This window comes from Molothrus aeneus, chromosome Z (assembly GCF_037042795.1).
Source record: "Molothrus aeneus isolate 106 chromosome Z, BPBGC_Maene_1.0, whole genome shotgun sequence".
Taxonomy (NCBI): Eukaryota; Metazoa; Chordata; class Aves; order Passeriformes; family Icteridae; genus Molothrus; species Molothrus aeneus.
The window spans coordinates 46,559,931-46,699,618 of NC_089680.1; the positions used below are offsets into that span (position 1 = coordinate 46,559,931).

Sequence of the window (139,688 nt, forward strand, 5' to 3'; positions counted from 1 at the left end):
TGTTACCCACAGATACACTTCAATATCTCTGCAACACTGTTTTACAAGGCAGGTCTCACATCTGACATTATTTGCCTCCAGTTATGTTTCTGTAATTTACTAAAGCTTATTTCACCGAACTGTAATGACTTGGTTAGATCCAGAGCTTCCTGGAACAGAGACATCATTTGACATGCCACCATGTTTCTGCCATCTGCAGACTTCTTAAAGGTTTTGTAACAGCTACTTTTTGAAAGGTTGCCAGACCATTTTTAAACTCTTGTTTCTTTTGTATAAGGCATGGGTCTTACCAAAGCATCATGTGATATTAAGTAAAAAAATGCTTTGAGGAAATCCGATTATATAACAGAAACACCATTCCCCTTATTGGATTGAAGCAGTAATCCTGTACAGCTTGCTTTTTATTCTTTTGTGTTGTTTTTGGGGTTTTTTTTTGCTTTGGTTTGTTTTTTGTTTTAAGGAAGAAAAATAGAAGAAAACAAGTTTATTTGACAGTACTGTGCCTCGTGGGTGACTGTTGTAGCAATCTTCAGCCTCTTTGTTGATCCTGAGTGTCAAACCAACATTTGTATAAGGCGCCAACTGTTCCCTTACCCTTATGTCTTCTGTCTTCGTGGAAATCCTGTGCTGGTTGTTATTCTGCAAGGAAAACATTGACTGGATGGAGAGTACCTGGGTGCAGGAGCATCTGCGGGAACAAGTGGCAGGAGCAGCCACAGGGCAGGCAGTCATGGATGGCATCTGCATTAGCTGATGACAGGTTCCAACTGCTTTCCAGACAGCTCCAACCCCTGGGATGGTCTCAAATATTTGATAAGCTAGAGCAGGATATACCGAAGCCATTAAAAAATGTGTTTGGAAGATGAGATGTAAAGCATCCTGATAAAGAGATGAAGAGCAGTGAGTATTTCTTAGTGGTTCCCAGAAGAGGAGCAGAGATGAAGAAAATGGAGAGACAAGAGACCACCTTCAGCTCCTAACTGGTACCAAAATTCAAGACTCAAAAGCAGCACACATTTCCTGAGGTAACAACACAGGAACCATCATAAGACCTCAGTAGTGAGTGTTCCTTTAACTCTGCATCAGCATTCAGTGTTCTTGGACAGACTGCTTGCACTTTGGGGCTTCATCCTGGACAGACCACTCAGATGCTCTCAGCTTGAAAATCCTTGTGAGTAAGAGGCAACTGGCTTAGTTTCAAAATAAGTATTCCCTCTTCCCATAGGGTCCAACAGTGAGCTTTGCTGTGTTGCTGCAAGATGAGCTTTTGGTCTGAGATTTCTGATTTGGTTTTTTGCCATCTGCTGCTGTCACCTGGGGCTCCACGAGAAGGACATTGCTGCTGCTGGTAACAGTCCTAGCCTTTACACTAAAACAGTGGATGCTCAGCATACCAAGACCCTGTTGTGGCCTGTTATACATGTTGCCAGCTCCTCATGAGTGCCTGGTGTGTGAACTGGCCTGTGGTGCCAGGTGTCACTTGTTATTAATGTGTGAAGTAAGCACGATAGCAGCAGGGGCCTTGAGAGTTTTGGAACAGGCCAGAAGCAGAGGTTCCAGGACTATAAATAACTCACTGGCACTGGGTTAGGTGTGCAGCCTCAAAAGCTGGGCTAAGCCTGTGTTAAGAGTTCCAAAGAAAAGCAGCAGCAGCAGCTGAGCAATGAGAAACACATCTGAGCAACAGGGTCAGGCACCTGCTGCGGTCTGGGAAAGCAACACCTGCCAGTGAGCGCAGGAAAGGGGGTGGAGGACAAGGGCTGGGAACTGCCTAGAGGCTCAGACACCTTGAGGAAGTGCCAGGATGGTGAATGTGGTGTGATTCTGGGGGCTTCTGTGCCACAGCTGTGGGGCTGTGGACAGCTTTGCTCCATACATCTCGGCTCTCCTGGGGACCATGTGCAGCTGAGGTTGGAAGGGAGCTTCTGGTCCAAGCCCTGTGCTCAAGCAAGGCCACACAGAGCCAATCACCCAGGACATGTTCAGATGGCATTTGAACATCTCCAAGGATGGATAGTCTCATCGTCTGCCTGGCTGCAGAAGCCTTTTCAGCTGGCAATAGTGGATGCATGGTGCCATGAATGTGTCTGAGCCTAGCTTTTTGTGCCCATCTAATGCTCCAGTTCTCAATGGGTTTAATACATATGTGTCAATGTGTCTAATCATGATTTTGGGCAGTATTATAATTAGCACCTGTGGGATAGAGCACTCCCTAGCAAAATGCTTCACAGGTGGGCCAGTGGCAGTGGTTAAGGCAAGCTGATTTTCAAAGCAGCTAATTTTGCAGAGAGCAGACTCTCAGGCAGAGAGCCACATCAGCCAATCACAGCCTTGCTGCTTGCAGTAGCCAACACTGACTCTGATATTCAGCAGCCCTTTACATGTCAAAGGCCCTCACCACCACTGCAATCAGATGTCATCTTGTCCATCAGAAATTCTCATTGCAGTGGGATCACAACTTGGAGGACTGCTGAATAGATCTGAGAAATCCCAGTTTCCATTCCTGTTTCTATATTGTCTGGGCAATCCTTGCTAAGTCAACAAGGTGTGCTGAGACGTTGTTTCTCCAGGATTCTTGCTGAGAAGTACCACAATGATCGTGTAAGTTAGAGGTAACCAAAACACAGTCAATTTCTGACTCTGTAATTGTGTTTTCTAAGGGTATGATGGTGGTTTAGAATGATTACAGCAGTGAAAGATCTCTTGAGGGCTCTTGCTCAATTCCTCTATTCAAAGCTAGTGTAAATCTAAATTCATATTTCATCATCACTCAAGGATTTGTCCAGTTGAAGTGAAAGATGTAGTCTTCATCCTTCTATTGCTTCAGAGACATCCAACTTGTCCCCTTAGCTTTGTGCTTCCTTGTAGGACTCCTGCTTAGACCTATGTTTGGAAAACCACCCAGGCCTGGTAAATATGTGAGGCAAATTTCTAGCAGCTGGGTGAGAAAGCAAGTTTTAGAGACACAGGCAGAAAGTTAGTGTTTTCCACCTGAGATGAGCAAGACTTGGCCGTTCTGCAGAACATCAGATGTTATCTACCTGAACTTGTGCAAAGAGTTTGACACGGTCTCACATGACATCTCTCAAAACTGGAGAGACATGGATGCCCTAGTCCTGGAAGTGCTCAGAGTCAGGTTGGATGGGGCTTTGAGCAATCTGCTCTAGGGGAAGGTGTCCCTGCCCATGCCAGGGAAGTTAGAACTAGGTCTTTAAAGGTCCCTTTCAACCCCAGCCATTCTACGCTTCTGTGACATTCTGAGGCTGCCCCTGTGGACTTGTTTGACCAACACACCCCTCACCTGTGCCACTGATGTCCTACACAGCCTTTGCACTTCCTTGTGTCAAGCCCATCCCCAGGAACTGATGATTGATGAGTGGATGCATTAAATTCACAAAAACTCCGTTGCCAGGGCTGACCATACCACTGCCTCCTCTGTAGGAACACATCAGCTCTGGTCATACTACAGTCAGAAAGACAAAGAAATTTGGACCACAAACAGAAGAATGATCTCTTTTCCCTTCAATACAGATTTTTTCCAGTCCTGGTCTCTTCTCTGGCACATCTCACTCTTCCTTGGGTGAATGTATCTGACAGTATTTCTAGAAATGAGGAGAATAGTTATGCTGCAGAGACATCTTCTCCCACATTGCTGGAACACATTCTGCTCTGGAGTGCTATGACCTCAGGCCCCAGACCCCTTCATCAGTGGTGCTCTTCCCTGTGAAGACTTGTCAACACATTTCCCTTAGAGGGGTCACTAAATCCCATGGGAGAGAGATACAGTGGCTATGATTTTTTTTTTTTTCCATTAAAAAAAAAAATTGTTTCTGTTCCAGTTGTATTTTTGGAAAGAAAACTGAGGCATTTGCTAGGTGGGGGTGTTGTTGGAGGGATGACTTTTCAAACTTTTTTTCCATAGAAATCTACCAATGTTTTGCATTTTTTGACTAAGTTGTTTCTCTCCCTCTTGAGAGAAAGTTGGAGGATGTAAAAAAACCCCGTGGTCAGTGAGCTCTTAATGTGACTTTTTGCGTGCCAACAGTCTGCAGCATCTCCACATGCTCCCAGACATGGGCTTAACAGGTTTGCCAGCTCTGGATGAGTTGGACACAACCTTAGAAAGTTTCACAGCTCCTCCCTTTCTCTCCTGCAGCATGGCAGATGGTCAGAGTGTAAACACCTTGCCAAGTTCTGATTAGTAAAATATGGTGTAAAGCAGGTTTGGAAAGCACAGGCAGCTGTGCAACTCCCTGCTCTTTCCTTGGAAGTGCTCTGCAGGCTTGTTGTCATTGTCCATGACCTTAGTGCAGCAGTGTCCCTGCACACAGGGATGGCACTCCTGCTGCTCTGCTGGCTCCGGCTTGGAGCTCCTGAGGGCTGGTTTATTACAGCCCAGGGACCACTGATCAACCCTTGAAACCTCCCAAGGTGTCACCTTGGTATGCTGTCCCAGGATTGCATCAACCTCCTTGGGAAGGGTTTTTTCAAAGTGTTCATCCTTAATAGCCCAAGCCTTCCCTTCTGCAGGAAAATTGGGAATTTCACTGGAAGTCCTGCTTGACTAAAAAGAGCATTTCTTCTAGCAAAATAATAAAAACAAACAAACAAACAACAACAAAAACAACAACAAAGCAGCATGTGAGAATGGGAAATATGATAGCAAAAGAATGTAGTAAACATTGCTTGCTTGTGTACTTAGAGGTGTTATTGAGCATGGCCAAGTTCCACCTACAAATCAGACTAGAAAGGACATATAAAGGTAGTACAACAGGACCCTATAGGTATTTTAGAAACTGGGGGAAATGCACAGCCACTGGCAGATGGAGGAAACACTGTGGTACTGGGCAATATGGAAAAAAACACAGTGGGCATTGACTTTTGTACAATCTTCAGAGGCAAAGCCAGGTCCCAGATCTTTGCATTCACCAGCTTGGTTTTGGATGTAGGTGGGAAAACCAAACGTGAGGCTTAAGGACTGCTTAAAGAATAGAACAGATGACACTAACCCAGATGAGTTATCATTTCTTGTCAATAAAGCTGCTGTCAGCCATGGTGGAATATCATGGCAAGTGGGAAAAGGCTGAATGAAAAACCTAATATGATGCCCACCTTTAGGGAGGGCAAGGAGAAAGATACGTGAATCAGCAGTAGTACCTCCATCCTTGTGTAGTAATTACAAAATGTAATTACAAAATTATTATGAGCAATATATATTTCCATCCTTGGAAAAATCATGGAGCAAGAATTCTTGGAAATAATTTTCATGCATGTGAGAGGCAGGAAGGTAATCAGGAAAAAGTCTACTGGTCCAACCTTTGGATTTAACTCAAACCCCTTGTTTTCCCCACTCAGCTCATCATTGCAAGGTCTAGTGCAGACTCGGGAAGTCAAGTCTCCACTGACTCTACAGAGATTTTTGTGCAGTCATCTTCCTTGCTGGTAGTTATATTTAGAGCAGTGGATGGATAAGGCAAACAGGCTTCAGGAGTGGGGTTGCTGCCTTGGGTTGACAGAAAATATAAGTGTCATATGAGTGCATTGTCCCTGAGTACGTAGACATCCTGCACATTGGATGTAGTCAAATAAGAACAGACCCAGCAATCAGCCGTGCTGTGCTAACACACAAAGCAAGAACAAAGGACAAACCCGCCTACTTCAGACTCCTTCCAAGAGGGTGAAAAGGTTTAGCAAACTCCAGCTTAGAACTTTCCTTCCTTTTAACAACAGCTTCTTTTTTGTCATGGGTTTTTGGCTCTTTTTTCCCCCTGTGGGCTGGAGAACAGTAAAGTGTAGCAGGGTAAACATGTGGGATAAATGTAAGAAACCTTTGCTCCCTCATTCTGGCTCTCAGCAGGCAGGTGGAGCATGAGGTGGAGAAAACTCTGCTAAAGCAGAAAGCAAGCTCTGGAGAAAGCAAGCTCTGGAGAAAGCTCTCTGAGCAAATATGGTCTTACAGCAAGAGTCATGGGATCCTTTACCAGCCACAAGCTGATCTGGTCCAGAGAAGCCTTGGTAACTAGTGGGGAGAAGTGTGAAATCCTGGTGACACTTCTCAGCTGCTGTTTTCAACAAAGGACAAAATTTCCACACATGGTTTCTTCCAGCCACTGAGCCTCACCCACTCAGGGTTTAGAGAGGAAGAATAGCTCAATAGTCTGAAGGCAGAAGAATTCTCCCCACAGAATACTCCTCCCATCTGCAGGAGGAGGTGGAAGGTCGCTCTTAGACTTTTTCTGCCTGTAGATGCCAAACTTGGAAGCATAAAAAGGTAACTCCCATGATTCCTTGCAACATTTCAGGGTTCGAGAGTCAACAGAAGATGCAACAGGAACCACCAGGCCTGCTGCAGCACCCCAGATTGCTGGCAAATCCCTTGTAGTGATGGTCCTTCATTGTCCCCAAAGCCCTAAGAGGCACTTGTGAAGGGACAAAGCAGACAGAGGCAGGCACTGCTCTCTTCCAGATCCCTCAGTCAATATGGTCTTCAGAGCATGCCTGCAAACAACTGCTGGAGCTTGGGGATGTCCTGCCCCCTGTGCCAGCCTGGGCCCAGAGGCTGGTACTTGGTCTCAGCTGGAAACAAGCCCACCTTTCCCTAGAGAGCACTGGGGACCTCATGCCAAGCCTTAACCACAGTCTGGCCAGAAAGATCTCTTCCACAGAAACTGTTTTTGTGAGAAATTGCCAAGGAACACAGGCAAATGTTTACTTCAGTTTCCCAGGAATTATTCCTCCATTTCCACACTCTAGCCAAACCCACAAGCACTCAGGGAGCAAGCAGTGGCCTGTTTGCCCAAGCAGTCACAGCCTGAGTGAGGGTTTGCATCTTCTGCCTGGTTTCAGGATGGATTGCATGCTGTCCCCCTACCCAGATTTAGGAACCACCTTACAGTTTTCTGGTGTCATCTGGGGACTCTTAGGTCTGTGTCTCTAACGGGCAGAAAATTTGCAGCACAGCGAAATTAATTCAGGAAGTAGCCAGAGGGAGGAAAAGCTGGAGAAAGTTAATGCATGGAGATTAAGGCACAGCCTAGTCCACCCCATGAGCCAGAAACCCACCAAGACAGAGGGGTAACCCAGAGCAATGCTGCCAAACGTTGTAACTGAAAATATTTTTATTTGACATCAATAGTAAAGAAGGCACATTGGATTACATCCCTTGATATATAAATGATAAGAATGCAAAAGCAAAACGATCTACAGGAAACTCAAAGGCAGTCCAGTATACATGTAGCATCCTGGGGGAAAGCAGCATATCAGGAACCTCCCTCATGCTAACAAGCAGTCAGTCATCCCAAAGAATCCAAGCATTAGCGTTTCCTTTGAAGCTGTTTTTCTGGGTTTCAACCATTAGTTACAATCAGTATCACTTTGAGTGTTTTCACCAGTAGGGGAGAGGAAAAAACACCACCCACCATAGGACACAGTCGGAATTGGCTTTGGTGCAACATGAGTGTTTGTAGATGTGGCCCCTGAAAATCCCTGGGAGAGAAATTTCATGGCCAGGTCGAGTCAAGAGCATTTAATGAGTTTGACTGATATAGAGTTTACACAGAGACAATGAGATCTAGAAATCACAGGTCAGCACCAAAGGGCAACATAAGCTACAAAAAGTGGCTTCAGTTCTTTACATGGCTGGTGACTTTAGCAGTGGAAGAGAAACTATGCAGCAGCTTCTTGCACTACTACAATCTCTCTGCTGAAAAGGGTTTTCAGGTTTCCTGATTTTCCAGTTTCCATTTCTTCTCTCTTTCAAGGCACATGTTGTAGAAACCTTTGATCCCAACAGCCAGAAACAAGCACTCATCCCACCTCCATGACATTGAATAATTTCAGCATACAGGCAAACAATGTGTTGTTGCACTAACTTTTTTCTAACCATCAAAGAATCTCACTGCAAGGAATGCTGCCAGCATCTCCCCCACCCATCTGATAGCAGATAGACAGTACAGCTGAAGGTCCCAACTCCGACTTACAAAAGGCTCAGCACAAAATTGAGGTGCTCTCTGCAAAGACACGGCATTTTCAAGTGAAGCCTTGATAAATTTTTGGTTATCTGCTGCTGCCTGTGGAAGTGCAGCCCTCCTTTCTAAGGCAGCTTTGAAAAAAAATTTTAAAAACAATTCTCTCCTGTGTCTCCATTACTGCTACAGACTACACCCATACCAATGTTTTACAGGGAGACTTTTTACCTGATTTCTGTAAAGCACATCTTCTTGTACTCTCTTGCATCTTTAAGACCTGGAGCCTAATCTGCCATAAGGACAATTGTATTGTTTGGGGTTTTTTTTAAATATTCAATGATAAGCACAAGGGATAAGCTCTTAACCACAAGCCTCCTTCCTTGCACTTTGATCCTGCTCCATGCAACGCCATCTTGCCGTAGCTCCCACCATGACTGGGGCAGCAAGTCTAGCCAGAAAGAGCGTTGAACCAAAGGAGGTGAAGACTTCTCCAAAGTGAGACTGAAAAGGCATCTAGCAATTAAAGCCCCTCTGCATCCTGTGAGCCACTGCTGGCCTAAGAAGAAATGCACGGTTATCTGGCCCCTGCAGGATCCCACCCCTGCAGTGCAAGGGCTCAGCAAAACCTTCAGGTCTCAAAAAATATAACAAAAAAAAAACCAAACTAAACCAAACAAATGGGAAAAAAAAAGAAAAAAAAAAGGCAGTGCTGAAGTTGATCCCCAATACAACAAGAAGTGTCCCTGATTTTAACAACCTTCAGCACAGGCCAAGGAAGTGCAAATTGCAGTGGTTAGAGCTGGTGGCAAAGTGCTCACCAGAAGGAATTCAGTTCTGAGTTCTGGCAAGAGCTTTAAATCACTTAAACCAGCTCCCTGGGTGTCAGCGCTTGAGGCTTTCACACACGGTCAAGGGAAGGAGAAGCAGGGTCTGTACAGGTGGTGCCCTGGTGCACTGAGAGAAAATGGTACTGCAGAATGTGCATGCCCCTCAAGCCTGAGACAATCAGAAGGGAGGACACACATTGCAAACAGGCTTTAGGCAAAGAAAAATCATTTGGATGTCGGCCCTGCTGTGAATATCTCAGCACCGCAGGAGATTTAATAGACAAATACACAGAGCAAACAAAATACATGGCTTATACATAATGATGCACATGAAAAGCCTACTAGTCTAAAGATAAAGGAGGCTTTGAATCACATCCTATTACGCTGCACCCTACTTTAATCTGGCATTAAATATACTGCTTATGATACACAAATTGCTTTTAAAAGTTATTAAAATGTTACAACAACAAAAGTAATAAAAGATTTCAAGTTTTATGCACAACCTTGCAAGAGAAAATTTTGGTTTTAGGAAGCTTCAGACAATGCTTAAATAGCGTGGTAACTTCCCAACACTGCTAACAAGTGTTAGCAAATGTTAAGGCCATAATTTATTTGTGCAATGAAATTAATCTTTATTTCATGGGAAAAAAAAAAAAACCCAAAAGACAAATCAACACTGCAAACACCTCTCTGAACTCCTCCACCCCCCAAAAAAATCCCAGGTGGTGTTGTGCTGAAGCAAATAATCTCTGTCATATCCAGAAGTAAGGTTATCTGAAGCCAGCAGATTTTAGAGAGGTCATCTGTATAGCTTCCCACCCTGTGAAGGGAGCTTACCCACAAATTCTGGCAAACTGTGTCAACTCACTCAAAGCCTCCTTTGAAACTAAAAGAAATAATGACATTCATTGAATCCAGACTTGATTGTTCAACACCTGCTCTGCACATAGAGGAGATGTTTTGGTCACTCTGAGAAAAAAGTTGTATTTTGCTGTCTCCATTTAAAAAAATCTAATGCAAAGCGTAAACTTGGACAATTGTAGCAGCATTTTACAGTCCTTCATAAAGTAAAACTAGGAATTAATTAAAAAGAATGCCTGCACACACCTCATTCAAAATACCAAATATCATGGGCAGTAACTGTTGATATATCACAGTCATAATCAGAAAATTTTGAGTCCAGCAATTAATTCGACATGGGGAGTACTGCAGCAAATAAATCAGATTCAACATTTTATGGCAAAGTAACTATTTACAACTTGTATGTACAGCTTCTGGACTTACAAAACGACGGAGAGCTAGAAAGTTGTGTAAAGTCAAGTTTGAAATTAAAAAAAAAATTTAAAAAGCACTTGTCCAACCAATTTGGAGACACTTTGGCATGCCAAAAGAGGCCGTTTTTTTTTTTTTTGGTTCACTGCAACTCTTTTAAAACCAGCACACATAATGCATCAGTGAGGCCAGATATCCTGGGCAATATAGGCAAGTCTCTGTTGTGTCTCTGATGTTAGCTATTGGGGGAGCCAATATCCACTGTGATCTTTGTGTAGAGAGGGTATTTGTCAGTTCTTAACACCTTGTAGGATAGTGTATTTAAGCCATCAGAATTCATTGTCTCCCGTGTGTGAGCAATTCGGTCAAACCTGCAGGAAGGGAAGAAAAAAAAGTGGGGGAGAGGATGGAGACAACAAGGAAAGAAAGGAAAAATGTTTAAACAATCTGATCTTTGCATGCCTCTCAGGCAGCATCGCAGGTGTTTCAAGAAAAACCTGAGTATCAGTGCCATAAACTCCCACATTTGGCCAGCCTGAGCAATGGGCCAATGCATTCCTATGGGGTCAAATTTTAGCTAGGAAGAAGCAGCCAAGCTTTTAAATCACACAGGTCCTTTTCCAGCTCTGAACTAGAGCAGAGGTTTATACCCCAAAGACAAGCTGGAAACAATTGCTCAGAATCTATTTTTCTGCATTTAAGAAATATAAAATCAGGAGAGGCCTTTGTGCCACAGTGCAATGTTGGTGAAAAGGTGTATAAACAGATAATAAACTAGGAAGGGGAAGGTGGCAGCTGACAGAGCAGGAGCAGAGAGCTCAGTCAGCAAGGAGATGGCTGCAGCCTTTCCACACTGGACCTTTGTGCCTGGCAAAGAGAAGGCCAAGCAGTTGGAGCAGCAAGGGCAGGAGGCACCCCTAAACCTGATGTGGGGAAGGGTGAGACACACCTCTCGGGGTTGGGTTCATTCTTCCTGTCCCGGGAATGCCGGATCATTCTGCACTTCCCAATGACCGCATCCGGACGGGATATCCCCATGCCTTTAAACACCAGCCTGCAGAAAGCGAGTACATTAAACACTCAAAGGATGTGGGATGCTCTGCCACACCTTCCACAAACAACCACTGGTTTTACCTACTGTTTTTTGGTTGGTTTTGAGGAGGGATGTTAGTAACGCACTCCCAAGCTTGCCGACACAAGGAAGGAAAGCCAGTCCTTCTCCACACAGACACTATCTATCACACAGAGTAGAGACCTCCCCCTGCCAACACCAAGATAGCTCACCACACCCTCACTTACACCTCCATCTCCTCCAAACAACACCCAACACCCACATTAGCCCTGGTACAGGCTGTAGACTCGAATTTGAGTGGGAGTCATCTAGTTTTTTAACCCATCTGGATGGGAGCCAGAGGAGCACTTATTTCTTGTGATGTTAAAGCTGCAGTGTTGGGGGAAACCAAAGTGAATGGTGGTGACACAGCATAAAGGAGACAGACACATAGTCAGAGTCACAGTGGCACCAGCTGAGACCTGCTGGGTGAGGGGCAGCCTGTCTTTGTTTGCATGCTCTCTACAAAGCACCTGCTGAGTTTTTTCATAGATATCAGTGATGAAAAATACTTGATTTCTTGTTTACCTCTCTCTTTTCACTTCTTTGTAGCATCTTCTGTTCCTTAAAACCTGAGCGCCCCCAAAAGAAAGAACTGCCACCTTGATCTGAATGCCCTACTGGAAAGCTGTCCCTTTCTTCTTTTTTTAAACAGAAGTGCAAAACCTCAGGAAGATACAATTTTTTTTTAAACACACCTTTTCTGAAGCCTAGAAGAGTTCAGAAATCCCAGAGAAAAGATCACAGAGTGGTTTTGATACTGAGAAACATGAAGAAGGCCTCCAAATACAAGCCCCTCATGATGATTTCTCTCAGTGAATGCTGTGGATATGTGAAGCTGAAAGGTAGCACGTTCATCCTTTGCCCTGGTCTTCTCAGTCTGCCCTGTGAGAACACCTGCATCCTCTCCTGCACTTCTGAGCCTTGCTCAGCCTCCTTCCAGTGAAGCTCACATGGCTCACAGCATCATACAGACAGCCCGACAAGTGGAACTCTCCTGGGAACAAAGGGATCTGCTACAAGGCTGCAGACCCAAACAAATCTTGGGTTGCATTGGGCAAGGTTGATCAAAGTCTCATCCACCTTAAGCTGTATGTCCTGAATTCCCTTCTTTGAGCCAGTACTGGGAGACCAGAAGGACACTGCCCCAGCCAGTGCACTGGTGTGGGTGCTACTGGTGAGGGTATAGGGAGAATGAACAGTGGCAGGGGGAGGGGTGTGACTTTTCCAACTAGAGCCCCTCCCCACTGCACTCTGGGAGCTGAGAAATGGGGTGCCAGCAGGAACATGCTCTCACTGAGCCAGTAGGTTGCCCACACATCACCTTCACCTTCTGCCTGGAGACACCCCATGTCCTCCCACACCCAGGTGAGACCAGCAGGGCTGTGTTCATCCCCACCCTGAACACACCCCAGGGTGCCAAGGAGGAAAAATTATTTACCTGTTATAAATGTCATCATCTTCACCACCCCAGCCCCAGTAATTGTTTGGGAACCCATTGATCTTTGTGAATTGCTCTTTGCTCAGGGCAGACACGCCTCCAAAATACTGATTGTAAGGCAACCTGGAAGCAGAGAAAAGAGCACATTAGAGGAGAAGAGGGTGTTAGCCAAGGGGCAGCCTGCCTGCCTGAAAAGGGCTTGCTGCTGCCCTTCACCCAGCCCACATCCACTGCAAGGCACCTTCCTGCCACAGGAAGCAGCCATGTGTTGTGGTACTCTGGACTCAGCTGAGGGAGAGGGAACTGGTGGGCTCAGTCCCAAATATATCTGAGAAGTATTTTGCAACTGGAAGTAGCTGCAGCCTTTTACTAAGCAGTACACTGTCCTCAAAGGACAGGCTGAAATGCATATCACCTCACCGAACGTGACATGAATGCCACAGGAGTGGCAAGAGCTCAGGCAGACACTGGACATGCCACAGAGCCTTCTCCTTGTGCAGCTCTACTGCTCACCTTCACACTCCTCAGTGCCCTGAAAGGAAGCTTGCAGGCCAAAACTGAGTTGGCAGTGTGACCTTGCACACAGAAAGCCAACCAGCTCCCACCTGAAACGGGACAATTCACCACGAGACTGGGGACAGATGAAATTCAGACCCAGAGCATAAGGAGAGGGTCCACACGGGGATCACCAGGATGTAGTACAGACTTGTCTTTGCTTTAACAAGCAGAGAAATCCCCAGGGCCATGCATTTCTGTTTTAAGCTTCACCTCCATACAAGAAAGAGCTGCAGCTGCTGCAGTGACAGTGGCAGTCCTGCTTGAAGCAGGGCTTGGGTCTGGAGTGGAGACATGCACAGACCCTGCCAACACCACCACTGCTATAGCTTTAGCACTACTGGCCACCACAGGGTCACGACCAGTCTTCACTTTATAGATGAGCTTTTAAGCTCCTCCCTGAGGATTTGGGACAGGGGAAAAAAAACAAACAACCAAAACTGAAAGGAAAAGCAAGACACGTTTTTGTTCAGAACAGCTTGCTAAACCCAAATATATGCTGCAAGAAGTTTCAGTCTGTGCTGCTCTCATGTACCAGGGCAGGTCTCTCAGTGGCATAAAACCAAACAGCCAAAAAATTTTTGTCTTGCTCTTAAAATAGTGTCTGATGCAGTCTTTTTAAAGCTGCACATAATTTTCAGTGTGTGAGAGTGTCTCACTTTTCAGACTGGGTGGAAACACTAGCTGTCTTCCAGCTCCTAGACTGAAACACAAGAAGGGATATGTGGGCATCTGCAAAATGAAGGCTGCTTAGCTCTTCCTCACCCTTCGTTTCACCTTCCAGAAGCTGTGAATTTTAATTAAGTCCTCAGCTGCATTTCTCTGCCCTCCTCCCCTGCAGCCACCTGCTCCCTGCAGGGCCCTGCAGGTTAAGACAGGCTTTTGGGAGAGATGCTTTCCCATGCTTTCAGTGGTGGGTGGGGATGTGTAACACTGCGCCTGCCCTGCTAGGCTGGCAGTGCTATTAGGAAACAGATGCCACTCCAAAAGGCGTCTCACCGAAATCCAAATTTATCCATGGATACGGAGAGGTGTCGTGGCTGGCTGTAACATTTGTAGGTGTTCCTGTCATCCATTGGGATGAGGTCTACATCACTAAACACAAAGCAATCATAGTCATACTCCTTTAAGGCCTCTGCAAATCCAATATTCAGCAGTTTAGCACGGTTAAATTCTTCTTCTCCATCCTAATTTAAAAACAAATAAAAACAGTTAAGTGACTTAGATTTGACAGTTGACATCAGCAGTTTCTTACCTGTTGCCAGATGCCAGTGTTGCTGCAGAGGGCTGACATGCCCTGATGACAGACTGAGCTCAAGCCCAAGCACTGCTCTTGCAGCACCCATGGCATGTTTGCAGCAGACCCCAAATGCTGCCTGTGGAACAATGACACTTGGGTCAGCTGCAAACCGTGGGGGCAGGAAAAATGGCTGAGGAAAGGCTGGACCCAGCTCAGCTCCCATCTCTTGGTGGGAGCCCCCAGGAGGGCAGGTTTGATCCAATGGTAAGCAGTCCCTATGTCCCACTCCATGCACAGGCATTTAAGGATTGAATTTTCTTACACAGGGTAAGCAGGTGGGGCTTCCTGGAGCAGCAGAGAAAAGCAAAAAGAGGTGAGCTCCTCTGGAAGAAGGGACTCTTGCTGCAGAGAGAAACATGGGCAGTGCTTTAACTTACAGCCATGACAAGGACCATGGACCAAAACCCTGCTGTGGCCAGAATTTCAGCACCCTCCTCCTCAGCTCTGCCACAACATGGCTGTGAGACTGCAGCACAGCCACTGCTGAGCAACACACCAGACCTGATTTGCAAAGCACGAGATGGCACCAGGAACCAAGGTCTGATGCTTTGCTGCTCACCTCTGACCCTCTGCCAAGCCCTGAGCAGCCATGAAGGCAGAGGAGCAGGCTGCTCCCTGGGCTCTGGGCAGCAGGTTTGGCACATGGCTGTGACACAGCCTTGTTTACTGCATGGCAGGCCAGCATGAGCTGCTTCCCAAAAGGGCTGCAGCTGGAGAGGTGGATGCTGCCACTGCTGCAGTGGCACATCCCCCTCTTTGGAGCTCTTCACCACTGTTCATCTCTCCTGGGGGCCTTGACAGATGGGGGGAAATGCAATCAAGAAGGTTCTTGCCATGATGGGAAGGACTTGAAAAGAGTTGACACTACAGCAGGGCATATTTATCTCAGGGCAAGCACAGCTAATGAAGGGACGGGCAAAAAACAGGGCAGGAAAATCTCTACTTTCCTCCCCAGATAATGAAGCACCTGAGGAGAACCTATCTGGCCCTTTTCCGGAAAAAACATTTCAAAAGCACATGTGGATTTGAGCACAAGTACAGGCTCACAAAATACTGAGTACTTTAGCTTTTTAGCTAAAAGATCATACAAAAAACCCAATAATACTGGTGGTTTGAGAGTAAGGATTTCCAATTGAAGACCCCACTCTGCAGCAGCTTCAAACCCAAACCCTGTACAAGGCAACAGAGCAGGTAGAAAGAAACTCACAGGGCATCGCTCAAAGAGATTGAAGGGTTTTGCCAACCTTGAAACCAAGACTGCCAAATCCATTCTGTTTTTAGTCCTCCACACTCTCTGAGCAGTGTTAAGACAAAGGACTCCCCCATTGTGCAAGCTGTCCTCCTACCCTGCACTACCCACACCCAACATGGGATGCAAATCAAGGATGGATAAAATACTGTGCCCAAGGAGCAGCAGCTTGAAACACCACACTCATTGTAACAGCTTTATCTGGTTAATAAGCAATCATTTTGGTAACCATTTAATCCAGACTAATTAACAGATTTGCTGCTGAAGAGCCAATGCAGGTTCTTGAAACAGCCCCAAGTATATTCCAAATGAAGGTTTTAAAATACAAGTGTCAAACCAGTTTTCAAAAGCATTACTCCCTTGCCTTGGGCATAAATGACTTCACAGGGAGGAGTAAGCTTTCATGGAAGAGGATCTGAGCAAATTCTTAGCATCCTCACCCAAAACAAAAGGGTTCACACAACAATAAGGTGGTGGGTGGACGATCATCATCATGCATAAAGCAAGAGCAGTGAAAACTCAAGTACAGAAAATGAAGGCAAGTGGAACAAAGAGGCTGGGGAAAGAAAGCAACTGAGGTCATAAGATTGGAGGAATTTCTTTCCCCAGCAAAGGCTGCTGCCAGCCCAAGCTGCCCAGCACTCCTCAGGTCCCACGACACCAAACCCAGACTTGGCTCCAAGGTTCTGAGGGGGACTCGACCTGGTGCTGGTGCAAAGTGCAGTGTGCTCACACCTCAAAGCAACTGCTGGGGCCTCATTTCATACCCTTTGGCTGCTCTTTTCCTAATGAAATTCAAGGCAAAGGGCACCAATTTTGTTACCAGCAGAGGCTTAGCTGTAATTAACCAGTGCCTTCAGGCAGCCTCTAACTCCTCTGGATGACACATGGGGATAACAGTGCTACAAGGAGCAGTGTTTTTAAACCTCTCCCCAAAAAATCTCAAAGCACAGAGAGTTTTGTACCGAGAGCATGCAGGACCCTTCCTGCCACCCCACCCATGGGACCCTGGCAGAGCTCACACTGGAGCCCACACTGTGCACGGAGAGGGACAGGACACAGGGCAAACACTTCATGTGGGCATTGACACTCTCCTCCCAAATGGCCCCGCAGCTTCACAGTCTGGCATCCAAAAGACTAGCAAGAAGGGAATCACAGCCTATACAGAAAACAAAGAACTCTCTCCAAGCCATTTTTTACTAACTTTAGGGTGAGCATGTAGCTCATGCAGCAAACTTTGCAAGACCATTACCAACTGTGACTGCTTTGAGGCAGGAGGTTGCTTTTCTGTCCCAGAAGGTATGTGGGGATTTAACACAGTATATTGGAACAAAAAAAGACAAGAGGTTTTGCTTTTTGCAGAAGCTTTGTTTCTTTACCTAAGGCAATGTGGAAGCACTGGCGTGCTTGCAGTATCTGAGATTCAAATATCTCTCAAAACTCACATGCACGCTTCAATCTTTGACTGATCTGTGGCATTTTGGAAAAACAACCAAACAACAAACCAGAGCTGTGAAAACTTCCTTCCAGGTCAGCACAGAGCACAGTACCTGCCGGTGAGCCTTGAGAAAGCAGGTAAAGCACTGCTGAAAAAACCTCCATCCCTCGCCTCTGCCTAGTGGCTTGTCATCCCATGAATGCTGCTATTTGTCACAAAGAAATGGATTAGCTTGGACTTGCTTGGACAGAGGAGCATTATCCTGAAGAGCGAGGCAGCACACAGAGGACTGCTAGTTAGACAATGCAGTCAAGCTCTAGACATAGCCTCCATGCTCTCCTAGGCTTTCAGACAGAAAATATGTAATCCAAGCACATTTTTGCTATTTTCTTTTCCTGACAATTTTGTCCCAATGTTCTCTTGTCCTGAAATTTAACCCACGTCTGAGTTCAGTGCTGGTGCCCAGCACCTGCTTCTGGCTCATGAATTAACTCTCTCTGTCACTCCCAGAACAAATTGCTGCCTCAGTCCTGCAAGGTCTAACACTGACTCCTTCTTGCACCTGGAGGTGAATGATCAGCCTGAGCAGAAGAACATCCAGGCTTTTTTACTTCCCATCCCTTACCTCAGCTGAATCTGGCTTGTTCACCCAGATCTGCCAAAGGAGGCAGGGTTCCTTTTTTTTCAGTGCTTAAACAGAAAAAAATCGAGGTTTTTGGAATCGTTACTCAAACTAAAGAAGTTACAAACCAGCAAGAAGCCACATGTCCTGACTTTGCTCTGCCTCCTACATCTATGCAGGAGGCAGCTTTGTGATTCCTCTTGCAGACAGCACAGATGAAATGTGGCTGCATCTCTCTCACCTGAATCCTACGCTCATCAGATCTCATGGAGGTAATGGTGAGGATGTATGTTGTATGTTTCTGGCCAACGAGGAGAACCATCACCCCCAGTGGGAGCTTGCTAGCTAATACACTGAGATAGCCTGAACCACACTCGCCATATCCATGGGGAAGTCCTTCCTCCAGTGGACTTGACCAGGTAGAAACAAATTTCCAGAGCCATATCAGGAGATACTTTGGTGTTTCTCTGTCACAGGGTGTTTTGAGGCCTCAGCACTATTACACTGGGCAGTGGGAGAGAGCAGCCACAGTTGAAACCTGCCTCCCCTGCCACTGCAAGGGTAAGCAGCAGCTGAGCACAATTCCTTCCTTTGCCCACAAACCTGATACCCCCTGCAAAGTAACACAAGTAAGAGTGATGCCCCAACCACTTCACACACACATGCGCACACACCTCTCTGGAAAACTGCTACTAAGACACTGCAAATGGCACCAGGGGCCAGTGGAAAATGGTTGAACAACTGCCCAGTTTCAGGGAATTGGCTAAGTCTTCCCTTTCTCAAACTTTTGTCTGGCTGCATGGGCATTTGCATGGGCTGAAATGCAGTGAGAAGATTAATTTCTAGAGCTGAGCATCCGCCTGGCAGTGGCCGCAGGTGTGGGAGGACACACAGATAAGGGTGGGAGTAAGCAAGGCTCAGGGAGACACTGCAAATTTGTCACTTGTGGGGTATTGATGGGCCCTGGGCAGAGCGTGCCCAGCCATGTGTCCTCTTCAGATTTACCTGAAAAATCCTCCAATGCACAGGGTTTGGATTTTTCTAGGGGTAGAGTGTGCGAGGTGAAACACAATACATTATTTTCCACTGGCTCCCGTTACATACCAGACATTTTACAAACATCATCCCCCTGACTTCAGCCAAGTCCTACTCAGAGGCATTCAGGCACGCAAGAACAGCACGGAGGAGACACAATGGACTCGTGACAGAAACACATTGCGCTGAAAGGAAGAAGTTTGACATTACCAGTGCAGCAGTAGCAGGGCTCAGCGCTCCTCTTTCTTTCTATGAGATGCGGAGCACAGAAGAGCATGTAGGCAGCGTGTAAGAACCAGATCACACAGTAATTCTCCTTGCTTCAGTGATTGCTTTGATATAGACAGGATTAACAAGTAAAGGTAATATTTCCCCACTAGAAGGAAAAATAAAATAAAAAAAAAAGGAGGGCAGATGCAAAGGGAAGGACAGACAAGAAAAAGAGAAAAGCAATTGTCAAGACAGCAGAGAAATAAGACTGTTTTCCTACTGTATTTCTGGAAGAATTAATACATTTTCTGTATCTCTCTCTATTCAGTGTTCCCACTCACCCTTGGGAGATGCATCCAGTGGTTTTACTACCACTGGCCACTCCACTTCTAGACACAGCTTATTAGAGGCATGCAGAAAGAGAATGTTTACTTTACAAATCAAGTAGTCTTACTTGCTAACCTATATCTACTGGATGTGGCCAGGGCATATATACCCTGTGCACTGCATTTCACTCTCACTCAAACTATGCCCACCCAAGAAAAAGCATTTGCTTCAGAAACTTCTGTGAGAGTTAACTGTAAAGCACACAGCCCTAGTGCTGGAGAACAGGACCACAGAAGAGGAGTAGCCAGCAACACAGGGCAATGCAAGCCAGCATGCACCATCACAGCAGCAGCAGGGACTCCAACCAGGCTTCAGACACTGCCTGCCTTTAGGGGCACCAGCCCTGCTTTCCTCACGCTGGAACACCACCCCCAGCTGCACACAATGGGGGTGGTTGCTCTCTCACAAGCGATGCCCCAGACCACGTGCAGGCAGCTCTCACAGCTGGTGCTGACTTCACCTGCCTGGGAAAGCAGCAGCCCCCACCGCAGGGCCACTGCTGGGTGCCACACTACCCTCCTGCTTCCGAGCCGTGCTCGGAAGGCACCACCTGCACCCCTGGCCAGCAGGGTCTGTGGCTCAGCCAGCCCCGTGGCACCAGCAACTCACACGGGCAAGGAAACGCAGCCCAAAGCACAGAGGGCTGCGGCTGGCCCTGTGCTGCTGCACCACAGCAGCACCAGCTCTCCTTGCTTTCCACAGGATGGGTTTCCTTACAGGGCTCAATTCTAGGGCACAGCACGCCTGTCTGCATGCTGCAGAGATGCCTTGTGTCCTCAGCAGTGTGGCTGCCAGGCCACAAGCGCAGTCAGATGCAGACACTGAACCCTCTTGGCCGTTGTGCTGCAGAAGTACTGCTAATTCCCCAGAAATCCCTTTTGTCCTGACCTCTGGCACCCTGGAAATGAGCAAAGCAAGAGAAATTGTAGTAATGGAGTATCAGTTTTCTCTCTTGGGATAAGTCTCCCCCTACTTTCAAGTCTGTGATGAAATTCATCACCTGGGTGACCATTTTAAATATTCATGGTGTTTGATATGCCCAAACACACCAGCTGATCCAAGCAGAAATTTAAGGAGTTAACACTTAAAGAAGCATGTTATTTCATCTCAGTTCTTACTGAGCTGAGAAAACAGAATAAAAATACATATCCAAGAGAGAAACTGCAGTGGAATTGTCCAGAAGGTGGTCTCTGCTGAGGCTCTCAGAATTGCATCTGCCCTTTCACCCTGCAGCCTGTACAAACGCCTGCACATTTTAAGCCTTTCTAAGGGTGAACAACACTCACTTATCTAAACACCATTATGCTATAAAGTAAGACAGCTTGTCTTGAGTGAAATGTGCATTTTTATGCCTTTCTTTTTTTAAAAGGCAGATTGAAGGCCACCAGATAGCAAGAAGAAAAAGCCCCAAAACCAAAAACTCCAATAACTTCTCCATGATTGCTTGTTTCTTTTCTATTTCCCTGAAGGCAGCCACTTACCTGCCCCACTGCCACAGCTTTGTTTTCTCCATCTGACTTTGGGCACTAACATGAACAGAAGGTGTTCGATAAAGTGAAATCCTGCACACTTATGGCACATCTACTACCAAACTAGGCATTAATACCAACTTGTCACCTTAAAATCTCTGCATGCCATTCCTGCAGCAGTTGGGAAAAAAGAACATATGGAAAGAGGTAATTAATTGGGTTATACTATTAGGAATTCTTTCCTCCTCACCAAGTGGTTTCTTTAAGCAGAAACTCTTAGGAATGAATTGCACCTGAGCAGAAGTGGGGACCTCGGGTTTTCCACCAAAGGCATTGAAGCAAAATTTTTCTTCCTTTTCTTTTTCTTTTTTTAAGCAACCTTATTCCTACCTGCCAGCCTACTGCTTTTCAAAGAAAAGCAGCCATTCCTTTATTTTAAGGGGCACAGGCACTGTTGTGACAGCTGTGTGAAAGCTTGTCTCTAGCATCTTACCTGGTTGATAACATATACTCCATAATCTAGTTGCTGCCTCTGGAGAATTGGGTGCAGGTAATAGAGCCAGTACTTGAGGTGCTCCTCTCGGTTCCTGAACGGTATGATTATCGCTACCTTCTGAAGTGCTACGCAGTCCTTCGGAGCAAAACGACCTCCTGCTCTGACCTGTGGGTTTATTCTTGCCACTTCTTCCAGGTTTACAGGCTGGGAGAACTCCACACGCAGTGCACCAACTGGAAGAGAGTCATAGCACAAAGCAAATTAACACACACAATCTATTTCTCTGAACATACATCCTTTACACATATTAGGGTTTTGGTTGGGTTTGGTTTCTAAGAAACAGAGCTTTTGGTCCAAACACAATCCCATCAGTGCTTGGAGGTATTGAAGCTTGAACCATCCATACCCAAAGCAACCTCACACCACCAAGTCAGAGCAAACCCACAAACAATGTGTGCTCTTGGCATCAGAACCCAGTCACTGACACTGAGATGTGCAAGTCCTACAGTCTGTGTGGCCAACCAAGAGCTGTGTTCCCACTGGCACACGCACCACAAAACCAGCCTGAAGTACTGCCCCCTGGGCTCCCACCTACCTCAGGCAGCCCAAGAGTCAAGTGCTTCAAAAATAGTTCTGCTCTCCTACTGACAAAATCACCTATGGATGGTTACATGCAAAGTGAATAAAATCCCCTTCCTGCTTTTTTTTTCTTAGAGATATTTTTGGTGTTCTGTAGACATGCCACTTATTAATTAGAAGTTCTGTAATAGAAATGATAAAAAATCCCCATATCCAGATTTGCATACAGGTTGGCAATTCCTGTAGATGGTTTCAAAAGTGGCAACTTTTGAAACCATTGAAACAATGTGTCAAAACCAGGTTAAAAGTGAGAAGTCCAGGTGGCACCAGAGAAACCCTTTCAGAACAGCCAGGCTGGCCATTCTATTTGCTTCCAGCTGCTCCAGCACTAATGGAATGACTCACCAAGGAAGCCCAAGAAAAGGCCTCTCCTGCTGCCACGTCCTGCTTCCAGCACCAGCCAGTCAACAAACTGCACTTGGCACAAACTCTGCAGTGGGGACGTTGCTGAGGGCCCCCTGCATAAGGCATAAAGCATCAGCCCATAAATACCAGTCTGAGGATCACCCCTTAATGATTTGGCTGCTGTGCCCTCCCCTTCTCCTCCATTTGGGTGTGTTTGAGTGTCCTACCTCACCAGTGCTACTGCCTCACATTTGCTGCAGAGACCCCCAGGTCCCCAAAGTGGGGCACACTGCCCTGGGGGAGCCCCTTGGGAAGGAGCACAAGTGACTTATGGAAGTCAAAAAGGCACCACAATCAACCTTGTGCATTCCAAAACATGTGACTACTAAAAAAAGCAGAAATGATTCTCCAGACTCATGGCTCATTCCCTAGTTATTTAGAAGAAGCAACTTGGTTGTGCTGCTTCACTAACCTGTGCTCACTCACACTGGAGAGGACAAGGAAGAGACTGGCCAAGCTGGCAGAGGTGCTCAGTGCACCTCCAGGGGCAGCAGGGAAGCTTTGCTGCATAGCACCTACACAGTGGCAGGATGCAAAGGGATCTCCTGATCTCTGCATTTTGCACTGGTTAAACAGGCAAGTTTCCCTCTCACACAAGGAGAAGGCAGTGATCTCTCAGACTCCAGGGGCACTGGGATCAGTCTGCCCACACTCCCAGCAATTCTCAGCTGCACAGCTGACCCCTGTGCCCAGTTCTGCATCCTCTCTGCCCCGTGGTACAAGCTGGGCCCTGTGGATGCTGCCCTGCAGCTGCAGGGCCAGGGCTGAAGCCTCTCTGCTCTGAAGTCTAAATGTGGCTTACAGGGAGAGCTCAGAAGGTGCTCTGCAGCAGGAGGAAGAGGCAAAAATTGGAAGAACTGGGGCAGGAAAGAACATGCAGTGGAATGACTGGGACTGGGGCTCAGTGGCGACAGGATCAGGAGCCAGGCACAGCCATCCTCGTGCCTGTGGGACAGGCATCATATCAATGAGGCCAGAGGTGGCAGGCGGGGGAGACAGTACTGCTGAATTTGGGGGCTGCTTCCACACCACGGTGGGGAGCATTTTTCCAAAACAGCCTCTGGCCCCAACCCACTTCCCCCCGCCGTCCCTGTGCCCACGAGTGTCACCTCCATTAGGAGACTAGCACTCAGAGCTAGGATGCTAGTGCTAATGCTACACTTTTGTGATTTTAAAACAGCAGAGGGCATTGCATGGTTCACCTAACTTCTGACGGCCAGCAAATGGGATTTTGTTGGGCATCTGTGCCCAGGAACTTTATTTTCTCATCCTTCTTGCCCCTGGTTGCCAGCAGCAGGACCTGCTGGGATGCTGCAGGAAGCAGAGGGGCAGAAGCAGCACACCCCCTCACAGGGCCCTGCCAGCCTAGTCTACTGCCAGGCACTGGGTGTGGCTGCTGTCCCATCAAACAAGCCTGTTCCGGTTGGGACAAGCTGGGCTCTGTGTTCACAGTTACTGGACTCTTCTCCCAGTTGCTGCTCCCAAGAAGCAACTGTGAGCCCCATCAGACTGGAGAATGCTTTCTGGTTTAACAAACAAAGGTTCTTTTAATGTCTTGGACCGACTCAGAGTAAGGCAGGAGGAAATGAAAGTCTGCCATTTAGGTGAACTTACAGAGGAAATCTCCCACTGGTGACTTGTGAGCTCCAACTGGGCAAGGACAGCCACAAGCATTTGGAACTGCAAACAGCATTTCACTGGCTGGCATCCAGCAGCCCCCCAAGGCAAAACATAGACCACTCATCCTGCCAGCACTCACTCTTGCTTGCCTTACAGAGACTGGAACATTGGCAAGGAAAAGATGGGAGCAGAAAGCATATTCATTGTAAAAAACAGCTGCAGAAGGCAGAGATTTAACAGTTTCATAGTCTTGAAAGGCATTGGTGAGATCTCTACTGCTCAAACCTCCCGCTTAATTAATCAGTTTTAAGGGCAGCACACCTTCTCACAAATCCTGCCCTAAGGGATGCAGCCAACACCTAGGTCAGTGAGAAGTCTCCAGGCACCAGTGCCATCCATGTGTGGCAAGGCAGGCGCCTCTGAGACAGGCTGGACACAAATCACTCAGTTAATACATTCACCAAATACAAAACCAGAAAAAAAGCTGAATAGGCTGTTTTGAAATACAGAATGACTAAAACAAACTCGACTTCATAAAGTCATGTGGCTGACACAAAGCAGCAGCAACATACCACCCACTGCAAACTGACACTTCCATTTCACTTCCCAAGCAGGACAAGGCCAAAACCAAATCCACAAATGCACAGGCTTTCCAACTGGTTAATAGAGTCACAGTTCCAACTACTAATTTTAAATCATTTTCACTGAAATCTGACTACCTGGATAGCAGGCAGCCCTCGGGCTGTTGTTTCCCAGGGATGCTGACTCAGGATGTAATCTTCAATGCCAAGAAAACATGCAAAGTCTGCTGCAAGTGCTGTCCCACCTGTCAAAATGGTGTCCCTATCTATGTTTACTGGGTAAACTTTCCAGCTCGATTCACTCCATCTGAATCTTTTCTGATTCTGTTCAAGCTGACTGCCTGACACAGGAGTCAGTGTATATAGAGTCCCTTCTAAGAACAGACAGGCGTGACAGCGCTGTGTGGACTCACAACTCTGGTCACCCATGCAGCTCAGCATCTGTAGGGAAATTCTGTTGGGTTCAGCATCACAAAGCTTCAACAGAGCAGCTTCATGAGCCTCCACTGCATATTTTTAGCAAAAGAAAATCTCAAAAACATAAATAAGCAACTGCAGGAAGCTTGCAAAAGAACACGAAAGCACAGCATCACATCAAAACATTTCAGAGTTTGTAAAAGGAGGCTTTAGCTGGCAGTGGCAAGGTAAGAGAAAGATACACCAAAAAAAAAGCCAACCCACTTCTGCCCCTCACCTCTGACCCTCAGAAGCATTTCTGCTCACACGGAAGGTGCACAGGAAAAGCCAGGGACCATCACAAACTGGAAGCAGCTTCTCACACAAAGCACAAAGTGAGGCTTGCAAAAAGCAGAGGCAGCTCAGTGCTGGAGCTCCAAGAGCCTGTCCCACAGTGCCAGTGACTGCCCCATCCCGACTTCCCAATGGCCATGCCTGCCACAACACCTAAACCTCCTGCCATCTGAGGCTGCTAGCACACAGCCCTCGTGGTGCTCATCCTGCTGAGCCAAAATGAGAGGACCCTCACACAAGTAGCCCAGAATCCACTCAGCCTGATATTATAATAAATCTAGAGACTGCTCTAGCCTCCCTAGACCAAAGGGAGTGATGTAGGGAGGCCCCAAGGAACACTTCCCCAATACTAGAAGTGTTGGGAAAACTCAGGAAGCAATGCCTTGCAGGGCCAGAAGTGTACTTGTGCATCCCCTACAGGGGCTGCAAACGGGATGACACCACACTCCATCCAAGAAGGTGGGAACAGGGATACAAAACAGGGCTGCTGCCACAAAGGGCAGCCCTGGGGGACTCAGGCAGGACAGACTGGGGGAACTCTATTCTTCAGGAAGGCAGTGTGGCCCTGGGAGAAGGAAATAGGAAGGAGGTAAACTAGTCTCTTGGACAGGCCTGAAGAGTGATCCAGCCATCCAGAATCACCCTCCAGAGAGCTTCGCTGGGAAACCAAGCAAAATCCACCTGTATGCTTTAAGCCAGGCATCAACCTCAGACATTTAGTTTAGTGAAAATGAAAGCAAAAACAGATAGCAGTTGGAAAAAGGCTCTCCCCGAACAGAGCCAAAAAGAACATTTCTATCACCCTGGCTGAGAGCTGGGCATTGCTATCCATCCACTGAGCCATGAGCATGCCCGCACTGCCACACTCAGACAATCCTCATGCAAAAGAAATGCTGGAAAAGAGAAGCAGAGCTCAAAGAGAGGAAAAAAAAACAAACAACCCTCTATTTTCAGGGCCCCAACAGAAAAGGGAAGGAAGGGCCCATCAGCCACACCAAGCTCGCCTTGGTGGGGAAAAACAATATCAGCTCCACCCCAGACAATGTGAGAGCAAGTTCCCCCACCCCAGGCTGTGAAGCAGGGCTAGACCCCAGCCTCACACGGCAGCTCCAGGGCAGGCAGGCAGCTGCATCCCGCAGCTCGGCAAAGCAGTCATTTCCTCTTAAGGTAATTAAAATCATTTCCCATCAGCTAAGCTTCAGAGCTGTGCCAGCAGCTTTTCAGATGGCACCAGACAGACTCAAGTCATGGCTCAGGCCCATAATGGGGGACTGGGCAGCCCCCATGTCCCTTGCCCACCTGGGTCTCCCAAGCAGCCATGTCCTGGCATGCAACTCACTGGTCAGAGTGGTCCCTGCCTCTTGCTGCCTCCAGCCATTGCTCCCCTAGGAGAGTTTAAAGAAAAAAAACTCCTTGGGTCTTTCTAGAAATATCCTAGTCACAAAAACCCCAAAAACTTGCCCTCCCAAAGGCTGGTATACATTTCATTTGGCTGATCTACACTTGTGAAGTTGCATATCCCCACAGATGTTAAGTATGCCACGGCAAGGGAAGCCTGCTACATGGGCTCATCTCCTGTCCTGGGCAGGCTTGCACATGGTCTGGCATCTGCAACTATGGACCCCAAAGGAAAACAGGCTGAAAAAAATGAGGATGCATCACATGTGCTGGCAACATTGGGTCTGCCTGATTAACGCAGCAACTACAGTCAGAGAAAAAAATTTGTTAACCCAATCCCCAGCACTGACACTAGCATGTGGCATCTTTAGAACAAAATATAAAAAAAGGGAGACAGTCTTGTTGATGGAGGGTACTTCTGGGAGAGAAGCAAAGTCCTCCTTGGTGGCTCAAATCCAGTGCACGCTCACTGTGGCGGCTTTGAACTGTCTGCCTTTGAGCCAGGCAATCTGCATGTCATTAGCTCTTCCCACCCACCACAAAATTAAATTCCAGGCTCTCTTAACAGCAAACTACGAACAAACAAACAAACACGGATCAGAAAAAGGCTGAGCAGCCATCAGCCACAAACCCCCCACTATGCAGCAGGATGGGATGTGTGGACAGGAGCCCTCTCAGGTCGAGTGGCATCTCGGGCACATCTCTGCCAGGGCCAGCCCCAAATCATCAGGCAATCTCTGCAGCCCCTCTCCCTTGCCCCATCCCATCCTGCCTGTGGCATGTGCACCTGGATTCCAGCACTGCCTCAGGGCTGGGGTGCACTCCTCAGATAGGTGGGGGAGCACCGGGTGCCAGGTGGGGTGGAGGTCTGTCTGTCTGAAACTCTGCCAGCGCTTGTGCACCCCAAAAGCATGGGTTGCTGCTGGTGAGGACAGCAGGAGGGCATTGCATGCCTGGAGAGATGGCTGCTGCTTCGTTCGCTCCCCTGGAGCACAAAGGTTTGTGGGAACCCATCCCATAAAAGCCTTTACAGGGCCACTTCCAGATTCAGCAGGACAGGTTTGCAGGCAAATTGTCTCTTTGCCCTCAAAGCAAATCCAATGACACCCCAGGTGGGAGAGGTGACAAAAGCAAATCTCCTTCAAACATGTGCAAAAGCTTGGGGACTGCCCCGAGTTCCGGGCAGTTCAGCAGCAGCTGGAAGCCTGCTGGAAGGGCTGTGCCTGGTCACGCCCCTTGTCATGGCCACTCCTCAGTGAAATTAGCACCTGCACTGTAAATGCAATCCACGCCTGGCTCACCAGGCACCTGTCCTTGCAGGCAGGGGCTGCACAAAAGAAAATACTGATCCAGTGGGGACAGGCTGTGCAACAAGACCTTCTCCAACTCAGAGAAACTCAGGAGAAACAGGAGCAAGCTGAACATTGACACTGCTCCATCCACATGCCCCAACACTCCAAATCTGTGGCCCCCTCACTGCAGTATTGCTATGGACTGGCTGGGTTTGTCCCCAAAACCAAATCCCCCTTCTGCCCTGCAGAGAAGGGTGTGCAGGAGGGAGCAGAGCAGTGGCTGGCTGGAGAGCAGTGTCCACTGGTGAGGAAAGGAGGTGAGCTGTGCAGCCCAGCACCTCCTGCTTGTATGTGAGGCCATCAGACCTAGAGCACCTCCCTGCTGGGGACTGTGCACCTCCAGCACCCCGCCCTTCGGGGTGGGGATGGCCCTCAAGACAGGGACAATGCTCCCTATCTGCTGAATGAAGTCAGACTAGGATGCTCCACACCAGAAGAGGAAAGTGAAACAGCTTAACTGAATTCTGCGTCCAAGGGCAGTTTTGGAAGCTGCAAGTTATCTGTCTCTTTCCAAACACAAACTTGGCCCAATCTCCAAAGAAACTAGCTATTGCTTCAGATCAATGCTGGCAGAGAGACAAGCATGTTATAAAACACTACATGCATGAGACAGAAAACTTTCCTTTTCTCCTCTGTCTGTTGTGCTTTGTCCCTGAAACAGCTGCTCTCGAGCACAGCACAATACCTTTCCAAGCTACTTTGTGAGCCTAATTAACACTCCTTGACCTCCACTTTGATCAGATAAGAGGATGCTAGTGGTATTTTCCTCACAGAAGCTGCTCCCTGCCTGCCAAGGAAGCCTGTGCTTCAGAGATATGATGTGCTCCCTGCCACACAGATCTGTGAGCTGTCGGTGGTGTTGCCAGGATCACACATCTGCTCCCTGCCAAACATCTTAAGCATATTCTTGGGAGACATTTAACAGTTTCTCAAACTCTCTTTTGAAGCCAAGAAAGCTTAAATTTGAGCAAACTGATTCATGCGTTATCTCCCCCTCCCCCTGCCCTCTCCATGATCTTCTCTGAGTTTCTGTTTTATTTTTTCAAAAGAAGGCAGCAGAGGGACACAACACAACCCCAGCTTGTGTCTGTGAGCAATGCAATGCCTCCAGCACCCAGGTAGGCAGCAAGGAACAGAGACCGGCTATATAAAAGAGGTTTAAAAAACGCAGGTCCAGATGAGAGAGGAAAGGGAGATGCTACATGTAAAGCAAATGTTATCTCCACTGCCTGGTATTGCAAGTGACCCCGCAGATTCAGAGGCTTCCAGTTCCTGGGGCAGAAACTCCCCACGGCAAGATGATGGCCTACAACTGCAGGTGGGCAATGTGACAGGATGACCAGACCCCAGGCATGCCACACCTACCAAATCCCTTCAGCACTGTCAGCACTAGGAGTCATTCTAAAAAATGGTGGGTTTAGTATCTCTTAGGTTTTCACCCTCTTGCCCCAATTTTGTCCTGCTAGGATTCTGCCAGCAGTAAAACACCTTCTACCTCTGCCCACAAAATGTCCACATATACAGGGCCTCAAACGGTATTATTTATTAATTCCATCTCAGGCAGCACATAACCTCTAAACGCTTCTGTAATACAGACCATAAGCATCACTGCTGATTTTACAGGCTCAAAGCATCAGAAAACCCTCATCACTTATCTTCAGCACCAAGAGTTTAGAGCACCTGCTTGTACTGACTACACAGGCAACAGAAGCAGTGCATTGAAGAAACAGCCTCTGTAACAGGTCCTCTCCTCCCTGAATGACAGCTGTCCAAAGGAGTTTTTTCTTTCGATCCTTGTTTTTTTTTAAACATGCCTCACTAACATGGAAGTGGGAAACACCAGTTTATATCCAGAACTCTTTGACATCTTGGAGAAAGAGTTCTTTTCCTTGTAAGCCCAAGATCCCCAAGCAGAAGGTCTTAGGAGTGCTGTCTGACAAGAAGCTGGACATGACCCAGCCATGGGCACTCCCAGCCCAGAGAGCCAAATGTGTCCTGGGCTGCATCCAGAGCAGCGTGGGCAGCAGGGGAGGGAGGGGATTCTGCCCCTCTGCTCTGCTCTGGGGAGAGCCCACCTGGAGCCCTGCATCCAGCTCTGGGGTCCCAGCACAGGGAGGACATGGAACCGTTGGAGTGAGTCCAGATGATTAGAGGAGTGGAATACTTTCCCTATGAAGACAGGCTGAGAGAGTTGGGACTGTTCAGCTTGGAGAGGAGAAGGCTCTAGGGAGAAAACAAAGCTGGAGAGGGACTTTTGACAAGATAGTGACAGGACAAGGGGCAATGGCTTTTAAGTGCAGCAGGTTTAGATTAAATGTTAGGAAAAAATTCTTTGCTGTGAGAGTGGTGAGGTACTGGAATGGGTTGCCCAGGGAAGTTTTGAATGCCCCATTTCTGGAAGCGTTTGTTCAAGGCCACATTGGAAGGATCTCTGAATGACCTGGTCTAGGTAAAGGTGTGCATGCCCACACCAGGGAGTCAGGATTAAATGATCTTTAAGGTCCCTTCCAATCCAATCCAATCCAATCCAATCCAATCCAATCCAATCCAATCCAATCCAATCCAATCCAATCCAATCCAATCCATGGTATCCCAGGAAAAAGCCATTTTTAAACCTTAGTGAAAATGAGTACATCTCTAGTGGTTTGTCCTTTGGACAATTCACTGGTTCATACATTAACTTACACTTTTGTTTTGTGAATATCCATTTATTACTAGTGTACAGAGTTATCAATTTTCTGATTTTATATCTGGGCATGAAAAGCTATTAAGACAGACATATGACTGCAATATTTACCACACTTGGGTGAACTTTCCCAGAAGATGCTCATGGCAAAAAGGGCAAGAGCATATCTTTTATGTTTGCCATCCCAGCCACATCTGGTGTCTAAATGGGGGTTAGAATTGGCTAAGGAGACAGCTGTACTCTAAAATAACCTCCATAAATACTTGCACTCACCTGGGCAGGACTTGAAAATTACGTCCCTGAAATATAGGTAAGCCTGCCTATGATATTCAGCTTTGCAGACTTTTACTGCATTAAAAAGAGCTCTTTTGGAAAGGGATCTTTCAGCTGAAGAATTTGACCCCTTGTGCATACCCTCCTTAAACCAGCAGGCATGTAACTACCCCAATACCAAAATACCAAAAAGCCACATGGAAATGGTAGAAGAAACACATTTGACTGGTTTGAAAGTGCTTAGGCCAACACTACTTCTAGAGAGCAAATTTTTATTTAAAAAAACCCAACCAAAACCACTACCACAATACTGTCTGCATCTCCTAAAGAATGTAACAATTTGGGGAATGGACACGTGCAGGAAATACCTGGATTTAGTTGCTTTTGGGCTTCTCAGAGAAACCAGAATTTCTCGGAATTCTTGAGATTTTACTGCAGCAAGCACATTCTGCTTCCTGATACCCCATTTAAGATACTCATTAGCATGCAGCTCTAAACTGAAGCATAAATCCAAAATGCTTATATTACCTTGTATTAGAGAATTGCATAGCCTTTAAGGACTTTCAGCTTGAAGCTGAATTATAGTATTACCCCAGTCCTGATTTGTTCTTTTCAATTATAAATAACAGCAAGTGAACCATAAAAGCACATTTAAAATTTGGCAGCTTCTGGTAAGAGATTAAACTTCATTCAGCTAATGCATTTGTTGCAGAGCCAGACAGCAGGGATTGTAAACTACTCTCTAAAGACTGCTAGGAAGAAATCTGTGGGTCTCTGAAATGAGTACCTGGCTATTTTACCATTCAAAAAGACTGAGCAGTTCAGTCACACATATCCTGTGTGAGTCATCACATGCTTCCCAACAACGATGGGGGAGGGGCAGGCAGGAAATTAAAAACCCCAGAATCATGTATGTTACAATAATTGTTGGTTTGTTGGGGAAATGGAGTTTTTGGAGCTACCTGTTCCCATCAGAGCACTTCCCCATGCTTATGGGAGTACAGGAATCACAGGTTGATTCCTGCTTTTTATGTTCATATTGATAAGTGAGTTTTGAGCTCAAAAAGGAGTATTTCTGAGTTCTACGTGGGGAAATTATATATCAGAAGTGTCAACAAAGTGCACACCCTCTATTCTTCACGGTGGCCTTAGAGACACATGAGATGCTGATCAGGGCAGACTCAGCTCTGACCAACGTGAGAGGCATGATACAATTGTTTAACAAATGCTCTTTGCTACCAAAACCTGAAAAGAACAGAGGAAAAAAAAAAAAAAAGAACAAACAGTTTCTCACCTACATGCTGGCTATAAATCTTGACGCCTTGACAGTGCCAGACTGCATGTGACTGCATCACCCCACAAATACTGAAGTAACACAGGTAGAAAACATTTGCCTACTCTATCGTAAAGAGCTGCTTCTTCCATGGCCCTGTTGCTCTGTTGACCATCTGTAACTACTGCCAGCAGCCACATATGGTCTTGGCAGATTCAGTGAATGGCACCGAAGATGCTACAAAGATGATTTAAAACATCTTAAATGATCCTTCAGCAACTAACTCCAATAAAACTTTGAATCTTGGGGTCACTAAGAGCATTTCTCTAAACTCCAGGCATTTCCAAAGCACATGACTCACTCCTGACAGGATCAGACTAAGTGGAGACCATTCAAAGTAAAGCCATATTCATAAAGGGTTCCCACATCCACTCTCTGAGGACAGGCTTGCACAGCCACTTTCAGCATAAGTGATGTAGGGGAAAAAAGCGAAAGATACGAATCAAAAACAAGAACACAAAACACAGGACAGTTTCTTTCAGTGACCTCAAAACCACCTTCCTAAAATAACAAAACAGTTGTTTGTAATTCAGATGCATTGATCCATAAAGAGCTGACCAGCAAGCACCAAAAGAAACTATGAATTTTTCTGTCGGTTCCGTAAACGGAAAACCACAGGTAGCTTCTCTGAAGTCTCTTTCCCCAGTGTGATGTCTGGTAACAGAGGTACCTACGCTGAAATGGCCCATTGGTGGATGAGGGAGATTACCCCCAGGCTCAAGGGCCCAAGGTGTGGCCAGGCTACTGTCAACCTGGGATGCCAGCAGGCCATGGTAACAGCCCTGCCTACAGCACAGGAGTGTCTGTTCGAGGAGCAGCAGTTACAAGCAACAAGTTGGGTGGGAGAGCCTTTTAAAGGTATCAAAAAAATCTGAAATTCCCCTTGTCCCTAGCTCTGCCTTGTGACAAAGCCAGCAGATCAAAATAGCTCCAGGTCATCACATAGTAAAAATGAGACCACCAGCAGGCTGCAAACCCGCCGAGATCCTGCCAGCATGCCAGCACCCAAGCGGTCGTGGAAAAAGCCTATGGGGAGCACAGCTCCAGTGCAGATAAAACACACGCCAGGCTGCCACGTATCACGGTACTGCATCACAGGACCAAATATGTTCAGTGGAAAGCGCCGCTGGGATACATAACAACTGTACTCATGACCCTGCCTCGGAGCTCATTTTAAACCCGTTCCGCTCATTCAGCAGGTCCGCCGACAGAGAAAGGCTGCGAAAAGCCTGCATAGCGCAAAAAGCCCTCCTGAGCTTGCATTGCGCAAGAGCAGCACTTTGGGTAGAGTTCCGAGAGGAAATTACCCAACCCCCAGGACAACCAGAAAGAAACCTAGCCGGGCGGGGTGGGAGCGCTTCCCGAGCGCTCAGGGGCTCCGCTCGCCACCGCCGTGCCTGGGCAGCATCCGCGCCGCGCTCCCCTGCGCACCGGCTCCCCGGGGATTCTCCCACAATCCCCCTCCGCCGCCGGCACACTCGGGAGCGGCCGCGCCGCTGTCACACCGCGCCCGCTCCCGGGGCGAGGCACCCACGGCGCACCGGGACCCGCCGGCTGGCTGCCGCCCGCGCCTCCTCCCCGCGCCCCGGGCGGCGTCGGGCACCCCCGGGCGGCGGGGCCCCCGCCCGTCCCCCCGAAACCCCGCCGGGACGGCACTCACCGAGCAGCGGGGAGGGCTCGGGGCAGGGGCCCGGCGGCGGCTGGGCGGGCGGGGATCGGGCCCGGGCGGCGGGCGGCGACGGGCGGGAGAGCGGCAGCGAGAGGTTGGCGGGCGGCGGGCGGCGCGGCGGCGGCTCGGGGCTGCCCGGCGGCCCCAGGGCGCTGCCCGCCAGGTAGTATAGCAGCGTGGCCGAGAGGTGGAGGGCACAGAAGGCGACGAGGAGGCGGCAGGCCCGCTGCAGCGAGGTGCCGGGCAGCGACGGCTCCTTCATGCCGCTGCTCTGGCGGGGAGCGCCGCCCGCCCCGCGCCGCACCGCCGACGGGGGACGGGGATGGGGCGGGGGCGGCGACGGCTCCGCCCGCCGGGGGCGGCCCTGAGCCCCGCGCCCCGCCCACCGCCGCCGGGAGCGCCGGCGGGACCCCCGGGGCCGCTCGGCTTGGCCATCCCCGCCCGTCCCCGGCCTCCCGCCCGGGTCCCCCGGGCCCCCTCCGGCCGGCCCTTGTGAGCGCAGCACGCCGTGGCCGGCTCTCCTACACGGTGCCCGCTGGCAGCGTGCTGGAACGGTCGCTGTAGTAGCCCCCAGAAGCGCTCGCCTGTGACAGAGGGTGTAAGCGGCAGCAGCGACCTGCTGCGGGGCAGCAGGGCTATGTTTGTATTCGTTCCCTTTGGAGGGCTCCACACTGTCTTCGCTTTTATCTGCATAAACTGTAGCTTTTCTGTCAGCTCGGTGGAGCTTGTTTCAGCTAATTTCCTGCATTTAAATAATGACTAGCTTTTTGTTAAATATATCACAACATCCTAGCAGTGCCAGTGGCAGGGTCTTCTGGAGGTCTCCAGTCAAACATCCTGCTTGGAGCATGACTATTGCCAGCAACATGTGAAGTCAGCTATAGTTTCGTCCCACTGAGTCTTGAAAGCTGCCCAGCATGGCAATCTACACCTCTCTGGTACCGTGTCCCAGAATTGATCCACTTTTCTGAGGAAAGATTTTCCTCACGTCTATCATCAAGCCAGTAGTAGTGCCTGTTGAAGGAGGTCTGGGCACCTTCCAACATCCCTCAAAGTTAGTTACATGTGTTTCTTATTACTAGCGAGTCCTTGAGCCGGGAAAGAAACTGCCTTGGCTCTACAAGAAGACCCCTATCCTGTCTCGGCCAGCAGAGATGATGGGGGAGGTCTTATAGTATTGTCTTACTGCAGGAGCAGGGGACACAGGGAGACAGTACTAACCTTGCTGTTCCCCTGGGCACTGCAGGCATTTCACTTGCAGCTGACTGGAAAGCAATCAGTGGGACACTGGTGACTCACAGGGTGAGACTGACAGCTGGCCAGGCAAAATCCTGTTCGTGGTCTGGCAGACTTGCATGTATCTGGGCTTCAGGGTGCTTCACGTACACCGTGCGACACTCAAGTGGTTTTAAAGTGCAATAAATAACTCCTGCTAGTAGCCCTTAATGCTGCCACTCATTTGCTCTCACGAAAGCAGAGTAACTGCAGGAAGAAAGTGAATGTCATTCTTCTCCTGGGTAAAAACTACTTTGTAACACACACACACACACACACACACACACACACGCACACACACACACACAGAGCCCCATGCGCGCCTGCGCTGCTCCTGCTGTCCTTAGCTCTAGTGGATCTGCTGATTTCAGCGGCCTCTGGTGCTGCCTGGTGGGATGCCAGAGTGACGGGAATGAGCTATCCTGCTGCCAAAGTGCATGACCAAAGACATCTGCTTCCTCTTTTCTGTTCACTTAGATGTTTCTCAGTTCTTCCTGAGACATTCTGCAAGTTAGTCCAGTAGTCCCTTTGTGCTTTGTTTAAACCTGATGTTGTGAGCAACATGATGGCAATGCCAGTGTCCATGATGCTATAATGACACCATCACTGATGGCACTGACATTCTCAGTCAACACTCAAACAAGCATCAGCTAATAATTGCCTTCTTCAATGAGTAAACCTATCTTTCAAAACCTTCAGGCTCTTCAGACATCTTTTATGGATCAATTGGTAAAAGGCAACCCACAATGTGAGCCAGCAGAAAATCCATTTTGCAGGACTAGCAGGTCAGTCCAGAGTTTCCATGTTTCTCTACTGTCAGAAAATACCTGGACTTGTTCTAGTGAAATTTGTCTTTCCCTTCTTTCAGTTTTGAACTGAGCACTTGTAGGGAAAGTGGTGCATTGTGAACCAGACCTCAATTGTGACTCAAGGCAGAGTCAGTTTGATCTCCCATGACACTATCATATATGCCATCTTTCAAATTTGTCCAGCAATAGCAAAAGAAGTGACAGCACAGTGTTCAGTAAAAACATCAGAGTTAGGAAATGTCTAACACAATTTTCCATGGGTCCACTGTAGCTCCCCACCATGAATGCCTGCTATGTTTTATGTGAATCCTATGAAAATATTGCCATTTTTTCCATGGGACCACTGTCTTGCTTGGTCTCAACACATCTCTGGAGCAAGGCTTTGTGATTAAAGAAGGCCCTGTTGCTGGAAGGGATCATTCACAGTCTGCACCACTCAAGTGTACGATGATATGTGAATGGTAAATACAGACTTACAGATCCAAGCAGGTAACTGCACACCTATTTTTTACATAGAGGTAAGGTGTCCTAATGAGCCCATGAATGAGGAAAAAGAAATACAGGCCTTACAGGAGAAGTAAAAATGAGCATGTGTTTGTGCAAGGTCTGGCTGCTCACACTGCATGCCCGCCCTCTCCAGTTTTCACCATTGCAGTCTATACTCCAGCCCAACCTGTAAGGAGTCATTGGAGATCTCACTTTTCCAGTCACACCACAGTCCACTCCAACCTCATCATATTGTGATGTTCTTTTTTGGCAAAGTTAATTTTCAGTCTTTTTCTCCCTACAAAAAATTACTGCTTGATGATAATACTTTGCTACACATGAATACATCTGTCCATCCATCATGCCTAATGACTTGTAAGTCTGATTCTAATCAAACTTGGCAGTTGGAAGAGATTGTAAACATCTAGAATACCTGCTGAAACAAGCCATCAGGGTGCAACAGAGTGAAAGTTCACTGGTAATGTGGTAGTTAGGTAGTTAGGCATTTGTAGTTAGGCATCAAAATATGAGGAAGAAGAAGGAAGTTATAAGCCCCATATTCCTGGAAAAAAATTAAAATTCTCAAGGACCACGGCAGAATCCAGGAAAGGATGTGAATATTAATCAGATGGGAGGTTCTCAGTCAGCCAGCTCATCTGCTGGGGTGAGTACTTTCGCCAGAGCAGTAGCACCATGTATTTCCACCGGGCAAGCGCTCCTCAGCTGAAGAGCAGTGTGTGGTCACCACCAGCCCTGCAGGGACATGTCCCCATGAAAATGCAGTGCCCCACAGCAAAACATGGCCCATCTGCATGCGTGCTCCTGTGGAGTTGCAGGTGGCTGGGACAGTGGAGGTGCAGTAGCTGTTCTAGCCCTTCTGAGTCAAACCTCACAGGGCCCTTTCTGGCCAGGGAGGGCATAGCCCCCAGCAGCCCTCCTGTCTGCTTATTCCAAGCTCAGCATGCATCACATCAGCTCCTCCAGGAAGAGTGGGAGATGGGGCTTGTGACTCTGCTCTTCAGTGTGGCTGTGGCAGCCCTGAGCATCTATGGGACAAGAGCAGGCCCCACATGTGTGAGCAGACTTGAATTGTGTTAGACTAAAGCCCACAGCCCAGGGTCACTCACAAGAACAAAAAATATGCAGAGCACATCCCCAGGGCATGAAAGTGGTACCTGGGATGAGCACGGCTTGGGCAAAAAGGAGGCAAGAGGAGAGGTCAGAAGATATTGTCAGGATTTGAGGCCCGGCTAGATGGAGAGGTGTTTTGTAATGTCATGGGTGGCAGTAGAGCTGTGGGTATGTGGGAGTCTGTGCCAGGGTACCCTGGGTTGAAGGTGCCCTCTGCTGGCACCGTGCTCCCGGGCACTGGCAGGGAGCGCAGGCACTGTGCAGGTCCCCAGAAAATCCAGCCCAGCTCTCTCCATAGAAATACTGCTTCCAGGGATGCCAGCAGGACAGAAACATGCTCCCTCTCCAGTGGTGTGGGCTGGGGGACACACACCCTCGTTGACATCTTTGTTTCTCAGATTTACAGGACCTATTAAAGTGATCTGATAGCTTTCCATAAGGTATAGCTTTCCTTAGTATAAAACTGCAGTAACCCAGATTAATGATATTGGTAATTTGTTCTGTCTTTATTTATTTCAGAGTGTGCTTGCAGCCCAGAAAGCCAATTGTATCCTGGGCTGCATAAAAAGAATTGTGGCCAACAGGTTGAGGGAGGTGGTTCTGCTCTGCTCTGCTGAGGCCTCACCTGGAGTGCTGTGTCCAGCTCTGGGGTCCCCAGAAGAAAGATGTGGACCTGTGTAGAGTGTAGTCCCGAGGAGGCCATGGAGAAGATCAGAGTGCTGGAACACCTCTCTTATGAAGACAGGCTAGAGTGTTGGGGTTGTTCAGCCTGGAGAAGAGAAGGCTCCAGGGACCAGCCTTTCGATAGTTATAGGGGGCTTTACAAGAGAGATAAGGGCAGATTTTTTTTTTAATCAGAGCCTATCATAACAGGAAACGGGACAAGACTATCAAATTGAGTATAGATTTAGACTCCTCATGAGGACATAACTTTTTTTTCAGTGAGGGTGGTGAGACATTGTAACAGGCTGCTCAGAGAAGTTGTGGATGCCATATTTGTGAAAGTGCTCAGCTTGTATGGCACTTAGAGCAACCTGGTCAAGTGAAAGTTCTTCCTCTTCATGCCAGGGGGTTGGACTAGATAATATTTTATAGGTCCCTTTCAGCCCAAATCATTCTATGTTTTTTCTTCTGTTGCTCTCTTCGAGGCCTGCAGAAGCCCAGGGCTGTCCCCAGTGCCTTTCCCTCTCCCACTGACTCCGGGTCAGTGATGTGTGGATGCTGTGTGATGGGCGGGCAGCATCCCTGCCCGGCACCCGACAGGCACATTCCTCTGCTCTTTCCTAGCGCTGCCGTGGCAGCAGGGCAGAGCAGTGTACTTTCACAGGGCAGGGCCCCGAGGCAGGGCATGGCTCCGGGCTGTCTGCAGGTCACCCTGCTGCGGGGACATGAGGCTGAGTGTCACAGCACAGCTCCTGCTCCCAGGATCCCGCTGCTTGCTCCTGTGTGAGCTGAGGAGCTCTTCTGCCCGGGCACTGGCTTAGAGGGAGGATTGGGAAGGGCTGACTTCATCTGGAGGGACAGGTAGCAGCAAAGAAACAAGCTAAGAGAGGCAGAAAGCTCTGGAGATGCAATTGCAACATCCAGCTGCCTTTTGCTGGGAGCTCAGAGGTCAAATCAGGAGCAGCACTGTCTCTATGGGAAAAAGTTTAATGAGAAACCAGGCCACGAGCTTTGTCTACAATTTGCAATGATCATTACTTGAAATAAAGACTTGAGCACTTGAACAAAGAAACTTGAATCATCTTACAAACCTGGAAGCCCTTTTGCACAGTTTTGCTGCCAGCATTGAACTGTCTTTGTGGGGTGGTTTTGCACAGTGGAAAGGGTCCCAGGCAACCCTGATACAGTGAATGTGGACACAGACCTGCTCCTAATCCTAATCTCCTTGCCTCCTGAAAGGCGCTGGCTGGTCCTGTCTTGAGCTGGGGGTGTCCCACAGTTGTGACAGGAAAGACACATGAGCTTGTACCTCCTTACCCAGCCCTACCAGGCTAATTCCCTCTTTCCTCTCAGTTGTATCTGCTCCTGTTAAGGTCTGCATCTTTTTAACCACATGGTGCTAAGCTGTGTCCTGTGTCTCAGGCCCTATTTTGTGTGCTTGCCTCAGAAGTAAAGTGATGGTAATCTTCTGCACGAGGTAGAGTCAGTCCTGCCAGAGCAAAAGAAGGTGTCTGCAAAGCTTTGGTTCTGTGTAGGTTGAGGAGAACAAGGGACAAAAAATAGCTTCCTCTGCAGAGAAGCTCATCACCAGGCAAGAAGTTCTGTACATGCAGCTGCATTCATCTAAGTGAAGAAAAACTTACACCATTTCTCAGTTACAGTCTTCCATAGCTTTTAATTTGAAAGTTTTCTTTATCTGTTTTGGGGATTTTGTTGTCATACACAACTTTTTCTAATCACTAGAATAAAGTTAAAGGTTAATGGGCCTTGCCAAAACCTGGCTCCAAAGCCAGCTCACATTTGGTTACTGCTGCGCTTTCCCAGTTCCTTGCTCATCTTCTGTTGGTTTGGGTGGTTCCTGCTGAAGTGCCTAACATACAGCCTGATTATTTGTCACAGCAATTTAATAAACAAATCACACAAATCCACTTGTTACAAGGGTACTCAGCCCTTATGCCTATCAGCAGTGCATTTCTTTTCTACGTACTGCTTTGTCTCCCTGGACAGACAGCAGCAAGAATAACATCTGTCCAGAGGTGCCAGGAGCTGGCTGGACCCTTGGGCAGTGTATTTTCTGGAGGAGAATCTGGGATGGCAGTTATGCTCGGAGGTAGGGTTTTTCCCACTGTTGACCTGATTTTACCTGACAGTTCCCAAAGGAAAAGCTTTGCATTAGCATCTGGCTACTTAAGAGTAAGCTGCTTTCAGTACTTCTAGTTCTGCTCTGATCTGCCAGTACACATCTAGATAATCACAGTGTTGGAGTAAAAAACAGAGCTTCCATGAGTTAACAGAGGATATTGCTGTCTCAATGCAAATGAGATATCTCAGAGACTACCAAGTTCTGTCTACAGCTTTTAAGAGAAATGAAAGCAAATATTGCAGGAATGTATTCCAAGAAACAGGATGGGTTTCACCAAGGGTGACAGGTGCCCTTCTGTTCAGTGGTATTTGTTGTGGCTCCCTCCTGGTGTTAATTCATACATACCCAAGTAGTGAATAGGTCATTTGGGAAAAAATTACACCTGCACAGTAGGTGGGCTCTGAAGTCAGAAGTAGCAGGCAACATCAAGGACACATTTCTGCTCTTAATGTCGATTTGTAAACCTGCATCTTCCTTCTCTGGCAACTTAACTAATGGGGAAGTGCTGAGCAGTTTGTGTGCCTGCACATTCACTGGATTAGAGAGGATTTTATTCCCTGTTTTTTCTTCAGAAGGATGCTGTGCCTGCAGATGTGTAGGAGAGAGTGGAGACATAGGAATGTCAACCAGTGGCAATGTGGAAATGTGGCCAGGCATGGCTGGGTGACCCTGCTGTTGAAGATCTATGCAAATGCAGCATCACAGAACAGTATCCCTTTGAAATGCAAGGAGAAAAAGAAAGACTTCCCCAATTCTCTTACACTACTGCATCCTTGTTGTGTCCCTTATTACATCCATTCTCTCTGAGGTATCTTCAGGGACTTCAGCAACTGGCAGACTAGGAAGACCAGGCCTCTCTCACAGAAGTCAAGGGGCCACCTCCACAAAAATTCACCAAGGGCAGCTGTCACTTTGAAGGGGGGAGCTGGAATATGTACTACCCCTTTTTCTCCAGCATGGTGCTAAATGTAGGCTGATGACAACATTCAGTACCACACAAAATGGAATTAGCAACACTGTTCTTAGAAGGTATAAAAAACTGGGGCCCAGTACGGATTTATTCATTCAGAAACAAACTCTGGGGAAAGAGAGACTGAGAATTTTTTTTTTTTTTTTCTAAATTACAGTGGGTGTGAGTTCTCAGATTAACAAGACTGAACATCAGTATGGTGCAGACAGCACACCTACTGATGCTGCCAGCACCCAGGTTATCTGTGTCAGCTCAGAGCAGGAGGGGCAGTACTGCAGCAGCAAGGTAGCAAGGGAGCTCTGCCTAGCCTGCCGAGTCACACAGCCTCATCCCATCCCTGACACCAGCACTGGGGCTTGCCAGGCCTTGGGCCAAGCATTTACTGGGCAAGAAGTAAATCTGTGGCTTTCTGCTGTTTTATCTGCTGCACTTGGAATTTGGTCACTCAGCCCTCAAGTGCAAGCATGTGGAAAAATGCAGGTCAAGGCCATCCTTAAGCTGCCAAGGAGCTGCAGAGCATTTGCAGACTGTGGGTGCATTCAGAGCATGTCTTGCAGAACGGAGATCTGAACAGGCGGTGGTCAACACAAAGGAGAAGAGAAGCGGGTGCCCATGGATCAGGGCAAGTTGCAGCAATTTCTGCCCAGCTACAGCTGTAAGCTGCAGCAGGGGAAAAAAGTGTGCAATGGATACTCCCTTAGGCTGTTGCACTTCTGAGGTCTACTCTAACAGCCTTGCCTGGCAGGAAGCTCTAGTCTTCTCCAGATTGACACCAGATTTATTGTTCAAACTGCATCTGGTGAGGGTGCCAGCAGTCAGGATTGGTCTGTGTACTCACAATCTTGTGTTCTCCCAGCTGAGAGTGTCACAGGGTAATTCTTCTTTCATAAAATAAATAATGAACACTACTGACGTACCTGCCTGACATACCACAGTATTTACTCACAGTAATAAAAAGGAAGAAGGTGCCCAAAGGTGTATTCTGGATCCTGAAAGTCTGGCAAAATTGCTGGGAAGTGATGATGGCTGGTCCCTTCCCCAGCTACAGAGTGAGATTTAAGGTGTCGAGTTTTGGATCCACAGTATATCCAAGGGCAAACCTCTGGTGGTCACTTGCATCTCTGGTGTTAATTGTGGGTTTGGGTTTTGGTTTTGATTTGGTTTGTTTGGGTTTTGTTTGTTTGGTTGGTTTGTTTGGTGGAGTTTTTTGGTTTTTGGTTTTTTGTTTTTTTTTTTGGTTGGTTGGTTGGTTGGTTTTTTTTCATACAAAAGAGAACAAATTGCTCCTCCTCTCTCCTACTTGTCTGGAGGCCTCAGAGTGGTCAGAGGAATAGAACAGAGACTGTTATTCTCTCTATAAAAGCCCATCTAAATGCAGGGAGTGAGCTAAAGATGAAAATGAGCGTGGCACTTGCCCTCCTCTTTTTGCCTTGGCCCACTGTGCAGCAGGAGGGTGGATGGTGGGCTCTGGTTTGGGCTGCACAAGCAAGGCAGCACTCTTGTCTTGGGGCACTGCAGTTCTTGTGGGACCCCAGTGTCCGCCCATACACCAGAGCCCTGGGAGGAGCAGCAGAGCAGAGTTAAATTATCAGTATGCGTGCAGAATGTGGGAAGGTGGAGAACAGCCATAAAATCCAGGAAAGACAACAGATAACAGCAAGGAAACGACAGGTGCTGGGGCGAGCGGTGACGACACCAAGGCCACACGGCGACAAGGCCGCAGGCAGACGTGGGGCAAGAGCGCTGTGACGCAATGCGGCCTGGCCGGCTGCCGTCTGTCCCCACTCGGGGGGGAGGCCTGCAAACAGAGCTGCAGCCCTCGGAGGGCGCAGGTGTGATAAGGGTTTATGGGGTGATGAGCAATCAGGGATGAGCGCATGGATGTGGGTACCACTTGTAGGGCACAAGCACAGCACCAGGGGCAGTGCTGCAAGGGAGCAGGCCTAAGATTGGTTTCAGAATCAGAGGTCTCCTTGCTTGTTGACACTGTCTCCAGCAGAGTTTGTGTGTCTTGCTGGTGGTGACACTAGGTCTCCAGCTCCTCAGGCAAACCCAAAGCCTTCACATCTCCCTGTCCTATGTCTTGAAGCCTTCCACATCACCATCTTGCTGGTGTAAATACAGGGAGAAAATGCAGAGCCAGCTGGAGCTCCACAGCCAATTCCAATGTGAAGGAAGCAGCCACCAGAAAACCTCCTGTCCCACCTGAGGAAGAATTTCCCCACCTCTTCTTTAAGGTGTACAGTAGGCAGGGACTTTCATTAGGAGTTGCAAGCTTGTGCTTGGCAGAAAAGCTTGAAAGGACAAAAACAGTTTGCAAGAGGTCATTTACCCTTTGTCATCTCTTAGCATATCATTTTAATCTGCTTTCTGAAGGCACTGGAATTTGAATACCACTGAGGAATGAGGTGGAGGAAGATCAAGCCTTGTATCAGCCAACTGACCTTGGTGCCTCCAGCACAGAGGGGAAACAGACATTTCCTGTCATCATCTATCCAAGAGGAGAGATCTGGAGCACACAATGTGTCCCAGCAGCAGAGCCCCAGCCTGCTGCTCCTGTGCTGCTGCTAGCATGACCAGAGAACCAAGCCATGCTTGGAATCATAGGCAGCGGAGGTGGCACCAGAGGCATTACAATCAGCATTTGGATGTTTTTCTTGGTAGTAAAAACTTTGGAGAAGACTTTAAAGGCCCAAGATAGCCCTCATCTGGAGCTGTGAACCTGTGTTGGTGGGTGAGCAGTTTGCAGGAGGGGGCTCTGTGTTGCTCACATTGTTGAGTGTTGGCTAGAACCAGACTTGCCAGATGTGAATCTAAGGACATACATTCATGTGTGCTGGAGACTGACAGCTGCTTGTCCCATGGACCCAACCTGCTGGTGGCAGGGTCCTTCAGGGCTCACCCAACAAACCTCGTGCACAGTGAGGCTTGGTCAGGTACCTGTTCTGCTGAGATGGAGATGTCCCACCTCTCTGCTGGTTTGGGTTGTACCGCCTTTGGGGTAAGGCTTCTTTCCTGACTCCTGACCTGATCATCTCAAGGCTGCAGTTTGTGAAAATTGCTTTTTATTTTATCATCTGCCACCACCAAAAAGAGATTGGCTACATCAGCTTCCCTTCCAGCAGTTGTAGGCAGCTATCAGATCCCCCTTGGCCTCCCTTGTACTAGACTAAACAAGACTAACAGGACCCCATGTGCCTTGGGAACAACTGCTAATGCAGTTAAATATTTACTTTAGTTGAGGGATTTCCAAAGTGGAATAATAATGAAAGACAAAGGTTATTGAACTGTGTAAACTCTGTGAAGAGGGAATATAAAACATGTGTGCAGCTGCCTTGGCAGAGTGGAGGAATGACTGTGCAAGGGGAACCCTGAGCTGGTGATGTTGCTACTTCCCAAGTCCTGTTCACAGCCCTGCTGAGTTGCATGAATAGATCTCCAGTAGAAAGATGCCAGCAGCTTCTGGCAAGGCCCATAGCTCTCTGGCCACAAGGGATATTCAAGCTGTCCCCTTTTGACTCAGACAGAGAGGGCCAGTGTGCATCTTCCTCTGGGGAAAAAACATCCTAAGCACAGTCATAGTCAGATCCTCAGTGAGTGCAAATGTGTGTGCTCCATGCACCTGGAGCTCTCCCAGGCTGCTGGTGTTTTCTGTAGGGCACCTGCCCCCTGCTCACCCCTTGCACACATGATACATCCCATCTGCTCCCATGGGGAAGGTGACTCTCTGTCCCTTCTGGTCCAGACCTCATTTCAGCAAATCTGAGCTGAAGGAGTTTTTAGTCAACATTGGTCTTGCACTGACTTTATGACCAGTGGTCCTCTTTTCCATCCTTCACCCTTCACAAACTGATTTTTTTTTTCACCTAAGGAAACTGGGGACAGATGTAGAAAATAAGGCTTCTGCGAAAGAGCAGATAAGAATGCTCACCCTGACATAAAGCATCCAGTCTTGCAGGCAAAGCAGCTGGGATATTCTGGGGTCATGATTCTTGTTGAAAAGACAGTGTTTCTTGCCACTGCAGATCATGTCCAGCCTCCCTGTCCTCTCCCTGCTCTGTATGCCACCTCTGTGTATTTAATCTGGGTATCCATGCACACTGTCCCCTTTCAACACACCGAATTTTATGATAAAGATAATTTTGCTCGGGCAATCTCGGCTGCAGCCAAGGTGGTGAGTGGAGTAAGGTTAGATTAAACCACCTCTGATTATGTGGCTCCTGAGCACAGGCAGTGACTGCACCTGCAGCTTCCTGCCCCCAGGGAGCTGAATTTTTTACCCTCCAGACCCTCTGCACCCCCAGCCTGTCCCATCCCATCCCATTCCATCCCATCCCATCCCATCCCATCCCATCCCATCCCATCCCATCCCATCCCATCCCATCCCATCCCATCCCATCTCATCCCATCCCATCCCATCCCATCCCACCCAGTGACTGTGTGGGCTTGCTACAGCACAGTGACAGGCCTCCCGTTGTGTTTGGGATCCTGACCAGTGCATCAGGCAGCTGAGTATCCACCTGGGTGGGTCTCATGGGACAATGCCACAGTGCCACCACTCTAATCAGCCTGAATTTCCTGGCTTTTCTATGTCTAGTCTCACAACTCAAGTGCAGATACCTGTCACGTACGAAGAAGAGCAGCTGCAAGGCTGAAGGGATGCTTTAGATGAGTGTTTTCTGCCATCCTTATTTCAACTCATGAAGCCTTCATGAAATTTTTCTCTCCTCTGGCTGCAGCAGGGGAGGGTGAGTGAGTGATTTCTGTGGCTGCCTGGCATTGGGCCAGTGTCAAACCACAGCACCTGACTACAGTGCAAAGGGATTGTAAAGCAGCCTCTGATGCTGCCACCTGAAGCTGACAAGTAGGAAGTTTCAGGGGAAAGCTTATCTTATGTGTGAGAGTGCCTAAGTGATCCCTTAGGGTGTACAGTCCAGCTGCTCCCAGCAGGAAAAAAACAGTGCTTTTCCCAGTGTTCCTGAGATAAGGCTATGCCCTCCTCTATAAAGGCAGCCACGAGCAGAGCGAGGTGTGTGAGCAGGTCTGCCTGAACTGACCATGTCTGGGAGAGAGCTGCTGCTGCTGCTGCTGGTGGCAGCAATGGCGACTCTGGTCACTGCCGGAGGTAAATTTGCTCTGCTGCTGGAGGCTGGCTCATCGGCAGTGGGGTGGGAATGACAGATGGATAATGGGATGGAGGGGAATGCATGATAGGGCAGAAAGACCCAGAAATTCTGGTTTGGAGAGGAGGTGAGGTTAGGGCAAACAAACAGTGGCAGCATGGTGAGGAAGAGGGATTGGAGCAAATACACCGTGCCTTCCTTTTTAGCAGTTTGTGGCAAGGGTTACAGGCTGGTTCATCAAATGTATTGCACTTGGGAGCAATCTGGGAGAGTCCAAAGCTGCTGCAGTTCCTGCCTCCATGCAAACTGGCAAGGCTCTGCAAGAACAGTATGTGCTCAGCATATTTACGAGGGAAGAACCTGTTTATAGGCACTGGGAAGCCATTGCTACCTACGTGCAGGTAGTGCTGGTGCTGCAGCTGCCTGTGTGTGAGCCTTCATGTTCCCAGGACATTTGTGCACTGCACAGGTGGGCTGTGAACTGTTGCTACTGCTCTGTTTGCCTGACAAAAAGGAACCCACCAAATGCTGCTCTCCCTAGAGGCAGCAGTTGTCCAGCTGTGCAATATCACCAAGCCTCATCTCTCTGAGGATACCCCATGCCACATGCTGCATTGCATGGTTTCCCATTTCCTGAGCTGTGTTGGATGCTCCTTGGAGCTTCTGACCCAGAAACTGGGAGAGAGGGCTGTTGGGAGAGGGTTTAGGGGGTGGGAGCAGCCATTCACAGCTTTGTCCCAGCCAGCTCAGCTGTGGATGGAAGCAGTGTACTGTGCTGCTGTCAGGGACGGGTGGGAGTGGCATACAGCAGCCAAGTGATCCCCCCCTCATGAAACCCACAGAGCTGATTCAGTCCTGAATGGGCTCTGCCCAACACTGCCTTCCCTTTGGTTCGGATGTGATCCTCTGTCCATCTCTCGTGCTTCTGCCATCAGGCATGGGTAATGCCACGCTCATGGGTCTCTGCTCTCTTTCAGGGGCAGAGCTGAATGAAGGGGCTGGCCTGAGAAGGGTAAGAGGCTTCTGGTTTTCTTTGTTCATGGCTTGAGCTGGGCATGCGTGCTGTGCCTGGGAGAAAGACTGTTCCCAGAAATCATCCCCAGCTTCAGGGCAACTGGTGTTCCAGCACCAAACCCACACCAAAGCCCAGGCCACGAGTCCCACTGAGGGATTCAGCAGCCCCTGCTCCTCTGTGGGCACACACTACTCTGATAGAGGGAACCAGTTTGCCAGTGGCACTTGCTCCTGCCTGAATGTTCTGGGGGGAAGAAATGGGTGCTGCTGGCACTGAAATGTGCGCTGTGGTTTCTCCTTTCCAGCCGGTGTGTGAAGACCTGGCTCACCTGCAGGCCTGCCCCCTCCTGTACTTGCCCATCTGTGGGACCGATGGCAATACCTATGCCAATGAATGCCAGCTCTGTGTGGAAAAAATGTAAGCTCATGCCCTTGGCAGGGGCCTCCAGGGTCTAATTTTGGCTGCCTAGGTGCTTGTGAAGTACAGTCATTCAGGTTCCCCAGAGCCTGGGAAAAGCCATGGCAGGCTGCACTTGCATGGCAAATAACAAACTGTGTGCTGGGCTGCAGGAGGGGAGGGATGGCCAGCTCATCAAGTGAAGCTGCAAGGAAGTGCAGAGGAACTGTACCCAGCCAGGCTGAGGAAGGGGATGCCTGGAGGTATCCAGCAGCAGTCTACAGTCGCAGATGGGATGGAGCCTCAGTTGTCTTGGTGCAGGCAATACAACAGGGGGCAACAGCAACAAACCCCCAAGAGGGTGAAAATTTGACACAGGCACCAGGTCCAATTGGTGGTGCACTACAGGGGTGTGGGGGGAGTCTCCATTCTTGGGGATGGTGGTTGGTGCTCAGATAGAGCCATGGCCACGAAAACCTCATGCTAGGGACAGCCCTGCTGTGAGCAGGTCAAGCTGTAGATGCACCACCAGTACCACAGGCCCTGGGAGGGCACATCCATGAGCCAGGATGTTGCAGTCACCTCAGCTCTTTAGACAGGAAAATGAGCAGGTCAGTTTTATAACAGTCAGCTCCATTCCATTTGATGGAATGCAGCCAAAGTATGACTCATGGAATGGTGGTTTATTTTGATCTCTCACTCTTTTTTCCTATATTACTCTAGGAAAACCAGGCAAGACATCCGGATTTTGAAAGATGGGGAGTGTCAAGATACCTGAGCTTTCTAATAACTTTTCTGAGCCTAAAAACAGGTGATTAATTGATCCTGTGTGCTCTGTGCGAATTGCACACTTAAGATAGCTATGGTGAATAATAAAATGAAATGCACAATCTTATTTCAACAGCACTTTTTTTATGCATGGCTGGAGGAAAACAGCATAAGCCAGTTCCCACCAAGGGCTACTAAAAGTGCACAGTCAGAACAATCATTTCAAATCCACATAACAAACCGGGATGCTCTGCACAGAGTATTATCTCACCCACGCTCCTGCAAGAAAGGCCATGGGGGAGTAGCAAGAAACGCACCCGTCCCGATGAAGAAGATGCTGAACAAGCACAGTCTTTTCTCTGTAGGAGTCAATTTAGTGAAGGGAAAATAAAGTTTCTCTGGCATGGGAGAAGATGACTCCATGGCTCCCTAGTAAACTGTTTCACTGTTTGGCTCCCTAGTAAACTGTTCCAGAGCTGATATAAATTGAAAATAGTAACATCTGCACTTCTCATATTAGATGTTATTCTGCTTTTTATCTAAGGCCTTTCATAGAGCATTCAGTTCAGATAACACATGGGAGCATGGAAAGAGACTGAACAGAGATGGTGAACACCAGGGATCCCAGATGTCTGCTCCAGCACTTGAGGAAAACCCCAAACTGAAGAATTTTCAGTTGTAGGCGGCTCCTGGTGTCAGAGCTATCATCTTTGAGATTGTGGCAGGGCTCAGTCCCACCAAGGTAATAGTGTCAGTGTGAATCAGCAGGCCTTGGGGCTTCCTCTGCTCTTTCATCTCCCACTTCTAGCACATGGGCACACAAAACACCTGCAACAAGGCCATACAACTGGGGCAGGCAAGGGCCCCCTTTGCTCACAGTGGCAGAGATCAGGGGGCTGATGCAGGGCTTGCCTCCTGAGGTCATTTCAGTCCCACATGAGATGTTGTATTTGTACAGAATTACCATCTGAGATTTTTGACCAGCTTTGAAGAGTGCTTCAGAGTGAGTTGAAACCTTCCAAGGACAGGTCTGTGCTCACCCACAGGAGGTCTTGTTGCTCTGACTTGCTGCTATACTAGTATCCCATACAGCTCTCATTTGCAGGCATCTGACAGGAGTCTGGGGTCTACCATGTGGTCAGGTGAGCTCCCCAAAGTCAGTGGCTGTCCTCGGAGTCTGGGAGATGTGCCAGTTTCTACTATGACTATTGTGCTTGGTCAGCTGGAATTCACCCTCTCACCCAGTTCTGCACCTTGCTGGAGCCACCAGGTGGGACACCCAAAGCACCACAATGCGCAACAAAGCCATTGCTGACAGATTTAATGCTGCAGCTGGAAATAGTATTGAGGAGCATAAACCAGCTGTGCTCAGTCAGATGGATTGTATCCACTATTTTCAGAGGCAGCTGCTGTCATCAAAATTTTTATTCTCCTTAGAAAGTTCTCTCGCAGGCTGAAAAGTTCTCGCCTCATTAATTGTTCAGGGTTATCCAGAGCTTTGATTTTCCCTGTTTTCTTTTCCTGAATCCTTTCTACTTCTGCAAAGGAGGGGACACCTGTCCATGGCTGCTGCTATTACCTGTTCATTTGTCCCAAGGCTCCGCAAGGCTGTTTGTCCCCTTCCAGTCCCTACATAGCATGGAAGAGGTGGTCTGGCTGTGTGCTCCTCTCTGTGTTGCCAGTTCTTCTCTGCAGACCTTGCTGTCTGTCTCCTCTGTACCCTAGGGAAAGGCTTTGGTAGGGCCAAAACACATCCACGGTGAGCAGCACAAATCTATTGCTCACTTGTGTCCTGAGGTTTTCTGCTCCTGCTGCTGCCAACTCAGCCACAGGCAGGATTTATTTGGGCAGCTCTATCCCATTTTTCTGCCAGGGCTGAGGGAAGGTTATGCTCAGCTTAGCATAACTGGGGCTCATTCTCCCCTGGGGTGGGTAAGTGTCACCAGGATCTCAGCTCCATGCCGTGGCTTGAGCTGCACCAACAGAGTGGCTGCAGCCCAAGAGCGTGTGTGCTGTGTATGCCCTGAGAACCACGACTATTTATGTGCAGAGGCTAGGAAAAAACAACATCGACCATCCAGAAGCTCTTCTGAAGAGGGAAACCACATGCCTCCAGCAGAAAGTGGAGTGTTTATTCAGAAATTGCAGAACTAAAGTACAGACTAATAGGCCAGACCTGCAAGGTCAGAGCGCGGGCAGCCACAGGACGGGGTCAGTGTTGACTCTACACACAGCAAATTCAGAGATACTTGTCCTCCCCAGGGGCTTGTGGATTTGGCTGTTTATTTCACATGGCTCAAAAGCAAGTGGCAGACCAAGGGAAAGGTGAAGGCAGTGATTGAACACTGCCACAGACCTCAGGGCCTGTGTAAAACCAGCCTGGTGCAGAGAGCCTGACTCTAAAGCCCAACAGATCTTTGCCTGCCAAGGTCAGGTGAGACTCAGGAGGCAGCTGGTGGACAGCAAACTGCCAGCAATGCCCTGAGCTGTGCCAGAGACTATGCGTATGAATTTGCACTTTTGCATACGCTTTTCCCGTTCAATTTGTCTGTCTGTTTCTCATCTTTTCATGCTTCAGTCAAGGCAGGGAAAGAAAGGGATTATCTGCTTTCACAGGCACCATAGTTTGTCACACAGAGCAATGACAGTGCTCCCAGAGCAATGTGTTGCAACCAGGCAAGTTTCCTCGAGTCAGGGAGTGAAGGACAAGCCTGCAAGTTGCTTCTCTGTCATTGTCCTGTGAGACAAAACTGGAAGAAGTGCCCTGACACCCTGTAAGAGTGGCAGCAGCACAGCTCCCCCGGCTGCCCATGTTGATCAGGGCTGCATCCATGACTGCAGGGAGGGATATGTAGGTCTCTGGACTATCCTTTGCAGTAGCCTTGCCAGATAGGGGGAACAGATACCCTTGAGGCTCACGAAGACCTTTGACTTACACACAGATCCAAAGTCTGGTGTGGTGTCTACAGTGAAAGCAGTCCAGCCAATGGCAGGATCCAGCCCTAGGAGTCCCTTTGACAAAACTTTCCCAGGATATTTGTGCGTTGAAAGCTGTGTGGCGGCATGGTGAGATGTACCCAAGGTTGGTGATGTTCCCCTACCGAGCAGCTCCAATGGCATTTGAAGAGTCTGTGACACTGAGATGCTCAGGTTGCTGAACACTCAGTTGATGTCTACCAGGGCCTCAGGAACTGAGGAAGCTGGACACATCAGTGAAATAGGCCGAGGGCTAGCTGAACTGAAATGTGGAGAGAAAGGGGAGGGAAGCAGCACTTGGCACACTGTAAAGTGTCTAGCTGCAACAGTTCATGTAGCCAAGACTGGCCATAAAATTTAACCCACTTGCACAAATTTCTCTGCAGCAAAGGGGGTGCAGCTTTGGCCACATCTCAGTCCCTCTACTTCAGAGCACAGACAACTTGAAAGTAGGTGATGGGGCCTGTAATTTCCTCATTGCTAACCATTACCAAAGTTTTCTGTGGGGTACTGAAATTGCTTCCTTGGCATTTAAAGCAATTTATACTCGAGGGACAAGTGTCTTCTAGAGATTTCCCTCCTGAGAGATGCAAGTGCCAGCTCTGTAAGATTTTGAAGTCCATCTATTCCATTAAACACCTCTGAAGAACCTGAGGGCAGAGTGACTCTTTCTTTCACAAATGCTCCCTTCAAAAAATGGAGAGACAAAATGGAGGAACAGTCACAGTACTGACTCTGCAGTGCCTTACAGTAAAGTTTTGCTGAGTCAAGAGTCACTTATCAGCCCTCACCAGGCTTTGGGGTGACCACGTAGATGGTTGGTATGAGAAGCTGAGTTAGCCACAGCCTGAGCATGCACCCGGTTCCTGTGGAGCACTGAAACACACAGCGATTTCCACCCTTCCTTCCATGCTTCACACCACCTGCAGGCAGCCCAGAATATAGAGTCATAGAATCATTTAAGACCATGGAATTTGACCATTAACTGCCATGTCCTGCAGGAAACTATGTCCCTAAGCACCATACCCACACATCTTTTAAATACCTCCAGGAACAGTGACTCCACCACTGCCCTGGGCAGCCTGACATCCAACCTAAACCTATCCCAAAGCAATTTGAGGTCATTTCCTCTTGTCCTATTGTTTGTTACGTGGGAGAAGAGATGGACCCTTACCATCTACAATCTCCTATCAGGAAGCTACAGAGAACAATAAAGTGTCCCCTTAGGTTCCTTTTCTTCAAGCTCAACACCCTCACTCCCCCAGTCATTCCTCAGAGGGCTTGATTTCTAGACTCTTTGCCAGCTTCTTTGCTCTTCTTTGAACATGCTCCAAGCACTTCAGTTTCTCCACCTGGGATGGAGCAGCCCTGGATATGTGTATAGACTGGGGAATGAGAGGCTAGAGAGCACCTCTGCGGAAAAGGACCTGGTCAGTGGCAAGTTGAACGTGAGTCAGCAGTGCCCTGGCAGCCAGAAGGGCCCACTCGTGTCCTGGGGTGCATCAGGCACAGCATCACAGCCAGGCAAGGGAGGGGATTGTCCTGCTCTGCTCTGCTCTGGGCAGCCTCACCTCAAGTGCTGGGGGCAGTTCTTGGTGCAGTTTTGGGTATAAGAAAGAAAATTTCAAAGGAAGGCAACAAAGGTGGTGAAGGGCATTGAGGTGAAGCCATATGAGGAGCATCTGAAGTCACTCGGTCTGTTCAGCCTGGAGGAGACTGAGGGGAGACCCCACTGCAGTAACAACTTCCTTGTGAGGGGAAGAGGAGCAGCAGACACTGATCTCTTCATTCTTGGGGCCAGGACCTGATGGAATTGCCTGAAGCTGAGTCAGGGGAGGTTTAGGCTGGCTATCAGGAAAAGGTTCTTCACCCTGAGGGTGTTTGGGCACTGAAACAGGCTCCCCAAGGAAGTGGTCACAGCACCAAGTGTGTCAGAGTTCAAGAAGCATTTGGACAATGCTCTCAGGCACATGGTGTGATTTTGTGGTGTTCTGAGCAGGAACAAGAGTTGTACTCAATGATCCTGCTGTGTCCTTTCCAGCTTAGCATATTGTGTCGTTCTGTTGTAATGTGTTTTTTGTAATGAGGGACACAAAAACAGAAACAGTGTTCAAGATCTGATACATTTGCCCCTCCAAAAGCAATGCCTTTGCACAGTGAAGTATCCTGCCAGGGAACAGTTCCCAGATGTCTGCATGACCAGGGTGTCTCTAGTGCTTTGCATCTTTAGACAGTGCTGGAACATGGACGCCCTCACCAACTTGGCACACCTTGTCTTCATTTGTGACTGAGCTACAAGAAACTATTCTGTGAATGACTTGGTAGCCTCACATCTCCTTATGCCATCCATGCTCCTGGCCCACCCTCCCATATCAGAGCCTTCCCATATCTCCTCTGCTGCCACCACCCTGTTGCTTCTTTTGGGGCTGTTAGACCTACCCCACCTCTCTGGAGGTACCATGTAATCTGCAGTGGACACAGGGCAGGAGCCCTAGGGTAAAGTGGTAACTCAGGGGATAAGAAGAATGGTAGCAGAGATGACCACAGACCTCCAAGGTTACATCTTAAGAAATCTATATGCATGAAGTTTCAAGCTCTGGAGCTTCCAGGGACCTAGAGAAAGATCCTGCTGAGAGTACAGGATGTACGCTAAAAATAAAAAAGGCTGGCAAAGATTGGAGGCAGCCAGATCTGCTCATCCCTGAGGAGCTGCTTTACTCAGGGCAAGTTCTCAGACTGCTTGAGGAGGTAGGATCATCCCTGCCATGAAAGCCGGGTCCCAGAGGACCTGGGGGTAGACATGTTATCGAGTCCTTCTACCAACCTTTGAACCACTTCTGAATTCATGGTGGGCAGGGAGGGAAGGGATTAGGGGCACTAGCACCTAACCAGTGTGTAAGTGGTTGAGTGTCTCATGGACAAAAGTGCTGATAGCAGCTGAGTGCACTAGAAAATGGCTAAAGAGGTATCTCTGGTCCATCAGAGTTGTTACACACAATATAAGCTTGAGCTTTTCTGTGCTATCCTGGCATAAGAAACTATGAAGGCAGTTTTCAGGAGAGGCCAAGATAACCCCCTCATCTCACATGCACTGATCTAGGGGCCTGGCCATTCCCACAGAGCAAGGAACAGGTTCTCAGCATTGAAGCCATTGTACCAGGCAGCAGCTTCCCCTTTGCAGCGATGCTGGCCCTGCAGATGTCCCTGCAGCAGCCTGCAGGCCAGGCAGGGCTGGGGCTGCAAGGGGCTACCAGCAGCTAGGAACAGCCACTTAAGGAAATCATCCTATGGGGGCAAGGGAACAGCTGGGTCTTCCCACTGGTTTTACTGGGACTGCCTATTGCCATCCTGCTTCATCAGTGAAGTGCTTTGTTCATAGTCCTGATCCATCAGGGACTGGACCAAACAATCATTAGGAAGTCCTCAACATGCACAGCCAGGCTGGCATGGATTTATTATTCTGTCTGGATCCCAGGAAGCTGGTGCAGCTTTTGGACAGGTAACATGACTATGACAGTCTCCATCCTTAGGGGTTTCCAAAGAATATGGCAACACAGCCATCCTGACCTTGTGAAGCAGCCAGTCCTGCTGTGAGGGGAGCTGGAGGATGTGCCTTCCTACCAACACTGCAAGCATCCTATGCAAACACCTTCAGACAGCATGTATCCCATTTCTCAAGGGGTCCTTAGGGACTAACAACACATCCCTGCATCTCACTCTGGAAAGCAGCAGTGAGGCAGTGCCACATCCTGCCCTGCCATGTCCACTGCAAAGGAGAGCTTTTGAGTCACAATTTAGCAGCAGTGAGTGTAAATTTCCTATCTGAAGTGGAATAATTTGCAGTATAAAAGCACTAACATATTTTGCAATCCACACAGTAGATCCTGGACAGAGACTCACACACCTTTGCACTCTGATAAGGAGAATATTATTACCCTCCTAGTGGCCTGGCCAGATAAGAGGTTTGGGGCGGGCAGTCTGCATTTTTTTCAAGCTCTCATTATGCTGCACCAGTATCTCCAGATGCTGTTTCCAGGGAACTAAGCTGCTTTCTAATTAAAACTGCAAAGAGCAATGGAGAGTTTAGGCAAAGACCATGCTTCTTCGGACTCTTCCCTGCCACCCTCTGCAGCCTGTGAGGAGTATGCTGTGCCAGGTAATGATGACAACATTATTAACTTGAGTTTTTGGAGAGAGGAGAGCATGATTTTTGTTACCAAGGGTTTCTCAGAAAGGAACTAATAATTATTATTCTATGCTTGGGAGTAGAGGGTGCACATTTAACTGCAAATGCAAGTCTTTTTACATGTTATGCCCCAGATCCCAAAGCACATATAAAGGCTTTTCAACTAAAGTCCTTCAGAGAGCATCAGTAGATTGTCTCTTTGCAGACTGGCAGTACTGCCTCATTGTTTTTATAGCTTGATTTTCTTTTCTCTTTTCATTTAATTTCTGTTTCTTTGTGCCCTCTAGTAAATATTTTTTCATCAGGATGCATATGTTTTACTGTGGTCTTCCCTGCTTAGTGCTGGCAGGTGACAGCTTTGGAGCTGTTATGGGAGTGCTTTCTTGGACCAGTTAGAAGTGAATTAGGGGTGTTTTCTTAGAATGGACTGGGAAGGAGACTGACTGCAAGCAGCTAAAATTGCTCTTACAGCTCACAAGACATTTTGAAAGGAAAATAAAATTACCTTGGCTGCAGATGGGATGTGCAAGGGATTATGTACTTCAGTAGCTGAACCGAGGCCCTGTGCAGATCCTGCTACTGCAACTTGTAACCTCATCTTCCCAGGGAGTTTACTGCCTTTTTCTAAGTGGATGGCAGAGTCATCTCCTGCTGGCTGAGCCCTACTGTCTCTGTTACTGCTTCATATCAGGGAACAACTCCCACTTGTCTTGGAGTTATTCTCAGCTTCCCTGGACAGTGTTCTGGGCAGTCAGATGTAATTTTAAAGCTGACTCTGCTTTGGTGAGGACATTGAAGCATAGACCAACATAAATACTCTCCAAGATAAATTTCTGTAAGATTATTATTAATTATCAGATGTGTCTTGTGTAAAAACTTACTTTGGGCAGAGACTGGCTCCTGCTGTCAGTTTTGCATTGTCCTGTCCTGGACTACAGTTTTTCTGGCATTTAATAAAAGACCTGTAATCCCAGCTCAGCCTCAGAAGTCTTTCTCACCTTGACAATTTTACCATCTGATCAAGAGAATGACAAAATGACAATTTTTCACTGATTTCACTACTTGAGTGTGAGCCAAGGCTTTTTGTGAAAGGACCTGGATCTGATTACACCTAGAAGGAGCAGGTCATAGTCTTGCTTTTCCACTTGTGTGGGTTTTGTTGAAACTATGAAAATAATTTCTTTTGTGATCTCTTCAGTGTACCTTTGGGAAGAATTCACTCTCCCTCAAGGCCTCAGGGCAGTAGTGTTGCTCCCTGTGTCTCCTGGAATTGGGTAGCATGCTGCTTGATTGGAGATAAGTTTTTACTACCACAGCTTAGAGTCTACACTAGAAATCATCAGAGATTGCTGTCTTTTAGGACAAAAAGCCATGGAGAAGTGAAGTTCAGACCATTTTTTAGGCTGGTCTTTGCCTCAGGAAGCCATTTGGAGCCCTTTGCAACCAGTGAAATGGACACTGCTTACCTTGGCCAAGGAAGGTGTGGTGACTGGGATCTGGGGAGTGCTCCTCTCTGCTACTGGCTGTATGCAACCTGCACATCCTGCCCAAATGATAAAGCCAGCATTGGAGCTTTCTCAAATCAGCTAGTCTTTCTTAGGCCCTGCCATGGTCTTCCTCACAGCTGCAGACCAGCTTGGGGCTGTTTGTGTGGTGTTTGGGACCAATTTTCTCAACCCCAGCAGTGTGTACTAGCCCTGTCTTGGTCTCTGGTTGCATCACCATATCCCCACGAGGTCTCAGCCCAATGCATGTGAGCATCTGTGTGGGTAAGGCTGTGCCCTCTGGCTCATCCTTGCCCCCACAGAGCTGCTCCTGTTTGGAAGGACTGTCTGTTCTATGGGTCAAGGCTTTCTCCTAGGTTTTTAGATAAACATCTTAATTTTTGTGGTGGCCAGTTCCAGTTGTCTGGGAAAAAGTGTGACAATGGAGAAAACATGAAGAATTATCTTGCAGTCTGTACTGATGCCTGATCAAAGGCACCACGCCCCAGGTCCCCACAGTAGGGGAGTAGATTGAACATGGGTCACCCCAAGGAATTGTAACTGGAAATCTAGAGTAACTGTCAGGCTAGGAGCCTGGGAGTTATGGGTGCTTTGTCATCAAATCCTCCCCACTGAGGCTGTGCTGGAAGTACAGTGCTCAAGGAGTTTCATATTAAGATGCCTTTGGGACAAAAAAAAAGCCATGGCCTCTTGCATCAGTGCTCTAGTGCCAGGCAGGGAGGGATCAGAATGCCACATTGGCACTCACTTTATCCTTGTAGATGTCATCATAACCCGTCGCTTGAGAGACCGGGAGTTGCTCAGGAAAAGAAAAGCAGAAGCCCTGGAGAAAGATTCAGCTCAGTGGGTTATGAGGTAAATCTTGCTTTTTCCGTCATAGTGCTTTTGTGGTGTACTTAATCTGAGCCCAGGCATGGCCCAGCCCCTCCATCTTCACCCAAGGACGGAGCTACCAGTCTTCAGTGAGCAAAGGTGACCTGCAGCCAGTAGCTGCTCAAGGTCTGCACAGGCACTGGGGGGAGAGATGGGTGAGGGGTAGCAAGCAAACCTCAATCATAATGTGAGGCTGAGGAAGAATTTGTTGCCCAAGCTCCTGCCCACTGGTGCAGCTGCAGAAGGCTGCTGTGCAGGGCTCAGGAGGGGGGCTGAAGAATTGCAGCTTCTGCAGGATGAACTGGGTCACAATCACAACAGGGGACCCAGCAAACTGCCTTAGGGCAGAAGGGAAAGTCCTTTGCCCTATTCATCCCTGTGAAATCCCCTGGCAGAGACTATAAGAGCGAACAGCAAAGGAGAGCCAGAAGAGCCAAAAGAGGACGGGGCCGTCAGACAGTGGTCAAGGCTGTCCTGGAGTCAGAGCCAGCAGTGGAGCCCCAGCCTGACCCAGACGAGAAGGCTGAGCCAGTGCCCTTGGAGCCAGTGCCCACGGAGCCAGCACTGCCTGAAGCAGGCTTTCAACAGCAGCCACCTATGCTGACCATCCAGAACATGGTCAGCGGGATGCCAGCAGTGGCAGAGGAAGGGGAGCTGGCAGACAGGAGCTTGGACCCTGCTGGTGAGTTGTCGCAGAGCTGCTGGCCCCGTGCTGGCCTGGGGGCAGTGCAGCGCTGCCTCTTGAGGATTGTCAGCCAAGGGCGCCCGCCTTATCAACAACAACCCTGCAGCATCTCCAGGGCATGGGTCCCTACCCCACAAAACTTGGGTAGCTGAGAAAGGGTGGGGGACTGGTGGGACTGCAGGGACAGACAGCTCTCTTCAAGTCCAGGGGAGTGATAACAAGTTAGTCCGTCATTGGGATGGGGTTGTGGACCTGGTTCTTTCTAACTCCTTGTCCTAAGAACACTTCTGTGGCTCTGCCAAGAGCCATATTAGCACAGGGGGATATATTTCTGTGAACATCTCTTCTCTGAGAGAAGATGAGGGTTTTTGTGGTCAGAGCTGGTTGGGGGAGCCAAAGTCAAGACATGCTCTGTCCACAGTCCATCCAGTTTCAGGGATGACACTGGGATGGTGGGAGAGCAAAGTGGGCACTGGGACAAGGAGTGGGAGTCTGCAGGCAACTACACCTTTGAAACCTGCCAGGACTGAGGCATGGAGGGCACTAAGCTGGTCAGAATGGCAGGCTGGTGTCTGGGCTCAGAAATCCATTTACAGCTGCTGCAGCAGGATCTGCTCCCAGATCTGTCATGGGAAGAGTAGAGTACATTCACTTTAGCAGTCATTGGGTCAAGCATGCAGGTTTGCTTCAAAACCAGGAAAACTAAGGATCTGCTTCAGAGGAGGTGACAATCCTCTGGCCCTCAACTATGGTATTTCCAGCAATGTCTGTGCAGGGGGGAAGAAAAGGTCTGTTGATACAAGGCATGTGGTGCCATCATGCCATGGAAAACAGCTATTCTGCATCCTGGGCTCTGGGGTGGGTGTCCAGCCTCCAGCCCTGAGGTCTTGAAATAGGTAACCATCAGGGTTGTGGTTATTGCCTCTGGCTTTAAACCCACCAGCGCCTTACCTTCTCCAACTCCCTTCCACAACTGGGACTGCCCTTGGAAAGCAGGCAATCCACCTAACGCCTTCTCCAGGCAATTGCAGGAGACTGGCCAGGGAGGCTTTAACATGGGACAGAGGGGTAACAGGGGAGCCCCCAGTATGACATGATCTGTCTCTTACATGCCTTACAGGTGAAGAGGATGTGCTGAAACCAGCAGAAGCAGCTACACTAGAAGAGTTGAATACTCCTCTGGAAAATGACCACCAGGATAACGAATACATTCCGCATATTCTGTATTAACTTTCTGATTGTTTGGGGATATTTTTTATTTTTACTCTCACGTCACAAACTTGATAAGTATGGCACAGTGATTTTGAGCAGCTGCTTTCTTGGGAGCCATAAAGCCCATACTCTCCTTGTCACTCTGCTTTCTATGCTTCTTCCAGGCTAGAGGGCAGCCCCTAGGGAGCTGCCTGTGGCTTATGAGCCTCCTGCTCTCTCTGCAAACAGGCTGTTTTGCTTGGGCCCATGGAAGGCTTCACAGTGCTCTGCCACACTACACTTCAGTTGTACAGTCCAGCATCCACCTGTGTTTCTGAAAGTAATTTCTTATTTGCATAAATCTGAGTGGCATTGCAAAGCTAACACTCACTGTGATTTTAGCTGGCTGGAGAAGCCCAGCTTGGGCTTTTTACTGCACCCCACAAACACCACCACCCTTTGCACTATTATTTTTAGTCTGAAAGTTTTTCTCATAGCCTGTTTTCATCTGCAATAAACATCTTGCTTTCCTAAAGCTGGAAATATTTTTTGTTTTTAATTTCTGGGCAGCTTCACTCTGACCTTGTAAGACAAACAAAAGAGGTTGAAAACAACTGGGCTGGAACTTGGCTGAATTATACACTTTTGTCAGGAAGATGCCATTTGGGGCAAAGACAGGAGACACTCTGCACAGTCATTGTCTCCCTGTCTCCTCAGTCTTCACACAGGATTTCTCCTGAAGCCAGGAGGTAATGGGGCACCCTGTGTCTCTCCCCTTGTTTTGGGTCTTGTGATCCTTGTTCCTGAGCACAGCAAGGGAAGAGGCTCTCTTACATTCCTGTAATATCCTGACACAAGGGATCCTTCTCCTCTTGAGGAGGAGTGGAGGTCATATTGCCATTGTCTGACTTCCCAAGGGCCTGTCTCCCAGAGCACAAGGCTGGCCAGACCCTGCAGGCACCCCTGATTTGGGGGATTTTATTATGGCTCTGGACACGTTGCTGCTGCTGTCTCAGAGCCCTGAGACTCTGTGTCACAGCTTGTGTAACATCTAACTGGTGACACCAGTAAGAGTCTCTCCTGTGACACAATGGACACCCTTGACATCCCATCCCTGCTTTGGTGCCAGGGATATCACATGAGGAGCAAGTGCCTGCCAGCTCTTCCACAGCCTCCCTGTGCTGAAGTTCTGACCCCATAGTTACACTGCCAGAAGCTCTAAAGCACCTGGTGGGTGTCAAAGCAGAAAGCATTCAGCAGCACCATCCCAAAGCAAATCCAGCTCCTTTCCCCCCTCCAGGGCAGCTCCTGGAGGGATGGGTTTCTCTTGTCAGGCATCCTGACACTGTTTTGTTCTCCATAGGCATATCAGCTAACTCGACGTTTTGCTCTCCCCTTGAGCCACTGATACCAGTGGCAGCTGAACAAGATCTCTCAGCTTCTGCCGTGAACCACTCAAACCTCACCCATAAGCCCAAATATCTAAGGTACAACAAGAGGGCCTTGTGGAAGCCCTGCAGCATGGAAGGAACTTCTGTCTGTGAGATTTGTTCTTAAACCAAGGCACTAGGGGAAGGCAGCTGAGGCTGCACTGGCCTGAAGTGGAGCCAGAGGCTGGAGGTCATGTTGTGGATGAGCAACATCACAACACTTGTGCTGGGGCCCTCCTGCGAGTGTGGTGCCCACACCGTGCTGCAGAAAGGCTGGGAAGTGGCTGCTGCCAGGCAGGCCAGGAGACCCTTCCACCTGCTGGAGCCCCACATGTGCCATGGCAGAGACCCTGTGGCCCTTCCCTGCTCTCCAGTGCCCTTCCCTGCTCTCCAATCCTCTGCAGTGCTGACAGGGAGGGGGAATCAGTCATGCTGCCCACTCCACATCTGCAGACATTTAGACTTTCCTGGCTTCCAAAGCCCTTTAGATTTTGGGGAGAAGAAACTTCTAGGGGGTTTTAGACTCATCTTACAGCTTACATCAATCAAGGACGGCACAGCACAACCACATTCCACCTTCTCCATTGTGAAGTGGAGCTGTAGGAGGTGGTGAAGACCTGGCAGAGTGAGGTGTGCACGAACGTGGGACAACACTCACTTTTGAAACACACATGGGCAGCAGCGCTTACCCTTGCACTGGGAGGGCTGGGAGAGCTCCCTGAGGGCAGAGATGCGCAGGAACCAGAGCAAGCACCTCTGTCCATCCCTGTGGAGATGCCTTTGGTGACTAGGAAGTCCTGGAGTCATCCCATGTACTACACACTCTCTCTTAGAGCTGCTCTTACTTTGTCTTCTTTGGCAGACAGTAAGAAAGGTGTAGCCTATGCAAACAACAAAAATCTTATCACAAACTGAACAAGAGAAAGATAAAGCCCTCCTAATCAACACTTTAACTGGCCATGCATTGGTTCTTTCTCTGTTGAGAGGACAGATAACAGAGCTCTTGCTTATACAGATGGGGTCAGGTGTGAGGCTCTTTACCTTGGCAGAGAGTCCAATAAAGTAAATTTTCATGCTCTGGGTGAAAACTGGATGACAGCTATGGTCTGGGTCTGACATGAAGGGGAAGTCTGGGGGAGGCCACAGACCCTTAACTGGCTGCAGCCTCCTTACTGGCAAAGAGAAGGATATGGGTGCAGGGAAATAGCTTCTGAGCTATGGGGCCAGCACAGGGAGCCAGGTAAGTGCCTGACATAGTGATCCTTGCTGTGCTGTAACCTGGCAGGGCTGCCTGAGGCTCCTCCAGTATGCTCTGACCTGCTCCTTGTGGCACACAGATGAAGGTGTGTTGTGGTACACAGTGGACACGAACACTGTAGCTTCTCCTCGCTAGTGAGATTCAGCAGGATATTGGTTAAAGTCAACTGGGCTGGACTGAACACGTTCCTGTGAGCTTTTCTCAAGGCTGCAGGTCCTGACCCCCGTCCTGCAGAGCACGGGAAGCCATCCTGAGTGCTGACAGCCATGACACAAGTGCTAAGGAGAGGAAACCTAACATCATATCCTGGAGAACCAGACTCTCCTCTGTATATGCTGATTCAGTATCCTTTCAGTATCCTTTCAGGAAATATGCTTCCAGCTCTATGGGACAAGGGAAGTTTGGTTTGTGCATCCTGGCTTTCCACTTCTCAAATTACTCTTCATATATGGAGGCCCCCACATTTGCTGAAAGTCAGGGGTGATCTGTGGCAGGCTGTTGCTCATGGGTGATGTTTTGAACCAGAAAGATCTTCCTGTCCTTAGGAGAAGTGAAGTTGTAGCTAAGCCTCAGCAGAAAGAAGTTGGCAAGCAACTTAGAGCCAGAAGCCACCACAAGTCAGTGAAAGCCACTTCACCCCGTAAGTGCCTGGTCTTGCATGATAAGAAAAATTTGCTAATTAATTCACTAATATTGACTTTAAGCAGTAAATCCTGGAAACAGCAAATACCCACTCCCTCTCTGGCCACCACTTCCTGCTCAGGGCTTGTTAGCTCTCCTCCTTCCCAGCCTGTGTTCACTATTTAAATAAATACTTTTATAATGCTGCCAGGGCCATCACAGACCGGAGCTGTGTGTCCAGCTAGGCTCATCAGTGCTCCACCACCTGGCCTGACTCTCCTGTTCTGCCAGGAAATCATGTAACTGTAGAAAAAGTTAAGTGAGGAAAGACACCTGGAGATCTTTAATCCATCTTTAATCTTTAATCCTACTCAGAGCATGGCTAAGTCTGACCAGACTGAGTTGGGCTTTCTCTAGTCAAGTGCTGACCTTCTCCAAGACATGAGATGATCCGCCTCTTGTCCTCATTCCAGGGCTGCCCCACTTTCAAGGAAAGAATGTTTTTCCTTTATGTCCCACCAGGCTTTCTCTCAGCACAGCTTTAGCTCCTTGCCTCTTTCTCTGTCTTGGTGCCCTTCAGAGAAGTTCCCAGCTCCATCTTCTCTGTAACCCTCTTTCAGACTGCAAGTTAGACCCCATGCTCACCTGCTCTCCCTGAGAACAACCCTGATTCCTTCAGCCTATCTCCTGTGTCCTGCTCCCTGCCTTGATGTCCTCAGCTGAGCTCCAGTAAAAGAATGACTTGCACTGGGTTACCCTAACTGGACCCAGTATTCCTGCTGTAGGCTCACATAAGGCAGGGGGAATGGCCACTTGTCTAAGCCTGAAATTCAGTGCATCCAGAGGGACTTGGTGTACTGAGCATGAGCTGTGCCTGGCTCCCTCAGACAGCTTGAGGTTTTCACTGACAGGACACAAAAAATGAAGAAACCAGGATATAGCTTGCGTGGAAAACAGTGCGATCTGTGCTTTGCAGCCCTTATAATGATGCTTTTATCAGCTCTCTCCGCTACGGACCTCTCCCTGGGAACTCACGAAAGCGCTAAAACGGAGCTTGGGTGCAGTATTAACCACGCCCCTGGGCGCGCTTGCTCAGACTCGGACGGCGGGCTGAAGGGGCAATTCTCGTGTGTGCCTTTGGAGCTGGGCACCGCTCTCTGTGCAGGACGAGCCCCCCTCCGCCCGCAGGGCCCGGCCCGGCCGATCCGCGTTCCCAGCGGTGCCCGCCCCATGCGCCCGGCGCGGCCGGCAGTGCGCTCTAGCGGCAGCACCGCATAGCTGGCGTCGGAAAAGACTTTAAAGGTCAACTCTTCTCCCCCCTGATTGTTCACAGACCCATCCAGCCTGGCTTTGAACACGTCCAGGGATGGAGCATCCATAGCTTCTCTGGGCAACCTGTGCCTGTGCCTCACCACCCTCACAGGAATTTCTTCCAAACACCTGATCTAAATCCACTTAGATCAGGTATTTTCTTCACATTACTCATTGTCCTTTGTCCCAGCACACGGCTCTTGTCAAAAGTCCCTCTCCAGTTTTCCTGTAGGCCTCCTTTGGATAGTGGAAGGTGCTATGAGGTCTCCCCAAGGTCTTCCTGGATTTAAGTTCAGATCCTGTTGTGGCAGAGAGGTACTATATCTAATATCCACTTAAGTGGGAAGGCATGAAACCATTTTCCCTGGCTGCTTCAAGAGAATTTTTCTTTTGCCTTTTCTCGAGAAGGGAATGGTGGAGAAAACCTCAGTGGAAACAAAATGCAAAAGAAATTACCCGAGAAGGAAAACATTTTTTTTTAAACAAATGTTTCCTGCATAAAGGTCGAAACTCTGAATCATCCTCTGCTTCCTCCATGAAAAAGCCACCAACATCAACAATAATACCCAGGCATGGCCTCTCGCACCATGACAGAGTGGCACTTCTCACTTAGGCATTTATTCTGTGTGGCCTGATCTGTCTGTAACTCCAGGGCAACACCAGGATCCAAGTCTGTTGCAGTGGTCAGTTACTCATTGCTGCAGAAATGCAAGCACGTGTTATTCAAGTAAAGGCAATTTTTGAGAAAACAAGAAGTACAAAAAAAACAAACCAAAAAAAACCCCAAACCACCAAAACAATTTGAGAACTACTGAAAAAGAATACATGTAATAAACTCATACACGAATAAACTCAAGTGTACCCAAAGATGGAGAAGGAAGAAATCATCACCATCAGTATGCACCTCCTGATGAAGAGAAGGAAACCTTCTCTGAGAACATCACAGTCTGCCCATTGCAGACATCACCATGCTGATATTCTGTAAGTCTTGCTCCCCCTCTATTCTTGCAGCCACAAACCTGAGAACACAGGAAGAGTGGCTAGGGAGTCACTGTTTAATTGGCCAGTTCTAGGGCCAGCACTCCAGTGAGCCTGAAGACAGGCTAAGTGTAAAAACATATGGCTGCAGAAGTGATACGAGGCCTCAGACATTTGTTAACCCCAGAAGCTGACAACCTGGATTCATGAGCACCTTTTCCCAAGTGGAAACATGAGATGCAGATGGTGTCCTATAAGAGCCAGCTACAGGGATAATTGACTCAGAGTGGTTCATGGACCAAGCAAGCTGTGTCTCAGTGATTGGACTGAGAGCTCTGGCATTGACGCTGATCAAAAAAGGTGAAAAGCTGTTCCTTAATCAATTAGGATCTCTTTGCATAGCTCACATCCAGACAACAGCTTTCCAAATTCTTCAATGGCTGATGAATCTTAGCTTGCTGGCATTGGAGAAGGGATAGCAGTGAACTCATTAAGCTCTTCTGCGCAGCCCACAGTCAATATTCCTGCCTCCTCTCCACAACCATTTTCAGCCAGAGCGTACAGCAGCCCTGTTGACTTCCTGCCATCAGAGGAGGCTAGGATACAGCCTCTTTTCCTCTTAGCCCAAGCAGTGTGGCCAGAGTACTTCATTGGCCAGCTGCACACTGTGCAGAAGAGGTGAGAGTTCAGTCTGGCAGCCCCAGGCTGGGCTTCCCTGCCCCTAAGTTTGCCCATACAAAGAGGGGTTGGATGACTGCACCACATCCAAAAGTAACTCCCAAAAATAACACCAACTTCCAGGTATAGCACATGCCACCATCTCCCACCTTGACTTCTTGACCTTGGACAGGAGAAGACATACATTTCCACTGGACTGAGTTAAGAAACCAGCTCTGCTGTCTAGAGAGGGCTTCCAACAAATCAGGGCTTCAGGATTACACCAAAACAAGGTTGTAAAGTTGTTCTTTGTGCCAACATGGGCCCCTGTATTCTTGTACACCAGACTCTGTAAAGTCAGACCCCCATCAGCCTTCCTGTGCTCACATTAGTTCACTTCCAGGGCCCACATGAGTGGGATGCCCTCTCTGGTCACTGACATAGCAGCTGTAGGTAATGGATACAGCTAAAGTCCAACTCCACCTACACAGACTGCTCTCCAGTTACAACTCACAGAACTCTGGACTCCCTCCAAGGTACTCCCTGCTGGCAACATGGCAGGGGCCTCCCCTGCCTACTCTTTTGTCACTTTCAAAGGCAGATAAATCATACTTGGGAGTCCCAAAGCTCTTGAAGAAGACTTTCCTATCTGCTCTTTGGTAACTTGGCAGATTAAACTACCTGTTCCTATCTCATTCATTGCCCTCCAAGCAGCCTGGGCTGTTGGCAGGGCAACAGCTGCAGAATTCACTATCCCCAAACACCCTCAGGAATCCAGTCACCATCCTCTCAGCAGGAGAAGGGGCAACATCTGCCATCATCTTGGCCATGTGCAAGCCAGTTCATCATCCTGGGGTGTGGAGTTGCCCCTGCAGGCCTGCAGTTCATCATCCTGGGGTGTGGAGTTGCCCCTGCAGGCCAGCACTCCCATTAGCCATGGTTGCTGCTGGATGAATCGCTCCCACAGATGTTGCTGTTGCACAATGTGAGCACAGTGTCAGCCCGCGGCTGCGGGAGCTCCATCTCTGCAGCCAAAAACCTAACTGGCCTGGGGTGCAGGAGGCAAGACCAAGCATTTCTGGTGCTGCTGCCACAGGACAGGCAACATAATGTTTCCAGCAGTAACATCTCCTCCTCTAGCTGGCCCAGCTCCATGCTGGAGCATCAGAGAGTAATTAATGCCAGCCACAACACCCGTGCCCATCTCTGAGCTCCTGTTCCTCTCAAGGTAGCAGCCTTCCCTGCCTGACCCTTTTTCTAGCAGAGACACATGGCTGGGATGGAGCTTCATGCATTGATATATTGGGCATGCTTATGGCCTGACCAGACACCCTCAAAGCAGACTGGTGGCTCAAGGGGTTGTGGAGGTTTGGTACACCACCTGTGGCCTGGCCCTGCCGACCCATCCCTCCTCCTTTCTCTGATGTCTTCAGCAGCCCAGCAGACCAAAAAAAGCCAAGGTAAAACAGGGTAAAAAGCAATGAGCAGCACATATCACACATGTCTCTGTATGTCTCCCAGTCTCAGGAGAACAGGGAAGGCTTGAAAGAGTAAACTCAGAGACACTTCATTGCAAACAATGCAAAGATTTATTTCCATTTCAAGTGAAGTAGAAGAGTAAATACAAAAAAAAAAAAAAAAAACCAAAACAACAACAACAAAAAAACCAAAACAAAAAATCTCAAATACAGAATATGTTCTGCTAGGCTGTACAGTCGTACAGTCTACTTCTTTCTCAATGTCTGCTCTGGGTCTGACTACACCAGAACTTGGGAGAAGAGGAATTGAGAGGCTCTGTCCTTTAAGGAATGAACATTTTCAAGGCCCCTCTCTCTTCTATCAGTGCTCACACTTAAGAGTTTCCTACAGGTTTACAATCCAGATTTATTGGACTCTTCTGACAGAAATCAACAGAGTAGTTTGAAACTTAGACTAACTTTGCTAACAGGAAGGCTCTTAGATATTCACAATAAATCAAAATTTTTACAGAAATCAAATTTTTTTCTTATTCTTGGTGGTGCCTGAGAAATGCAAGCAACGTCCCAGACAAAAACACATTGAGATCCACATATTTAACATATCCCCATGGCACAAGCATACACTGAGATCCAGTTGTCTAACATATCCCCTTGGCATATCCCCATATCCTCACAGAGAGACCCAACCTCATGGCTCCCCAAGGACACGACGGGCGCATCTTCCTCTGTCAGTGGCCAGGCAGTCCCATGTCACATGTGGGCACAGGGGCAGCACATGTCAGTGCCACAAGGCACAGCCTGGACAGACCCACACCCTTGGCACCTGAGCCTACACGACAGCTCAGGGAGGTTGGAATAGCCACAAAACAACAGCAGTGCTGGTGGGAAGGGATTGCTGGAGTCTCCAGGCAAGAGGCTGGAGCACTGCCGGCAGTAGCAAAGGCTGGTTTTGCCTAAAAAAGCTCAAAGCACAGACCCCACACAGGTATAGAGTCCCCTGAATGGTCCCAGTAGATCTTCACAGTTCTGACCAGGGTTTCTAGCTGTTTGTGACCAAAGTTTAAGCAGTTTTTGACCATGATTCAGGTTCTTAAGGCAGCAAGCTCATCGCTGTACCTGCTGCAAAAAAAATTACCATCTAGACATGCCCAGTTTCCCTAGTTTGTAGTTATAAAAGATCTGGAGAGAAACAAGAACAAGCATCTAGACCTTCTCTGCAAACAACACACAGCTGAACCTACCCAGTCTGTGCTTTCTAAGTCACCAGGAGCTGTCAGGCTTGTCCTTCAGACATTGAGTTTTGCTCCCTGAACTGCCTACAGATGCTATCTGAGTTCAGAAGCATCTTCCTCAACACCTGTATCATCATCATTGGCGACCTTTTTTTTAGACTGAACTCTAAACTGGCATGAGGGTTGAAGCAGAGAACAAAATGAGAGGAACAAGGGCCAGAAGAGATCAAAGCTCTTCACTCTCGTACCAATGACAAGATTCATGGCAGCACGGAGGGAGGTTTAGCTTGGATATCACCCCAGATGGTGGCTGAGCACTGGAACAGGCTCGCCAGGGAGCAAGCACCAAGCCTGACAGAGATCAAGAAGCATTTGGACAATACTCTCAGGCACATCATGTGGTTCTTGGGGTGTCCTGCACCAGTACAGGGGCTGGGCTTGATGATCCTGATGAGTCCCTTCCAACCCAGCACTGCTGTGGTTCTATGAAAATTATCTGGTCCACATTGATAACTGCTTCTACAGGAAGGAAAGAAAGGCATTAAAAGGCAGGACAGCTCTTCTCCCAGCTACCCTAAAATGAGCAAGAAGTTGGCATGGCTTGCTGTCAAAGTGACACAGTCTAGTCTTTTCAGGCAATGAAAGCAGAGCCAGCAGCTATCAAAAATACTAGGAGCTAGCACAGCTAGGTGTACAGATCCTCTTCCAGATGGTGAAAAGAGACTATGGAAAGGCGTTAGCACAGCGGATGGGGAGCACAGGATGGGGTGACCTGCCCCTGGCTGGGACAGCTCTCTCCAGGATGGTAGCGGCTTCTGGATGTGCCAGGATCAGGAAGAACAAGATACAATGTACCTCTTCAGAAAGGCAGGAAAGGAAAAATCTGACTGAGCTCAGCACACCAAAGAGTTGAGTGGTGCTTAGACTTGCTGTCTGTGCTTGCCCCCCACTGGCTCCGTACATGGAGCAGCCTCCCCAGGTCTGTGTACGGACAACAGCTTCCTGCACTGCCACAGACAGGTCTACACGGACACAGGGCAGTGCTCTCAGGTCACTCTCAGCCTCCCAGCCCAGACGCTGCGTCACCACGTGCCATTCCTGGCACTCTGAACCCTTGAATCCAAAACTCATCTCCTACCTCACAGCCCTGCGGAGGGCAGATGTACAGCTTCTCCTGCCCACCTACAGAAGAAGGCTTTACTCTTCTCCACACCAAGCTGTGCTGTGAGGACACCCAACCACCTTCCTGCTCCCCTCCATTTCCTCTCTCATGTCCCACCTGGATATGTGGACCGCAGCACCCATGGAAAGCAAGAAAGCTGCCTCTACACAGAGGACCTCATCTGAAACATGCAGAGCAGAAGATACAGGTGTCTTCATGGGATCAAAACCTCTTTGCAGCAAAGCACAGCAGTAGGACAAGAGATAGTAAAGATGAGATGGGACGAGAGAAGTGCTCAATGGAGGGTACAAGGAGAAACTTCTCCCCCACTAGGACAGCCAGGTTGCCCAAAGAGACTGTGCTGTCTCCATCCTTGGAGGTGATGGAGACTGAACAACATAGGGCTGAGCTTACTGTCTGAGCCATAGCTGACCCTGATTTGGGTAGCAGATTGGAACAGAAATTTCCCAACATCTTTTCCAACCTGAGTTAGACTATGTAGTTCTATACCCTTCTCTGGTAAGGGAGACTCTGGTGTATGGGCACCCTGTCTATTCTTCCAAAACTCCTGCTGAGGTTCTGGCTGCACTTTCTTGTTTCCTCTCCCCATACAAGGCCCCACCACACTGCAGGATCTTCTCACCAGCCTCCTCCTGGCCCTGGATACATAAGTTCCCCACTCCATGGGAAAAAGAAGCTGTATAAGAAGACCAGGGAGCAGGGCTGTGTCGGCTCCCTCTATACCCACAGCCCCAAGCAGAACCCTGGCTACACACTCCTGCTCCAGACCCCTTTCCAGGGTGGTGGGATCTGTTGGGAGGGGTATGCCTGAGTTTCCCCACAGATCTAGTTTCAAGCTTTTGTCTCACAGACATTCCTATTAGTTGTTCCCTCTCCGTATCTTTCTCCAGACTCTTTTCCATCCCCGGAAAGTTTGAAAGTGGAGCAAATGAAGATGAAAAGGCACTGTATCCTGCCTCTTGTGTTCCAGAAACAGAAGTTTTCTCCTATATTTGCCAATTTCTCTAGGCTACAGACAGAGCTGGGCTGATCTTGGGATCAAAGTAATTTAGGCTGTAAGTACCTCTGCAGACCTCAGGACCAGGTCTCCACTCAAAACAAGTCTGGATTCAATGTTGGCTATGACTTCAGAGGCAGATCAAGCTCCATCCAATCAAGTTGGAAAGGCCTCCAAGGGCAGAGGTCCTACAACCTCCCTATGTCCCTCTTCCAGGGGCTGGGCATGCTCATGGTATTTTGTAGTTCCAATCCCACCACTGTTCCCACCCCTGCAGCACAGAGCACAACACCTCGAAGGATGTGACTTGATGTGTTTTTCTGCAGCCCTGGCATCCAAACCTTCTCCTGCCTTGGCCACACCACTGGTGCAAAGCCTGGGGCTAAAGCAATAGCCATCAGGGACATGCCACCCCATCAGTGCCATGCCACCCCATCAGTGCCATGCATTCTGCTTTTACAGCTTTGCCTGCACGAGGCCAAGGAATGATTCCTCCTGCCTCCCTCCTTCACCTCACCAACAGACATTTAATTCTCTTTTAAAAAAATCATCAACAGCAGAGAGACTTTTAAATGCGAAATCTTCCTGGGTAGACCAGAAGGGGCCCGGTTGGGTGCGCCGGGAGGGTGGGAGCCTGGCAGGAAGCTTTGAGCACCTGCTCCAGGAAAGGCTGTAGAAGAAGAGACTGCTTGCCCCATCCAAGCACTTGTCAGTGCCTAGGACTTTTCTGCCCAGAGCGGAAAGGGCTGGACAGGACACCCCAAGTCCCCAGGGCTGACTGCGACACTCCTCGCCAGGAAGCCTGGGCAGATGGCAGAATGCGTAGGTGCAGCCCAAAGTTCTTCAGCATCTTCCCGGGCAGCGCCGGGAGCAGACGTGCCGGGTCACCCCCGCACTCCGCCGTCTCCCGGGCTCCGGTCCGCTCTGTCGGGCCTCTCTGGGACAGGTCAGAGCGCCGGGACGAACCTGTCGGGGCCTCCAGGGTAGGTGCCGTGCCGCGGTGCGGGCTCGGCGGCACTCAGCTGCCCTGCGGCGCCGTAGGCGGGGGGCAGCGCCGGGTATGGCGCGGGGGAGCGGCGGCCGTAGAGCGGGGCCGGGCCGGGCGGAGAGGCGGGCAGCACGATGCGCCCTGACGGCGCGTACAGCGGCCCGGGGCCCGCGGGCGCGTAGGGCCCGGGAGCGGCGGATAGCGGGCCGTAGGCGTGGGGCAGGGCAGCGGAGGCGCAGCCCTGCGCGGGGAAGGCGGCGGCGAAGGCGCAGGAGGCGGCGGCGGGTGCCGGGGGCAGGTCGGCGGGGGGCGGCGGGGCGGGCAGCGGGAGGAGGCGGCACGGAGCGGCGGGGCGCTCGGCGAGGAAGGCCGGGTAGGTGGAGAGGTCGCTGCGCTTGAAACGCTTTCTGCGGCGGAGGAAGGATCCGCTCTCGAACATGTCGCGGGCGTGAGGGTCCAGCGTCCAGTAGTTGCCCTTGCCAGGGCGGCCGGGCTCCCGGGGCACCTTGACAAAGCAGTCATTGAGGGTGAGGTTGTGGCGGATGCTGTTCTGCCATTTGCGGGGGCTGTCGCGGTAGAAGGGGAAGCGCTCGGTGATGAAGCGGTAGATGCCGCCGAGCGTCAGTCGCCGTTCGGGCGCCTGCCCGATGGCCATGGCGATGAGGGCGATGTAGCTGTAGGGCGGCTTGCCCCGCTCCGCCGGACGCTTGCGGCGGCGCCGTCCGCCCCGCGCCCCCGCCGCCGCCGCCGCCTCCTCTCCCGGCGGCACCGCGTCCGCCTTCAGCGGCGGGGGCGGCGGCGGGGGGCCCGGCGGCAGCCGGCTCTCGGCTGTCATGTGGCCGTCGGAGCGGCTCCGCCCCGGACCGAGCCGAGCCGAGCCGAGGAAGCGCAGCGCGGCACGACCGCGGCTTTTATGCGGCGGTGTCCGGCGGCTCCGCGCCCGGGCGGCCGGCACTCCCCCTGCTACGCCCCGCCGCCCGGGAGGCGCGGGCAGGGCCGGGCGTGCCGCCGCTGCCGCCGCGGGTCGGAGCAGCGCCCTGCCCGGCACCCCCCTCCCGCCCCTCTCCGCTGCTCCGTGTCCCCAGCGCCGTCGGGGCGCCGCGGAGCCGCCGCTGTCGGGAGCGCACACCTCCGGAGGACTGACGGGCACTGGGCGAAGCTGGGTGTCTCCGAGATCCCGGTGCGGGTGTCCGGGTACGGGCATTTAACGCACCTCCCTGCAGGGCTCGCCGCCGTCGGGGCTGGCGGGCGGGGAGAGGTGGCAGCGATGAGCGGCCGCCGCGGCCGGGAGGGAATGCTGCCGGTCCGCGCCGGACAGCCGGCCCCGGGGAACTTTGCCCAGGGAACCCAACGCTTCTTTGTGGAAATCAAGCTGTCGAAACAAATTAGGCTGGAAAAAAACCACCCGGTAACAGATCTGCTTGGGGAGAGATAGTAAGTGCAGGCTTAGGCTACGCGGACTGCTTGCCGAGTGCTAAGTAGAATGAGCTGAGGTTAGAGCCCTCCTATCTGGTACCCAGCAGCGATTTGGCACAGGGCTAGGCTCCCGTGCCCCTGAGCTGACCTGCTTGTCCCTGATGCTTATGCCACAGGACCCCACAGGTCCACGATCCAACCAAGAAGGATGCCAGGCTCTCCACAAGCTAATGCTGGGACATACCTGCCAGCTCCCTCATGTTTGCTTAGATACTTGGGGCTGAGGGTCAAAGCCCAGCCGAGTGTGCTACCTGGTGAGGAATGTTTGCCCAGGACTTGAACCCCTGTGACACATGCCCACAGGCCTGGGGACAGCACAGCCTCCTCACCTGCTGGCATGATGTTCCTTGCAAGCCAGAATATAAAGGAGATGGCAGGACGTCCTAAAGGTGAGATGGAAAGTGTGTGCAGATGTGCAGGTACCTGTGTGCATGGCAGGGTGCATGTGCACGGGTACATGGGTGTGCAAGGGCTCTGGTGTGGGGGTGAGGATGTGAGTGAGAGCTTCTGGGTGTGCCACTAGTCAAGTTTGTGTCAAGTTTGGGTCAAGTTTGTGACAAGTTTGTGACAGGCGAGTGTGTGTACAAAAAATGCCAGCACACGCAGGTTTGTGGTTGGACCGAGGCTTGCATGTGGGCATGTAGACAAGAAGCAGATATAGGCAGATGTGTGTGCAGAGAGGTGGATGTGCACAGGTGTGCAGGTACTGTTCATGGCTGTACACCTGATCCTGGTCATGTCTTGGTGCCTCCTGCCAGTTCTTCCAGAACTTGAGTGCACTGCTGAACCTATCTTTGTAGGAGAAGCTTTACCAAAGCCCTCTTGGGCATTACACAAATTATTTTTTTTTAAGAGAGAAAGGGGAGCTAAGAGCTGTTTATCCTAGTGAAACACAGCTTGCTTGGAGGTGTCCAACAGAGTTGTTGAGCTGTTTATCTGCTTGGAGAAAAATCTGGTGTGTGGTCTCTGTGTGTGTATGTGTATGTGTGTGTGTGTGTGAGAGAGAGAGAGAGAGAGAGAGAGAGAGAATATCCATTTCCATGCAGCAAACAAACCCCAGCCCTACTTTCCAGCTAAATAAGGGGCCCAGGAGTTACCGGCCACCTGCTTATCTCTGCAGCTTCCCAGCAATCTGGGAGATAGCAAAAAGTCCTATGCAGCTAGCAGAATAAACCATGCAGTGGCACTTGCTGTGGACCCACATGTGCGTGTAGTATGTCCAGTAGCTGGATTCAGACACTGGGCAGAATTTCAAATCACATGCTGCAGAGTTTGTGTCAAGAGAAAAAAAAACAACCATCCCGTACCAACACCCAAGTTCTTGAATTGCACAGCAGACGAGGGTAATATTACCCTGTACAAACCAAAACCCATCTCCTTTGGTATGAAGCTGCCTTATCAGTAATGCTCTGCCTTCTGGCTTGTGAGAAGCTGCAGCTGGGAATAGATTTTCCTATCAGATGTTCCAAAAGGCAGTGCTGTAGTTCAGTCACCTCTGGGACTGTGTCTCTCTGTGCCATGCCAATTCCATGCCTCCAGAGGGCAAAGTCAGATCGTGCTTCGCTTTGCACTTGCAGAGGATGGGGAATGAAAGAGGTGTGTGCTGAGGACGGATGGTGTGCTGAACAGCTGCTTTTGCCCTCCCTGCTCGTGTTGAAAATCCTTTCCCAAGTAAGCACTTTCCTTGGCAGAGCCCAAAGCAGACTGAAATGGATACCCAAACAGCATGTGCTGGCTCTTGTCCCTTCTCCTTTCCACATCACACAGCTTAAACTGTGGTGCCAATATTTGGGAGTGAAGTATTAGTTGTATAACATAGTGCCCTGGAGACTACTCTCAGTCTGACATTATCATAAACCTGTTTAAAAACACTTACAAGCCTCTACCTCGGGAGCAGGAGTATGTCTTGTGTTGACCATTGGTGTCTCTTTTGAGTGCCAGTTCCCATGGGGAGGGAGCTATGGAGAACATGAAACTCCAACTAACCCTCTTGGGTCTGAGACTGCAAATTTCCTCCATCTGTAAGTCAAGTGGTGCCTGTTGCTGAAGCAGAACAGTTGGTGTTTGTGTTTTTGAAGCATTGTTTTCTCTTTTGATTCCATCATGCTGCAGGAGGAACAAGAGTAAGTAAGATAGAAAACGTCATAATGAAGTTCATAATACAATCAACAATGTATGATATCTACATAATATTACCCATATAAAATCTATCACTTGAACTTTCTTTTTATCTCTGCAACAAAGTTTAGAGTTATCATTTTTTCAGTCTAAAGTTTTCAGCTCAGATCCTGCTGACACTAAGGTCTGCAGCCTTCAGCTCCAGTCATTGATTGTGAGCCCACGGCATTGCAGAGTTGTATCCTGCACAAGGGCCCTGTGCCTTTGCCTCTCAAGAGTGGAGTTTCTGCTGCTAGAGAGATTACCCCAACCAAAATCCCACCTGCTTACATCTCCAAGAGCAATTTCCACCCATGGAAAAAAATCCAGTTCATTCCTCATGCGGTTGCCCTGTTACAAACCACACCTCTGAGCTCCCTCAGGGGTAGCCTACAGGGACACCGTGCTCTTCCTTAGTCCTATGCTCCTTCCAATTCAACCAAACAAGGGAAGTGCACACTAAATGTGTGGACAGCCCTTTCATGCAGATTGATAGTTTTGTTTCTACGTCAGAATTCCTCTCTGAGGTGAGGAAAAGTTTTGCCTCTGTGTCCCAGGAACTACAGGGCTGTATTTAATGTGCTCCAAGTTAAGACTCTGGCAAAATCAAAATCCCAGATCATATTGGCTGAATGCCAATGAAGTGAGACCACATACCCATGGCACAGCCACCACCCCAAGCTCAGCTGTATCTGTCATGGAATGGTAAGTTTGGGGTTTTTATTGGCTATGTGTTTGGTGCCAGCACCTTGCAGTTGGAAGTGTGGAGAGCATCACAGCCAGGCACCTCATGACACTTTGTGACAAGGTGCTTAGCCCTGCCTGCAGTTTGTGGTTAAGATTTGAGAGGGGACAGACCATAAGACTGAGCCTTTTGGAATAAGACAGTATTCATGCACTTTCAGAGCACATTCCACAAAGAAGTATCCAGAGTGACTGAGCTTAAGATACTTTGCACCTAACTGGAGTTCATGGGAGACAAGAACAAGGAGGTGATTGCATGGATTTTGGAAACATGTTGTGGCTAGATTGTGGTGTGGGAACCAAGGTGAAACCTCTGAGGGAGAACTGATGTGCAGCTGGACATGGAGTATGACCACGTGGCAGAAGAGAGGCTGGAAAACAACATTCTACAAGTGTAGGATTGACAGGGGTAGCACAGTCGGGACAGACGGAGACGAGAGATCTCTGCAGCCAGGTCATGGAACTTGCGGTTTATTGCCAAGGGCGTGGGTGCAGGGCCCTGCTGGGAGCCGCCAGCCGCAGCTCGGAGCAGGCCCGAGAGAAGACGGGGTAGAGAGGATGAGAGGGTAAGAGCGTAAAAGCATAAGAGAGTAAAAAGAGTAAGAGCGTAAAAGGCAACAGCGAAGAGACGAGGTAAGAGAGCGAAGTTCCCGTTACAATACAATAAATCATCTTCTGTGTTGGATATTCTGATTCTCACTAACCAATCTAGTACAATATACAAATCCTCTAGCATTTCCATACTGCCTATAAGAATCAATACATTACCATACTGTGCTACATTTTAAACCCTAAAAACTACTCTTTGGACCCCTTCTGCCAAGCTGGCAGGGTCTGCTCTGACCCTTGGACCTGCCTGCAAGCAGAGGGTCTTGTTTCATCAAAAGGGGATTACCTTCAGTCAGCCACACCATTGTTTTCCAGTTGTTCAGTAACTAAGGGATCTCAAAGCTTGCTTTCATTTCAATCTCACTTATAGTTTCTATATTGTCAAAATCTTTTGCCAGACAATCATATTTGTAAGGCTTTCCTGTTTCATCTTCCCCAACATACAAGGATACTGCATATTTTCACCACCTTTTCACTTGCCTTGTCTAGTTTCACTCTCCATCAGTGGCCTGGTTGTTTAGTATCTGTGCTGTTTTTCCAAATTACTGCAGCTTCTCATCCCTTTGTTGAGTTTTCAATGGGAACTTGTGGCTGCAGGGAGGAAAGAATTTCTTGCTGAGAGAATCAAGGGATATAGCCAGTGTCGTGTGGGAGACTTGAGTTAGCTGTTGAGGTCATTCTTCTGTAGAAAAAAACAAAACATCATGGTGGCTTTAAAATAGGCCATGTCTCAGGCCAGAAACTGGGTTAAGAGCCATGGGCAGCCGGACCCTCCATCCAGCATGGTTCCACTGAGGCACGGCAGCCAGCATGCTTGCCTGACAGCCCAGCAGCTCCCCTGCCTCTTGGGGGGAGACAGGACCTGCAGCAGGTGAGCTGCAACAGGGGCAGGTGCAGGTGGGCAGGGCAGGCTCTCTCAGAGCAGAACACCACTTCTGAGCATTCCCTCAGGATGCTGCCCCACTCGGGAATTCGGTGTGAGCAGCATGATGGCAGAAGGGTTGGCCATAGAGCGTGGGAGATGTGCAGAATTGGTGCTCGGTGGTGCTGAACTAGAGGGAGTGGCTGACAGAGGAAGAGGCAAGGCCCCAGCCTAGAGGGACTTAGGGACCCCAACCTGAGAGGCAAGGCCCCTCACCACAAATGGGAGCACGAATGGAAAGCTTGGGAAGCTCAGCAAAGGAGAGATGCGAGTGCTGCCCTGGGGCAGCAGTGTCCTGCGTGCTGGTCCCAGACTCCAGGGAAGGCTGTGCATGGGGCTGGACACTGGCCAGGAGTGACTCTCGCAGCAAGTGAGGTGCACTCCCATACTGGGTTTCCTGAGGAGCACAGCCTGCCAGGCAAACTGAGGTCTGTGCCAGCACTCCTGAACAGTTAAACATGGAAACTTGCTGTGCACACAGGCAGTGAGAGCCTCATTCAGCTAAAAGACATGGAGCCACAAAATGAAGGGATAGAAAACACCACATGTGATGTGGGCAGCAAGGAATGGTGAGGATGCAGCCTGAGCTGGATGGGCCGTGACACATTAATTTGTTCTCCTGATGAAGGAGAATTTAGAGTTGGTTTCCAAGAGAATAAGCTGCCCATTCTTGCCTTTGCATCCCCCAGATATCACTGGGAGTAGTGCAGATCTGTCAGATGCTTCAAAAAGGAGGAGCTGGCTTTTTTTGGAAACATGCAAAGCAGAGTCAGGCTCTTCTATAAGCTGAAAATCAGCTATGCTATGCTTTTTGGGTGGTTGTGGGTTTTTTTGGTGGGTTTTTTTTGTTTTTTGTTTGGGTTTTTTTTTGGTGTGCAGATGTTCGGAAGTTTGCATGGCTCTTGCTCCCCTGAAGCCTGTGAATTTCAGCACCTCATGAAAATCATCCGGATGGGTATCTTTGAATAGCCGTCAGACACCGCTGGCATGGAAATAAGCTCTACTTTGCCTATCAAATGCCCTATTTGGGCAGTCATTCAACAGTTTTGAGAGGCTGAATCTCTGGCAGGGTGAACATCTCCTACTCAGTATTTCCCAGGTACCGTGCTGGGACCAGTCTGCTCTGCTGGATCCCAACAGGTGTCACTGGCAACTGACAGAAAAAAGCTCCTGCTGAGGGCCCACAGGGTCAGAAAGACCCTGAGGCTTGTGCACAGGAAGTGTTACCTGATGACAAATGTTTTTAAGACAAATTACTATTTGCCAGAGTAGTAATTCAGTCCTCTTCACAACTACTAGTGAAACCTGATGCTTGATAGAAAATTATAGAATACAGCAATTTAGAGGAAATTATTAGTTGCTTGCTTTGGAAGCTGGGAATTAATTATTTAAATATAATTATTTAATTAATTGCCATGTTGTGAACAAAATCTATAGCAAATATCCTGCTTTACTTCAATATGCTATGTGGAAAGAAGTAATATTTTTTTTTTTTCTTTGTTGCAGACAGAGCCACACTGTCCTGGAAAATGGCTTTTTCTAACTTACACATGGGATGGAGAGGGGACAGGTCATTTTGGCCAAACTGTAGTTAAGAGGTAAATTTGCCAGTGCAGGTGAGAGAAATTTCTTAGTGCTCTTTGTTGGCAGTGTTCTTCATGTTGTTTCACCCAAACATGGGTATTTAAAACGCTAACAAATTGCAGAGTCAATGCCCTGTAATTTACTAACCAATTCCTCATCCCAAAACATGCTCTGCACTGTGGTTCTTGCAGAGCACTCGCTCATGGTCACAGACCGTGCATCAGCCAAGGAGGAAGATAAAGGGCAGCAAAGGCGCTGGTAGATGGGAGCAGTGTGTTAAGACTGGGAGCACATGAAGGAGGGGAAAGAGAAGTACCGTGGAAATGCAAGGAATGTGGAGAGGAAGGGTTGGGGGTGGAGCTGGAAGGATATGAAGAGCCTTTGACGGAACACTAGTTGGGAGGTTTGTTTTGTGGAGACAATCTTGTACGGGTAGATGGAAAAAAGCTCCCCTAAGTTTTGTCTTCTCTGGATCTTGGGCTGGAATCAAATGCTCTCAGTATCATCACTTTAGTGCAAGCAAAAAAACATGAAAAGTAATGTCACAGCTTTCTAGGACTGGTCTACACAGACAACGAAAAGGAGCTTTTTGTTCCTTACTTTTTTCTTTAAACTAAGGTAAATCGGTAAATCACTGAATAACCTGTATTACTGAGCATTATTAAACAAACACTTGTTGCCCTTCCCTGGAAACGGCAGCTTTTAGCACGCTTTGCGTGACTCTACTTGATAACAGAAATAAGCTGTTTCAGTAGGTGGGTTCAGGCCTTCACCCAGCCCTTTTGGAGATATTGTGCCAAGTTTGTGACTCATCTTCGGGGCTTTCTGGGGAAGCCCTTAGCGACAAAACAGGTCAGAGGCAGAGCTGGGCTGCAAAGACTTCGGGTCAGAGCCTGCAGCAGGGATTGCAGGCAGAGACAAAGGCACAGCCACGGCGTGGCCCTGCGGCTGGAGGCAAAGCCCCCAGCTTGGAAATAGCTCCCAGTTAAAGCTGAGGAGCCTCTCTGGGCTCTTTCCTGCCCTTGGGCGCAGCCAGGGGAATGCCTAGGCTGGAGAGTGTGTGTGTCAAGCACTGATCGAGGAAAGAAAAATTGTACTTAAAAAGGCCAAAGAAATGCAGCATTGTGTGCATGCATGTGCCCGAGCCGTGCGGAGTGCACCGCTGGATGTTAAACCACGCCTGGCAGCGGGGCGAGCTGTGAGCGCCGCTGCGGCCACAGATGCATTCAGCTCGCGGGGGCTGATGCTGGGGATGGGGGATCGGTAGGACTCAGTGCTACATGGCCGTAATTCCATGCCTGAGGGATGTAAATAGTCTTTATTTAGAAAACAAAGTGTAAAGTGGGGATAGTTCGAGCTTATTGGCGCTGGCAGACAAAATCTGAATACTTTTACAAAGAGCCCCTGTTTTTTCCCCCTAGGCCCCTTTGTTCTCATTGCCACTCTCTGACCCTTCAGCAATCACCATGGTAATTACCAAGTAATGCCCTATTTACAAATACCTTCCGAAATCTGCTGGAGTTTTGCTTGAGCCTGTAACAAAAATGTCTCTCCCCAGATAAGAAAATGGATTCTTTCTCAAATTCAAGTTTTGGTTGTTGTTGGTTTTTTGTTTTTTGGGTTTTTTTTTTGGTTTTTTTTTTTTTTTTGAACAAGATTGAAAAGGCAGTGAATAGCTGGCATCCTGCTGAAGTTAACAGATCTGTGGGGATTTACACTAGATAAGCGTCTGCCCAGCGTTTGCCTGCGGCAATACCTCTAACCAAAAGTGCGTAGGTCGTGGTAATCTGGAGAGAAAGAAGTGGTTTTAAGTTTTGTGCTGCTAATAAAAATAGGCAGGGCACTGTATGTATTTCCGGGGACAGCAAAAAGTTTCAGAAATCTCTTTCTGACTTTGGACAGTCTGGTCTTGCTTGTTCTGTGACCGGTCCGTATTTCTCTCGTGAAGCCTGTGCCACGGGACAGGTTTCCCAAAGAGATGGTGGGATCTCTGTCTGTCGGACTTTTAAAAATTTTACTTAGTCATGGCCCTGAACAAGCTGATCTAACTTGGGATATAACCATACTTGAAATTTTTGTTGGACAAGAAACTTTGTCATTTCTGCAGTTCTCTCTGTTCGCGTGGTAAAAACACGATTTCCAGGGGTTTCTGTCAAATCATCTCAAATCTTATCAATGATACAGAAAAGTGCTTTGAGAACACAAGCGAAGGACTACTCAGAATGCCAGGTGCTCAGGTTTTCTTTCTTCCGGCTGGCTCTGACAATTTTCCTTAGGCAGTTTGGGTATTCATATGCAAATCACAGATTTGCCGACCGTGCGGTCCCATTATCAGAAAACGGATCTTCCAAGTGATTTAATAATCACTTCCAGGATCACTTAATGTTTCGGACCTGGAAAGGGAAGCAGAGTGGCAGCATTTTGAGACTTTTGAGATTCCCTTCCCTTCACTCTGCTGTGAGACAATGCAATATTTGCTCTGTGAGAGTGGCGTGGTTTTGGCTGGGATCGAGTTAATTTTTTCAATGGTGGCTAGTATGGGGCTATGTTTTGGATTTGTGCTGAAATAAGTGTTGGTAACACAGTAATGTTTTTGTTGCTGCTGAGCAGGGCCTACACAGAGTCCAGGCCTTTGCTGCTTCTCAGTCACCGGACCAGAGCGGGGGCTGGGGGTGCACACGGGGTTGGGAGGGGATGTAGCCTGGATATCTGATCCCAGCTGACCCAAGGGATATCCCGCAGCATATGGTGTCATGCTCAGTGTAAAAAGCTGGGGGAAGAAGGAGGAGGTGGGGGAGGTTGGGAGCAATGGCGTTTGTCTGCCCAAGGCCCTGTGAGGCGCGATGGGGCCCTGCTGTCCTGGAGATGGCAACACCTGCCTGCCCGTGGGAAACCGTGAATGAATTCCTTGCTTTGCTTTGCCTGTGTGTGTGGCTTTTGCTTTACCTATTAAACAGTCTCTATCTCAGTTTTCTTGGTTTTGCTCTTCCAGTTCTCCCCCCTATCCCACCGGGGGGAGTGAGTGAGCAGCTGCGGGGGACTCAGTTGCAGGCTGGGGTTAAACCACAACAGAGAGTGTCTTTATTACTTTAAAAAACAGAGAACAAGGGAGAGGTGGAAATTTAAACGTGAAAATAATTTTTAAAAATACCGTTTCTTCCTGTAAAAAGTGTTTATTTAGATGTGAACACAAGAAAAGGTCTGAGGGCAGGGATGGGCTAAGATCTGCTTGCAGTAAGCGAGCAGAAGATTCTCTGGTCTGGGCAAGGTGCTAAACACAGAGGTGCAGCCCTGACCTCTGCAGACAGCAGAAAGAGGGGGCCTCCGCAAGGTACCTCCCCTCTTAATGCAGGAGATCACAGCTGGGCTCAGTGCAGCCTCCCTGAGACCAGAGAGAAAACCAGGGCAGTGCATCCCATGGGCAGCACATGGTGCCCCCATTCCTTCCTGGGGGCCCTCGCAGGTCATTCAGGGGACACCCCCTCTGGGGAGTGGAGCAAACCAACATCCCTGCATGGACCACAGCAGCGAGGGGGAATAACTCAAAGGAGGGAGCATTGGTGCGTCCCCTTGGCTGGAGCTGCCAGCCCAGTGCTGTCAGTGACGCTGTGCCATGCTGAGGGCTCGGCTGTGCTGGAGGGATGGGGTGGCTCTTGCTGGTTCAGTGCAAATAGCTGAACACTGAAGGTAATTTCTTTCATTTGCTTCTTACACATCCTGAATGGGGCGTGTCAGTTTTTTCTCCTCAGAACTAGTCTGGGCAACACTGAGAGAGGAGTTGAAAAATTGGAGCTAATCCTGCAGGAATGACTCATTCTGGCATAGGATTTGCAGAGCAAGATGAGAAGTTCAGGTAATACAAAGGGAAATGGAGGCTGTAGTAAAACTCTGTGGTTTGGAGCACGACAGTTAAACTGCTACAAAGTCAAAGTTGGAAACCCCCTCCCATAAATTGCTGAACTCAAAACCTTGGCAATGTCTAGAGCAAGACGATATTCAAGCACACCACCAGTTGCAGAAACTGAGACTCTTTCCCATGGGACCTGTAAGTTGGATTGCTAATTACCATGGGTCTGGAAAACAATTACTATTATTTCATCATTATTTTTAATTAAACACAAATAAAGCAATGGCCATCCTTTTAAAGTTGGACTTTGAAATATTTTCTGCACTTTTTAGCACGGATTACCTTGGCCAAGTCCAAACAGAGAAACACTGGAATTTTGACAAAGGTTTAAGGTAATTTTCAACCAGATTTCTCTGGCAAGGACAGTAAAGTAGTTGGGGTGAAAGCACAAGCCTAGCCTAAATATCTGGGCCCAGGAAAGGAAGGCTGGATTTCTACAAGGTATAATAGACATAGGAATATTTTTCCCCTGTGTCCTTTCACAAGTCTTTTAACTACTTTAGCTTGCTTTCTTCACCTGGTATCTTTGCAGACACATCCACCAGATTGCAGACCAGTAGCTGAAGAGAGCACACCTCCAGAGCACAGATTAGAGAAAGTAATTTTTCCATTATTATTTAAAACATTTCACCTTGTAAAATAAAAACGTTGGTGTGGTTACAGCAAAAAGCTGAAGCATCAGGGAGCCACAGAGGACACTTTTCCATCCCAGCTGTGAGAATCCATCTAGAACACAGCTTCTCCCACTCATTACTAGAGATATGACACTTGCAGGAGAGGTGCACTTAGATGAAGACTAAGTTTTAAAGGAAGATATTTCTGAAATGCCCAGAACATTGGCAGAAATGTGGCAGCCTTTCAGTAGACGGAGGTCCTGATCTACAAGCCAGGGTGGGAGAAAACCAGCTGACCTTCATGGGCAGACCAGCTGAGACCCGCTGGACCTCTGGGTGCTTATGCCTGGCAGCGAGTGATATGCTGGAGTCCCTGTGGCACAGCTTTGGCAGCAACAGCTTGTGTCTTGCTGCTCTTTAGACTTCGCTGTGGGCAGGTGTGAGCTGCAGAGTGGTCTCTGAAAGCAGCACACGGGACCTCTGGAAGCAGCAAACAGGATCTCAAGGCTTGCTGGAGCTGTCAGCCCACCCAGGGCCCGGTAGGGCTGGGCCAGGGCAGGCTCAGCTGTGCCTCCTCGGCGGGGCTGGTGCAGCTTGGGGCTGCTGTGCATGCCGGCGCATTCTCCCTAGGATTAGCCCCGCAAGGAATGTGGGGCCGGAGGAATGTCCTCCTGGTGCAACCTGAAAACCTCGGTCTGATACAGCCTGAAAAACAGGGTGGGTTGTGGCAGCTCGGCAGCGCCATGACCCCTTGGCTCCGTGGCTGGGGGCCATGGGAAATGATTTCAGGTGTTAGAACCCAGACTGGAGCAGTGGCCTCGCATGCTGCATGGCTGAGGTGCAAGCAGCATCCTCCACGAGCAAAGGACCTCAGGTGAGGGCACTGTTGGCAGGCTTGGACTCGTCTCCCAGTACATTCTGCCACTTTCTGTGACACCAAGGTCCTATGCCCCTACAGAGCAAGCTGGGCAGTGGTTATGGGGAAATGGGTTTTTCTTCAACACTCTGGGGCTTGAGGGTTCTTTCCTCTCTCTCTTACACCCAGCTGCTTAGCATAGCTGTCAGTGTAGATGTTGACCCAGCTCTGTAGCCACCAGTGCTCTTATCAGTGTGGCATCAGGAGGTGTGTGCTGCTGTGTGCCCTTTCCTAGAACACCCCTTGGGCAAAGAGGGTGTAACTGGCCAGGAAAGCCATGCTAGATGGACATCTGGCAAATTCAAAATAAAACTCAGTCCACATATGATGCTCATCCCAATTGATTCCTTCATAGACCTCAGCCTCTCCCCGCATTGCTTGCTTCAGAGACAGACCACAGTTGTTTTTCTGGTCCCAAGCCTTCCTGTAGTACCAGGTGTTACACAGCTTGCACAGCAGAGGTGCTGCCTCACCTCTCTGCCAAGTGAGGGGTGTTTCAGCACTGCACGAGTCTCCAGGACCAGGGCTGGGTGTGGATATCTCATATCTCATGCGGCTGCTGTGCACAAAGCTGTTTTCCAATGAGCTCATGGCAGGGTCAGCGCCAGAACCGAGGCAAACAGAGCGTAAAGAGGGTTTGCACCCACATGCTGGCCCCATGCAACCTGTATTTGGAAACTGGGACTTAGCTCCTGATCAAATTCCTGAGAGGTTATTGCTCAACCTCCTTGTCGAGGCAGGAGCTGTGTGCGCTAGGTGAAGGCATTTGGCCTCATGCAGCTACACAGCAATATCTTTCCTGGCAGCTGCTGCTTTGGGGCTTTTTCCCCTCTCCTTATCTGGAGGGGCTGCCAGACACCTATGTGAGAGACTTAGGAACTAGTTCAGCATTAAATATGCTGGGACCCTGAAATTCAGAGCTTCCTTGTACTCCTGTTTGATGTAGCCATAGGAGATCTCTCAGCTGCCCAGCTCCTGTCTGGGAAGCTAAACCAAGGCAAAAGCCCAGCTAATAGTTTAGAGACCCTGGAGATAGAAAGTTGCACTGTTGGCTCATGATTTGTGTAAGCCCACCTGCAGTCCTTTTGCACTATAAAGACCTAGGGACAGGTAAACCTGCAGAAGGAGGTAGGAAGGGAAAGAAGGAAGGAAGCTCTGAGGGCACCACAGAAAATCCACAGCAGACTCAGGGAGTGCCAGTGGATAGAAGTGTGGATCGCCCTTCCTTGAAATACAGACAAAAGCTGTTGCACATGGCCATGTGCTCAGGGATGACCCTGCCCCTTGAGCAGTGAGGCTGGACCATGTGACCCACTGTGACTTCCAATCTGACTCTGTGACTATGGAGTACCAACCAGCACAGGTGGCCCTGGGACCTGCTGGTGACAGAAGCAGCTGGGCTGAGCTGCCCCCTTACACCCATGGCCCCAGGCACCCTGAGCACTGCCAAAGAGAAGCAGAGGCTGACTCATAGTGAGCCACAGAGAGGCTGAAGCAATAGAACAGGATGGCCCCCAAAGGCCTCAAACAAGTCTTCCAGGGCAGATCATTGTTCTTTTCCTCTACCCTCATTCCTTTACTATTAAGAAAATGTTCTGCATCAAGAGCAAGGCATCACCTTCCCTTTTCACCCTATCTTCCCTCTCCTGCAAACCAACAGAGCAGCAATGGCTGTGGGGCTGCGATGAACAGTTTTCCAACTCCCGCATCTTATGTCCCAAAGAGCCTGAAACCTACACGTTGTCACCAAACCCCTCAGCCAGTTCCTGGCATTATCCTGAGCACATGTTCCATCTGTTCAGCTCCTGTTTCCTTTCTGTGAACCAGTGATAATGGCTTCCCTTGTCTTTCCACTGGAAGGTTTGGCACATTGGGCAGGTACTAGGTAGGAAACATCTGCATCCAAACCTCACCACTGACTCATTACCACTCAGGCCCTTAAAATGTTCCTGCACCACATACTTTTCTCCCAGAACCTTTCCCAGCCTTCTAGGCATTAAGCCTAAGATGGCACAGTGCCGGAGGAAGACACAGTACTTTCCTAAATGGTGCCTGAGGTTCTTCTCTGTTTTTTTGGTGTTCATCATATTCCATTTCTTTGATTTTTTTTTCCCTTCGTTTGTTTTGGAAGCCTAGAGGGCTTTCAGGAGAGGTCACTTAGGGAAAGAGGCTACAGAAAGGCAGACATTTCTCTCTGGTTTTCTTCTGAGTCAGAGTAGGAGGTTCAGTGCAGAAGTTTATGGAAGGACTTGGGATATATGTCTACTGCTCAAATAACTGTCTTGGTCCAATGATGGAAGCACAGGAAGCTTCTCCCAGGTAGCTATACCCTGTATTATGGTGCAGGACAGCTCCTGGGCAGATGGAAATCACATTACCACTGTGTGAAATCCTGGGGCTGAGGTGGGAAAGAGCATCTGCCCCCAGTGCTCAGAGCAAGTTCACTGGGGTGCCCAGCCCCTGCAGCCCACAGGCGTCTCCCCCAACACCTGCAGGAACAAGGACGGGAGGACACTTGAGCTGCCAGGGCTTCTGGCCTTGTGAGTGGCTGGGACCCCACCATGGGCTGCACTGTGTGCTGCTCTGGGCCTGGAGGAGCTCCTGCCTGTTTCTGGCAGGACTTTCAGTCACAGCCAGAATAGCACAGGGCTCTGGGGGGGTCTCCTGGCAGCCACAGCTGCCCCTGCCAGAAGAGATCCATTGTGCCTGGCTTGCTCAAAGCACTTCTGGAGTTCTGTAAATGAAACCACCAGTGCATGAAATATGTAAATACTCCTCTGAGTAGTGATGCTGACCCTTGGTCCCTCTTTCTGGCCCACTGATCTTTTAATAGCTTAGCCTTAATGGAAGGGTCTGACACCACCTCCTTATGCCCTCCCACTAAGAGGGCAACATGTAGCCTGGAGGAACAAGAATTGCTCTGTAAAAGGGGAGGAAGGTGGGAAAGGGTTGTCCATGGGCAAAGAAGGAGTTGGCATGGGGGGCCCAGTGCATGGGGTTTGGGAGTGCTGGGTTTGGGAGGGAGAGTGCTCTCCCTTTGGGAGGCAGAGCAACAGTACCCTGGGGAGGGAGTTGGTGTCCGTGAAATTTCCACTGCAGACACGTTCCTGGAGTTCTCCATTGCCCAGCAGAAGCTGGGTCCACGTGTCTGCTCACACCAAGAGCCCCTCAGGCACCATGTGCCCCAGCAGCTGCAGGGGAAAATGCCTGGTTTGGGGCTGGGCTGGGCTTTGACAGGGGAATGTATGCACAGATCAGTGCCTGAGCTTCATTCCCTGTGCTCAGGCTACATTACCAGCAAGCTGCTGAGTAACTTCTGGGTAGCATGAAACAATATTTCCCAAACCAGCCCTGCCCATGATTCATCAGAAGAACTCTTATCTTCATCATTCAAAAGCTTTTGTCATTTAAATGAAGGAACAACTTCCTGCCGGCTGGATGGGCGATTACCCAACACAAACTGCAGATATTCAAAGGGAAGGGCCTGTGATCCATTAGTTGGCTAAGGGCTATTCTTCAGCCCAAGAGCCAGGATAATCCTAGGTGGGAACATCCACAAAGGGGTCAGCTGTTAAAGGAATTTAAGTGCCTTTACATTGGCATCTAGAGCCCTGCTGGGAAGCTGAACCCTATGGAAGACCTCCCGTGACCTTTTTCACAAGTCTTGGGGGAAGGCTTCTAAATCACTGAGGCACGTCTGAAGGCTTCGCTCTCTGTTTTCTCCATCACTGGGCTTTCAAACAATTGCAGCCTTGTCACACATTTGTCAAAGAAAAAGGGGGAGATGAAGAAAGAAATTTCAATAGTCTCAGGGCTTTGCTTACGGCTGTGTTAATGCTGAATAGCACGCGGAGGTGGAAGGGATATCCTGAACAATGTCTGGTCTCCAGGCAGAATCCGTTTCCCATGACAGTGCCTTTCTGAAGCAGGAATGCCAGCATGAAGCAAAACTAGTTAAAGTAGTAAGAAGAGATCTCTATTGTGTCCTGTGTGACAGAATAATCCTCCCTCAAGAGCAGACTGCTGTCTCTTTCCCTCCCATCTGTGAATTTTGGCTTCAATCAACTTCGTGATTTTTGCAAGGTATAAAATTAAAGTCCTACCCCTTAAAAGCAAACCAGCCAACCTTGCAGGATCTTCCCACAGACATGCCCACAACTGTGACTGTAGTTTTCCTGTACTGATTCTTAAAATGTCTGACTGCATTTACCTGAAATAAGGTTTCCTGTTAGGAGTTGCATTTGATAGGAAGAAACAAACATTTTCAAGATCTCCATCCATTCCACTGGTTAAACATAATTTCCCTTTCTCAATGCTTTATTTGCAGGTTATCACTGTGTTTCTCAATTTTCTCCTTTAAATTTCTCCCAAATTTTCTCTAAAGCTTTCCTTTCTGAAGTACCTGTGAAAAACAGCAGACAAATATTTAGACTTACCAAAGCTATCTTGCTCCTGTCTTTCCACCTGCTTGTGCTCTGTGCTTGCCCCCCATTTATGTTCTATGTTTGTACCCTGGATAGTGTGTCTTATCTCACAGCTCAGCCTCTTAAGGGTTGTATTAATAATTAATCACAAGTGTCATCAGTATTGTCAAAATATATATACAGGAGTTGAATATACCAAATTAAAAATGAAACGAGGCCTTAGTAGGGAAAGTGGGTTCTTCCTTCCCCTGCTGTATTTCAAAAAGCTACTGATTGTCATGTCCTTTCCACTTATCCTCTTTTTAAATTCCAGCAATACTCATTGTTGTTGTTGGAGGTTGTTCATAGTATGTCTGTGGTTCGGCCATCAAAGGAAAATAGTTTTGGGTTTTTTTGTTTTGTTTTGTTTTGGTTTTTTTTTGTTTTGTTTTTTTTTTTGTTCGTTTGTTTTTTTTTTTTTGCGCTGAGAATGGAGAAAATCCTAGCAGTGAGTCTGGTATTTGTATTAAACAGTCTTCAGTGGAAAGGAGCATATTTCCAGGTCCGTGACCACAAGGGAAACGATGCACATAGGGGATGCCCAGCTATTGGAATCCATACTCACAGCTCAACAGACTTCATAAAGGATCCTGGAGACAGGGGTTTTTAATTTCATGTGCCCAAGGTGAGCACAAGCGCTGGACACCAACCAACACAAAAAATGGGTGTCGGAGACAGCCCTGGGACCTGGCTGGGCTCCTGTGCAGTCCCTGCCCAGGAACGACTGGGCAGGCCTGGAGCATGCTTCTGGTGTCCTCGCATTCCTGTCTTGTGAGATGGTTGAGAGATCTGTAGCCTGGAATATTTGGAGGGAAATTCCCATGTCAAACAAATGGCAGTGTTGGTGGGACCTTCTGTTTGCTGGTAAGTGGTACCCAGATTTGGGTCTGGCACTTGAGGCTTAAGTGACTTGTTACAGCCTTTGCACACAAGCAAAACAATTCCTCCTAAATTTCAAAGTTACACATTTCCAAATATAACAGCTCCTCACTGTTTATTTAGGAATTTCTTACATTTTTGAAACAAAAGTCCGTCAGCAAGCACTCAGATTATGGATCTCAGTTCATCAGTAATTTAATTATGTAGCCTTAAGATTCAGACTGCCTCTTTTTAAGAGGTATGCTCTAGCTGAAGCAGGTGGGTTTGGTAATCCTGTACCACAGCTGAAACTGGTCCATTTAGCTCTACATATAGTGATACTCAAAACCAGCCCCCTCACTGCACACAGGAGCACTATCATGACAGACAAGCAGGGTCCATACCACTGCTGGAGTTTCTAGATGCACACTTCAGACTATAAAGGTATGCTTTGGTGGCAAACTAAATTATTTCTTGAATTTGATCCAAACTGACAAACGGTTTTAATTGAAAAGAGAGGAGTAAAAGTTCCTGAAAGTGGAAACAACACATTTTTACATTTTCCAAAGGAATTCCTTTGCTTTCTTGTTTCACGAGAAGCTTTCAGTTTGAAACTGACCCTGAGCTGTTTTTATTTTCTTCTTCTTTTTTTAATTAGTGAAAAAACCCACTACCCTCTGAAAGGAAGAGGAAGGTTTCCTTTTGGTCCAAGTGAAGTGAAATAAGTAGCCTGGGTCACTTGCTGCCATGCACAGTCAGAAACTTGCCCTCTCTAGACATATGCATGCTGAAAATCAGTGTTCACAGGAAGAAGAGAGTTCAGGAGAAGCAGGGTGAGATGGGTGCACCATTTCTCAGGTGGACCATTCTAAAAATTGTTTTTTAAAAACTTTTTAATTGCCAGTTCCTTCAAGTGTGGAGGGATGCAGTTTCTGATCATAATCCCACCACCATTGTATTGTTGTAACGAGTGGGCTGGTCTATCTGTAATGAAGAGCCCATCCATGGCAATTTAGAGCTGCTCAGAGAGGAACGCTCACTCCCATGGCTCACCTGTGGGCTGAAGTGGTTTAACTGAATCCTTCTTATGCATTTCAGTGAGTCCCCACTCTCCAAAAATTGCTGACAGTAGTGCATCCTCCATGTGTGGGAAGTGTGGCACAATACAGTGTGTTTGCGTAGGTACCAGTCCACTTGTGCTTCCATCAGCTGTAAAGTTCACCAGAAACAGCATCTTCCCCTACCTAGATCTTTGGCTACTTTACTTCAGAGTAATGCACCAACAAGAACAGATGTCTGCTGGATCTGTGTCAGGAATAGTGGGAAAAAGAAATTTCCACAGAGTTATTTTTTTATCCATTGCTTGCTTTTTAATCCATGTGACAAGTAGATCACAGATATTCAAGGGATACTTATTAGGCACCTAAAATGAGATTAAGTGGACTCGCAAAGCCATTTGGCTGCTATAATTATCTTCCTCCTGTTTACATTGCGCCTTTAGCTGAAGTTTGGGCAGGACTGATGAGAAACCAGGATCACTCATGGGTGTAAGTTAGTATTAGTCATATTTCCCTGATTTCTGCATGGCTGCTACAGATTTCAGATGGAAGCCAAGTGGAAAGGAGATTAAACTTAGTGTTGCTTCCTCCAGCCCAAGGTCTCTTACACAGTCAAGATGTTTCAGCACTTTTGGGGCGGTCCATATGTCATTGGGGTTGTTGTAGGTCTTCATATGTGATCTCCTGGCCATCTTCACTGCACTGTCTGTGGTTCCTGCAGTTTCTTGTCAAAGGATGGGGAACCCATGCCCCTCTGAGGAGTATGCTGTGGGGGATAAGCTCAGAGGGCAGTTGCTTGGCTCAGTTTATGTGAGTAAAATGCCATGCATTGTGATGGAAGAGATATCAAATAGAATCTTAACAGAGTTATCCCACTTTTACAATAATGTCAGGGGATGAGATGAAAAGTGCAGTACTGATACGTAGATATAGCTTACAGTTTCTTTAATGCTAAGACAGTTTTGTTTGAAAGGAGATTGGGTTGCAGTGCATGGACACAGTCCCCATGCTGCTGTCCTAAGGGTGAACAGTAATGGGAGTTCTGTTTGAGAGGGAGGTCCTAAAATCAAGTGGGCTTATGGCACTTAGGAGAACGGCACAAGACTGGTGCCAAACTCCACTTTGTTAGCCCTGGATTTAATAGATAGGCACAAGAGTCCTCAAAATTTGTCCAGAAAAGTATATTTGGAAACAGAGGCCTTGACTGGAAAAACTGAGACGTCTGACAGAGAGTATATCAGCAAGCAGAAGGGATGACTGCACATGCATGGGGGTGTGTGCATGAATTTTCCATTTACATAAGGATGGTTGGCAAAGGCTCTCTGGGCTCTAGAAAGAGAGAGGCCCAAAAGCTCAGATGACATTTGCTGGAGAGAAGAGAAAGGAGCTTGTGGGCAGACCTCAAACACATGCAGTGTATTTAGCTTGTCATGATAATTTCTGATGCATTTTGGTTGTGAGGGGAGAAATCCTGGGGAGTGGAAGGCAGCTTGTGCTTGTGATACCAGACAAAAGTGAAAGACAGCTAATGTACTGTAGGTGGGTCACCACCCCTAAATATGCCGTGGGTGCAAACTCCCTAAATTTAAAAATCTGAAAAAGTGAAACCATCTGTTTGATATGCATTCTGTAGCAGCAAGGATTACTCTGTGTGTGTGTGCCACTGTGCCGGGAGAGCTGACAAAAAGAAACTGGCAGCAAATCTGCAGTGACCAGCCAGAGCAGCAGCCTGGGATAAGACAGCATCCAGCCCCCAGGACTCTGGGGAAACAGGTGAGGAGAGCTTGGAGTTATTACACTTCAGGAGAGGACTTGTTACTCATTGTGTCCTGTCTCTCCGTTGTCCACTTCCTTTGTCTCTTGTGGGACATGGCGCCGTAAAGACTTTTGAGTTTAATATCCCTGAGACTGAAGCCAGCATAACATCAACAGTCCTAAAATTTTATTTTTGTTGGTGTTGTTGCAAGCAAGAGATGCCAGCTGCTGGGTGCTCCAGACTCCCTCTCAAGGCACTGGGCTAGGACAGACTCTGCTGCAAGAGAGCATGTTTTGAGCCTCCCTGGGAAGTTCTTCAGATGCCCGTTCTCCTCCAGTGTTGTATCACCTATGTCTGCTGCCTCCAAGAAACCACAAAATGATCCTCAAACTCCTTCCCTACAGTTTCTGTCTCATGGGGCTGAGATTAGAACATGTTTCAACTTAACATCTTGCAACTTTGCTGGCTTCCCTCCCAAGGAAAAGGTGTGGAACAGACATTTAGAGAGGTCTAGGAAACGCTCAGGCAGAGGGGGAGCAATCCATCACTTTGTTGAGAGAGAAGTTCCTCTCAAAAATGGCAAATCCTTTGTTAAAAGGTGATAAACTTAAGGTATGGGGGTTTTTTGTTAAAACTAGTTGAGAAGTTTGTGCAGAATTTGTTAAAAACCATTTACAGTTGTAAAACAAATGTTTAAAGACTAACTAAAATAAAAAAGAGGTATTCCAGTGAAGCTCAAACTCAGCCTTCCACACTCATGGAGAGCCACTTCCCAGTGGACTGAGCTAGCTGCAACTAGGTACTGCCAGATGATACCCCAATGGTGCTGTGCTCTGCAGTTTCACTAGGAAACTGGCTCACACACAATTCTGCGTGGGGGGATCCTTGCCTGAGCTGTTCCTCCAGCTTGCTGGTGACTCACAGGCATGAAACACAAAATTGAGAAATATGCTGCCAGTGACAGCCCTCTTTATCTCCAGACCATGTCTGTAAGGCTCCAGAGCCTGCCTTGATTATCCCAGCCATGCCTGATCTCTCACTTGTCTGTTCACCTCCATCCTTCTAGAGGCATACAGCAATGCCATCACTGGCCAAAGCCTTATCTTTTTCCCATCTGGGTTTCTCTTCCAGGAAAAAGGATTGTACCCAGTTCCTTCTTGAGGAGGCAAGGAAAGCCAGGCCCCTCTGCTAGTGTCTCTCACACCACATAGGCCCAGGAGGGTGCCATCTCTGCTCTGAAGCAGTCTCTGAGCTCCAGGCCTTATTAAATAGTAGAGGAAGAGAAGCACATGCCTACCACAAGGTTTCATATTCAGCCAGTTAGCTTTGCCAACAGCTTCTACCTGTGCTCTCTGCAGCAGAGAAAACTGCCTAGGTTTCCTGATTTTCATTCCACATGCAGCTTGTAGTGCAGCATTCTGCTGCAAGCTCAGCGGATCATTTCCAAGTCAATGGAAACTTCCAGCTGAGCCGTGCACGGCAACTTCACCGCTGCCTTTCCTGCTCTGCAGAAGCCCTTGTTTCTCTGTGCTCTTCATGCCTCTTCTCACCTGCACAGAACATGGAGAAATCACCAGCAGCTGAGATCTGAGGCTGTTTTGGCTGCTGCATCATGACTGTTCCTCCAAAGATCAGTGATGTGACAGGCTTTGCTATATAGAAATCAAACACCACTAGCATGCATGACATAATTTTTTAACATTTTTAACATGAAGCACCTGTGGTGAAAGGTTTAGCTTTGCTTTCTGAGGTCTTTGTATCAGTCATCAGGGGGGTGACGGGAAGGACAGCAAAGGAGGAGTATGTGGCACTTCCCTTCTCAGCAGGAGGCATGTGCATACCTACATCCCTACATCTCCCCAAGCCTCTTACAGGATCCTGTGCCACATATTGTTGTTGCTTGTAGGATGGAGAGATGAGCTTCAGAAGGATCGCTATGGAGTTCATTGAAGAATTGCAGAAAAGTTTACATCTGGTGGTCTTAAGCCCAACTACCAGATCAAAGCAGTGCTGACAAAAGCTAGGTCATGCTGCCCAGGGCCTTACCCTGTCTGTCTGGGGAATCTCTGAGGACAGACATCTCACCACCTCTCTGGTGCCTATCCTAGACCTGCACTAGTCTCATAAAAAGAGGTTTTTTTCCATATGTCCAACAAGAATTTTCCCTGTTGCAGCCTGTGCCTATCATCTCTTGTCTTTTCCCCGTGGACCTTATCAATAGTCCGTGTCTCTCTCTCCCATGTAACCCTGTGGGACAGTGGACTGGGTGACAGCAGCTTAGTACCCTCTTGACCTTCTCCTCTCCAGGCTGAACAAGCCCAGCACCCTTCTCTTCCATCATGGGTCACTCAAGTGCAAAAAGGATAGCTTCTGACCACTTTCAACAAGAAAGTGAACCACCCTGAAGAAGCAGCCCAGACACCCAGCCAACATCCCACCCAGCCAACCCACCCACCACCATCAAGATCAATGGAAATGTGCTGCAGAGAAGTGGTAATCCCCTGAAAAAGCCCACTTAAACTCCCTGTAGATTTTTTTGGTCTCTTATTTCTGTCCTTCTCATACTCCTCTTTCTGGTGCTTAGCTCTGAAGAGACACACTGCTCTCTGTGTGAGCAGAACAGGCTGCATTACCATCCTAAGAACACTCTGTCTCCAGCAGATCCTCTCTCCAGTCTCCACTTGCATGAGCTGTTGAGTGGTTAAGTGTGGATTCAAGCCTCCTTGTCATAGCTGGCTAGGCAGGCATTTCCCTGGCGACACCGTGTGTATCCTGCCGGAGAGGTGAAGGCCCTTGAGTTGGCTGGAGTGGGGGACCATGCAGACCTCCGGGACTTCTGTTTCCCACTGTGCTTGACTACAAAATGTGCTGTGGCCCTAATCACACACAGCTTTTGTCTGTGACACAGTAGATATAATGTAAGACACAGCCTTTCCTGAACCAGAGAAGGACTGTTAAGACTGTTTTTCTGCAGCTACTTCTCCAGGATGAGCCATGAAGCATACCCTAGTGAGTGAATAGAAGGATTTAGCTGGTTTCAGTGCTTGGGAGTAACTAGTTTCTGCTGAAATCACTGGAAACTCTCACTGCCACATAGATCAGGGCTCCAAAGGCCATGGTTCTTCACACTAAGGTGCTATAACAAACTATCCTGATGCATCCTAGCAGGCTAGATACCAGACCGCTAAAGACTGCATGCCAGAAAATTCCAGGTAGTTGATGATGCCAGTCTCATTTCCAAAAGCTGCCAGACAAATCAGTGGGAAAACCTGAGAAAGACATTTTCATGTAAAAATCTTGCCTCTCTCATAACTTTTTTATGCAGGCCACATTTTGTGTTGCTTGATTGTCCAAGGAAGGAAAAGCACAGAGCATTCAGTGAGTATATCTAATGTGAAAAATGGTATTTGGGGAGTGCTCAAATAAAATTGAATAGGGAGGCAGACATTCTCTGCAGCATGTTGTGGATGTCAGAGGCAGTTGCTGCAGGTTTCTTGCGCATGCTGCAGAGAAGGTAATGCAGGACTACAATGCATTACAGAGGGACAAAGCTCTTCTGGCTTCTCTGGTTCCTAGGCTCCATCGTCTTTTTTGTGATTTTTTTCATTTTGTAACTGCAGGAAAAAAACTTCCTTTGAGAAGGTCTTGAAAACAGAAATATGGATCTTTCTAAACTTTCCAGTTAAATATTTACTGTCCCAGACAGAAAATGCTTCATTCATCGTCTGAATGCCCCTACCTGGAAAAGAGTTACAGAGCCTCAGAGATCTTTCAGCAAACAAATTCCTTCTCATTACTGGCTCTGTGGGCATGACTGCTCTCAGAAAACTTGAAAGTCAAGCTGCTCCGGAGTGCTGCCCATACATGTTTACCTTGTATTCCAGCTTCCCTCTTCAGACTAAATCAGGTACTTTTTGTCTGGTTTGCCTAAACAAGTACAGCCGAGGAACAAATGCTGGAGCATTCCTGGGGGTTCAGCCAGGCCAGTCCTGGGTTTCTAACATTCATTTCTGTATGATTCCTGTAAACTCCAGGTTAATCAGCAATACCTGCATGCTCCTCAGCACCACACAGAGATATCAGAAATGCTTGTATATTTTTTATGTGCACTTGACCTTACTCCTACACCTTGCTTCAGGCTTGTTCTCTCACATGAAGTACAGCTGACATCTGCAAAAAACTACTTTTTAACCCAAGGTCAGACTGTGGGCTGCCCTGCCCAGGGAAGCAGGCATTTTAGGTCTTGAACTTGAGCTGCCAGTCTCTGAGAGGCCATGGGGCTAAGCTGGAAGTTGCAAAGGTGGCCATGAAGGGCAAGCCATTTCCACTGCAGCCTGGACTGCTCCTGTCAGAGCTTCACAGGAAGGAGCACAACCCCACAGTGTTCCACAGAAGTCTGGTCATCATCCCCCAGGCAGAAAGACGCTGCGTTCAGCAGGAATAAATAACTTTGCATTGTGCTGGGTGGAGAACATGACTGCAGTGTGATGAGAATATTTAAAATACTGAATGCACCTGAAATCAGTGCAATAGGCTAAAACCATCCACACCACAACTAGTGAACTTGTGAGCAGTGAGTGTGCTGTGTTACCAGTTTCAGTGAAATTTCAAAAACTGAAATCCAATTCTTCTTCTCTCTCAGCAATTCAGAGTATTTAATTCCTCAGATATTAAGTTATACTGACATATTTCAGAGCATCACAGAGAGAGCCCATGTATACTTCTTCTCAAATGATAATGTGAATTCATACCTGATATGATTACTGTACTGTTGGCTGGCTGGAGTAGTCCTTGGGAAAGATCTGGCCTACAGATTTTGCAGCATTGTGCAACAGATTTTGCAGCATTGCTCTACAGTTAACGTCTGCAGCTTGTACCTATATTGGAAAGCAAATGGCAACACTGCTAGCAAATAGTCATTTGCCTAAGCCAAACAGGTTTCTGTGCAGCTGGTAAGTACTTAGAGCCACAGCGTCATGACTTCCATGGTCAATGCCTATTGAAGAAATCCATGTAATCCTGAGCATTTTGTCAGTAAAAAGAAAATAAAGGATGGGGGTGGAGAGAGATGAAGCCAAACTAATAAAGGAGAGAGTGGGACCTGTAACAGAGAAGTAGCATGCTTTATTTACACATTTGTTCAGTGCTGACGGGGAGGGGGGTCAGACAGCAGTGCTGCCAAAGTGCCAGGAGGAAATCCTACCTCTAAGTATCATTCTCTAACCTGTCCAGAGTCCAGACGTCCATCACTAGTGTCCACCACAAGGTCTGGACTGCCCACACTCCTGCTGCTTAATGCCTTGCATGGCAAACAGCACCTCCTTCCGTGTGGGCCCCTGCTGTTCCCTCTTTCACACGAGAGAGGACATGAGTCATCATTGCAGGCACCAATTCTAGTCTGTATGAACAGACCAGTGCATACAGCCATAGAAGCATTAGAGTATCTTCAGAAAAACCTTTGGTTCTCAGGGTGGCCACAATTCCTGTGTACACATCAGGGGTGGGAGCAGGCATCATTTGTTGGCAGACTGAAGAGAGATCAGTGCAAGGCCACAGATATGGTGGGTAGGTCTGGTGGAGAGGAGGGATGGAAGGAATCAGGCTTTGTTGGCATGGAGAAGGGATGTCTCAGGGAAGCCTTAATTGCAGATGTCCAGTGACTTACAGACAGCTACCAACCTTCTCTCGGAAGTTCACAGGGATGTCTTGTTTTAAAAAGTCTTGTTTTCACCTTTGTCATAAAGGACAAAAAGGGACACATTGCAGCATAGGAAATTCTGTTTGCACATAAGGAGTGAAACAACAGTGGTGCAGCCCTGGGACAGGGCCAAAAGAGGTGGTGGGACATCCACAGCTGGACATATTCAAAATTTAGCTGGTCAAGGTGCTGACCAAGCTGACTTTGTTTTGAAGGCATTTGAGCTTAGAAAGGGGAATGGGAATAAAGACCTTCAGATGTGCCCCCCACCTGAATGTTTCCATGATTCTACGTGCACAGCCTGCAGCTCCCAGTCATGTGTTAATCATGCCTTAAAAAATAATTTCTGAGTAATCCTGAGGATTATTTACGTGACCCTGGGGCTCACTTATGTGAGTACCAAGTGTAGGACTGGCTCTTAATTGAAGAGCTAAATATACATCAGCAGCCCAATGGGATTACTCAGTCTGCAGCAGTGTCTGTCAAATTGGCATGTGTGCTTTCCATTCATTCCTTTCAGAAGTTGCTCTGATACAGCATTTTCTGCAACATAATGCGTAGCTACCTAGAAGAATTTTCCATGTGTTCCTGGTAGGAAGGAAGGTCAGGTCTACTTTCCATGTGTGTTTCAGGTTTGTTTCATGTCAGGTTAGAGAAGTGCTACAAATCAGGTTTTACATCATTGACTCACTGGATCTCTGTTATCAAAATGTTTGTATGCACACACAGGAATCCCTAGGTCACCTTTATTGGTGCTTAGTGATTTCTTGTGACTGGGTCTCCTCAGCACATCTGCAACCAGTTTATCTGCCTCAGCTTTTATGGACCAGGAAAGCCACTTTAATTTTAAGCAAGCTAGTTTTCTCATTCTTATGCACTCACAGATTTTCCCTTACCCACTCTCACACAGGTGTTCACAGGCACGGAGAGCTCTATGCCCAAGCAATCTGTCCAGGATCACTGGGGATGGCACAGTGCATGAGGGACACCAGGTATGAAGTTTTTCATTAGTCTCCTGCAGCCCCCTATTGGAGGCACCTCTTGGTAAGTTGATTTTTGGGCAGGTCTTGTGTACTCTCTAGGATGCAGGTGTTGCTACAGAGGGACACTCTTGCCTCAGCACTCTGTTTTCTTTCAACATCATTTCTCCTGGGTTTGGGTTTTGTGAAGTATCAGAAAGAGGCAAGACAGAAGTGTGTTCTGGGCCCTGGTTGCCACCCTCCTGTTGTGAGAGCTCTTGTTTGTAAGTCACCACCTCATCTCAGCACAGGCCTCCTGGGCATGGCACAAGAAACTGCATTCAGTCAAAAGAAAGTCTCCATTTCAACTTTAGGCCTGCTAAAGAGTCCTGTGAAACACAATTAAAGGAGCTCAGAAAAGTTCAGATTGGAAGCCATCTTTGGAGGTCCCTGTTCTAACAATCTGCTCTAAGCATGGCTGGCCACAAAGCTAGATCAGGTTATCTCCAGTGATGGAGATCCCAACATCTCTCTGGACGATGCCCAAGAACTGGATGATGATGCGTGATGATTTCATCTCTGTTTCCTCAGAAACTCTCTTGGATTGAATCTAATTGGGGATGCTGCCTGATCAGAGCAATCAAGCAGTGGATGGCTCCACTGGCTTCCAAGGGCCACCCAGGCCCTGCTCAGCCCAAGTTCACTGCTGACATGCCTTGCTCTCCACCAGGACTGCAGCCCTTCTGTCCAGACTGAGGGCCTCATTCACTGCTGGGCTTCTCAGAGCCATGGGCAGGACACCTCCTTTGCTCACGTTGTGCTTCAAGAGCTTCCTGGCACCCCATTTCTGCAGCCTGTTGGGGCCCCTCTGAAGGGCTGTGTTCCTCTCCAGCTGCTCCCCCAGTGTGAAACAATCCCCAGTGCCCTCCATCCCCTCTTCTATGTTGTTCCTCAAGATGTTAAAAATATTGGCCTGGTATTAAACCCTGAGAAACTGTACATGTAGCTGTCTCCCAGCTACTCTTACTGATGGACCCCTGTCCTTAAACCTGACAGCCCATCCAGCTTTTCACTCATTTAACAGTTCACCTATGAAATCCATAATTTCATCTGTTCAACTTCGAAAGTAGTGATCAAAAATTCCAAAATAACTTTTGCCAGAAGATTTCCATTCCTAAAACATCATCATGTGCAGACAGGAACTTTGTTTTTGTCAGTTTGATCCTTTGGTGCTGGCCCAGCCTAGGGCCAGCCTAGGGATCAGCACATTGGTTTTGTGTCCACCATCTGAACACCCTATTATTGTGATAAACTACACCCACTCATCATTTAATACCGGCACCAGCAAAAGGAGTTTTTCATATGTGAAAATTAACAGGGAAATCCGTCTTTTGTAAACTCCTAGAGTTAGAAAGTTCATGTATTATTGATCAGACAATAAAATAGGTATCATGAAGAAAAGAGACTGACAGTCCCCTGTAAACATAGTTTTACTAATTAGGAAAAAAAGCAGCATTGATGCTTTTATTATCTTGGGATAAAAAGTGAGCTACTGGAAGGAGTTACAGGCAACAAAGAAACATGGCTTTATCTGCAGGTTCGGTGTGCTTTAATCTGACATCCTGACAATGCGGTATGGTGAGTAATACCTAGAGTATGTCTGCCAAAGCTCTAGTGCCAAAGCACAGAGTCTACCTGTCACTCAGAAAAGGCCCAAATGAATAGCAGGACGCTAATCCCTCGGGCACCACATTGCCTGGTGCATCTGTTTGCTACAGCAGGGAGGAGATGATGCTTCCTTTCAGATTACCACAGGTGTGGAGCTCCCACACACAGCGAAAAATGCACCACTGCTAAAGTTTTCTGGTAATGGAAAGTAACATGCTTAAACTCCCAGAACACTTGCAATTCACTGTTTCAGAACTAAAACTTACTCATTTTTCTCAGGATGACTCCATACCTCCATGCATTTCGAAGTTTGCTTTGCTATGATAAAGTATTATGTGAGAAGCTTAGACATTGTTTCTTTGCATGCTTCCCTAAAACCTTACCTGGTTTTGTAGAAAAAAAAAAGCATGTAACTGACAAAGCCTATGAATACTGTGAATAGCTCATATAACTAGTGAACACCGTTCTGAACTGATCTGAACCAATAAACCCCTTTTACAAACTATATATATGAAAATTTTTATTTTTACTTTCCAGGAAACATATCTGGAATTGTTTTTACACCCCAATAAAAGTTGAATAAAAGAGAAGATGATACCTCTGTATTTGGTCTTTTCTGTAAATCATTATTGTGTTCATTCTGGTGCTTACTGAGCAGGAAGCAATACTTACCCTCTCAATCAGTATTTCAAAGAATCCTTTACAGAAGTTTCTGAAAACACCCATCATTACCTTCCCCCTGAAAGGGGTGGTTCAGCTAGGCTTTTTCTATCAGCTTCTCACTTCAATCACCTTTATTTCCTTAACTAGCCGTGAGCACTGTGTGATCTGCCTGAATAGCTTCGAATCTCTGCTAGTACATAAAGGCTGTGGGTTTCACCTATTAAAAAAAGACAAACACATTTAATTGTATCTAGAATTACTCCATTGCAAACTAAACAACAAAAACAAGCACTTGTCTTTGAGAACTTTCTTAGTTATGTCACCTTAGACACAGTATTGTCCTATCAGTTTTGCAGCTGAGAAAGGAAGTTTTCTGTAAAAGTGCTCACAGGTTAATCACATTAAACAATTGGCTCAGTCACTGCATGGGTACAATAGATTTCAAATCCATTAGATAGCAAAAGGGAAGTTATTTCTGCAATAGTTCTCAGAAGAGAAAAAAAAAGTAATTTTAGTGCAGGATCAACTTTTGATCTTTGCTTCTTCCGCTGCTTGGAATGGCAGGACCTGGATTTGTTTGGCTCATTTACTTACTGTTTTGTGTAGGAGAGATGGAAAGAGGTGCCTTTCCAGTGTGTTCAGGCCCATATTTTAAATTGAGTCCTTTTTAGCTACCAAATCAATCAAGTGTATATGCTATCACAGTGCAGAACATTTCGGTGAAAAGGATGAGCCAGGAATATTGCACTTGCCATCACAATGAGCCTCCCTGACTTGCTTTCCTCCCTCTTCTCAGGAGTACAAAAATTTTGAATTCTGCTTTTGGGGTCACAGATTTGAGTTCTGCTGGTTCAGCTGCAGGAGGTGAGAGAGGTGCAAAGCTGAGGGTCATCAGCAGACACAGATCTTGAGTGGCTTGCCCCTACTAAACCAAAAGACCTCTCTGTTGAATACTTATTTAGTAGATCAGTGACAACAGGGTACAGAGGCTTTACTGATCAGAAGCCACCTTTGGAACTCCACCCTGAAACCAGAAGCATGCCATTTGCATGCAGAAAATACCCAGCTTAGCACGGAGCTGCCATATCCTGCCCCAGCTTCAGCTTTCGGGTGGATTTAAGGTGGAGCTCATGTGGAGTGGCTGTGATGTTGCATCTCTCGGTGATAACTGCCCTGCTGATGAAAAGCAGCGTCTGCATGTAAAAGCTGTGGCGGCAGTCTGTTGGGCAGTAGGAAGAAAAAAAGAATCCCTGCTACTCAACGCTACTCAGCCCTTCAGGAATAAGAAACACAGTTCCTTTGCCTGGAGAGAGCCGCAGCTGCAAATGCAGCTCTCAGCTGCAAAGCAGAGAGGCTTTATCCCTGCCTTCCAGGAACGGACCAACATCCCGTGTATCACATCTGGATTAAGCTTTTATTTGTTTCTCCGTTCTGGCCCCCAAGCTCACCCCTGTGCCTGTGTTTGGCAACTGCAGCAGAGCTTGGCACTGCTGGCAGTACCTGGAGACAGAGCTGAGCCTTGCAAAGGGAGAAGGTGAGAGCGTAAAGGGGGAGAGGCAGTGGCTGCCTGGGTCTGCTTCACCAAGACTGCCTGCAAGCTCCCTCTGACAGGGACACCATCAGCCCTCCTGGCCAAGGAGGGATGTAACAACTCGTTCGGTTATTGGCCTCTCGCAGATCTGTGTCTGCACGTGGACTGTGATAACTTTTGGGGTTACAATAAATTTATCACATGCAACAGGCTCAATTGTTGCACTGGAAATATGTCTTCTGCTTATCACTGGAAGCATGCCTCCTCCCCTCGCCCCACCCTTCCCTTAATTTTGAAGACCTAAGTTTCAAGTTCACAGCTATCCATACAGAAAAATAGCAGGACATGCCCTATCCTGTCCTGGGCACTCTAAAAATTAGGGAGCTGCACCCTTTCTCCCTCATTTAGATTCTTTTATGTGCATTTAAAATGTTCACATAAAGCTTTATCACACCCAACGATTTCCGAAGCAATGAGCAGTCACATTTACTATTAGAATTTTGAAGGACTGTAATTCCAGGGTAATTTTACCACTCCCTCTGACAGTCTTTTGTATTTCTGATACTATATCTGTCTTATAAACAAAACAGTCCAGAACATATCAATCGCACTATCAGCACAGAGAGGATTACTTAGAAAGGCACTTAGAATTTGCTCTGCACTCCTGGCAAGTCCAAAGTAGCAGGTAGCCAACCCATCTTACTGTGTAACAGGATTAACACTGATGGAAAAAGTGTTAGTACCTTTCTGGTGTTCATATAACCCAATCCTCCTACAAAGCTAAAAATGCATAAAATAACAGATACCTTAGTTGGATATATATTTTAAAAAACTCACATTACCTTAGAATACCTAAACCCATCCATTCTTTATGTAAATTTCAAAATTCAAGCTGAAATGGTATTTTCCCTTGACCATCTTCAGGACAGTATGCTGGTCTGGTTTGTGAGCCCAGAAGTTTTACTATTCCACGTTTTTTTTCTGCCAGAGTAGAATGTTTTATTTCGGTGTATGTTTTATTTCGGTGTATGGCAGACCATTACTTACAATGGCTTCAGAGCTTTGAGGCTCAGCACTTCTGGAAAGCCTGTTTGGGGAACAAACACTGAGGATCTCAAGCACCAGGGAATTCAACTTTGTAACCACAATGCAAAACAGCCAGTTGAGCTTTAACTCCAGGAGGTAAAGAGTTGTAACCAAACACCTGGAATTTGGGTTTTGCCTGCCCAGTTATCTCCTCAGGCATGTAAATGTGAGCACTTTCACAACAATGAAATTAGGCTGAGACGGCAAAAAGTCATAAAGACCGGTGTGATTGGTGAGATTATGGAATTGTTAAAGTCAGGAGATAAGCATTACATTCCTCTCGATATAAAGGCAAATTTTAATTCAAAACCCATGGGAAATATTTTCTTAGAATATGCCGACAATATTGCTAGACCAGAGACAGAGGCACTTCCCTGGATTGAGAAGTCATCTTCAGGTCCTGAAGAGCTCACAAGGTCCATCTAATTATCATCAGGTTATTATCATTAGGCAAGTATGGCAAAAAGGCATGACAAAAGATATTTCTTCATTGTGTAGCCAACATAATCTTAAGGAAAAATCCTTACAGATTTTTGATGCTGATCTGGAAAATCCATCCAAACAGCAGCAAAGTTTTCCTTGATGTGCAGAATCCAATATGCAAAAGTTAGAGCAAGAAGTACCAAAAGACAGTTCATGATTTCCTTCCACCTTTTGTAGCAAGAGATCAGGGTTGCAGGTCAGCTCCTTTCTGCTGGACACTTGTGAACCTTTTGCACTGGGTCATCATCAGTGCATTTCCACTCCCTCCCCAGTGGGATTTCTGCACCTCAGGAAGGACAGGGATGACCTTGATGGTTACACCTGGAGCCTGACTGCAGTCAGGATCACTTGCAAAGCATGCTTTCCCACATATCCCCCTCTGATGCTGGTACACATCTCATGAGCTGAGTAACTCTCAGGGGGGCTTGGTCCAATTAGGCATCCATAAACCAAGATGTGCTCCAGTGTTGTGGAAGCCAGCACATGCAGGGTGTGCTGCCATGAGCTCTGATGGATTTCTTGGAGTTTTATAGTGCTCTGTACTTTTCTAAAAGCCATGGTTCCATTGACATAGAAGTATATAAGGATTTCAGCTTTCAGCTTGTGGTAGGGAAAACATGACATTTGAACCCAAAGATTTGGAGGAAAATGAATTTAAACTTCAGTTCCTGTCTTGAACACCTGGTTGCAATCCATGATAGAGTGACCCATTGACTCTGTCAGTGGACAAGGGAAGGGCTATAGATAACATTTATCAGAGAGCATTGGCCAAGACCTCAGAGTCCCAATAGAATTCAGGGTGACAGGTGGTGTCCTCAAGGGTCTGTACTGGGACTAGTGTTATTTAATACCCTCATTAATGACACAGACAAAGGGGTCGAGTGTACCCTCATCAAGTCTGCAGATGACACCAAGCTGTGTGATGCAGCTGACATTCCTAAAGGACAGGATGCTGTCCAGAGGGATCTGCACAAGCTCAAGAAGGGGCCCACAGGAATCCCATGAGGATCAACAAGGCCAAGTTCAAGGTGCTGCACCTGGGTCAGGACCATCCCCAGTATCAGGGGACAGGCTAGGGATGAGCAGATGGAGAGCAGCCCTGTGAGCAGGACTGGGGGTGCTGGTGGGTGAGAGGCTGGACATGACCCAGCCATGGGCACTCCCAGCCCAGAGAGCCAAATGTGTCCTGGGCTGCATCCAGAGCAGCGTGGGCAGCAGGGGAGGGAGGGGATTCTGCCCCTCTGCTCTGCTCTGGGGAGAGCCCACCTGGAGCCCTGCATCCAGCTCTGGGGTCCCAGCACAGGGAGGACATGGACCTGCTGGAGTGAGTCCAGAGGAGGGGCACCAAGATGATCAGCTGAAGCACCTCTCCTATGAGGAATGACTGAGAGAATAGAGTTTATTCAGTCTAGAAAAGAAAACACTTTGCAGTGACCTAATTGCAGCCTTCCAGTACCTAAGGAGCCTGTGTGAGAGCTGGAGAGGGACTTTTTACAAGGACACCTAGTCCTAGACAGGACAAGGGATAATGGCTTCAAACTGAGAGATTTAGATTAGTTTATAGTAAGAAATCCTTTGTTGTGATGGTGGTGAGGCAACAGGTTACCCAGAGAAGTTATGGGTGCCTCATCCCTAGAAGTGTTCAAGACCAGGTTGCAAGAAGCTCTGAGCAACTTGGTTTAGTGGAAGGTGTTCTTGACCATGACAGGAGGATTAGAACTAGATGATCTTTAAAGTCCCTTCCAACCTAAGCACTTCTATGATTCTGTGATTATTTATTAAAAATTCACTGTTACAAGGTAATACCTTGCCTTTCAATTTGCTACTGTTTCGGAGAAGGAAATATGGGGCATAATGTCACAATCAGATATGGCTGTGCATGTATTACATTACAAAGGCAAGACACCCATCTAATTTAACTACAAGCAATTACATGTAAGTGCTCACTCTTCTGGGAAGCTGCATTTTTGTGGAGTTCACCCTAGATGCCTTTTCTTTATTTGTGAAGCCTGCTTATACAAGAATGAACTACCCCAAACACACAAACACAGCTTGACATGACCATCTTCAGGGCATCTGATGTATTCCTGGCATTCAGAGATATAAGGCACTGCCAAAGAACAAGGAAGCAAAAGAATCAACTTGTTACAAATGCTCAATAGATAAGGTCCTGGGATTTCAGCCATTCCTGAAAATCTATTTATTGAGAATTGATGGGTGATCTGCTATTCTGACTACTCAAAAGCTTGAAAATAACCAAGAAGTCATTGATTTCCAAAAGGTTAAAATAAAGCTGCTCTTAAACTCTGCTTCCTTTGTGCAATCCTGAAAAAAACTTGGATGCAAGAAAAGATGCATCAACTTTAATACTAAAGAAGTCAGCAAGATCACTTCCAATCACCTTTGGGGAAATGCAAGCTTGCTTTGCAGTATACAGAATTTAGTCAGATAGCAGCTTACAGAAGCACTTTCTGGTTTTAGAGTGATGAGTTGAATCTCTTTGTTATTTCTGTCAGAAAAGAAATTATTTTCTGCATTAAAGAAAAAAAATCTTATGGTAGATGGAGAGAAGCAAGGAACTTGATCCTTTTTGGGTTTATTTTACTTTTTTGGGTTATTTTTACTTTTATTTTACTCATGGTAAGAAGATCCTGCTGCTCAGAATCAGATGAATCTTCTGGAACCTTGTCTCTTCCATGCCTGATACCACTGCATAAATAGGCGACAGGTGAACTGTTGTATATATAAAGATATATGTACAAAGCTGCATATATGTATATATATATATTTCAGGTGAACTGAAAGCTGTATAAGAAGGCAAGTCTCTCATCTGAAGGCTGTTTTAACCTCCTCCAACAACCTGGCTGTTACAATGGAATGAAGCAAGAAAACCGTCTTTCCTGCAGATAAGTTGAAGAGGCACCTATGCTGGTGTAAAACCTGTGCCATAAACAAAATCCCTGACTCTGGTACAGCACCTGTTGTTTAAACAGAGGGCTGACTACACCACTGCTCCTGCTGCTCCTTACGCTGCCTCAAGCTGTATTTCTCTGAGGAAGACTGACTGAAAGCTAGGAGCAGACTCCAGTGTGCTCCTGTGCCTATTAAGAGTCAGTCAAATTTAACTGCCAAAAAACCCAGTGGGAAACAGAAAAATGTAGGTGCAGCTATTTGTTCCCCACAACCTTTCCTAAACAGGTCTAATAATGTCTATAAGGTGAGCCCTGCCCCATCTTTCTGAAACCAGTCACTAAATGTGCTTGTCAAAAGTACTTGTGTTCTGTTCTGTAAATAAATGCCAGTTAGCAAATGCAAAAACATAGAGTGAAACAATGTACACATCAATAATACAAAGTCTTTAAGAAATGTTTCTAAACACAGAGAGAATGGCAATATGTCAGGCATATTGTACTTACACAGAGGATTTCTAAAAAACAGTATTAGTTCATGTATGAGTGTAAGACAGAATATATGAATTGGGCAAGAAACATAGCCCTGTGCAGCTAGACATTCATAGAGAACTCTCAAAATTCATAAAGCAAACAACAAGATCTCTGAGGCAGTGTCCTGTCACCGTATAGGAGCATACTCCAGTGTTCCTTTGTGCCCTAGACAGCTTTCAGCAGCAGAAGGCATGCACTGTGAACATGTGCCATCACTTCCCGCACAGCTCCCAGACCCAGCAGCAAAAGATGACATCAGCACACGCCTTAGAGACTGCCTAGCACAAAGCATACCCAAACCCTGCACAGTGGGGCTGTGCCCCTCTGCTCAGCACATCTGGAATTTCAAAGAAACATTTTGGGTTCCCCAAGAAATGGGAGATACTGATAAACTGAGGAGTTTGAACACAGGATCACACAGGTGTCCCAGGGATGGAAGTGCAGGACATTATGGGAAGAAGTGGAGGAAACTGATATTCAGCCTAAGGAAAAGGCTACAGTGGGCTACAATTTTTAGTCAGCTATTGAGCAAGCATCAGCCACTTGAGCAAGAGGCACCTCTTCTCTGAGGTGCATGAGGAGATGGTGAGACAACAGGCATGAGCTGCAACAGGGGAACTTCTAACTAGATATAAGCAAAAAATTCTTTGCATCATTGATGCAGACAAGGCCCAGATAAAAGGTGATGGGACCTCTGACTCGGGAGATATTCTAGAGTTGACAAGGCAACCTGACCTCACTTTAGTGAGTCATGCTTTGATCAGGGGGTGGGATTGGGGACCTCATTATGATCCTCTTCTAATCTAAATTTTTCCACTCTTTTTATGACCCTCAGGTGTGGATTTTACAGTTGTTTGATTTGGGGACAAAGCATTTCTGAGCTTCATAGCCTTTGGAGTAATTGAAAGAGGGCCTATTTTGCATGTCTGTGAACTCGGCAGGGGTCTGAGCATCCTCTCATGCAGCCACTACCACTATCAGCTGTGAGGCTTTTAGAGCCAGAACTTAATGAAATTTTGGACATGAGATACAAGTTTAAAAGACCCCAGCCCACTTTTTACACTGACAAAAAAACTAAGTTGTTTGCCCTTTGCTTTTCTTTTGCTAGCTCCAGTCCCTATTTTCTGTGGTGGCCCTGATCCCAGAGCCTGTCCTGATCCTCCCTGGCAGCAGGCTCAGCCAAGACAGGGATGCAGACCCCGAGGCTGCCTCCCACCCCAGCGTCCCCTGTCCCAGATGTTCAGTAACAGGGCAGAATGGAGGTGCACCACAGTGGTGTGGGGCAGTGCCATTCTCCCCTGGCCCCTCTACAGTCCCCTCACTGTGAGGGGGCCGCTAATGAACCTTGGAGCCACTGGGCTGCCCAGGGAGTAACAGTGTTGGGAGAGGACAGCTGCAGAGACCTTATCCCTGCTTTATCTCTTGGTCCATCCTCCACCCAGGCCTTACCCTTTCCCTTCTCTCAACCCCACTCACACATTTCAGTGCTCTGTTGCAGCTGAGGCACTTGCCTGTGCTCTTTTCAAAAAGAAACCGCTCATCTTTTGGTTTGTTACATGTGCACTGCAGAAAGGGGACCAAAAATGAAAGGGAAATATCTCTTCCACTCATTTGTAACTAAATTTTTCCAACTAAAACACCAGGCACATGCTAATCTCACTCTTCCTTGTTTAACATGAAGCAGAGTGTTGGAATAAGCTGGTAGGACACAGTGCAGAAAGCTTGTGGGCAGAGCCACTGGCCAGAAAGATTTGGTTTCATAGGTGTGTTTCTTTGACATGAAACATTATTATTATACTGTAAATGGTTTGACAAGGCAAACACGCACAATTGCTTTGTCGGCAGTTGGTATGGATGCTGAAAGCAGAATCCCTTTGCCCATCCCTTCCACAGCTCCTGCCTTCCCACAATACTCCCAGTACAGAGCCTGTCTAACATGTTATTTCGTATGAAGAGTCCAGCCAAATGAACCATGAAACAATGAGAGAGGCAAAAATGAAGCAAGTACAAACTGTGCCCACAGCAGCAATCAAACAGGTTGGGAACTGTCTGCTCCTCCTTCACAGATGCTGTGATGAAGACCTGGGTGCATCAGTGTGGCAGAAGGACTCTCATGAACATTTTTCTCAGAAGGAGGAAAGAGCAGAATATCAAAGAAATAAACACCCTCCTTTGCCCTTTTTCTTCCTTGCTGACCCAAATTCCCTTTCTATTTAGTTTCCAGCTCCATTCTCTTTGCCGGACACAGCTAAAGAGGATCTGTGCCTTCCCAAGCAGCCCACCATGGACCAGTCCTGCACAGTGCCATTCCTTAAACCTAAAGGGGTTTTGGGGCTGCCAGCAGACTGGCCTGTTTTCACAATCAAAAACTTATTCTTAGATTTCCTGCATATTCCCAAGAGCTGGGCTACCCAGCAGAAGAGCTGAAGCTGTCTGGGAGCTGGATGGTTTGCATGGCAAGTCTTACATCTACAGGAGGCACCACAGCTGTCCTTACCTGGGCAAGGGCATGAAGCCTCCAGACTTCTTTCCCTTTGGTGGCTAAAGCCCCTGTGATGGAAAGCAGACTGGGGGGTAGCAAGGTTAGGGACCCTCAGCCAGCTCCAGGATAGTCCTGGAAGATGCACCCCAGCACGCCATGGTGTTCCAGTGTCACCAACACACTGGTGTACGTCTGTTCCCCACAGCCTGGCAGGAACGTGTCCTAGCTGCTGTGTGATGCTGGCTTTGGGGTACCCCTCCTAACAACCTCACACCTGAATATGTATAGACACTCACAACACATTTTTTGACAGCGTTTCTACTTAGGAGAAGGGTTCAGTTACTGGAAGGAAGGGCAGTGCCCAAGGGCTAGGAATTTAGGTAGTCTGGTGGGACATCTGTGTGATTGGGACCTTCTGTGTGATTGAAATGGGTCTGACTTTGAAGAGATATAGGTGAGGATTGTTCCAGGAGTTTTCCAAAGGTGGTCCCAGGCCTGGGTATTGTTTGGGAGTGTCTGAGCCAAAGCAGTGGCAAGCACAGAGAGGGACACCACACTGAAGTAATGGTGGTGGTATAGTCAGGCCAGAACCCAGGTCCTGCCACACTGTAAAACACCCATACCCTGCCAAGTGGGGCTGATTCCACCCCAGCAATCTCCAAAGACTGAAAAGAGGTGGCACAGCTACTACCACAATGCTCAGATAGATAGTCGGACAGTTGCAGAGGTTGCATGAATAGTGTCTCCCTACACCAGTCAGCTTTCCTCCAGCCCTGAGAGTCTGGGTGCCACCTACCCCAGTGTTTCATCTCATGGTATGTGTTTCAATTGCTGCCAGGAGAAGGAGCTTTGTCCTGCCAGGATTTTGAGAGAAGGTTAATCTCCAATGACTCCTTGATCAAGAAAAAAACTTGATTCCCCCCAGTAGTCATGCATGTGCTGCAAGGAATAACAAGGGGGCACAAAACCTTTGTCTGTCCTTTGTGTTTGTTAAAACATTTGCTTTGATATGCAGCCACTGCAAGAAGCTCTCATAAGTAGAGAATCCCCTGCAGGACTGGGGGAGAGTTAAAGGAAAGCACAGAGCTTGTATTTAGGTGAAGTTTTTGGTCGTGAAGCAAAACTGGGGGATGGGAAAGGACAGGTATTTGGGATTTAAGGCCAAAGCTGCATACCTGCAAGTCTTCACTTATCAAAGGTGATGCATATCTCATTTCACTGCAGAGCTGCCCTATTGTTGTATGTGTACCTAAAGTGTCACTATAATGGCTGTACCTTGAATTGTGGGGGTAGCTCCTGGGCAAAGACACCAGAGAAAATGGTTTGAGAAAATAGTTTACATAAAAATTTGCTGTTTGCTGATTTCCGGGCTATTCTTAAAGCAGAGTTTTTCCTTGCCAGCAGTATTTTATGACTTTGAATGAGAAATTATTCTAACAGCAAGAGAGTATAATTCTGTAAAAAGCACAGGACATCTCACTAGCATAACATTCCTAGTAGAAAATAACAGACTACTGCTTCATCTTTTCTCCTCCTGCCACCCTGAGTGCCCATGGCTTACTTTAGGACAGACATGTTGGCACAAAGAGCAGCTCTTGCCTTGAGTGCCACAAGCCTCACATAATAAGCTTCTGAATTCTGGGCTGTGCCAGCAAAAATGGGGGCTGACTCCTAGGCCAAGTCCAAAACTTTGTATTTACAAATATTTAAGAAATGCTGAAAGCAGATAGAAAATCCTGCCAGCCTTCACCCATCTAAAAGCTGAATGCTTTTCAGCCTGAGCTGAATTTTAACACTCTGTTCGCCAAACACTGTGTCCCCACTCAGCGATTTCCTTTGCAGAAGGCAACTCAGTAGCTCCATTTCTTTCAAGGATGTCTGAGAAGCCATTTTCTAATAGTAAAACTGACAGATTCAGCTGCTTTAATAACTGTGGTATTACCTTGACCTGAATTGCTTTCAGGGCTTGAGGATTCTGCTGTGACCCTCACATGAAACTGCTTGCAGGGGGAATGACTCCAGTGTTTGTTACCTGCTGTGGGGCCTCCAGGGTCCATTGCAAGCTGCTGCAAGAACTCTCTTCTCCTGCCAGATGTTTCTGCAGCAGCCTTCACTTCATGGGTCACAACACCTCTAAAGGGCCTCTTCTACTTTCCAGTCTTCCTAGTCCCACTGTAGAGCAGCTCTCATAGGTGCCCCTGCCTTAGAGGATACCACTGAAATGCCCTGAATCATCTCCCTTCCTGTGGCAAATGACTGAGTTTTCAGAAGCCACCTGCAGCAGCAGCAACTCTTCACTGTTGTAAGCAGGAAAGAAAAGAGGGAAATTAAATAAAAGGTGCAGTTTTTCTTCAAAAGTGCTCTCATAATACAATTCTTCTCCTTGGGGCAGGAGGAGGGACTGTCTCTGTTTACTAGTGCATCTCGGCAGGCAGAAAATCAGGCAACATGTAAATGGTCACAACATCACTGGGACCTTCACTGAAGATGCCTAAAGGACTGAGGCCTGGACAAAAGATAAGCTGACAGTGGTGCTGGTTAAGTCTTTGCCAGGTCAGCATTTTTGTCTACATCATTGAGAAGCCCTCAGACAACCAGAGAAAACATTACATAAACAATCAGCAAACATCCAGTTCTCTCCTCATGGCTAAACGTATCCAAACACACTTTTAAATCTTCTCTTTCACATGCCTCTCACAATGCCAACTAAGTAATATTTAACCTTTATCTCCCTGGCTCAGAAAGGAGATAGAAGAACTGGAAAAGGACAGAAATATATTGGGAGGATAATGAGAAGTAAGTAATAGCCAACTATATAAAGACATGCAGGTCTAGAAAAGAGATGACTAGCATGAAAGCAGATCCCCTCAGCACTGAGAGGCAAGGAGAAGGTCAACAGGCAATAAGTACTCGCGTGTCTCTCAGTACAAGAATAAAGAGGCAACAAATGAAATCAGCAGACGGCAGCTTCACATTCAGCCAGAGGATTAATTTCTTCTTACCACACACAATCCAGCTGTGTGACCCATTATTGCTAGTTATTGTAGACACAGTGGTCTTGCCTGAATTTAATACCTGTAAGATAAATTCACGGAAAGAGATGGACAAAATAACAGGAAAAGACAAAATCCACCAAAGCAAATATTGCTATGGTAAGGAGAATCCAGAAAACACTAAGGAAGAACATGAGACCCTCTCCTGGGGCAGCCAGCCACAGTGAACCATTCACTGAGAATTGGACTCAGCTGAACTGTGTATCTAGCTAGTTTGCTAGTTTCATTTGTTTCCTCTTTATTCTTCTTGGCCCACTTTATCCCTGTGCATTATTAATTACTTCGTCACTGAAAACTGGCAATGGTAACTTCCAATCAGCACATTGCCTTGTGCCTTCTAAGGAATATGTGCCCTGCCTTCACATTACCTGCTGACAGCTCCTGACTGGAGGCTACCTTACTCTTGACTGTGTTGAAGAGATGTTCTCAACTCAGTCCATTCTGCAAAACATATTCTGCTTAACATGGAAAGGAGACATCTGAGGAGGGGCTGATTACAGCCTCCCACTGCCTGTAGGGCATTTCAGGGAGGGTAAATGCAGACTCTTTTCCGAGGTGACCAGTCACAGCGTAGAAAGCCCTACAGAAGGGGCACAAGTTGCAAAAGGGTTTGGATACGAGGAGAAACCTTCCCTTGAGAGCAGTGCAGCCCTGGGACAAGCTGCAGAAAGGTGGTGGGAATCTCTGTGCTTGAAAGTACCAAGCACTCAAGCAGATGAGGGCCTGAGCCTCCTGACCTAGTGTAAGCCCTGTAGTGAGCCCTGCTGGGCACTTACGCTTGTATTGAACACTTCCAGAAGATGTCTCCTGACACAAATCTCTGTCAGATTTTGGGAACCATATTCCATCCAGCATGACCAGCCTTGCAAGATAGAATTGATCATCCACGCTTAATCAAAAACATAAGTGCTATTGACAGGGGTACAACATCCTCCATGTGTGATCATGACAGCACCTCACAGACTTCATGGGTGGTTCAGTGCTCAGCCATCCCCTCCGTGACTCACACAGCACCTCTGTGCTGCTGCCTGCCCTGCAGTACAGGAAAGGATCTGCACAAGGGAGCAGCTGTACCTGGCACATATGCTGAAGCACCTTTAGGCACTTTTCTGACTGTCTCATTGAAGAATTGTGTGTAGCAGGGGATTCCCACAAATGTCACAGTTGTTGCCTTGTCCATGGAAAGGGCAGGAAGCCATCAAAAATCATCCTTGGAATACTGCAGCCTTCATGTGGAGGCCTCTGGGGAATACTTTAAAGTTTTGAAGAAAACAGAAGGCATCTCTCTTGTGTCTAATTAAACAAAACCGTCTCTACCAGTTCTCCCCAAGCTCAGTGACACATTATGCCAGGTACAGGTATACCAGACTGCACAGCACCATTTCCACTGCCCTATGGAACTGTGGCCCAGACAACAGGCAATTTGCCTGTTGTCCTACATGGAATCAGGTGGACAGTGGAAAGTGGCTCAGTTTACCCCTAAAGGAGAAAAATAGGCAACTCCTGTGATTCAGCCCTTCCTAAGACACAAATTCAAATAATTTGTAGCAGTCTCCCATGGACTCTATGTAGCAATCCCATGGACAGTTTAAAATACCAGCTTTGATGAGAAGTCTGGATTTTTGCATGGCTACAAGAAGTGAGCAAATGAATCACTTTAGAGAGACACTTCTTGGAGCTAACAAAAGAGCTATGGTATGCACATGAGATTCAGATCTGCAGCTTAGCTGAATCCCTTCATAAAATCTGCTCTACCTTCTCAGTAATAACAATAATATTACTTTTCCATCTCTCTTTCTCCCCCTTCTGTCTGTAATTTGCTCTTCTTGGTGGAAGGGAAAGGAAGTGTAAATTATTGCAACACTGACAAGTCCTGAACAGTATCTTCTGTCACTACCAGTAAACCTTAGGAAGTAGAACAGACCTCTGACACGGCTTTGAGGAATGTGGAGATGCCATCCATGTGCTTCTTTACGAGCTGAAAACTGTAAGCATGAAAGCAATTCAAAGCATGCCCCTCTTTTTCTGCTTTCTTATTTCCCCAATTTCTGGCACATCTCAGGTATTTACTAAACAAATTCACAATTCTTTAGCAATTAATGTACTGAGAGGGGCCAGATTGAACTACTCAAGCAGGCACACTAAGGTATATTTGCTGTATCCTTTTGCAATGAAGAAACTCAAATCATATGCTCTTCCTGTGCAGCTGGAGGGCCCAGAAGTAATTCAAACTGATCTAGCAATGTGTAGACTGCAGCCTCACAATGGTGGTCAAATGTTGTTATCTTGTGAAAGATTCTTAACATGGTTGTGGCTGGAGACAAAATGCCTCAAGCAAAAATCTGACACAGGATTTTTTCATCCTCAGTCAGACTCTCAGTTGGGAGTAATAACATAATAATCACTAACACTTTTTTATATGGCTGCCGTATTTCTACCAGATGACGTCTCAACAGATTCATGTTGTGCAGCAGTTCCACAGTGAGCACCACATACACACCCTGGGTTTACTGAGCACATACAGGAGGATTTTACACATGTGCCAAGAACACACAGTCTGAGCAAAAGCAGCTGACCCACAGGAATCATGAACCAAAGTTTTGCAGCTTCTAGGTCACTTTAGATTCACTGTACAAGAAAAAATAGGTTTACACACATCGTGGCTGCCTTTCAGGATGCATGCATATTGACTGTGCCTTCAGAGATTATTGCTGCATTACACAGCATTACTCTTCCAACAGTCTACCAGACACTCACAAATAATGGTGTTTGAAAAAACAGCCCAAATTCTGGTTTTTGGCCTGCACAAAATATCTGCATGGGAAAGGGAGTCCTGATCAGGGATCCTGGTTCTACAGATACTCTCCATATAATGAGGTCTCCAAAATTTAAGAAAAGCTACACTTTAAACTTATATTAAACTCATCATGGGTGGTTGTCTATGTCTTCTCATAAGCTGGACTATACACTGCTAATCAGCTGAGCTGCTGTATGAAGAGAGAAAATATATGCATGACACTCCAACATGAAGCCATTTTCTATAGAAGATGATAGGAGGTTGTGGTGTCTCCCTCACTAGAGATACTCAAGAACTGTGTGGATGCAATCCTGCGCCATGTGTTCTGGGATGACCCTGCCTGAGCAGGGATGTTTGACCAGTCAAGGTTGCTCCCTTGCAACCTGACCCATTCTGTGATTCTATGATTTTAATGTAAGGATTTCAAGTGCTTTAGGGTCCTGTAAACCAGCAGGAGGACACCCAGTTGAGGCTCTGTTTAACTAATTGGTTCCTTGCTTCTGTAAGGTATCCAGAGATTTTTACTAGAACTCTGCCCCCTCTTTTATATGGTCTTGTACCGTCTTGCCAGCAGCTGTCTTCACTGGTGGTGTCAGACACTCCCAACACAGAGGTCACTGAAGAGATATCACTGGCAGCTGGAGAACACCGAAGTATGTGCCCATGACTTCTGTGCTGCCAAAGTTACAGAAGGATACACCTTAAGAAGTTTTTTACAGAAAGATTACACTGTTTGCCCCTGTGGCACTCACAGAACGGATGCATTTTGCTTATCTGTTTGCCAACCTTTTTAAATGTCAGTAGGAAGGTCTGAGAAACATGCTTCAACAAACAAGAGCCAAAATAGACATAAAGTACTGATCTGGATGAATGAATGGACATTTTGGAGTAGCATCAGACCAGCAGAGCCATCTCTAATGTGGCAGTGTGACTCTGTGCTGGCTATCCCTAGCCATAGGCACAGCACAGGTCCCAGCCCAGGTACCCCGATGCTGCTGGAGGCCTCTGGTAAGGATGGGACAGAGCCTGCACTGCATTGCCATGCTGGGTGGCAGTTCTAAAGCACAGAGAAGCCATGGACTTCTGACTCCAGAGCGACATAGCTATGATTTGGGTGAATTCAGCAGTGCAGCAGCTTTCTCCTCAGTTGCTGTTCTCTCAGGGCTGCCTCCTTTCAGTTTTATAGAAATAGAGGAAAGAGCCAGCCAGAAGCTGGCTGTCTCATTCGAAACTGCACAGTGTGACTTACAACGGGAGTAAGCCTCATCAGTTTCAACTTCTACAGAGGCAAAAATCTCTTATTTTAGTCTTGATCTTTTGTCAGCAGCATGAACACACAGAAAACACAACGTTGCTGCCATTATTTGAATCTATTGTTCTTTGAACGGCAGATTCAGAGGAACAGGTTTTAAAAAGAAAAAAAAAAAAAGAAAGGAAAAAAAAAAAAAAAGAAAGGAAACAACCCAAAGGTCTGTCAATTGTGCAAAATGCATTCCTGCACTGCAAGGTGGGTGGTCTGCTTGGAAGTTGTTACGGTTTCAGCACAAACTGCCACAAAAGATTAGTGATGTGTGCGTAAATACAGCAGTCTGATGGCCGCATTTGAAGCGCAGTGCTTACCTGTGTATTGAATGATGTCTAACACGAGTACTCCACTAACTGGCCGTCAAGTGGGAAGCGCCACTTCATCCAAGTGGCACTCTAAGATCGCATCCACTCTCTGTCAGGAATTTAAGTGGCATTTTAAAGCTGAGATGAATACGCTCTCATTTCTCACACACAGAAACAGATGCATAAACTCACAAAAAATGATATATTCTGTGAGCGGAAAACGAGGTGTCTTTCAAGACGGAGCAGCAAGTTAATTGTCCACCTTTAATGATTAAATTACTAACAAGATGTAAATCCAAATCAAGCCCTTTTTCAGTAGGTCGTTCAGTGCACAAACCTGGCTGAAGTACTTGCAGTACCAAACACAAAAATTATTTCTCTTTTTTGGAAAACAACTGGACATCTCGAAAATGTGTTTTCATTTGGAAACTGACTTTTGTATCAAACACAAAACGTTTTGCTATGTACTTTGTAGATGTGAGAGTTGTAACTAAAGTAAACAAAAATTCTCGCTATTCTTACAGCTATGTTAATGCAAAAAACACACATGAAAGGGAGGCTTAAGATCCCGTCTGATTTAGCTTCAGTTTAGAGGAAAGTGTATTTGGGTGGGGATTATATGACCAAGCATTATGGCTGGTTTCAAGTAACTTAGGTAGATTCCACTTATGACTAATTCACTTGATTTTTTGTAAGTGTTAAAATTAGTCGTCCCATTGGCTCTGAGAATTGAAGTCCAACAGCATTCACGGAACAGTAATTAAGAGCACCCTCTTGTGGTCATTATTATGGATGTTAATTAAACCTTTATGGTAAGCTGTTAATGCATCTGCTCTCTCATGCCAATACAGTACTCAGAAAGTTTATTAAAATATGCACATGAATGTGCTGTACATGATTTGTTCTATATCTACCCAACAGACACAACTGCAAGGTTTTATCTTGCTTATTCACCAAAAGTTGTATGTTTTTTAATAAAAATATTTTAACATTTCATGCAGCTTAGAGCACAGAAATTCCTTTATTTGCGATTTTCAGAATTGGCAAGGAAACCCTCAGAAAGGATCCAAAAAATGATAGAGCAGTAAGTTTGGTCTCCATTCCAGAAAACTTAGCAAAAAGTATAACAGAGGATGGAATTAATGTACAGCTGCATGAAGACAATCTCTTGAGAAGGAAGCAATGTGGCTACTGTAAAAGTGAGTCATGATTAACTGATCTTTACAGAACTGTTGCAGTTCTCTGAAGCAATCATGGAACGTGTAGACTTTCCATTTAATCATAACTTGTCTCAAGATGCCTAACTATGGAATTTATTCTAATACAGAAATTAATGTCTGATGGTCATTAAACATAAAACACAGTCAGAACAAAAGAACTAGGCAGGAATATTTGAGCATATTATGGCAGCTCCAGTCAAGTTAGCTTTGGTTAGACTATATGAGAGCTATGGCATAAGAAACTGTCAAAGGTAAGGGACAGATGGAAATAGTCTCTACAGAAGCAGATTAGGAAGAGTACCTTGAATCCTAAGTAGCCAGCAAGCATGCTTCATCTGCATTTACCTTCCAAGCACACTCCCTAGACACGGACTACACCTCAGGAATTTGCTGTATAATATTAGTATTGGACTGGTCTTCATTTAATCATGATTTTGCATGATTAAGTTAGTAACTAAAGTTCTTGCTACCTGCCACCATGACAGCATACTATTTACTGAGTGAGTCCTCTGGGATTTGCCACATAAACGTATGAGTCAAGAGAACTGATGTACCATATGAGGAAATCTGCAACCAGGATTCTGCTTCAGTTAAGACAATTTTATGTTGTAATAGGAGATTACTGCAATGTGCAGTTCTGAGCAATCACTTTGGGGAAAGTAAGAAAGAGCAAGGAAGCAAGTTTCACAGTATGAAGTCAATTAATGGAATGATGAAACAAAGAAAGTATTCAAATTATTAGTGTACTAGAGAAGAAACAGAGGTTGTGCTACATAGCACTAAAATGTTCTATTTTCTTCCAAGAAGACCAATTCTATGGACACCAGGAGGCATGCACTCAGAAAATAAAGGCATTGGGATTCCCCGTCCCAATACTTTTGAAAGTACCATGAGAAGTTGCATTGCTCAGAGAAGAGATGGGGTGGCTAGCACAGACAAACAGTCCAAGACCATGGATGTTTGGGGTGATTTGTCCAGGCACTTTCAGATCTTGGTAGACACCAAGGTAAAAGTTAATGAATCTTTGAAATGTTGCTGAGACTTCATCAACTCTGCTTTTCTTGCTTTCTCAGAAAAGTGAAGGAACAAAAAAAAAAAAGTTGAAATAAAAATATTTCAAACATAAACTAGGAAAATATGCAACATTCAGAAGAAAAAATGCACCCCCAAAACCAGTAAAACAAGAAGTTAAAAAATGGGACTTGAGGAAGATCCAAACCTTGACAGATGAAAATCCAAGCTGGTTGAGTTTAACCAGGCTGGCATACCACAGAGACACCTAGAGCACCCGCAGACTCATGAACAAGTACCATATCCCTCCTGGCATGGGACTGTTCTGGTGGTACCTCAGTTGCAGTGGCTGGCAGCTGAGTGTGTCAGGTCTTCAGTCAGGGAATAGTCAGGTGCTAGACAGGATGCTTTCCTAGACAGGTGAGGATGCTTCCACTCAGCACTGAAGAATTTCATTGCCTCCAAATTCAAAGAGGATGCTGAAAACTGAAAACTGTGACCGCTGCTGTAAAGAAAACTCTCACTGAGCAAAAATCAAAAAAGTGCAGTCTCTGGCAATAGAAGTGTCATCTCACTAGATCATTAACTACATTCCAAAATCACTTAACAAAAGAGGGTTACGGTAAATGGCAAAACTCAGTGTACCTATGCTACAAACAGAACAAATTTTAAAAAAGGTTGATTTGCACAGCTTAGCCAGAAACATGGATGTGGATGAAGTGGAAGTAACACAGGAATGTAGTATATGCCAAACCGGTAAGAAAGGAGTGAGTGGCATAATGAATTCTTTATATATTCTTTCACTCATAAACAGTTTCAATTGAATCAGAGGTACTAAAACCTTTGGAATCCATTCTTCCCTGTACCAAGAGAGAAATCAGTTAACATCACATGTTAAATTGCTATGGTCACTGCTCTTTTTTCTGGCAAGGCAAAGCCAAGTTTTCACACTGAGGGGGGAAAAATGCAATCAAAACTAAGACAACAAAATCAGCCTACTGAAGTAATCTAGGTAGCAAGACCCTGATCAGAAACTATTTTCTGATCATGTTGAGAAGATACATTCAGATTATGTTAAAGATTCAAATTCTGTGGATGGCACAGTCCCTCAGAAGCACCTCCCACTGGGCCTGCACTCCTAGAGGGCTTAAGCCATGTGTTGGCTCTACATTTCTCTCACAGACAGGTTGGTGTGAACCTAGAATGCACAGTCACTAAGATCAATTCCACATTATCCTTCTCCTCTCATGCTTCAATGAGCTGAAATGCTCACAGCTCCTGGTGGTGTCTGTCCCGAAAAGCAGGACTGGGGCCTGGAGGCACATATGGACAGCACCGTGAGATGAACTTATCATGTGTTTGCAGCTAACATTGGGAAAACAAACTGGAGAGAGAGATCTGATCAAACCTGTGGACAATGACACCACGTGTTTTGCAGAGATGTGCAAGGACCAGAAGAGACACATCTTCCTTAAACCCTGGTAACTGGGACATGATTTTTTTGCTACAGCAGAATTAGTCAGCTGTCTTATGGTCTTCCATTCCAGGTCCTCTGCACACAGGAACAAGTCAGGCTGACTTGGAGCAATAGTAAAAAAATCTCTTTATATTATGGCTCAGGAAAAAAAAAAGTATAATATACTGCACAATATAAAGTGGAAATTTGAAGAATTTTAAATACTTACATTCCCCATGTCCTTAAATACTTAAATACAGCAAGGCCTGATTTTTGAACTTCTCTCCAGAACACTCAGCCTTTCACCATCAATACAACTAAAGCTCATGTCTTTGAGACTATTATAGTAGATGATGTACCTATTTTCTGTCTCAGAAATGCCTGAGATGCTCTTAATAGAACAAAAAAGTGCTAAAGCATTCACCAAAATTTCTTGATGTTTCTAAGTTGCTACAGGAAAGATTCTTGCATGGATTAAATAACTATCCATATAGAAACACTAGGAGGGAGAAGAAATCTGTCAATTCAGAGATCCCTTTTACATCATATATGGCTACTCCTCGCACACTTGGGAAAAGGCCCCAAAACCTGAATAGCTCAACTTTAGGACAGCTCAGACAGGTCCTCAAACCCATTTCTATAAAATCTCCTCTGCCAGCCACTGGTGGGGCAAGAAAAATATCCTAGTGTCTTAGTTTCAGAAAAAAATACACGTTTTTCTTCAGTATTTTTTGACCTTTGTATTGAAGATATCAAATCACTAAAGGTTGCCATACCCCAGTTACAGAACTTGTTTGCTGGTTTTGCTACAGTTTCCCACTCTTTATGTGCATCAAAGAGAACGACAGCTTTTTCTGGTAAAATACTGGAAGAGGATTTCTCTTTCTGGATTGCCAATCAATAGCAAAAGTGTCCAGTCAGCTTTGTAGCAATCTCTGAAACAGTAAACAGCATTTTTTTCATCATGTGGCCATCAACACTTTTCTGTTCACAAATATGAAATGAACGTTTTCTATTGATATTAAAAGCCAACATATTAAAGTCCTATTCAGGAATAAAACAGAAAAGTCTTGTACAATGCTAGCAAATAAAAGATATTTACATTGTAATTTCAAATTCTGTCATCTCCCATAATGAGAAAATGATAACAAACTTGCATTAAGATCTCCTGTCAGAGAACAATGTCAATTTTTGTCTCTAAACATTGCACTTTGATTCTTGCCTACCTGTTTGTTTCAGATGTGTTGCTTAGGCATTCAACACGTTATATGTTTACTGCATTACCTATCTGTTCAACCAAGATTGCATACATCAATTGGAGTACGATAAATGGAGCATGAAGACAGGCCACATCACTATGAAAAACCTCTCCTACAGGTAGTGAGCAAAGGAGAAAATCTCAGAGAGATGACAAACCTTATTTACTCTGCATGTCCCATTCTGTCCAACAGGATGATTCCCCGTGTATCCCTGATCTATGAGCTATGGCATAGGTGAATTCAGAAAGAAAACATACAAATCCAAGCAGGTACACTATCTGGTTTTAACAAGTTCACTTTGCTTTTCACAGGTCACATGCTTCTTTTTCACCAAGCAGCCAACAATATTTCTCTATTTATTTATTAAAGGTAACATAAGAAATAGGTGCACCAAGCTAAAACAGGATGGAAACAAAATCACAAAGGGCATGGTATTTTTTTGCCCTACATTCCTAAGGATGCAATTGAACTGCTCTCTCCCATTCAAAACGCATTTGAAATTGGACAAAATCCAATGCCTTAGTCATGCTCAGAGGCAGCAGCCCAACACCCTGTGTATATTGGCCAGTCAGCTTCTGGATACTGAATTCGAATGTGGCTGAAATTGATGCTACCACATGAGCCATCAAACAGAGTGAGAGGGATAGGTGGGAGGGGAGAGGAATAAAGAGATTTTTGTCCACAGCTGCCCCTTCAAAAGACAAACTCATCAAAAAAGTAAGACTTAGGTCTGTTTCTCATGGAACGATTATTTGGTGCTGAGGAAGGACAAAAGGATGGTTTGGTTGTAGGCATGCAACTGCAATGCAGCTGTATGCATATTGCTACTAAGATTTTGAGAACACAGAGAAGGAAGTTTATCATGACGCAAAAGGGAAATAGACGGCCAGCAGCTGCTCCATAAGTAACTCCTGGTCCCAGATGAAGAATGAATTTGGTTGGAAAGACCCCATTGCACAGGCTTATTGCTATCATGTAGCTCAGTGTGATCCTCCATGAATACAGAGGAAGAGGTGTACTGCCTCGGATGAAGAACCCATTCAGTCCAACATCCTGTTTCCACCACAGGCCACAGGCAAACGTCAAAGGAAGAGGAAAAGCAAGGCAAATATATGATATCTTCTCTGCAACACTCCCACAGCTACCAACTGCTTTCAGCTCAGGGAATTTCCTGAGTGTGAGGGGGTGTTCATTCATTAACTCTCAACACAGTCCTCTTCCAAATACTTGGCCTATCTTCCCTGCACCCTAGAGAAACAGCCTGTACTCAGCATGCCATTCAGAAAGGCACTGAACGAAGAACCATCTCCTCCTGCCTGTTTAGACTTGGGCTCCTGCTACTGCAAACCTGATGGTTTGTACTCAGAAAGTCAGCTGGCATCCACAAGTTACATAGGATGTGACAGGCCTCATGCATCCTCCCTCTTTGGTGAGAGCTCGAAACCCCAATTGTCCCTTTCAAAGGACACAAAGTCAGACAGCCCAGCATCCTTGTTATTCTTTTCTAGTTACAGCATTTTCTTTCTAAGAAGTAGGAAACACAACAGGGAACAGTACTCATGATGCAAATTCACCACAGATTTCTGGAGTGCCATAAATGTGTTCCTGGTTTTGTTCTCTGTCCCTTTCCTTGAAATGTGCCTTGCTTTTCCAAACATAAAGATGGCATTCATGCAGGGCCTACACACTTAAGTCTCACTGCTGAGTGGCAGCACTAATTCAGGTATTCCTACCTTTTAAGTAAAGTTACGACTAGTTAGGACATCACCTTGCATTTATCTACTCTGTAATTAATCTACTTTTTTACTGCCTAATCACCCACAATTCTTTACGGATGACCCTCACCCCCTGCTAACTTAAAAGGTTTTGCACAGTCAGCAAACATTCTTGTCTTGCCGCTCACTGTTTCCTCCACGGGAATGAATGAAGCACTGCTCAGCTGCCTCCTTGCGCTCAGCTCCTCACTGATGATGGTCTCTGTGGCTATGAAATAATGCACATCTGTGCTTGACAATTAATGACAGCCTACCTTCTAATACAAGGAATACTTGATACTGCTTGGCATAAAGAACCTGAAAAACTGTTTAAAACACAGATACCATTATAATTATTATCTCATGTGCACACATTAAGCCACATGTATTTAATATTAAGCACAAATATTATTACATGGCCAGAGCAATGCATATGAGATAGTTTGTAACTCCTTGCTAATACAAAACTGTTTGTTTCATTACCTTCTCTTGGCCATGAAAATTAGCAGTATTGTATTTGATTCATTCTGGTCAGAAGTAGAGCTGGGGAGAATATTCTGCTTTGATTGCGCTGTCAGACTGCCCCTGAGAAAAAGAAAAAGCCAAACATCTCTAGCATATATTTCTAAAATAGTTTTACTTAATAATTAACACTCTTGTCTTGCATAGATAGTTGCGGCCCACAGCCAATTTTATTTGAACGCCTTGACTCTGAATTTGCTTTTGTTTATGTATTCTGATTTCGTTTTAATCCTAATTCCAGTTTGGTTGCATAACAATAATGTCCTTTTGCCCTTAAAACCTTACACAGGGTCTCAAACTTGGCTTTGGTTTAAGGCAGTTTTGGTTTATGAATGATATGGAACTATTTGCTACCCTACAAGCACAACTCAGTTCACTCCTCCCTAAATGTCTGCTCCTACAAAACAAGGAAGAAGAGACACCAGAATTGCATAAGGAATCCAAACATACATGTGTTTGCTTTTCAAGCAAACATTTCCATTTCCAAGACACCTAGTAAACATTTTTCTTCTATCTTTTTTTTTATTTCACTTGTTTCCACTATGTTTATTACTCTGTTTGGAACTCCACTGTCAGTAAGTCAGTCCAAAATAGGGAGTAATGAGGTTGGAGAAATGTATGCTCATACTGTATAATTGCATAAGCTGCTTCCTGTACGCTGGGGTTACGATTTGCATTTTCATCTATTAAATACCTTGTGTTCTAGATCATTCTCTCTGACTGTGAAACGTATTTGGACATCTCCACTGTGGCACTTTTCCAACTTTATACAAACACTGGAAAGCAATCTCGCTGAAAGCAGACGGTTTAGTATGACTTGGTTATTAATTTTTAAGGAAGAGGTTCTGTGATCTGCGACAAGAGAAGTATTTTAATTGACGGGAGGAGCTATCTACCACTCATGCACATATTAGAACCACTTAAAATGTCTTCATCTGCATTTCTGTACGTATGTGTATATATATATGTGTATATATATATGGAGATATATATATAAAAATTTCCCAGAAGCAGGATGTTCTTTTCTCAGCGTTCATAGCACACTCTGCTGGCTGTTGTCGAAAGTTAATGCCAAGCGAGGACGAGAAGCTAAAAAGAAATAAAATGTTTTAGGACACAGGAGAAACACAAGCCATGCAGGTAATTACCGCGGGCATTTGAACGGAGAGCACAAGGGACGTATTCTGGGAGCAGCAAGGGAGGGTTGGCAGGAAACTAGTTTAGTTTCACGGAAGAGAGCGAGCTTTTTTTTTTTTTTTTTCGGGGGGTGGGGGGGGTTGTATGGGGGGGAGGGAAGGAAGGCTTCTCCCTGTGCTGAGGTCATCCCGTTTCAGCATGGAGGCAGGGAGCACGCATCTGTGCCAGTGCCTCCATTTCCGTTCCTTCAAGGACAGGGCAGGCACTGCCTGACGGGCGGGCGAGGATCACTGGCTGCTCGGCATTAAGTGGCTTTATATGAAAGTGGCTTAGAGCCACATTTGCATGACAAAGCCATTTGCGCGTCCCTCGTCAGTAAGGGAGGCTGCAGCCTCCATTTGTCCTCCCTTGCACGGAACACGTGAAACCATTAAGGGCAGGACGGGGATTTTGTTAGGAAAGCGCTTATTGCCCGTGCCGAGCGAGGCTGGGACGCGGCGGGCCGCGAACAGGAGGAGCAGGGAGTGGGGAGAGTGCTCCTGCAGAGTTTTCAGGGCAGAAAACGTGGCCGGGGCCGTTTCCGGCCGAGAACCAGCCTCGCGCAGGGCTTTGGCGGGGCCGGGCCGGGCGGACAAAAGGGGCATTGCTGGGTGACGCTGCTGAGGAATTCCTGCCGGGCGGGGCGGGATTTATGGCTTTTTTTTTTTCCACGGGGCCGCTCGGGCCCGAGGCGGGGGACGGTGCAGAAAGCGCAGGGTCATCATCGGCTCCCCTCCCCCAGCCCTTCCCCTCCCCGGTTCCGCGGTGCCGGTCCCGGTCCCGGTCCCGGCACAGCCGCCCCCCCGGCCGACACCGGCCCCCACCCCGGCCCGCGCGCGCCCCCCGCCCCCCACCCTCGCGCGCCACGCGGGCCGCGGGCCCCGCCCCGCCGCCTGGCCGCGCGCGCCCCCCCTTCCCCTCCCCCCTCGCGCGCCCTCCCGGCGCGCCCCGCGCGGCGGCGGCGGGGCGGAGCCCCCGCCCTGGCGGCTCGCGAGGAGGGGCGGGGCGATGGCTGCGCGCCTGCGCGGGCGGCCTCGCCCCTTCTGTGGCCACCCCCGCCCCCCGCCCTGCGCAGGCGCAGTGCGGCGGCGGCTCGGCGAGGGGAAGGGCGAGAGCGGCTGCCGGAGCGGGGGGGACCACGGGGCTCCGTCGCTCCCGCTGCCGCCATGGCGGGCGCGGCCCCGGCCCACGAGCAAGACCACGAGCAGAAGGTTTCGACCGCGGCGGGCGAGCGGCCGCACCTCTCAGCGGCGGCGCTGGCGAAGATCGAGCGGAACCGGCAGCGGGCGCTGGCACTGCGGCAGGCGCGGCTGGCGGCCCGGCCCTACCCTGCCGCAGGTCGGATGGCGGCGGCGGCGGAACGGGCGAGTCCCCGCGCCCTTTTTTCTCGTTTTTAGGGGGGAGGTTTCGAGAGGGGAAAGATGTGGGGAAAGGGTGGCTCCGCCGGCCGTGGGGCGGTGGGGGCGGCGGGGAAGGGGGGGGGGGGTGCGGTAAAGTGGCTGGAGCGGGGTGGGGGTTGGGGGGGGAGAATCCGCCGCGGCGCGCGAGGGGCCCCCCCTCCCCCCACATGTGTGGGGGAGGGGGGGGGCTCTTGCACGCGCGCGCTCTCCGCGCGGCCCCCCGCCTCGCGCGCGCGGCGCGGTCGGGGCGGCCGCGCGCGCCCCCTGCCGGCGGCGGCGCTTTAACGCAGCGCCCGCCTCGTTTGTGCTCCTGCAGGCGGCGGCGCGCGGGCGCGGGCCCTCCCCAAGGTCGTGGACACGGGAGGGGGATTCTTCCTGGAGGAGGAGGAGGAGAGCGAGCAGAAGGAAGAGCGCGGCGCCGGCGAGAAGATCGTGCACCCACCCGGTAATTCAGAAAAAAACGTGTAGGGAGCGGCGGGGGTTTGGCGGGGAGGCGGCGGGAGGAGGCGGCGCCGCGTGCGCGGGGCTGGCGGGGGAGGGCAGGAAGGCGCGGGGGCGACAGTGAGCCGGCTCCGGCCGCGCCAGCGGGGCGGGATGGATGGGCGCCTTTTTTTTTCCCGGGCTTTTTTTGCTCTCCTTTCTTACCCTCTTTTTCTTTCTTTTTTCCTTTTTTTTTTTCCTTTTTTTTTTTTTTTTCTTTTATTTTAATTGCTGATATCCCTTTACCTCCTTCACACGTTTTTCTGGACGTGCTCGATTAGTAGCGCGTCCGATTCTTTTCAGCATTAAATCGGCTATAGCAAATGCGCGGTAATTAAAAATGAAGAATTTTAAGCCGCGGAAGTGGGACACAGCCAGTGCCCTTGGGTATAGCACATTTTAATTTTTTTTTCTCCCCCATAAACGTTATTTCCATTATTTCTTTCGGGGAATTTAAATTTTAAGACCGACACAAGCGTAAATTTTCGCGGCTTCGTCGGTTGTGGGAATTTTGGGATTTATGTGGTTTGTGCCAAGACCGGAGCGCTGCTGCAGTGCCAGCTTTTATCGTTATAAAACGTGCTGGCGCCAAGTTACTGATCGTTCGGTGGAGGATTTCAGCACATTGCCTTGCGATATTCTCCCCCCCAAAAAAAGCAAATGGAGAAGTAAGGGTCCCAAAATAGATCGACTTTCTTCTCTGGGATTGTCTTTGTCTTGCTTTGTTCTGCTTGAATCAGCTGCGGGGCTGTTGGTGCAGTGTATCTCTTTGTTAGAAATCAGCACCAGATTTCATTAACGGTGTAAACAATTAGCAGCCCTGCTTCTTTGGATGGGCTAATTTTTAACAATAAATTTAAGTAGATCTGGGATGCCTTTACACTGGGCGTATTTTTTGCTGTGTAATTCATAACGTCATTGTCTTAATAAAATGTCTTCGTATTCGGGAGCACTGCCTTAAATGATGGAATGTGATGTAAGAGTATGAAATGACTGTGAAGTACTGAGCATCCGGCTGTCGCTAGTAGGACTGAATTTACATAAAATGTCGTCTTTGCTGGATCGGATCTGCTATAAATGCAAACGCAATTAAAATATATGGTGCTGTATGTTAACCATTAATCTTCTGCTCCAGGTGTTCCTAAAATTTCACAGCACTGCCTCGCTTTCAGATTTCAAAACTGTATAGAAATGTTAATTTTCTGATAGAATTCCGATGTTACTGTTCAAGGAATGTTCCTTATAGCTGTTGTTGCCCGATTCGGTGTTTCTTGGTGTCCTGTGGAACATAAAAGCAGATGGTGATGACGCTGGAGGTGATCCGCCCGTTGAGGATGCGGCCAGAAGCAGTGGCTGGCGCTGAGATGAGTCTGGGCTTGGAGCAGTGCTGAGAGGGCTTGGGGAGAGGATTGTAGTGGAGCTCCATCCCCATTCCACTCCTAGCAGCTCTCTGGCCATCCACCTCCGTTTCTGCCAGCTGGAACGGACAAGAACCTTGCCAACTGCCCCAGGCTTCCACTGAGCTCGTTTAGGGAGAGGCAGGTGTGGCTGAGCTAGGAAAAAAACTGGAGCAGAGCTGAGAGAACTATGATGCCAGCGCAGCTCCTGTAGTTTCCTGCTCTAGCCACCCTCTTCAAACTGAATCCCTTCTCTGCTTCCTCCTGTTTCTGCTCGCATGTCCTCTATAAATCAGGGCATATTTTAGGAGGGTCAGAACAGAGGAAGTGGCAGGAGAAGATTTGATGCACTTCGTGAGAAGTGTGGAGAATTTTTTTAACAATGGCTAAATACACATTTAAATGTTGAAGTTAAGTACTTAATGCTTAACTTGAGAAGACATTCCAACAGACATTGAATTGTGTGGTAATGGGTTTGGATGTGTACTGTATTGTTCTAAAAAACTTGGACAGAGTGAAACTAGTTTGTAATATGCTTATGTGAATTCTAGTAAAATTGCCTGTAATACCAATTCTAGATGCTTGTTTTTATCATTGTAGTCCCTTTAAAAATATTTCTTTCTATTAGCACCCGTGCTAGAATTTGACTATCTCATCTGTGGAGACTGTGGCAAAGAATTCATGGACTCCTACCTTATGCAGCACTTTGATTGGGCAACATGTGATAATTGCAGGTATTACAAATAATCAGGAGAGAAAAACACTATTTTACATAAGATTGCTAGCTATAATTCAGTGAGTTACAGACTGTCAGCAAGAGAGACATATTTCAGTAACTTTCAAAAAATGTAAATTAAATTTGATACCCTGTGCAAGTTCCATTATGGAATTGAATCACAAATTGTCTCATAAGCCTGCCTTAGGATAGGGGACATCAGTGGAATTTCATACAACATTATGGTAATGGGATGTCATGAGAGCAGTTGGTGTGTTTGTCAGTGTGAAAATTTATGTCTGGCTGCAGACTGGAGCCGTTTGAAAACCTGATGCAACACAAATACCCACTCTTTGAAGTGGAGCAGGGATTAGGAGAGTGTTTGTGGTCCCAGTGTTTTAGCTCAAGTGTAGTTGGTACTTTGGTCAGCATGGGCGTGCTGGAAGCACAGCAGCCAAAGGGCAGAGCCCCCACAGGAGGTTACTGGTTGGCCTGCGAGGTAAGCAGGAGTTTGACCTTGAGAGGAGAGCAAGCTCTTATCTTTTAACACAGAAAACGCTCCAAAAGCCATCAAGATAACCAGGGCAATGAAACCAACTGCAGCAGCCAGCTGCCCATGTGTGTAAGAATGAATTGAGTGAATGAAAAAAAAAGCCAGAGTTTGTTCTGGGAGCCTACCCATTTACTGCCGGGAGTGGTTAGGGATGTGCACGTGGTGTAGGTAATTCGCAGTCATATTGGAGGCAAAGTTCTGTTTCAGAAGTTACTTAGGTAGGAAAAGGATGTTAACGACAGGGCTTGGAGCTTGTGGAGTCTGGTCTGAGCTCTTGTAGCTGATGGCTGGAGTGTCCTTGGTGCATTAGCTGTAACTGTGAACTTTGAATTCTAGTACAGCTACATTTACAGCAGTACTTCCTTGATGACCGTTGTTAGCACTTAGTGTTTGGCAGATCTTTTGGCTCAAGCGATTCAAGTTGTACTTCAGTCAGGATTGCGTAAATGTAATTTTTTCCATTAACTCATAAATGCTGCTGTGGTTACAGAGTTTTTCATTATCTGGTAAAGGCTACTGTCTTTAAAACCTTTTTTATGCTTTCTCTGCCTACTGTACTGCATTATAGAAAGTGCTCTGTGTTGCTAATCAGTTTCTGAGATCTAGAACCATATGGAGTGTGTATATTCTCAGGTGATCTGACCTGTCTCACATTACACATTCTTTCTTTCTTGACCATTTGAGGCTCATGCCTCTGTGCTGTTGGATTGCATCTGAGTTAGGTGAATACCTGAAATTACTAATTTTAAGTTTCATTGTAAGAAAATAGAAGAAAAGCCTTTCTATAAGAGCAGGCTTCTCAGTCTATGTCTGCTGAAATGGGAATTTTTAAATGCTTAATTTCAGTAAATCTAGTCTCGAGTTTAGCTAAGCAGTTGGAATCCAAAATTATTTGCATGCATATAAAACTGAGGGTATTAGGTCTACCTGTATTTCAGGAATGTTAGAAGGGATGGGGACTTAGATGTTAATAACCTGTGGTTTTAGGGTGTAGCTTTCTCATCATTATTTTACATCTTGCAGAGATGTTGAAGATAAACATAAGCTTATAACAAGGACAGAAGCAAAAGAAGAGTATCTGCTTAAAGACTGTGACTTAGACAAGAGGGAACCAGTGCTCAGATTCATTGTGAAGAAAAACCCTCATAATTCACGATGGGGTGAAATGAAACTTTATTTAAAACTACAGGTATAGAAACTTAGTGTGTTTCAGACCTTTTTTAACCTTCATACAGCTTTGGTTGTCACTTGGTACCTGAATGATTTTGTCAAAGCTAAGTGTGTTATGTATAGTTTGTTATAGTTAAACGGTTGCAGTCCAAGTTGTGGAAATGTCTGGTTTTGAGAGCATTTTAAAGATGTTCATTGAGCAGAACTTTAGTGGGTTGCACAATTACAAGTCACAAAGCACATGGCCCTTCAGTTTTACTCTGAAGCGCATGGGGCAGCTGCAGCTGTGTGTGGCCCTTTGTAGCTGTGTTCACAGCTTTGCCTGCAGAGGCAGCAGGAAAGGCAAGTGGATTTCCCAGGGCTCTTGGCATTTCTTGTTTGGTACTTTATAGCCATCACACTGCTTTAGTAAAATATGGACAAACCTAGAGCTGGGTTTAAGCTTTCCCAAGTTACATCCAGCTGATACTAAAGTCCAGTGTCGCCTCTTTGGTGGAAGGAGTGCAGTCTTTTGTGAGACGAGCAGAGACAGGTGGGAGGCAGAGGAAGATTGGTTGGTTTATATGTGTGTAGGGAAAAATTAAATTTGTAAGTTAGAATAGTTTACTTTTATCGTTTCAGGAAAAAAAAAAAGGCATTTATGTCCATCCTGTAGGTAATCAAGCGTTCACTTGAAGTTTGGGGTAGTGAAGAAGCATTGCAAGAAGCAAAGGAGCTCCGCCGTGATAGCAGAGAGAAAATGAAACAGAAGAAGTTTGACAAGAAAGTTAAAGGTAAAGCATTAAAATTACATACTCCAGTACCTGAAGGGAAGTACAGTTCTGTTTAAACCTGTGTCTGCATCTGAATAAATTACTGAGAAATAATCAGTGTGGTAAAATGGAGGTTTTCAGGACTGGGGGTGAGCCTGAGCAGTCTAGTGTGACCTCATAGATGACTATTTTGGGCAGTGTTGGACTGCAGGGCTTGAGGTCCCTTCCAGCTTTAATTCCCCTGTTGCCCTGTGGACGTTATGTGACGGAAATCAATTACAATGGTCCATTACAGTGTTTTTCAAATGTTTGGGTATGACCCAGAATGTGCCATGGATTGCTTCTGATACTTTTGACTAGTGGAAGACATTAATTTTTGTGGCAGTGCGTTATAGATCTGTGATAGGCTTCAGGTGGAATGACTGTAATGAAAATGGGTTTTCCTGTTGTTCACAGTATTCTTAGCTGCTGTCTTTACTGCAAATTGATCTACGGCTTTTTTCTCCTCTAAATTATTATTTTTATATATATATATATATATATATATATATATATAATATATATATAATTATATATTATTACTCCTCTAAATTATTATTTAGAGGAGTATTTGATGGGTGGAACCTTTTGTACCACGTATAGCATCCATGCTTTGCTTTGGGGTGGTGGTTACAAGGGTAGAAAGCCCAGGCTGGCTGTACCAGGGCTGTCTGAAGGAGGCAGAACTTGGGATTGCACAAACAACCCCTGTCTGGGCCATTGATGCTGTGCGCACTGAAGGACTGGCAGCAGACTGTAGCCGAGATGCCAGAGTTCAGTGCAAGCACAGGCCTTAACGTGACAAAGTTTGCAGCCTGAATGGCTTGGCTCAAAATGTGACCACATTTTGCTGTTCAGTATTCTTGCCACCCGCTTGCAACATCCGGATAATATCTTGGCCCTGCTGCCAGCTTGTGCGCTCTAGAGAACCCGCAGATTTCACTGCGGATGCTGCAGAGGCAACTCATATTATTGGGCATAAAGCTTAGAGAATGCCAAGTCATTTGGGAGGCTTACTGTGACCTGAATGAAAATGACTCTTTCTTGGTCATGTAAAATAAATGAGGTGTTCTATAAAAACTTTTCCTTTACGTTCCACCGACCCTTTTTGGATAACTTTGAATGGCTTTGTGTGAAAAAGCAGCAAGCAACTTGTCTTTAGTCCAGATGGAAAATCTTTGCCTATGAGATCCCATGACAGTGTAGTTCTTGGCCTTTAAAATATGCAAACAAGGTGAGGATTGCAAGGCAAGTCAGAGCTTGTTCTTGCAAGAGCAGATTCTTTCCCAGCCCTTGTGGAAGACAGGCGGCAAGCATATTGTCATCTGTAGGCCTCAGGAAGCTGGTTAGCTTGAGTTTTATTGAATGCTATTTAAGATTCATTAAAATCTTAAAATTTTCTTGTATTTTTTACCAGAACTCCGCCGTGCTGTGAGGAGTAGTTTGTGGAAGAAACAAGCCAGTATCCATGAACATGAATATGGACCAGAAGAAAACATTGATGAAGATACATATAAAAAGACATGCACTGTATGTGGCCATGAATTAACTTACGAGAAGATGTAGTGTTAACCTATTTTTTAATTTTACTTTGTTTTTAACAGTATTTTGTATTAAAGTCAAATAAATGCTAATTATGAACAACCTGTTGCCAAATTCTGTGAAGCATTATATTTTTCAGTTGCAAGAAGCTCTGTGAAGGCTTTGGCCTTTAAGCTAGATCTGAGGGTAGAATATAGCAACAGTTCAACAATTGGTATCTTCTTGGTCAAAGGATAAGTTTGTATCTTTGTACTTGATGCACTGATGAAATTGAACTGAGCTTCCCGCGGTTTTTCTGCATCCATGAGGAGGAAGGCTCTTTATTTTCTAACCATTGTCTGGTTTGCAGTTCCTGGTCATGGGCAGGCAGAGGGCTGATAGAGCAGCACTTCTTGTGGTGGGAGGCCATATAATGACATAGGTTCTCCTTTGGCTTGGATACACAATTCCATAAAGGAGAATTCTCTTTGAAAAGGAAAGCTACCTGCTTTCTTGGGAGGTTCTGACATATATTTACTGTATTTTGCAGGATAGATCCTTAGATGCATTCTCTACATCTTTTTTTTCTTTTTTTTTTTTCTTCCCAACTTTTGAAGCAGAGACCAAGGCAAGGGTCAAGACCTGTCCTTGGGGCAAGAGGGAAGTAGCATTCCATGGCAGAACTTCTAAATGCACATGAATGATGTTTTCTTTCAGTAGAGTGAATTTACTTGAAAGTTTAAATTTTAAATTCTCATTCATGCAGCTGTTGGGGAATGCATGTGGCAATTACTGAAGTGAAGGAACATGTTATGAAGTAAAGGATCATGTGTGGCTCTACATTTGTTTACCATTGTAAATATGGCAGATTCCAGGGAAGTCTCTGGAGACTTCCTTTGTTAGCCTTGGCCACTGTGGCTGTGCAGAACTGAAATTTTCAATAGGAAAACCATGACATATTTGCCAGTACAGAAATGTGGTGGGATGACTCCCATGGCTGGAGTGCTGCAATGATGGTCATGAGCTCTTCAGAAGGGACAGAGGGCAAGCAGAGGCAGTGAAGTAGCTTTGTATATGAGGAAGAGTTTTGACTGTACAGAGCTCGAGGGCAGTGATGATAAGGTTGGGTGCCTGTGGGTATGGGTCGGGGGAAGGCCAATGAAGCAGACACCCCAGGGGGAGTCTGTTACAGACCACCCATACAGGATAAAGGGGCAAGTGAAATGCTCTGTAAGGAGCTGACTGGTGTTTCACAATCACTAGCCCTTCCTTGTTCTTGTGGGAGACTTTAATTTGTGGGATGTCTGCTGAAAACATCAGCAGGGGAGAGGCAGCAGTCTAGGAGGTTCCTGAGTGTGTGGAAGACAAAGGACAGCTGGCAAGTGAGCTGTCCTAGTTCTGGCCAGGACAGTAATTTTTTGCCGCAGCCAGGAGGGGCGTAACTCAGACCTGGAGGTTATCCTGTACCACCTCACACCTACACAGGGGTGGGTGGGCACAAAGGGGTCCTTTCCAGCCAGGGTAACATCAGTTTTTGTGGGGTGGGCATTTGCAGGTTAATTGATCATCTTTCCTGCACACAACATTAATATCAGTATTGGTACTGTCCATTTCTTACCTCATTGCTGTTTCCAGTAAATTGTTCTTATTTCAATCCTTGATCTTTACTTTTTGTGCCTCTAATTCTCATCTGTTACCTACTGGGAGGAGTTGAGCAAGCTGTGCATGGTTTTGAGTGTTTCAGTAGAAATGCTAAATGGGGGAACACCATTCCTGAACCACAACATGACCATATCAGGGGCAGTGGCCTCATAGATCTGCTGTTTATGAACAGAGAAGGGCTGGTGGGAGATGTTGTTGGAGGCCGTCTTGGGCACAGTGAAATGATAGTTTCCAACCCTTGGTAAGTAAGGAACAGGGTCAACAAAACCTCTGCCTTGGGTTTCTGGAGGGTGGGCCTTGGCATATTCAGAACACTGGTTCAGAGATTCCCTTGGAATACAGTCCTTAATAACAAAGGGGTCCCATGAAGGCTGGCCGTGCTTTAGAGAGGAAATCTTGAAAGGCGGAGAAGCAGACTGTCCCTATGTGCCAGAGGAAGACCAGCCTGGTCTTCCTGTTCCTCCTGGCTGAACAGGATGCTTATGTAACTCAAGGAAAAGAGGTTACGACCCTTGAAAGAAGGGGCAGACAACTCGAGAAGAGTACAAGGATGATGGTAGGTCAAGGATCTCCTTTGGTAGGAGAGAAAATTAGATAAAAGCTCAGCTGAAACTCAATCTGGCCACCACTGTGAAATAGAAAGTGTTTTTATAAATACTATAACATCAAAAGGAGGGTCTAGGAGAATCTTTATTAGTTATTGGATGCATCAGGGGACATTGTCATTAAGGGCAAGGAAAAGGTTGAGGTACTTGGGTTCTTTGCCTCAGTCTTTAACAGAAAGATCAGTTATCCTTAAAGCAACCAGACCCTGAGCCAGTACACAGGGACAGGAGCAGCACTGACCTCCTGTAATCCAGGAGGAAGTAGTCAGTGACCTGTTTGTGAGCGATTAGACCCAAGTCCATGGGACCAGATGGGATTCACCCATGGGCACTGAGGGAGCTGGCAGGAGAGGTCACTGAGCTGCTCTGCATTTGTCATCAGTCTTGGACAGCCAGGGAGGTTTGGGTTGACCAGTGTGATGCCCATCTACAAGAAGGGATGGAAGGAGGATCCAGGGAGCTACAGGCCTGTCAGCTTCTGTAGTGGGATGGAATATATCATGAGTGTGATCACACAGCACATGTGGGAAAATCAGGGGATTGGGCCCAGCCAACACAGTTTTGGGAAAGGCAGGTTCTGCCTGACCAACCTGATCTCCTTTCATGATCAGGTGACCTGCCATGTGGATGAGTGGAAGGCTGTGGATGTGTCTACCTGACCTTCAGCAAAGCCTTTGACACCATCTCCCACAGCATTTTCCTGGAAAAGCTGGCAGCCCACAGTTTGGACAGGAGCACTCTTTGATGGGTTAGAAACTGGCTGCACAGCCAGGCCCAGAGAGTGGAGGTGAATGGTGTCACATCCAGCTGGGGGCTGGTCACCAGTGGTGTTCCTCAGGAATTAGTATTTGGCCCAGTCCTGTTTAAAATCTTTACTGATGATCTGTATGAGATCGACTGTACTCTCAGCAGAATTCACTGATGACAGCAAACTGTGTGGGAGTGTCAACCTGCTGGAGGGCGGGAAGGCTCTGCAGAGACATCTGGACAGGCTGGATTGACAGGCCAAGGCCAAAGGTGTGAGGTTCAATAAGGCCAAGTGTCAGGTCCTGCCCTTGGGTCACAACAACCCTGTGCAGGCTGGGGCAGGGTGGCTGGAAAGAGAGCCAGTGGAAAAGAGCCTACGGGTGCTGGCCAGCATCAGTCTGGGAGTGTGCCCAGGTGTCCAAGAAGGCCAATGGCATCCTGGCCTGTATCAGCAATAGTGTGACCAGCCTGGCACTGGTGATGCCACACCTTGAGATCTGGGTTCTATTCAGGGTCCCAATTCAGGAGGAACATTGAGGTGCTGGAGTATGCCCAGAGATGATTGATGGAGCTGGTGGAGAGCCCAGGAGCAGCTGAGTGAATAGGGCTTGTTCAGCCTGGAGAAAAGGAGGCTCAGAGGCGACCTTACCCTCTCTGCAACTCTCTGAAAGGAGGCTGTAGCCAGGTGGGGGTCAGTCTCCTCTCCCAGGCAACCAGTGACAGGACAAGATGACATGGTGCCTCAAGCTGCATCAGGGGAGGTTTAGATCAGACATCAGAAGATTTCTTTACAGAAGGGGTGACTGGACATGGGAATGGGCTTCCCAGGAAGTGGTGGAGTCACCATGCCTGTAAGCGTTCAAGGAAAGACTGGACACAGCTGTGCCATGGTCTAGTTTACCTGATGATGTTCATTCATAGGCTGGATTTGATGACTTCAGAGGTCTTTTCCAACCTAATTGACTCTGTGGTTTTGTTAGAGGAGACAAGATGCCTGGGAAGGGCACATGATGCTTCCAATAATAGGTTTTCACTTTTTCAATGTTCTCCTCTGCAGCTATGCAGTAACCTGCCTGCCCACCAAGAAGAGAAGGCTTAAGGCCTTGCAAGACCTAAGGAAGTGACACAGGGATTTGGCTAGAGGAGGGGGCAGGTCCCAGCAGGGCTTTTGGAGGTAGTCCTCCTTGTCATGGTTTCACAGTGCTGTCTTGGGCTCTCAAACTCCTCCCTGGGGCAGATGGGGGTCGTCACTGACTACTGCAGCATCTGCCCCAGCCCACACCCTCCTGACCTCCTGC

At 47.4% G+C, this 139,688-nt stretch overlaps 5 protein-coding genes across 5 annotated transcripts; 3 read left to right on the plus strand and 2 right to left on the minus strand.

Annotated features, from left to right (window-relative positions):
• Positions 1 to 9,459: 9,459 nt before the first annotated feature.
• Positions 9,460 to 34,362, minus strand: B4GALT1 (beta-1,4-galactosyltransferase 1). The gene is made up of 6 exons (XM_066569235.1): positions 34,077 to 34,362; positions 21,377 to 21,612; positions 14,173 to 14,360; positions 12,619 to 12,741; positions 11,016 to 11,120; positions 9,460 to 10,437 (listed from the first exon to the last, which is right to left on the minus strand). Exons 1-6 carry the CDS (start codon positions 34,345 to 34,347, stop codon positions 10,302 to 10,304), a joined length of 1,059 nt encoding a protein of 352 aa, XP_066425332.1. The 5' UTR covers positions 34,348 to 34,362; the 3' UTR covers positions 9,460 to 10,301.
• Positions 34,363 to 46,620: 12,258 nt separating this feature from the next.
• SPINK4 (serine peptidase inhibitor Kazal type 4) lies at positions 46,621 to 48,874 on the plus strand. Its single transcript, XM_066569815.1, has 4 exons — positions 46,621 to 46,687; positions 47,663 to 47,697; positions 48,005 to 48,117; positions 48,820 to 48,874. Exons 1-4 carry the CDS (start codon positions 46,621 to 46,623, stop codon positions 48,872 to 48,874), a joined length of 270 nt encoding a protein of 89 aa, XP_066425912.1.
• A 7,011-nt stretch (positions 48,875 to 55,885) lies between these two features.
• On the plus strand, positions 55,886 to 60,815 carry HEMGN (hemogen). The gene is made up of 4 exons (XM_066569737.1): positions 55,886 to 55,996; positions 58,293 to 58,386; positions 58,800 to 59,086; positions 60,210 to 60,815. The coding sequence occupies exons 1-4, from the start codon at positions 55,915 to 55,917 to the stop codon at positions 60,317 to 60,319; spliced, it is 573 nt and encodes a 190-aa protein (XP_066425834.1). The 5' UTR covers positions 55,886 to 55,914; the 3' UTR covers positions 60,320 to 60,815.
• An 11,557-nt stretch (positions 60,816 to 72,372) lies between these two features.
• FOXE1 (forkhead box E1) lies at positions 72,373 to 73,248 on the minus strand. Its single transcript, XM_066569725.1, has one exon. It carries the CDS (start codon positions 73,246 to 73,248, stop codon positions 72,373 to 72,375), a length of 876 nt encoding a protein of 291 aa, XP_066425822.1.
• Positions 73,249 to 128,434: 55,186 nt separating this feature from the next.
• On the plus strand, positions 128,435 to 135,499 carry XPA (XPA, DNA damage recognition and repair factor). The gene is made up of 6 exons (XM_066569600.1): positions 128,435 to 128,687; positions 129,066 to 129,194; positions 131,255 to 131,360; positions 132,918 to 133,083; positions 133,720 to 133,837; positions 135,273 to 135,499. Exons 1-6 carry the CDS (start codon positions 128,516 to 128,518, stop codon positions 135,419 to 135,421), a joined length of 840 nt encoding a protein of 279 aa, XP_066425697.1. The 5' UTR covers positions 128,435 to 128,515; the 3' UTR covers positions 135,422 to 135,499.
• The last annotated feature ends 4,189 nt before the right edge of the window (positions 135,500 to 139,688 follow it).

Excerpts from the sequence above, each read along its gene's own strand:
- B4GALT1 (XM_066569235.1), bottom strand. The coding sequence starts at position 34,347 with ATGAAGGAGCCGTCGCTGCCCGGCACCTCGCTGCAGCGGGCCTGCCGC. Across the intron at positions 14,361-21,376 it reads GAGTATATGTTATCAACCAG|GATGGAGAAGAAGAATTTAA; the intron begins GTAAGATGCTAG and ends TTTTTAAATTAG. Across the intron at positions 10,438-11,015 it reads AATGAACCCAACCCCGAGAG|GTTTGACCGAATTGCTCACA; the intron begins GTGTGTCTCACC and ends CCCTTCCTGCAG.
- SPINK4 (XM_066569815.1), top strand. The coding sequence starts at position 46,621 with ATGTCTGGGAGAGAGCTGCTGCTGCTGCTGCTGGTGGCAGCAATGGCG. Across the intron at positions 47,698-48,004 it reads AAGGGGCTGGCCTGAGAAGG|CCGGTGTGTGAAGACCTGGC; the intron begins GTAAGAGGCTTC and ends TCTCCTTTCCAG. Across the intron at positions 48,118-48,819 it reads CAGCTCTGTGTGGAAAAAAT|GAAAACCAGGCAAGACATCC; the intron begins GTAAGCTCATGC and ends ATATTACTCTAG.
- HEMGN (XM_066569737.1), top strand. The coding sequence starts at position 55,915 with ATGGAGAGTTTAGGCAAAGACCATGCTTCTTCGGACTCTTCCCTGCCA. Across the intron at positions 58,387-58,799 it reads TCAGCTCAGTGGGTTATGAG|AGACTATAAGAGCGAACAGC; the intron begins GTAAATCTTGCT and ends ATCCCCTGGCAG. Across the intron at positions 59,087-60,209 it reads CAGGAGCTTGGACCCTGCTG|GTGAAGAGGATGTGCTGAAA; the intron begins GTGAGTTGTCGC and ends CATGCCTTACAG.
- FOXE1 (XM_066569725.1), bottom strand. The coding sequence starts at position 73,248 with ATGACAGCCGAGAGCCGGCTGCCGCCGGGCCCCCCGCCGCCGCCCCCG.
- XPA (XM_066569600.1), top strand. The coding sequence starts at position 128,516 with ATGGCGGGCGCGGCCCCGGCCCACGAGCAAGACCACGAGCAGAAGGTT. Across the intron at positions 128,688-129,065 it reads CCGGCCCTACCCTGCCGCAG|GCGGCGGCGCGCGGGCGCGG; the intron begins GTCGGATGGCGG and ends GTGCTCCTGCAG. Across the intron at positions 133,838-135,272 it reads GTTTGACAAGAAAGTTAAAG|AACTCCGCCGTGCTGTGAGG; the intron begins GTAAAGCATTAA and ends ATTTTTTACCAG.